Source organism: Lampris incognitus, chromosome 3 (assembly GCF_029633865.1).
Source record: "Lampris incognitus isolate fLamInc1 chromosome 3, fLamInc1.hap2, whole genome shotgun sequence".
In the NCBI taxonomy this organism is placed as follows: domain Eukaryota; kingdom Metazoa; phylum Chordata; class Actinopteri; order Lampriformes; family Lampridae; genus Lampris; species Lampris incognitus.
The window spans coordinates 113,260,184-113,384,920 of NC_079213.1; the positions used below are offsets into that span (position 1 = coordinate 113,260,184).

The window sequence follows — 124,737 nt, forward strand, 5'->3', positions numbered from 1 at the left end:
TAGAAACGCCCATACCACATCCACCCGACGGTGCGCTGCGGTGGTGCTACCATCTTCAGTCTGCAGCTTGGTCTCTGCTTCGTTCCACACACGTGTAACGGGGGCAATGTAACCAGGTTAAAATTAATGTTTTTATTTTATTTTGTTTGAGTATGAAATATCACCAAATCCTGTCTGTGTGCTGTTATTTGTGTTTACTACATTTTATTTTATGTCATTATTTACTTTTATGTATGTTTTATAGCGACCGTCATATACTTGTACTGTCGCTTTAAGAGCGAGGTCTTGTGGGTACACGGAAGAGAGAACGCGAGAGAGGCCATTTTTGTTTTGTGGGAGGAGTCTCAAGCAGCGATCGAGCCGAGCCACGCGTGTTTCTTAGCGTAGCACAGTTTTGCTGGTTGAGGAGAACGTAACCTTGAGTATCCCTGTAAGAAGATACTGCAAGCTGTGGGATAAAATACTTGTTTATCCTTTCTTACATCGGAGTCCCGTGGACGGTTTCTCCTTCTAACGCACACGAGTGAAGTCCGGGCAGTGGTTCGCAATACATAGTCTGTCTGATACTGCGAAAAATTCGCAGTATCGGTGGCCAGTGTCCTTTCAATCGAACAGGGGAATGGGTTAATAACCCCACTCAATGGCCAGATGTGTCTTATGGCGACATCTACAATTACCTCATCGAGTCTCCAGGTAGGCAAACATTGAGTGGAGGAGGGAATGCGAGGGGAGGGGAAGAGGGAGATGAATCAACCTACCCCGCAACTGAGTTTCACAGCTAGCTGCTACAGTGTAGCTGAAGGGAGTCTGGCGAAGGAGACTACAGTGTAGCTAACATTATGCGGGTTGTAGCCTAGCTAACTCGGCTACATCTCGTTCAATCTAGCTAGCCTATTACACTGACTAAATTCGTTTTCCCATCTGGGCCCACTGATCTATTGGCATTCTAACTTGACATTTTGGTGATTATAAAATGTAGAATAGACGTAACCTATTATTAGCTAGTTAAACTAGGTAACATTGCCAATGATGAAGTGCAGACCGCAGACGTAAACATGTTTGCTGTCAGGATCCCAAAGTTGTCCATCCTTGTCTTTCCTTCTCATCGCCTGGAGCCATTTCAATCGTTTTTCTCCCTCCTTCTGCCTTTTAGGCAATACAAAAAAAACAATATTTGGGTTGTTTTTCTTGTTAACAGTACAGTCCACCACACAGCAACTTTTGGGCATCGTAGCTACGGCTAGGCTGCGTATCTAATACAGTGCAGCTTGGCGGCTTGGGTTTTCTATCCCCCTCTCCTGGCGTCCTGTTGTCAAGGTACCCGGAAGTGTTCCGGTGGTCTATAGGACCGCCACTAAGTGGGACAGGGATGATGGCGCCGTCCAGGTGAGCTGCCTGATACACGCCATGGGAAACGAGTCTGAAAACACTTGTCGGTCCTTTGTATTCACCGACGAGGCTCATGAAAATGACTTTGAAAGAGTGCTCGCTAAATTCGACGAGTATTTTGTCCCCAGAAGGAGCGTAATTCACGACCGTGCATGCTTCCATCAGCGCGCTCAGAGACCAGGTGAGAAAGCGGAGGCTTTCATAAGGGCCTTGCACGAGTTGTCAGAACATTGCGAATTCGGCACGAGCAGGGATGAAACACCCTTGTCGGCCTACTCGACAAGGAGGTCTCCCGGAAACTGCAGCTGACAAAGGACCTGACACTAGCGCTGACCATAGAGACAGTCGGGCAGTCTGAGGAGGTTACAGCACAAATTAGCACGCAAGGTGAAGCAACGGGGGCCGTTCATGAAGTCACCCAGAGGCGCAGCAAATACATCAAGCATCCCGATAAGCCAACAGGGGTAGATAAGCAGCAGGGCCAAAATAAGCAGCAGGGCCGATGTGGAAAGTGTGGAAAAGTGAGGCATAGTAAGGATGAAAACTGCCCAGCTAAAAGATCCACATGTAACACACATAACAAAGTTGGACACTGGAGTAGAGTGTGCAGGAGTCGGAGAACGGTGAGTGAGGTGGTGACAGAGCCAATGGAGCAGCAGCAGTCATATTTCCTAGGGGCTGTGAGTGCGGCAGACGGGGAAGCCGAGCAATGGGCTGTCCAGTTGCTAGTGGGCTCCACACCCCTTGAGTTTAAGATCGACACGGGGGCTGATGTGACTGTCATCTGTGAGGAGGCCTACCACTCAATCACTCCCACCGCACGACTAGAGCCTGCATACATTTCCCTTGATAGCCCGGGCGGCGAGCTACAGTGCCTAGGGCGGATCCAGAGCGCTGTCACCTACAAAGGCAAGACTTACCCACTCACAGCATGTGTCATCCTTGGACACTCCGTGAACAACTTACTCAGCCAGAAAAAGTCCGTGGAGACGAACCTGGCGAAGAGAGTGGAGGAAACTGTGTGCAAGGTAGCACATATGTATGCACAGGCATATGGTGAGCATGGGACATTAAAGACTGAACCTGTAAAGATACAGCTGAAAGACAATGCTGCAGCCATATGCTGTGTACACCGCAAGACGTGTGCCCCTCCCCATGCTGCCAAAAGTAAAGAAAGAACTCCAGAGGATGGAGAGAAACAGTGTCATAGAGAAAGTGACACAGCCCACTGTGTGGTGTGCACCGATGCTGTCAGTATTAAAGAAAACCACAGGCAAAGCGTGTATCTGCACTGACTTCAAGAGGCTGAATGAGGCTGTCAGGAGAGAACAGTGCATTCTACCAACAGCAGATGAGATTATAGCAAAGCTCAGCAGAGCCACATTCTTCTCCTCACTGGATGCAGCCAGCGGGTTCTTCCAAATACCGCTACACCCAGATAGCGGTAAACTCACCGCCTTCATCACACCGTTTGGCAGGCTAAACTTCAAGTGGCTGCCAGTTGGCATAACAAGTGGACCCGAAATCTTCCAGAGGAAGATGGCGGAGACCCTACAGGGGTTGGAGGGTGTCGAGGTGTTTATGGACGACGTCCTTGTCTATGGTGCTACAGAGGAGGAGCACGACAGTCGCCTTGGGAAGGTGATGCAGCATATAGAGAGCGCTGGTCTGAAGCTTAACCAAGAAAAATGCTCCTTCAGGCAGAGTGAGCTGCGGTTTCTCGGGCACCTCATCGACCGATCCGGGGTCTGGCTGGACCCGGATAAAGTGGAAGCCATACAGCAGCTCCCACCACCCACAGACATGCACGAGTTAAAGAGGATATTGGGAATGGTGAACTATCTTGGAAAATACATTCCCAACCTTGCAACCGTGGGAGAGCCTCTGTATGAACTTTGAAACACAAAAACACATGGACATGGGGTCACGCACAACAAGCGGCATTCGAACAGTTCAAAAGGCTGCTGACGTCCGCACCCGTGCTGGCCTACTATGATGCGACCAAACCCACTGCCGTGTTGGCTGATGCGAGCAGCTACGGGTTAGGGGGTGTACTGCTTCAACTCCACGGGGAGCAGTGGAAACCAGTGGTGTATTGCCCCTGACACCTAACTGAAGCAGAGACTTGCTATGCCCAAATCGAGAAGGAGCAGCTGGCAGGTGTGTGGGCGTGCGATAAATTTGACAGATGTCTTGTGGGACTGGAGCAGTTTAAACTGATAACTGACCACAAGCCGCTAGTGCCTCTTATACAGCCGTAGCCTGGACAACGTCCCCATACGTTGTCAGCGTCTTCTCATGAGGCTCATGAGATTTAATGTAGTAGCAGAGTACGCTCCTGGAAAAACTCTGCTGGTTGCAGACACCCTGTCACGCAGTCCACCAGCAGGCATGGGCAAAGTGAGTAACACAGACAGCGAGGTGGCTTTCTACCCGGCCAGTGTAGAGGGGGTAATCCCCGCATCCAAGAGTAAGATGGATGAAATTAGAGGGGCGACTGCAGCTGATGCCGAACTGATGTTTGTCATGCAGCTTATAAAGAGAGGATGGCCTGAGCACTCACAGACTGTACCTAATGATGCTAAAGCATACTTCCAAGTCAGAATAGAGCTATCAGAGTATGATGGCCTCGTCCTAAGAGGAAGCAGGATTGTAATACCAAGGTCAATGAGGGCAGAGATCCTTCAAAAGATTCACAAAAGGCACCAGGGCCTCGCAAAATGTAGGGAGAGAGCATATTCATCCGTGTGGTGGCCCGGACTCGCTACGGAGATTAACAGGCTAGTGATGAGGTGCCAGGTGTGCTGTGAAATGAAAAGAACTCAGCAGAAGGAACCTCTCATTTCCACACCTCTTCCAGCACGACCCTGGAAGAGAAGTGCCATGGATCTCTGCGAGCTCAATCACCGCAGTTACCTGGTAACCTGAACTCTGAACTCTGTGAAGTAGCACTGACACTGAAGCCAGAACATCAACCAAAGTTCTGTCAGGCTCGTGTGGTCCCATATGCACTCAGGCCCAAAGTGGAAGCAGAACTGCAGTGCCTGCAACAACTAGGTGTTATTTCCCCAGTGCAGTTCAGTGAGTGGGCCACCCCCATTGTGCCGATCATGAAGAAAAAGGGGGATGTACGCATCTGCGGGGATTTTAAGGTAACTCTCAACCCCGCCCTTTGTGCTGAACATTATCCTATTCCCCAGATAGAAGATCTGTTTGCTTCCCTAGCGGGGGGGGGGCAGTGTTTTAGCAAACTGGATCTCTCCCATGCTTACCTGCAGGTGCCGGTTCAGGAGGGCTCTTGCAGTTACCTTACCATCACCACACATAAGGGAATGTTCCACTACAACCGGCTGCCATTTGGAATAACGTCAGCGCCATCGATCTTCCAAAGAGTAATGGACCAAGTTCTTCAGGGGCTTCCCAATGTGCACTGTTTTCTGGACGACATTTTAGTGACTGGACAGGACGACGCTGATCATCTAAAAAACTAGGAGACAGTGTTGAGTCACTTGGAGAACTTTGACAGGTTCTGTGAATACCGTGCTGTTATACCACCTGGACTCCCTGTCTGTGTGCAGCACAGATATTCGCAAAGAAACAAGGTATGGCCCTCTCACGTGATGGACATGGTCTTGTCAGGGCAGTTTGCAGTAGTCAAGGAACGGGACGATGCACTGATGCCCTATTGCTAAAGGAGAGAGGAGCTCACCGTGGTTCTAGGGTGCCTTCTGTGGGGCAACCGGGTTATTGTACCCCCAAAGTTGAGACCAGATCTGCTGAAAGAGCTGCATGTGGGGCACCCGAGAGTGGTTAAAATGAAAGCTGTTCCTCACAGCCACTTCTGGTGGCCGGAGATTGACGCTCAGATTGAACAGCAGGCCAAAGTGTGTCATTTGTGCCTGTACAACCAGAAGTCTCCCGCCCTTTCCCCGCTGCACTCGTGGCTGTGGCCAGGTATGCTGTGGCAGAGGGTACATGTGGATTTTGCTGGGCCGTTGGAGGGGCATATGTTGCTAGTGGTGGTTGATGCTCACTCAAAGTGGCCGGAAGTGGAACAGATGGATTCCACCACAAGCTCAAAGACTGTTCAGGCTTTAAGAGGGTTGTTCAGCCGTCATGGCCTGCCTGAGGATTTGGTCAGCGACAATGGTCCGCAGTTCACCCCGAGTGAAAGCGAATGGGGTGAAACATGTGCGCTCTGCACCCTTTCACCCAGCCACAAGTGGATTGGTGGAAAGTTTTGTGCAGACACGTAAGCAGTCATTGAAAGCTTCCAGGGGGCAGACCATGATGCGACATCGGCTGGATTCGTTCCTGCTCAGCTATAGAAATGCTCCCCATGCCACAATGAATGAGTCTCCGACCATGCTCTTCCTTCGCCGTCGGTTCTGCTCCTGCTTCGACCTCCTCAAGCCAAGTGTGGCAGCCGTGATGGGTCAGGCACAGACAGGCCGGGAGAGTCGCAGGGCTCCATTCGCCAAGGACAAAGACTTCACGCCTGGGGACTGTGTTCTGGTGCGTGATTATAGATGGGGGGAGGAGAAGTGGATGCCGGGTGTGGTGGTGTCTCAGGCGGGGCCAGTGTCCTACATGGTAGATGTGGGGTCAGGGCTACACTGGAAACGCCACACAGATCAGATGAGGGCCTGCGACCCAGAAATGCTCACGCCTGGAGAGCCATCACAACCCGCCTCATTGGAGAAAAAAGCTACTGCCCCCACGAAAGATCCAGTGCCAATTCCTTCAGCGGGTAGGCAGGATTCCCCCCCCCCCCGAAAAGTCACTCAGTCCCACAAATGGAGCCAGTAAACTCAGGGTCAACAGCAGTATCGGTTGAGGCTGATGCTCCCCCAGAGACTGTTCCCTCATGGACTGTTAGGAGGTACCCTACACAGACAAGAAAACTCCCAGACCGCCTCAATCTGTAATGGACTTTGGGTTAAAGGGGCACTTGCCACACTAGGTAAGTTAGTGAGTTGGGCAGTTTACCACCACTCACCCAGGTTGTGTAACATGTGCAAGTCCTGTTTTTTTTAATGCAAGTGATAGTAGGATGTTCTGAGTTATGTTATCTGTTTTAAAGTATTCCGTGTTGTTCTGCAGGAATATTCGGGTGTTATTCAGGAGATATAAATAGGCAATCAGGTTTTTCGGGGAAGCTAAATAAGTGGGGAGGAGAAGTGATATATTTTGTGTTTGTTTGCTCTGGACACTTCCCTAGGGTGCCGTTAGAGGACGCCCGTGTTTATATATTGGGCATCACTGTTTCCGGGTTGTCTTATTCCGCACTCTCTCTCTGGAATGAAGTCGGATCACAGCACAATGAAAGTTCGCTTCGCCTGTTACTTTATTACGTACTTCAAGTGTAGTACAGAGAAGTCGGTGACTTCCGTCTGTGAATCTAACACACAGGTGGAAGTCGGTGACTTCCGCCTGTGTGTTATGGTGAGCTCACCAAACTCCAATGGTGAGTTTGAACATATTTTTAATAACAGTGGAGCGAATTCGGGGGGGCAACCACAGGAACTGCCGCGGCCGGGACGCTAACCCGTATCGCCCGCACCGCAGGAGACATCGCTAACCGCTCGACTAAAGGGTCAGACCCGCCTGCCAGCGGCCAGCGTGTCTTCTTATCCATGCACATTACAATAGGGTCGCTTTGGAAACTGCTGACCTTGTCTCGTTTTGTGTGGCCTCAGCGGCCACCTGTTGTGCTCTGTTAACTAGCTCTGTGTGTGTGTGTGTGTGTGTGTGTGTGTGTGTGTGTGTGTGTGTGTGTGTGTGTGTGTGTGTTTTCTTTTTTTAACGCTGCCGCCGCGCAGCATGCATAGCTTTCTCTGCGACACACTGTTTGCTGTTGGTGTTCAGCACTACTCGTAGGCCGGTGTGCAGCGTCTTCTCATGAAACGGGTCGTGCCACATCGTACGAAGAGTTATGCACAATTTTTCGTGGATAGTTCGCGGCCATTGAATATGGACCTTCTTTCACTGACGCAATAGTGGGTGCAAGGAAAGGTGGTGCTAGTGCATCATTAATTATACAGGATGTCTTTGTCGCAGCGGAGGCATAACCTTTAGTGATTTCACTGTCTGGAAAGGCAGCTCTGACTAAAGGCCTGATGTGGTTTGCTGTAGGCCTGTGGCGATTCGTAAATTGTGTTCCACGAGAAAATTAGAAAATAAAACCTCGGCCTTGGTAATCTTCTCTTGCAGTGGTGAAGTGTTTGGTAAAAAGAAGGTTTGCAACGAAGTCATACCCACTGTGGCTTGTTTCTTCTCTCTACGCTCCGGACAGATGTTGGACGCCAACATCTGTCCGTCCTTGGTGAGCACACAGCTTTAGAAATCTTTTGCAAATGTCACAGAAATTTTTTTGTGGATGTTCAGTTTGTCTCGATGACAAGTGAATGGATAAAGTCATCTCCTGAATATGGATGCATTCATCGAGACGAACGGGAGAATTTGGTTTTCTATGTGTGCGCACCGCTTAACTTTCGTTTCGACATTTTTGCTAGCTGTCGCAAACATCAAGTGGCACAAACCGTAAGCCCGCCGTTGAGGAGCAAGATCAAGAAACACGTCTGATTGGCTAAAGTAACGCTCAACCAATTAGTTGTAGTAATACTCAGCCAATTAGATGTTACCTTGTTCATGTATTTCTGATACTAACAAATCAAATCAAACCAAGTATTAAACTAAAGTATAAGATAATTCGTTAACATGTTTATAGAGCTTTTTCCCTTGCTATGTGTGCAGCTAACGAGTTCTGGATGGAATGCGTGAGATTTGACGGGATGCGTGAGACATCGGAACCTATGTGTGAGCCCGTGACATGGGGTCTCAATGCATGAGAGCTGAGAGCTATGTAATCATAACAGCAGCAGCACCACCACTACCAACAACAATAACAACAATAATAATCTACTACTTTCGGCTTCTTCCATTAGGGGTCGCCACAGCGGATCATCCGTTTCAATTAGGGCTGCACGATTTGGGAAAAAGTCATATTACAATTATTGTGGACAATATTGCAATTTGCGATTGTGACACAATAAATAGATGTATACACATACTACTACCACTACTTTCGGCTGCTCCCGTTAGGGGTCGCCACAGCGGATCATCCGTTTCCATTTCTTCCTGTCCTCCACACATGTCCAAACTATCTCAATCTTGCCTCTCTTGCTTTGTCTCCAAACCGTCCAATCTGAACTGTCCTTCTAATATAATCTCTCCTAATCCTGTCCTTCATCACTCTCAATGAAAATCTTTGCATCTTCAACTCTGCCATCTCCAGCTCCGCCTTCTGTCTTTTCGTCAGTGCCACTGTCTCCAAACCATATAACATAACTGGTCTCACTGTCATCTTGTAAACCTTCCCTTTAACTCTTAATGGTACCCTTCTGTCACAAATCACTCATGTCATTCTTCTCCACCCACATCACAACACTGTAACATGGCGACAGATGTACTCTTACCCCCCACCTCCCGGTCAGGGACGGTTGTTCCCTCTGCACATAGGTCCCTAAACTAAAGTAAGAGCTGGGTATTGTCAGCATAGCAGTGGTATGTGAAACCATGGGAGTGGATGATTGTACAAAATGAGGTTGTGTATATTTAGAAGAGAAGGGGACTGAGCACAGACCCTTGAGGCACCCCTGTGGATAAGCCGTGCAGTTTGGACACGTCTCCCCCCCACGATACTCTAAAAGCTCTCCCTGAGAGGTAGGATGTGAACCAGCGGAGGGCAGATCCTGAGATACCAAGCTCAGTGAGTGTGGAGAGGAGGATTTGGTGGTTAACCGTGTCAAAGGCAGCTGGCAGCTGAAAGCTGAGGACTGCCCAGTGGCTCTAGCCAAATGCAGTGATTCCATTACCGACAGGAGTGCATTCTCAGTAGATCAAAGAAGGTTGGATCAGTTCATGTGGATACAACCTTTATTGACAAATACGTTTCATCACACTCCTCCGTGAATCGTCACCTTAACATGGTGGAGGCGTTTGTGTGTCCCCGTGATCCTGGGAGCTGTGTTGTCGGGCAGTAGCCCCTAGTAGGGTCTCCCAAGGCAAATTGGTCCCGAGGGAGGGGCCAGACTAAGAGCGATTCCCAAAAAGCCCAATGAATTTACACCAGCAGAGTTACAGCACCTTGCCCGGAAAAGGGAAACCGGGGCCCCCTCCTGAAGCCGGACCTGGGAGGGGAGCTCGCCAGAGAGCATCTGGTGGCTGGGCCTTGGCCAATGGGGCCCGGTCAGGCCCAGCCTGAAAAAACAACATGGAGCCACCACCCCGTGGACCCACTACACGTGGGGATGAGCGTTGGGGTAGGGTGTAATGCAGGCTGGGCGGCAGGCAAAGGCGTGGACCGGGGCGTGCCGACTTCTGGCATCGCAGATTGGTCCTCGGGACGTGGAATGTCACCTCTCTGGCAGGGAAGGAGCCTGAGCTGGTGTGAGAGGTGGAGCGGTACCAACTAGATATAGTTGGACTCACCTCCACATATAGCATGGTCTCTGGTACCAAACACCTGGAGAGGGACTGGACTTATTACTTTTCCAGAGATGGCCAAGGGGACAGGCACCGGGCGAGTGTGGGGATACTCACAAGTCCCTGGTTGAGCGCCGTCATGTTGGAGTTCTCCCTGGGGAATGAGAGCGTTGACTCTATACGACTGCGAGTCACTGGGGGAATGGCTCTGACTGTTGTGCGTGCTTATGCACCGAATAGCTGTTCGGAGTATCTGGCCTTCTTGGAGTTTCTGGGTGGTGTCCTGGATAGGGCTCTGCCTCGGGGCTCTATAGTTCTGCAGAGGGACTTCAACACTCATGTGGGCAACGATGGAGAAACCTGGAGGGGCGTGATTGGGAGGAACGGCCTCCCCGATCTGAACCCGAGCAGTGCCTTGTTATTGGACTTCTGTCTGAGTTATGGATTGGCAATAGCAACCACCATGTTTGAACATAAGGTAGTTCATAAGTGTACTTGGTACCAGAACACCTTACGTCGAAGATCGATGATAGACTTTGTAGTTGTATCATCAGATCTGCAGCCCTATGTTTTGGACACTCAGGTGAAGAGAGGAGCAGAGATGTCAACTGATCACCACCTGGTGGTGAGTTGGATCAGATGGCGAGGGAGGCTGCCGGAGAGACCTGGCAAACCCAAACGAGTAGTGAGGGTGAACTGGGAACATCTGGTGGAGGCCCCTGTATATGAGGTCTTCAACTCCCACTGCCAGAAGAAGTTCTCGTGTATCCCGAGGGAGGCTGGGGACATGGAGTCTGAGTGGGCCATATTCAAAGCCTTTATTGTAGATGCGGCAGGCAGGAGCTGTGGTCAAAAGGTCATCGGTGCCTGTCGAGGCGGCAACCCAAGAACCCGCTGGTGGACACTGGTGGTGAGGGAAGCCGTCAGGCTGAAGAAGGAGGCCTTTTGGACTTGGTTTGCCCAGGGGTCTCTTGAAGCAGCAGACAGGTACCGGGAGCCCAGAAGGGCTGCTACTTCGGCAGTCGCGAAAGCAAAAACTTGGGTGTGGGAGGAGTTCGCCGAGGCTATGGAGGAGGACTTTCGGTTGGCCTCAAGGAAGTTCTGGCAAACCATCCGACGACTCAGGAAGGGGAAGCAGGGCTTGACTCAGGCTGTGTTCAGCCGGGGAGGGGAACTGTTGACCCAGACTGGGGATGTTGTCGAGCGGTGGAAATGTGATGCCCGATAATTATCGGGCATCACATTGCTCAGCCTCCCTGGGAACGTCTACTCTAGGGTGCTCAAAAGGAGGCTCCGACCGATTGTCGAACCTCAGATCCAGGAGGAACAATGCGGATTCCGTCCTGGCCATGGAACAACGGACCAACTCTTTACCCTTAAGGAAGTGCTGAGGGGGGCATGGGAGTTTGACCAGCCAGTCTACATGTGTTTTGTGGACTTGGAGAAGGTTTACGTCCATGTACCCCAGGGCACTCTGCGGGGGCTACTGTGGGAGTATGGGGTACCGGGACAGTTGCTACAAGCCATCCGGTCCTTGTATAACCAAAGTGAGAGCTGTGTCTGCATTCTCGGCACAAAGTCAAACACGTTTTTGGTGGGTGTCGGACTCCGCCAAGGTTGTCCCTTATCTCCGATTCTGTTTGTGATATTCATGGACAGGATCTCAAAGCACAGCCAAGGTGAGGAGTGTGACCGTTTTGGGAACCTCAGAATTGCATCTCTGCTCTTTGCAGATGATGTGGTTTTGTTGGCTTCATCAGAATGCGACCTCCGGCACGGACTGGGGCGGTTTGCAGCTGAGTGTGAAATGGCTGGGATGAGAGTCAGCACCTCCAAGTCTGACGCCATGGTTCTCTACCGGAAAATGGTGGATTGCTGCCTCTGGGTTGGGGATGAGTTGTTGCCTCAAGTGAAGGAGTTCAAGTATCTCGGGGTCTTGTTCACGAGTGAGGGTAGGATGGAGCGGGAGATTGACAGGCGGATTGGTGCAGCATCAGCAGTAATGCGGACGTTGTACCAGACCATTGTGGCGAAGAAGGAGCTGAGCCAGGAGGCAAAGCTCTCAGTTTACCAGCCAGTCTTCGTTTCAATCCTCACCTATGGTCATGAGCTTTTGGTAGTGACCGAAGGGGTGAGATCGCGGATACATGCGGCTGAAATTAGTTTCCTCCGTACGGTGTCTGGGCTCAGCCTTAGAGATAGGGTGAGGAGCTCGAACATCTGGAGGGAGCTCGGAGTAGAGCCACTGCTCCTTCGCATCGAAAGGAGCCAGTTGAGATGGTTCGGGCATCTGATTAGGATGCCCCCTGGGCGCCTTCCTTTGGAGGTTTACCGGGCATGGCCAACTGGGAGGAGATCCCGGGGTAGACCCAGAACACGCTGGAGGGACTACATGTCCAGTCTGGCCTGGGAACGCCCTGAGATCCCCCAGGAGGAGCTGGAGGGTGTTGCTTGGGAGAGGGACATCTGGAGTGCCCTACTGCGCTTGCTGCCACCGTGACCCGACCCCAGAAAAGTGGCTGGAGATGAGATGAGATGAGATGAGATGAGACGTTTCATCGCTCAACTAAGCTACATCTTCAGTCTAAACTGACTGCAGGTATCACCACACCTTATAAACAATACAGTTGCATAACAACCGAAAGCAATGACCAGTTTCATATGCAAATATGGATCTGACCATTAACTAGAGTTTCAATGGTCATATGTATTATTCACAGAGGATTTGGGAATGTTTGCAATCACAGCATTGTAAGATGCCCCTTAGCCTCTTGCAAAGGGGCTGAATTTTGCTGTCACGCCGAGGGAAGTCAGCCCCAGCACGGAATTAGTTCCATCACTCTGTAGGCACGATGGCATTAGAGTTTGAGGCCATTCTGAGTTCTGACAATTCCATGGATCAGAAGTGGACCTCCCTAACCCCATTGCGACATCAAGCTGCAATCGACTCTATAGTCTACAAAGTCAGAAAATATCAGGACTGGTTCAACAAGAACTCTGACACCTCACATCCCTGCTGGAAACCATGCATGGGTCAAACAAGGCTCCTCTCAACGTCCCTGCATCCATCATCCATCTTTCGGCAGCAGTGGCAAACAGCATGTAAGGCAGTACAAATAACCTTGCGCACTCTGCAACATACAGAGAGGATGAACAAAGCTCATGAGATTCAATCATATGCTGACAGAAATGATATGCACAACTTCTACAATTCTATAAAGACTATATATGGCTATTCAAACTGCTCTATCACACCCTTACAATCAGCGGACGGACTGACAACCCTGAAGGATCAACAGCAGATCCTGGCAAGATAGGTGGAACATTTTGAAGCCCTACTTAACCAGCATTTACTAACTGACCAATCCTTCCTGGAAGAGCTGCCAATTCCTCCGCCCATCCCAGACCTTGACCACTCGCAAACTTTTCTAGAAGCACTTGCAGCCATCAACTCCTTCAAGAACAACAAGTCCCCTGGCAGTGATGATATCTCAGTAGAACTCCTAAAACAAGGCAAGGCAAGGCAAGTTTATTTGTATAGCACCTTATCATCACGGAGGTCATTCCAAGTGCTGTACAGGCAAAAGATAAGACGAAAGAAAAAGCATTATAAAAGCATAAAGTATGATGAATAAAAGTGCAGACAAATTTTTTAAAAGTACAAACGAATTTAAAGAGTTCTCTGTGGTGGAAAGACTTGTGGTGCCCACAACTATGAGATGAAAAATGCTCACCGGGATACACGAAGGGCACCTGGGTGCAGAAAAGTCAAAAAGAAGAGCACGTGAGGCTCTCTACTGGCCAAACATGAACTCTGATACTGACCAGCTGATTAGTGAGTGTGCTACATGTCAGGAGTATCACTATAAGCAAACAATGGAACCCCTCATTACCACACAGCTCCCATCACAACCTTGTGAAAAGGTAGGAACTGATATATTTCACTATGAGGGAAAGACTATTTGTTAGTTATAGATTACTATTCCAATTATCCGAAAACGCATCTCTTGTCCACTACCACATCAAGAGCAGTGATAACTCAGTTGAAGTCAATCTTTTCCAGCCAAGGCATCCCTCTAACTCTAGTTTCTGATAATAGCCCTCCCTATGTAAGTCATGAGTTTCAGGCGTTTGCTACAGAGTATGAGTTTAATCACGTCACCTCCAGTCCTCTTTATCCTCAGGCCAACGGGAAAGAAGAAAAGGGAGTACAGATTATGAAAAGACTATTAAAAAAGCAGCACATAGCAACACTGACCCATACCTGGCGCTGATGTTATACAGGGCAGCCCCGCTGGAAAGCGGGAAGTCTCCAGGCGAGCTATTGCTGGATCGCAAGATCTGTACTCGATTGCCCAGTCATGGTTCACACATGCCTGAACACAGAGATGAGTTGTGGGCAGACAAAGGCAGAAGACTACAGCAGAAACAAAAGACGTGTCATGATCACACAGCTACCGCTCTTTGCCTCTACAGGAGAAGGATGTAGTTCGCATAGAAGGGCCTAGGTCATGGGCTAAAAGAGCCATTGTTTGGCAACAGGTCACTCCCAGGTCATACAGTATCATGACAGAGGATGGTGACGTCTTTCGCAGAAACAGGAAGCCTCTGTTGAGAACCACAGAGTCGTTGCAACCATAGGTGGGCAGAGAAGATGACCTGAGAACGGAGAGCTGACTGAGTGATGATGAGATTAGAGCAATGGCACAAAATGACAAAGGACACAATAGTGGCGATGTGACAGAGGTTCTGTGTGGTGCCGACACGGCCATGTCGGCACCACACAGACCTCAGCCTCATCCTCAGCATCCCTCTCCAGCAGGAGGCACTCTGGAGCACTGTCTGATCTTGGCTATGAGGACAGCCCAGAGGGAGGGACGCTGAGCCGTAAACCGCTGCGGCTGGGCACGAGTGATGTGTATGACAGAGGGAAACTTGGAATTCGCAGCGCCTGCTGGGAAAGCTGACAGTTTTCTGTGCGTGGGCGAGTGGGTGCCAGGGGCAGCGTTTGGTGGTAGCGGTAGGGAGGCGTGGCATGAGGAGGAGAAGGAAGACGAGGGGCGTTCCTGCTGCCACCGCCGCTGTTGCTGCTGCTGGTCAGCAGACTGGCTGCGCCTCATGCCCGGTGGTTGGCCCTGGTGCAGGGAATCCGACAGGGTGGCAGACAAGCATCTAAGGGGGTTCAGCATCCCGTTCAACTGGGCAAGTCAGAGCGGACACAGACACACAACAACCACCACATATTGTCCAACATGTGCACGAGAACACACGAAATGTAACCACCATTGATTGACAGATTGTGAACAGTTTAAAGCCTTTGTTATTGTTAGTAATGCTGTTATTGTTACTGTTGTTCTTTGATTTGTTCAGACAATTATTGTGTAATATGGTAAAGTTGTCATGTGTAGTTTTTGGGCCTGTGTCCATTCTTTACTAATAAAATCATACCAGTCAATTTTGACCGGGAACACAACAGATGTTATTTTGTGCAACTATTTAAAAATTTGAAATGGTTTCAAGAAAATGTCCTCGTTAAGACTTTGACACAAAGTAGTCTGTGATAAACAGCGCAGTATTTTTCATCTGAGTATTTGTTATCGTCAAAATAATCCATACATTACGGAATCAGGAATCAGGAATACTTTATTTGTCATTTTATTTCATGAAATATCGTTTCCCCCAGCCCACAGCAGTGCAACACAAAGACAAAAACTCATATCTGGGCGTCTGGATGGCGTGGCAGTCTATTCTGTTGTCTACTAACAGGAGGATCGCTGGTTCGAATCCCTGTGTTACCACCGGCTTGGTCGGGCGTCCTTACAGACACAATTGGCCGTGTCTGCGGGTGGATATGAAGCCGGATATGGGTATGTGTCCTGGTTGCTGTACTAGCGCCTCCTCTGGTCGGTCGGGGCGCCTGTTCAGGAGTGGGGGGAGTGGGGGGGGGCTGTGAGGAATAGCGTGAAACGCGCTACGTCCCCCTGGTGAAACTTCTCACTGTCAGGTGAAAAGAAGCGGCTGGTGACTCCACATGTATGGGAGGAGGCATGTGGTAGTCTGCAGCCCTCCCCGGATCAGCAGAGGGGTTGGAGCAGAGACCGGGATGGCTCGGAAGAGTCAGGTAATTGGCCGGATACAATTGGGGAGAAAATCCGAAAAAAATAAAAAACACATATCCAAAATTACAAGAACACATATGTATATCAAACTGCAAAAACAAAAATCACTGTCCAGGAGAACGAACGCCGGTCGACTGTCGGAACTGCCGGTCTGCATGGGCTAGCAGTTAGCTTAGCCTGCCCCGCTCCCGTGTCCTGTCAGCCCCGACAGGGCCGTGGTCCCCGGGTCCACCAGACGCAGCAGACCAGGCTCCTCGAGCCGATCCAATGCCAGCTGTCCCAGCCAGACACCTTTGACACACCTCCCAGCACTCCACACGACGACTCCAAAAACAGTCAAGGCTAGGCAAGGCCGCCGCCAGACCACCCTCGGTGTTTCCTGAACTGCCGGTCTGCATGGGCTAGCAGTTAGCATAGCCGGCCCCGCTCCTGCGTCCTGTCAGACTGCCCTCGGTGTGACCTCTTTGGGTGCAGCTCCGTGCAGGGCCGTGGTCCCTGGGCCCACAGGACCGGGCAGACCAAGCTCTCCCAGCTGATCCAGCGCCAGCTCTTCCAGCCATCAAACGAAGACACAAACTTAGAAGCAGATGTGGACAAAGACACTGCATGATGGTACCGGAAGAGGCCGCCGCAAACGTAAGTTCGCGCCGCCGTCTTCCCCCACCGGAAGGAAAACTTGCTGTTTTTTTTTTAACTCAGAAATGATTTGTATCAGCTCAGGTCACTGAGGCCTACAGGCCATAAATAACAGGTAGAAGATCAAAACTTGTAATGTTCACAAGAACTTAAGTTGATAAAAAGATTTAAAATACCATCCATCCATCCATCCATTAGCCACACTGCTTATCCTGCTCTCTGGGTCGTGGGGATGCTGGAGCCTATCCCAGCAGTCACTGGGCGGCAGGCGGGGAGACACCCTGGACAGGCCACCAGGCCATCACAGGGCCTAACTAAGATATGTGTCTCTGAAAGCCAGTTTTGAAGCAGAATTCCCTCATCATGGATGACTTCATTTCATTTAAAACACCATTACATGACAATATATGTACTATTATGGATTTAGAACCAGCTATAATGGGGCGGTCGTTTTGGACCGGAACACAAAATTAATTAACATGAGACGAACACCACAGGAGGGTTAAGTGTTCATTTGAATGACGGAAAGCCCAAGGAAAGAAACCATTCTTGTGCCTGGTTGTTTTGGGGTACAGTGCTCTGTAGCGCCTGCCAGAGGGAGGAGTTGGAACAGGTTGTGACCAGGGTGCGATGGGTCTGCAGTGATGTTGCCTGCCCATCTCCTGAGTCTGGAGGTGTATAAGTCCTGAATGGAGGGCAGGTGGGTGCCAATGAGTTTCTCTGCAGACCTAAACTGTCTGTTGTAGTCCGTCCCTGTCCTGTTTGGTGGCTGATCCAGACCAGACAGTGATGGATGTGCAGAGGACAGACTGGATTACTGCAGTGTAGAACTGGGTCAGCAGTTCCTGATCTCTATCAATCAAAGTGTAAGTAATTATCGTTTGCCAACAATATTCAGAACAGCCTCCTGGTTTAAGACAGGGAAAGACAGAACCTGACGAGGAAAAAGCAGCGGTGTCTGCTCTGCGGTGTCTGATGACAGACAGGGAAGAGGTCTGCGTGGTGCTTCCAGAGGAACGTGCTGCGGATTAGAGGGAATGGTTTTCTTTCAGACCGTTTTCTAGTAATAACTTGTCCAGAACAGGGTTTACAGAGTTTGGGGCCCTCCTCTGTCCCAGTTTTCATTCCCGGTGAGGCCCTGTGCTGCAGGGCAGACACAAAAGCTGTGTGAAATCGAACACCCATTATTTCTTGTCCCGTCTGCCGTGTTTGGTGTGACGGGCGCTTGTTTACCCCCTCACATCTCAGGAGAGACTCGGACGGTCTTGACTTGGCGTCTCACGATGACTGAGAGGAACACTTCTTCTCGGATGACGTGCTTCAGACCCTCTACCCTGGTCACTTTGGGTCAGTTGGTGTACTTACTGCGCTGTGGAGCGCCCCTTGCTGGTGCAGAAGGTAAGGATTCAGAACAGTTTCATTGCCGAGCCAAAACACGTCGTGTTTTGTGCGCGCCACATCATTTCACCACACAGCTGCTAGGTGACGCCGTTTTCAGCTCCGCGCTCTTCGTTTTGCGAAGTTGTGATGTAATTTCCTCAAAACTGAAATGTCTGCTGCTGTCTGTCCACATGTGACAGTGGTGGGTAACAGAGACCGCTGTAAGACGATACGGATCATCAGGATCCAGTTTACTACAGTTGATCTGGTCACATAAAGTACTATAAAACCAGAAGCGCTCCTTCGGGTTGACTTCATTTCCTAATTTAACATCAACTCTTCCGACATTTGTTACTTTGTTTCATCTAGAGTTTCGGACTCGCGCTGATGCCCTCGTTTGTGTTACGGATATGCCACCTCCATTCATGGGTAACTAGGACAGGCTGCAAAACAGAATAATAGGGACATTGTCGGCATGGGAATTCAGTAGGGTCAAAGTTCATCACACAAAATGTCTCAGGCTCGGTTCTGCTGCGGGGAGCCGGCGGAAAGTGGGCCGGGGGAAGGAAAAGGCCTCGGGTCATTTGAGGGACAACCGCTGTCTCCGGAACGTTCCTTCTCAGCGGGTCATCACGGGATCTGCTCTCTGGATGCTGGTCAGGGTGCACGCCTCGTCGATAACGGACGTCTTTCGACAAATTAGACGTTACTTGAATATATGTCTACAGCCGTCCGTCCATTATCGTAACCGCTTATCCTGCTCTCAGGGTCACGGGCTGCTGGAGCCTGTCCCAGCAGTCACTGGGCAGCAGGCGGGGAGACACCCTGGACAGGCCGCCACAGGGCCACCACAGGGCCCACACCCACCCACACCCACACACACCTAGGGACAATTTCAGTACAGCCGAGTCACCTGACCTACATGTTTTGGACTGTGGGAGGAAACTATTTTATTAAAGAAATAAATTATTATTAATAATAATTATTATTAACACAGTGGCACAGTGGTTAGCGCGGTCGCCTCAAGAAGGTCCTGGTTTCGAGCCCCGGGGTGGTCCAACCTTGGGGGTCGTCCTCTGTGTGGAGTTTGCATGTTCTCCCCGTGTCTGTGTGGGTTTCCTCCCATAGTCCAAAGACATGTAGGTCAGGTGAATCGGCCGTACTAAATTGTCCCTAGGTGTGAATGTGTGTGTGTGTGTGTGTGTGTGTGTGTGTGTGTGTGTGTGTGGGCCCTGTGATGGACTGGTGGCCTGTCCAGGGTGTCTCTCAATGGGATAGGCTCCAGCATCCCCGTGACCCTGATTAGGATAAGCAGCTTGGATAACGGATGGAAATGAATTATTAATAATAATAATAATGCCAAACACGGTGGCACGGTGGTGCAGTGGTTAGCGGTTAGTGGGGTCGCCTCACAGCAAGAAGGTCCAGGGTTCGAAGCCTGGGGTCACCCGACCTTGGGGGTCACCCCGGGTCATCCTGTGTGTGGAGTATATGTCCACAACGCATCTGAAATTAAATTTGCAGTAACAAAGTCCCTTTGCCTTTGGTGTGTGTTGTGGTGTGCGTCCCAAGTCTGGCCCGTGCAGCTGCAGAGCCAGCACGGGGACAACATGACGGCGGTCAGTGAAACCGAGGGGCACATTTTGGGGAGCACTTCCGACGCCACCGAGGACTTCCTCCAGAGCCAGGCCACCGGCCCCAAGCTGATGTCGAACGTTTGGACTGCCGCCCACCTTTCCTCTCTGGCACATCTGGTGTCCGACAAGAGAACCACAGGTTGTGTAACGCTACATAGGATAATGAAATCAAGCTGAAGATAAGCCGATGTGCCAAATGCTATTTGCCGCTAGTTGTTTGTTGTGTGTCGGGTTCTGTGTTGTATTCTGTATGAGGGCAACACAACGAAAAGCAGAGAGTTTCGGGAATCCCAGGGTAGCATGTAAAGTGTGTTTAGTGCGTTTTGAATTTTCCTGATGAGATGAAGCGCCCATTTGGTGGATCCGAAAGCAAACTCCACAAGCCGTTTGCAGTCAGTATCTGACTTGGCTCTGAAGATCAGATGTCTACCCATGTCTTGTACTGGTTTAAACCTCGGGGGTGAAACAGCCTATGTGGTCCTTGTTACTGCAGAGAAACGGCGATGCCACACAGGCTGTAATGCTGCAAAATGCTCCACATTACTCTGAACTACGTTTCTCCTCAGTCCGTGTAGGTCTGCGTGTCCTCCTCTCGGGCCCCAGAGAGCTGCTGGACCCTCAGCTTCTCACAGCGTTACACAAACAGGTCAGTATGTTTGCTGTTGCAGTGGCAGATGTAGAGATCGGGGCGTCTGCAGACACCATCTATCCGTGCAAATCTACATCCACATCTGTGATTACCCGTTAGTGTGGTGCTGGTGCAAGCAGCAGGGGTAATTAAAGGACTGAAACCCAGATATCAGACACATTTGGACCTAATCTGGGGCACTTTTGGTACGTACGGCTCAGTTACAGCACTGCCAACTGTTGTGTGTAGCAGACATGGCCCAAATGCCATAAGCCGGGCCTGACTTGGGTTACGACAAGTGTTGTGTGGGCCAGACATGGCCCAAATGTAATGAACCGGGCTTGACTCGGGTTACAGCACATATTATGTGGGCCAGATGTGGCCCAGATTTAATGAGCCAGGCTTGACTTTAGTTAAGGCACATGCTGTGTGGGTCCAGAAGAGGCCCAAATGTCATGACCTGTGGCTGAGAGGAGGGAGCCACACTCACCCTGAGTCAACACCGTCATTCAAGGCCAAATGAGGGCCGTAAGATAAGTGCAGATGTGGGCCACATTTGGGCCAAAGAGTCTTCGCTATCTGGGAAACCTGGCAAAGAAAAGGCGATGGATTGCCCAGGTAGAATGATAAAATCAAAAGGTTAGAAATGAAGCGCGGCAGAAACGAAGCCGTTGTTGTTTTGCATTTCCGAGCGGTTAGGTGGTGAATCTCCACGTGCGCGGCGCCCCTTGAGTTTTAGGCTTCACAGAGTCGGGGTGAACATCTGTTGACTCCAGGTTATCGCGTTCAGTCAGATATGTTTATCTGTGAGTAAACCCAATTACATAATTACAGGCAGAGGAGAAAGACTGGGCCGGTCACTGATCAGCCAGTCAGTATAAAGGTCGAACCCTGAACCTCTGTCTTTGTCCTGGTCACTCCAGGGCTAGTTTGTCATTCGTTTAGTTATCAGCAGACAAAAAGGCAGGGCCCACAAAGCCTTGCTAGTTCTGTGCTGGTCAGAATTATTTGACTTGTATTTCAATTGAGCTCGCTGGAATGCCAAATTGACAGCAGCCTGTAATTAAGACGCAGCTTTGACTGGATTAAAGGATTAGAGTCAGACGGTTGGAACAAACTCCGACTATGTGGCGTTTCGCCGGAACATTCTCATCTCTCTGCAGAGGCATGGCCTATAGGCCTGCCTTAATTACCATAATTGCGGACTTGTGTTAGAGTAAAATGGGGGAGGTAAAGAGCTAAAGATCCTGTTTTTTAAAACTGTTTTTTTGGTGTTTTTGGTTCTTCTTTGTCCCCCTGTTCTTGTCGCCGAGAAGCCCGGCATCTACACCCTGGGGGAGGAGACGGGATTCTTCACAATGCAAATACTGGGAAGAAAGAGAGTGAACTCCGCACCCTGAGATTTCATCACTCATCACCTCTGCACTTCCAAAAATCTGCTAGAAGTACCAACAAAAAAAAAAGAAAAAAGGGAAGAAATTACAACCGCCATCTTGTTGTAGCGCCACACCACGGTGATGGTGTTTCCGTTCCCCATTATCAATTAATTAAAAAAAAATGCGGGCTGTTGCCATGAAACTGTGTTTGTTTTCACGTCACTATCATGTATTAAACATTAACTTCAGCCTCTCACTCGCTCCGCGTCCTGCGCTTTTGTAGTACCGCTCCACTGGCGGGCGGGCCCGCCTCTCAAACGCCAGGGCCAATAGCGGCAACCGCCGAGCTCTGGGTCCCGCCCCCCTGACGTCACGCCTCCTTCCTCCGGCCGCGCGGGGAGGATGTTCCCCGCACGTCCACGTTTCCTGCGGTGGCGTGGCGAGCGAATGGATGGAGGAGCCGCCCGGGGGGGGACGCGACTCCCGTCACAGCACCCAGAGCTCCGACATGCTGGAGGAGCTGCTGCCCGCGGAGGAGAGGGACTTCCAGACCTTTCTGTCTCAGATCGGCGGGAAAGAGCGGATCTATTTGGTGACCGACGCCGGCAGAGCCGAGGCGGAGGACGGAGCCGGCGTATTGAACGACTTCATCCGCGACATGTTTCACGTCACGCCGCCGCCGCTCGCCGCCTCCGGGGCGGAGGAGGTCGGCAGTAACGGGTCGCCGAGACAAGGGGATCTGGCGGAGAGCCACCCCGACCGGGGCGCAGAGCCTCCCCCGGCGAGGCCCGGGGAAGCGGGGAGGGACCCTGGGTCACGCCCGCAGCCGCCGGACGCTGGGAGGACGGCGACTACCAAGGTGAACGTGTGTGGCCCGCAGAGGACCATAGACTTTCCCGTCGTGGTGTTCCTCTTCAGGCAGGACTTCCTGACGGGAGCCGCCAACAAGCGGTGTCTGACGGAGATCCTGAAGGACGTGCGGACGCGCAGCAAGCGCGCCGGCGCGCCGCCCGCACTCATGGGGTTAATCCACGCGGCGGCGGAGAGCGACGCGACGCGGCGGTGCGCGCAGCGCCTGGAGGGCCAGATGCGGGCGGTGTTCCGCAGGCAGCCGCCGGACAGCATCTGGGTCGGCGTTTTCCTTCCCAAGACGGAGAGCAAGATCCTGGCCATCAAGCAAAACGCCTGCAAAGTGTTGCGTTCGTCTCAGACGGCAGGTGAAGCGCAACTTCCCGCATTTCTGCTTGACGTCCAACGCGCCGCACCCTGCATAGCGGCCATTGTTCGTTTATTGCGCTCTATTCGTGCACTCGATCGCGTCCTCAGGTTGGACCGGTACTGCCGGTTCTTTGTGCTACCGAGAAGGTCCCCGCATTCACCTGTTGTTGCAGGTGTGAAGCCTCCCTGATTGGAGGCCGAATAGCTGCAGTGTAGTGCAAAATAACCACGAGTTGCATCAGTCACCCTGTTTACACTTGGTTTTAAAATGCGTTTTGGGCGATCGGATCACAAGTGGCCAGCGAGACACGTCGCCCCGTCTACATCGCGCGTCTCCAAATGCGTCCTGCTTGACCGCCTGTGGTCAGATTCCGTTACTCCGAAGAAGATTTCGTCACTTCCGCTACAAGGTCAAAGCGCCTCAGTCAAGCGCCAGATTTGCCGACCCGCTGTGAAAACGACAGCTAATGTTTGAAGACGTTTCCAGCACCAATATACATGTACGCGCTGTTCCAGCTGCTGAGACTGACGGCACTGATTCTTCTGCCCACATGCAGATTCGGCATCTCGTTTCACGTGTACCCCACCCACGTGCGCGCTCCCCTCTCTCCATTTTTTTTCCAAAGTCCGCGCGCTCTCACCAAAACAACCGCCACGTCCTGCATCGATGACGTATTTTCCTGCCGGGGACGCATCAGGACGCATTAGCGTTTACGCTGCAAAAGACATGTGGTCACTAGCGTCCAAGACCACCTAGGCAAGTGGTTTGAGGAACCGGTTCACAGAACGTTTTGGTGGTGGTTTGCACTTGTATTTAGTGCTGTCTACTTGTGATCCGATCCCAAAAAAAATAAAACGCATTTTAAAAGCAGGTGTAAACGGGGCGGGTGTTTTGCAGCGATGTTGTATGGAGGGCCGCGTATGAAGGTGTTTTTGTGTCTTTTTGATGCAATGAAAAAATAAACCCGTTTTGGGAGCAGATTTCCCCCACTGCAATCAAAAATCGAGCTTGTGAGTAAAAACACATGAACATCCAAACCAAAAGTATCAGGACTGCAAGCGCAGAATGAGTTTTGATTGCGGTGGTGGAAATAGGCTCCCAAAACGGTTTTTTATGGTATTGAAAAGACACAAAAATACCTTCATGCCATGTTCATACAAGCTGATTACAGTGATAAACACATCATCGTCGTCGTCATTAGTGGATTCAGTGGGTGTAGTGTTGGCCTGGTCCCTCTGTGGCCCATGATAGGGCACCACTAGTGTATATTATAATGACTTGGTAGGGCACTCGGAAATGTAGGTCAGTTCACAACGCTCACGAGACCGAGACCAGACATTAATGCACGCAAGTTTTTCTTTCTAAGGCTGTGCTGCAAAGATGGGGGGTCGGGGTGGGGGGGGGGACAAAAGAAGCATTCATGAAACAATCTACTGCTTGCAAAAGCTGCCAAATAGTCTAACACTTGTAATTGCCTTTTCAGATTATAGCAGGGAGATAGGAAACCAGGCTGGCTGGCTGCTGCGATGTCTCCCCTGGCCTTCCAGAAGAGGGCACAGGGACCCGGCCTGCAGCCCCTCAGCCAGTATGCAAAGAGGTAGAAGCACCATTTCTGTTCCAGTTGGGTCTGCCTGCGCTACTGCAGTGTCTGGTCGTGTGGAGATTCGTCTTTGAGCTGTGGCACTGACTTGATGGCATACTGACACGTGTCCGATCCGCTGTGTGTATCAGTGTAGCGCGACGAAACGGGATTTAGGGTCTCGTGTTTCTTTCTTTTACTGAAAATGAGAAAAATGAAACGGCAGGATCCGGCTGCAGCCAGGCCCTGTTCTTTCTGTTCTTTCCTTTAAACTCTCGCCAGCCGCAGGGACAGAGCAAACGAACACACCTCACGGCAGGGAGCATTTTTGTGTTTGCTTGTCGTTATAAATACATCCAGTTACTTCCTGTTCACATAGATGTGCTGCTGTGTGGGTTTACTGCTGCGCATTGTGGTGAGCTCTTACACACCGAGACTTTACTGACTTTATATTGCGCTTTTTTTATTCTCATCCTCAGAGGTTCAAAATGTGGACATCAGGAATCGGGAACAATTTATTGTCGTCTCATTCGTGTACTTGCGTACACAAAAGAGACGAAATTGTGTTTCTCCCAGCCCACGGCGGTGCAACACAAAAGACAAAAACACGTCCAAAAACGACACCATAAAAAAAAAAAACACCCATACAAAACCAGAGAGAAAAAAGCAAAAACAAAAACAAAACACAAACGGTCAACAACCAGGGGCGGATCTACAGAGTGGAGAGGGGTGGCAACTGCCACCTCTGGGACACAGTCTTGCCACCCCAGGAAAAAATCTCTAGATCCACCACTGTCAACAACACAGTCCATTCAGTAAATTTGCAACACAATTCAAAAATAGTCACTGCCCAGGAGAACGAACGCCAGCCAGGATGACTGTCAGTACTGCCGGTCTGCATGGGCTAGCAGTTAGCTTAGCCTGCCCCGCTTCCGCGTCCTGTCAGACCGCTTGCGGTGTTTCCTCTTTGGGCACAGCTCTGGTCAGGGCCGTGGTCTTTGGGTCCACAGGACGCAGCAGCCCAAGCTCTCCCGGCCGATCCAGCGCCGGCTCTCCCAGCCAGACACCTTCGACACACCTCCCTGCATTCCACACCACGACACAAACGCAGATGCAGAAAAAAACACCGCACAATCCACGCTAGGCAAGGCCGCCACCAGACCGCCCTCGGTGTTATCTCGGTGTTATCGGAACTGCCGGTCTGCGTGGGCTAGCAGTTAGCTTAGCCTGCCCCGCTCTCCCAGCCGATCCAGCGCCGGCTCTCCCAGCCATCAAATGAAGTCGATGATCACAGACATACATCCTCATAAAAGTTATTCACACAATGACACAAACTCAGATGTAGATGTGGACAAAGACTGCGTAGTCGGCACTGGGTGAGGCCGCCGCTAACACAAGTCCACGCCGCCATCCTCCCACACCGGAGGTCTTTTTGGACATACCACCAGAGTTACATAAACGTTTATTTTTTAACTTTTTATATTAGATTAAACGTGTAACATGAGAGGACAGTAAGAGATGGAAACGGATGAGCCGCTGTGGTGACCCCTAACGGGAGCAGCCAGATGTGGCAGTAGTAGATTAGACATGTGATGTAAAAGCTAAAACAAGCTAAGGTTGGCACACGGAGCATCAAGTTGAATTCCTGAAAATGTACTTGGCAAATGAAAGAGGTTGTGATTCTGACTGACTGTTTTCCCGGTGACACAGGCAGTAAGGAAGAAGGGATTCCTCTGAAAAGCAGCACTCTGTCGTCCGGGCCCCACACGGAAGCGGGGTCAGCAGCCGCCGAGGGGGACAGTTAACGTTCAGATGCAGGACTCTCAGCCACAACGTCCATCACTGAACAATGTCCTCCTTTAAGTTACAATGCTGCAGACGCCCTCCCTGGTGCCTTCCATCGTCGGCCGGCGTGTTGGAGACCATCGTCGGGAACATCCAAACCATGAATGCTTTTGTAGTTGAAGGAGAGGAGGAGGTCGGAAGCACCCTGAATGCAGATTGTGAACTCGTAGTTCGGTATCAAGAGGGTCCCCAGAAATAAGAGAGATAGTGTCATGGAAACAGCGGAGGAGCGGACAGAGCAGCCTAGAGGTCTGTCGAGACACAGCACAGAGACGGTATGGTGCAATACTACCATGTACAAATGACAGGGACGGGGCAGTGCATCACAGAACCCCAATTCACACTGTAAAATAACCAGAGGGCACAAACCACATCTTGCATTCGACTCCACGTCTCAGCCGGCCTGGCAGCGTCGGTGTTTGTTTGGCGTTCCTGCCTGCATTGATTAAATAACAAACCTACATATTCAGCGATGTATACAAATGGTATTTATTCAGAAGTTAAGTGAAGGAGGGCATCCGCGTAGTTAGTGGTCTGTTCTGTTGCCTGCCACCATGGGGATCGGCAGTTTGAATCCCCATGTTACCTCCTGCTTAGTCGGGCGTCCCCACAGACACAATTGGCCGTGTCTTCGGGTGGGAAGCCGGATGTGGGTATGTGTCCTGGTCGCTGCACTAGTGCTTCCTCAGGTCGGTCGGGGCGCCTGTTCGGGGGGGGGGGCAACTGGGGGGAATAGCGTGATCCTCCCACTCGCTACGTCCCCCTGGTGAAACTCCTCACTGTCAGGTGAAAAGAAGCGGCTGGCGACTCCGCATGTATGGGAGGAGGCATGTGGTAGTCTGCAGCCCTCCCCGGATCGGCAGAGGGGGTGGAGCAGCAACCAGATGGCTCAGAATAGTGGGGTAATTGGCCGGGTACAATTGGGGAGAGAAAAAAAAGGGGGGGGGGGGATCCACAAAAAAAAAAGAAAAGAAAAAGTTTTTCAGAATTTGTTTACTTGGACTTACGTAGCCCGTAGCATCTCTGTTTAGTTTCCCGCATGGAAAACCAGCTGGAGGAGTCCAACCTGGTTTGTAGAGAGAGCCAGCAGACGAATGTGACAAGGCCTGTTTTTTAATTTACCAAGGGATAATGTTAACACCAGAATTTTGGATTTGGTCAAATATTTCATGGGATTTGGACAATTTGGACACCACAGTAGAACAAGCCGGATGCACATGACTCGACTGTAGGGGGAGATAGTGCTGAGGGTAAACATCCACTTAGCCTCTGCTGTCAGTAATGTGCCTGCCTGTTTGGGGGGGCTCAACTGTGACAAAATGTGAGGTCAGGGGTCAGAATGTCCCGTTTCCATGACGTCAGCTGCTAGTAGAGGAGCTGAATCCTGTCTGCTGATGCTGCGTTTCTTTTTCGAAGTGCATATTCTGAAAGTCTTGACCCACTTTGAGGCGGGGACGTGAGAGTGGTATGGCACTTACCTCATGCAGTGGCGGAAAATAGAAAATAAGTTGCATTATTTGGTCTGTTTTGGGTTCTGTGATTCTTTCACGTTGTGCTGGGCGGGGGAACAAAGAGCAATGCCCTCACGGCTGATGCCGTCAGGCGGCAGCAGCCGGTACATAGTGCCTGGCTCATTTGAATGGTTACCGTCGGTCAGCGTTTTGCCAGGAAAAATGACAGGGTGCATCGTGTTTTCCATCTTCATCATAGCAGCCAGGTGAGGAGGAAGAAGGCAGGTAGTGTTGAGTTTGAAGAAGTGAAGGTGTTGTGTCCAACCAGCAGATATGACGGAACAAGCTGGGGGAAGACCTTCACCAACACACAGTACTGCATCAACAAGTAAAACTCAGGTTCTACCAGGTTTCGTCCCTGACACAACAGCCCTGCTGACTCTCAGTCATTTGGAATGGAGCTCAGCCCACACTCACCAGGTTCACCTTAGCTGTCAGTAATTTCAACAAACAATGATTATCTTTAGATTTGTAGCTTTAAGTCGATGCAAAAACTTGGCCTTAAACAACACGAGGTGCTCAAGACTCTCCTATCTTCTTTCTTTCCCGTCACTTACATGGTACATCGTACATCTTAGTACAGTGTGGTCGCCGTTCGGTCACGACACAGTCAATAGAGTCTGTTGTTCTGTTTGCAAACAGACACGTTGGGTGATGTAGTACACAGCTTCAGCTTGGCTTCCCAGTATATATGTACTTATGAAAAAGGTTTGGGGGGTGGAGAGTGAGGTGGTTTCTCTCTTAGGTCAGGCGTGAGCTGCTTTGACTTCAACAGGTGTTGGTGTTTTTTTTAGCTTCTTCCCACTGACGTCAGACTACCTTTTTGGTGCTACATCAGCGACTGTGCAGCAAATGTGAAAGTTTCCCCTGTAGGGGCAGCAGTGAAAGCGGGTTTGCTGAAGTTATCTGAGCCAGTGTTTGAGTCAGGTCCAGTATTGACGGGTATTGCAGGGTTTCATCTGGTAGAAGTCATGCAGACATGTCTACAGTTCAAAAATGTGATCATAGTTTAAATATTCTTAAAAATGTTATACGACCAATCAGAGAGGAACTTATGTAAGAAAGGTTTATATAGAGCAGGTTCGGGTGGCGTAAAGGTCCTGTAATTGTTTGTCTTTGTCATTAATTGTCAAAGTATAATGTAATGCACATTTACACTGCATTTGCTCAAAGTGTTTGTTGACATAGCAATGCCAGTAGTCTTATATTGTCCTGCCCATCAGCTGATTGAAGGATCTGAGTAGGATGCAGTAAGACTTAAGGTTTTATTAGAGACGCTGCTAAATGTGATGTTTAAGAACGTAGCCTGTGAATTTTGCTTGTGCCTTAGATGAACAGTATTCACAATTGCACTAATACACTAACACAAGACATGTAATATTTTGTCTATTAGTCTTTAATGAATCTGTTAGCTGTTTATTTTGTAATTATTTTAATATTATAAATTTTGAAATAAATATAACATACCGAAACTTTGTTGTTTGAGTGGGAAGCGTGATGTATTATGTGGAAAACATGAAACTACTGCTATTCCTTTTTCACTGGGTCGGAGTAAAACAGCTTTGGGTATCAAAGTACTGAGATCCAGTGGCGAGGCAGAGACTTGCTCTTTTATTTGCCTTTGGAGCAATCGACGCTGTGCATAACTGTAGTCCACGGACTTCCGGTTTCTACTGCTGCGGTCATACCAGTTTCCTGTTTGTTGGCGTGTGCTGTTGACTATGGCATGTTTTTCGCGATGCCTGCGAGATTTACCATGGATAAATGTCAACCACATGCACACACCTGTCCACACACCTTCACCTGCACCTACCAGCAAACGGCTGAAAAGTTTCAAGTTGTACATAATTATGTCCACAATAATGAGGATGAGTATCCTCTTCCTCATAATTGAAAACAACTTGAAACTTTTCAGCCGTTTGCTGGTAGGTGCAGGGGAAAGTGTGTGGACAGCTGTGTGCACGTGGTTGACATTTATCCATGGTAAATCTCGCAGGCATCGCGAAAAATATGCCATTGTCAACAGCCCATGCCAACAAACAGGAAACTGGTATGACCGCAGCAGTAGAAACCGGAAGTCAGTGGACTACAGTTATGCACAGAGCCAGAGTCCCGACACGGTGGCCACACCGCCAGCCCAGCCCCCAACATTGTCCTGGTCACACAAAAACTGAAAACAAAACACAGCACAACCACAATAACCAAAACATGAACACAACATCACTAAAACCACAATTTTAACATAAACGTTAACAGTCCCATGAGCCCTTGCGCTCCCCCAGCGCAGAACCGTCGACAGTCAGAGTGACCGCCTTCTCCGGTCGCTACAATATTATGTATGTCAGATAAATATGTTTGTATGATTACCACATAATCTATGCGTTTAGATAAAGAAAAGAACACAACACTGCTATCTGCAAAACATTCCCTTGGCCTTTCCAAAATTAATTATATTGTAAAATATAGAAATATCCACACAAACAGCCTAATTATCCGCATATACGTAATGACTATATGGAACAATAGTTAATGTTACATTTTCTCATTTAGCTGGCGCTCTTATAGAAAGCAACAGACGAACTTCCGCTTTCGCCACAAGTCGGCATACCAGTTTCCTGTTTACTTCCCGTCTCTCCGCATCGCCTGCAAATGTCACTCTTTACGAGATGTCTCCGAGATCTGCCAAAAATAAACCTAGTCGATGTCCACCGCATCGTCGATGCCCGTTCCTCTGCCCTCAGAAGGAAGCTGGAAAGGGGATTCAAACTGTATATATCAAGTTATCTGCACAACTACGAGGGTAAGTAGACAATGTGATATTAAACGTTAATCTGCCGGCCGGCCAGCTAACATTAGTTAGCGACGGGCTAATTTATAGCTTTGGGTTTGCTTACAGTGTTAGCTTGTTTTTCTTCATTTCAAACACAAGTTGTTCGTTGTTGCACCAACGGCACTAACTTTCTGCCCCTCTCTCGGTTTCTAACAAGGACCAGGGCGCAGGTGAAGTGATTGCCAGAGCATTGGGCTACAGGTCCATGAGAAAATCGGAGAAGCCTCACAGTTTGAGTGTATGACGAAGCTAGAATTGATAAGCTAACCGTTATAAGCTTGTTATAACCCGGTGTTCCTGAAGAGTCAGCTGAGGTCATGCATGTTTAATGTAACTCTTAAATCTCTACATAATGGAAAGAGTGGCTAGAGTTGGCAGGTAAGTTTACCTAGCTGGTCACCACTGGGTTAATACCGTCCGCTCAGCCACCCCTGGTCTGGGGCAGGCTGGGGACTGAGCGCTCGACCTGCCCCCTCCCTCCCTCAACTCCCTCCCCAACTCCCTCCCCGAGCTCATCATCGGACACTGCTGCGGGCTGACTCACCTCTTCAGACTTCATCTGTGATTTATGTGATTTATGATGTTTGTTTTTCTTGCCCTTTTGTATCTGTCCAAGTGGGAGAGTACTGCTGGCGTAGTGTGTGGCTGCCGCTTCTCCCTCTCATAGCCCCCCTTCCCATCCACCCCTGTATGTCTTCTCCCTCCCCCTTCCCATCCACCCCTGTATGTCTTCTCCCTCCCCCTTCCCATCCACCCCTGTATGTCTTCTCCCTCCCCCCTTCCCATCCACCCCTGTATGTCTTCTCCCTCTCGTAGCCCCCCTTCCCATCCACCCCTGTATGTCTTCTCCCTCTGGTAGCCCCCCCTTCCCATCCACCCCTGTATGTCTTCTCCCTCCCCCCTTCCCATCCACAAGCGCTATATAAGATTGATTTATTATTATTAATACGTTCTTGTTAATTTTTTGGTCATCAGTTCTTTTTGCATGTGTTCTTGTGCCACTCACTGATGTTATTAGCTACAGTTTACCTCAACTTGGTCATTCATTTAAGTTGTAGTCTGGTGTTAAAGGTGTTAGGCTATCATGATTCAAATGAAAACGATTATGCATCATGATCTAGTGCAGCTGACATATTGTACAACATACTCTAACATATAGAAGTACATAACATTTGGTCTGTGATTATAGAATAATATTAGATATAAAAATTATTTAAAAACCAAGATTGTGTCCTAAAGTAATGATTAAACAATGAAACAAGCTAAGATAAATAAGTATTTACTATGACACTTTACTTTTGCAGGTGGTGCTGAAAGAGTCCAGTCCCGTGGAGCTGATGCATCACAGTTGCACGTGTGTGGCTGGAACAGCATTATGCAACCACTGTGTTGCTTTGCTGTTCCAGTCAGCACATTACTCACAACTGAAGGTGTCAGTGCCCCCCCCCCCCCCCCCCCGTGCTAAACTGTACCAAGGGAGAACGGCAATGGCAAGTCAAGAAAAAAGGTATATTAACCTGTTGCATTATAGTTATACATCTGTTGGCGATATTTTCTAAACTATACCCTGCCTAACTTGAGAGGGTATAAAGCCAGGCCCTGTGGGTAAGAGGTCTGTGCTGTCTGCTAAACCAAAGTGTAGAGCAACAACAGAGGGTGTAAGGCAAAACCTGAATATTGTAGATTTATTACAATATGCTACATGAATGTTTGAATGAAAATATGTGTACGCCACTTATATAAGTTTTATGCTCCACACAGGAGCACACTCTGCAAAGGCCTCCGTGGGGATCTACCTGATCTTTCCGCCCTGCGGGTGAGTAGGGATGTAACAATATCAGATTTCCCAGTATGGTACGATATGATATCAACCGAAATATCATGGTATACAATATTTCACGATTTTAAAATGTTTCCCCTTTTAATTAAACATACTATGGCCCATCGAAAATACAAACAAGTATTCTGCTTTGAAGAAAAAAAAACTTTATTGAACTGAAACTAATATGAGAACCTTTACACAAGGATCCTCCATGATGAATTTATGTGCGGTGTGCGGCGCTATGCATGATGTGCAACGTGTTGTGGGCATGATATTATAGGGAAAGCTTATGGTACTATAATTGTGGTTGTTTGATATTGTGATATATTGTTAAACGATATTGTTACACCCTTCAGTGACAGAGGTGTATAAAGATTTCTCCGCAGCTGAGGCGCCGATGATATGCAGCATGGGCATCAGCTGTGAAGTTCCTCTGGTTGACTCTGCCCTTGGCAAGGTTCAAGCCGGAAGTCGAGTGTGCTACCAGAGCACAAAGTTCATGTACTGAATGGCATCAGCTAAGGAGGCCTAGACTGACTGCCTCATGTTTCAGGGAGATCTGTCAAGTTAGAGTGAACTCTGAAGAAGGTCTGGCTGACCGGATACTGCAAGGGACCTGTCGAGACGGCTGCTATGAAGAGGGGGCTCGAAATGGAGGCAGATGCTGCTATCTGGGAGTATTGCCAGATGAAGAGGGTCAACATCTCCCGATGGGTTAATCTTCGACCCTTCAGCGCCATGTCACTTTGGTCTGATTAAGATGAAGTGCCCGAATGTTAAGAGCTATGTTGACTGCCCGTATCTCCAAATGAAGTCAGGCAAACTGGAGCTAAAACAAAGACATGCTTACTACTGGCAAGTACAGAGGCAGATGCTAATAACTGGATGAACTGGTGTGATGTTGTATTCTCAGCCGAAAAAGACATACTAATTCAAAGAATATACAGAGACAGTGATGTGTTAGAGGCGATCAGAGAGGAAGTAGACAGGTTTTATTTCCATGTCTACATGCAGAAATGCCTGTAATGTTTCAAGATTGAGATAATATCCAATCAAATATTGTATGATATATGTAAATATGTTATGCATCTTTTTAACTTTCACTGTTAATGGTAGATGTTTTTCATGATCAATAACACTGCCGTAACACCATGTTAACACAATAAAAGTGTAAATTGGCTGAGTGACTCCTGCTCTCTTTTTAATTAAGTTGACCTAAGTCTCCCATTTTCATGATAACTGTAGAACTTGAGGGGCAGTTCACCAAACTTAATAAAATCCCCCTTACCCAGAGTGCTATCCATCCATCCAGCCAGATTATATTGGTGTGATTTGCTTAGTTTTAGATATCTATAAACTCTTCTCAGGCATAGTGCCACTCAGCTCCATTGTGAGTGACGGCAGATATCTCAAACTAAGCAAATCACAACAAAATAATCTGGATGGATGGATAGATAGCGCTCCGGATAAGGACAAAAATGTTTTTGATGAATTTTGGGTGAACTGCCCCTTCAACGATGACAACTGTACAACTTAACAATGACAACTGTAACTGAATTATTATATGACCATGATTGTGATTATTAGAATATTTTTTTTTATTAAGTTGCACCTTCAAGTTCTCATGAAACACACAGTCAAAAGACAATTTATCAAAGACAATTTACCAATTAAAAATGGTAAGGAATTCATAAGAAAAGTTTATGTTTAACACAGCAAAACATAATTAATTTCAAGTTCCTCAGAAGAGGTAGTAGATATGGCTAAAATTTCAATTTTCATATCTCCATTTCTTGACCAGTGGTCCATTTTGGTAATTTGAGAGGAGGCATGCAACTGTGAATAGTTGATTTATGCTCCCTGAGATGGAGAGAGGAATAGTGGTATCAAAGAGTTTATTCTCTTTAACTCTTCTGATCATCCTCTTGACGCGCACCCTTAAACGGGCAATGGACTGCGTCTTCAGAACATTCACCTCTGGAATCTGGGTCCTCTTGGAGAGGAAGGCAGGACGATGAACAGTAATCCCAGGCACAAGGTCATCCACCGAGAATCTCTTGTCAACCATGATGGCCATGTCAGGTGTTAAGAGTGACATAATCCCTGACTGACGAAACACCTCCTTGTCACTCATGGAACCCTCAAAGAGTGCTGACACAAAAGTCAGGGCTCCGTGAGGGGACATGCCCACTATAGCCTTGAAGGTGCAGTGGGACTTGTAGGTGGAGAAAACTTCACTCTGGAGGAGCAGGGATGAAGGTGTTTGACACTGTAGCTCTGTGCAGTCAAGGACTACTTGTGTGTTACTGTAGCCACCATCAAAGTCATGTGGAAGACTGGCCTTCACAGCTGCAGGGGACATCCATATACAGACCGAGCCCAGTAGGCTGTAGAGGAAGTTGGTCCAGGTTACGATTATTCGGCTGACTGTTGCTCGGTGGATGTTAAATCTATGGCCCAGCTCCCTCTGCGTACAGCCGGTGGACAGGTATGTCAGGAAAAGGAAGAGCTCATCTATCGGCAGCAGTTTCTGGGGAGAGAAATGTTTAATGAGTGTTAGTTCAAAATCATCCTTTTCATGCTCCATACTTTATGTGAGTGTGTGTGTGTGTGTGGGGGGGGTACTTACAGTTGGTCTGGTTAAAGGGCTTTCAGTTGTCGTGCTAGTGGCATAGGTTTTCCTTGCTCTGGTGACCCTAACTATTTTGGCTGTTGCTGCCTCGATCAGGTTCCAAAATGCCATCAGATGCTCGTATGAGGGGAATCTTAAATAGATAGATATATTAATTGGAATTAGTTGTTGTACAAGTTCAAGAATATAATTAATAATAATAATAATACATTTTATTTGTGGGCAGCTTTCAGAGCACTCAAGGACACCTTACAGAACACAGTTAAAAAAAACAAGCAGCGCTGTTTCAGACAGCATAAAATCAAAACAAAGCAGGATAGACAATAAAAAGTTAACACAACAGATAAGTATAAAATCATCATCTGCACAAAACTCAATGAAGCGTGGATCAGACTTAATATGCCAGTTTGAAAAGGTGCATTTTGAGATGGGATGTGAAGGTTGAAAGAGAGTCAGTGTTGTGAATATCTTGTGGGAGAGACTTCCATAGGCGGGGGGCAGAACGACTGAAGGCTCTAGTTCCCATGGTAGTCCAGCGGGCCAATGGTGTAGTGAACTGGAGAGCAGAAGAGGATCTGAGAGTGCGGGAGGGCGTGTGGATATGAAGGAGTTCATAAAGATATGAAGGAGCTAGGTTATTAAGGGCCTTCAAGGTGAGGGGCAGGATCTTGAAGTCAATACGGTATTTAACAGGGAGCCAAAGGAACTGCTGAAGAACAGGAGTGATGTGACCTATGGAAGGAGTTCTGGTGATGATATGGGCAGCTGAATTCTGGACCAGTTGGAGTTTATGAAGACACTTGAGGGGAAGACCAAAGATGATAGAATTACAGTAGTCAGTACAGGATGTTACCAGGGTGTGAGTGAGTATGGCGGTGCTGTTAGGTGTAAGTGACGGGTGAAGATGATTAATATTGCGTAGGTGGAAGTATGCAGACCGAGCAACAACGTTGATGGGAACTTCAAAAGACAATGTGCTGCCCAGGATGACACCCAATCAAGATGCCATAGACAAAATAAAAACAATAATACACCGAAAGAGACAGTACATTTAGAATATTTACAGTCAGGAATTTAACACAGACACACAAGAAATACACAATCATATACACTAATGCAAGGGCCTGAGAGGGCACAGTCATTACCAGTGTTTGGGGAGTAACTAGTTACATGTAAATGAGTTGCATAATTACAAAATACATATAATTGTAGTCCATAACAGTTACTGAGAAAAAATGTGTAACCTGTAATATTTGAAAAGTAACCTTCCCAACACTGGTCATTACTTAATGCAATCAGTTAGACTAGATGTTGATCTTACGACTATTAGCTAGGTGGGGTTGTTATGGATTTCTTACCTGGTGTAAAACCTGATGTCTTCTGGCGACGAAGCAAACCGCCGGAGTCCAAACGAGTTTTGCAGATGATATGTTTGGAGCTGCTGTCTCAGCTCCTCGATTTCCCTCAACATATCTTCATACTGCTCCCGGTCCACACACACGGTGCGGCTGGCCCCGTAGTCGTGTTCCACGACCATCGGGACCATGATTGGGACGGGTTGCTCGGCCTCCTCCTCGGGCTCCGGGCCAGGTTCCGGACTAGATGGTAGAGTTCGGCGCTCCCAAACACCGGCACGTGTCTTGTTGGTGTAGTTGTTCCACTCGAACAATGATGGGACGGAGCTTGCTGCTAAAATCCGTCTACCCTTGGCAGTATTGAGGATTTGATTATCCTCGAAATGTCGGCTGCATACCTTGCTGTGTGGGGTCACCGAAAACCCCGTCCTCCTAATTTTGTGCAGCCACTGCGCGCGAAGGCCGGTGTTTTTCGGGAAGCGGTGGAAGCTCAAATCGCCGTTATATCGACTCGAAGCCGAGCAAAGTGGCACACAGCAGTGCTCATTAGAGCCACTCACAGTTCTTTGAAACTTGTACAAATCACGCACGTTGTACTTCTTTCTTTTCCGTACAGCACTCATCTCGCTCTTTGCGGCGACCGAGGCGGGCCGGGAAGTAAACAGGAAACTGATCTGCCGACTTGTGGGGGGGAAAGCGGAAGTTCGTCACTACACTTGTGCGCAGAGCGGATTAGGTAAAATCGCGTGTCGACCTACAGACGTTTTAAAGGGCTAAACAATAGTTACGGCAAACGTCATGTCAAGTGCAAAACGGTGACAGCACAATAATGAATCCCCGAATAGACAACATTTTGAGATACCCTGAGTAGTTTTGTTTTTTTGTTTACCCCGAGCGTTTGATAAATTACCTCGGAGGCTGCCATGTTTTTGTACGTTAAACTCAGGCAAAAGAACTGATTCACGCGAGATCGACTCTAGAAACGCCGGCTCTTAGAGGGACACGTTTATTATCTACGACGTCCCTACGGTTTCCCTGCGCTGAAAGAGCAATTTACGTTAACGTGTTATAAATTACGGAGTCTTTGCTATGTATGAAGGATCGTAGTTGGTACTACGGCTGCGTATTTTGAACCGGATTTTTTAAGCAGGCATAAAATAGGTCGCCACAGGCGCGGGTCCGGACGAAGGGGCCTCGCGCTACCGGACAAAAAGGAAGCCGTCGCGGCTGTGGTTTGTTTGTGTCGGTTTTCTCGGACACCGTCTCGTTTTCTACCCCTCACTGAACACGCTCAAGGAGAATAAAACGACTACTAAGCGGAATCGTGGAGCTGAGGAGTGACTGGAGAGCCAAACATGATAACGTCTGCCGGTAGGCGTTAGATAAACTCTTTTAACCAACTGGTAGCGCTAACCCCGCTAGCTAGCTAGCCACCATTGATTTAGCTGAGTCACACGGGGCGCCGCCGCTACCAGCCAGCCGGTGTTACCAATATCGCAGTGTGGCCCGTATTTAGATATTAATGCTATCCTACTTTACTCTGGTACTTTGCTCGCTTACCGTAAAGCCGAGCAGCTCGGCACTTTTGTAAAGTCTTGCTGGTAAATGTGCCTGCTAAACCTTTGAGTGCTGCACGCTTCATGTCATATTACAAATATTTTAGGGCTAATGTAAAAAAAAAACTTAAGCAGGGATCCCAACTGTCAAGGACTGTGCTGGAGAGTCTCTGATTTAACTGTCCGGATCAGGGGGGGGGGGGGCAATCTTGTCCAGAAACGGCTGGTGTGGGTGCAGGTTTTTGTTCCAACCCAGCAGTTACACACCTGGTCCCACTGATCAACCAGTAGGGTCTTAGCTGAGGAACTTGATTAGGACACAGGTGTGTAACTGCTGGGTTGGAACAAAAACCTGCACCCACGCCGGCCCTTTCTGGGTAAGACTGCCCAGGCCTGGACTGAATGGTAATAAGTCGTGGCGATGTGCTGACATCCCACGTTTAAATAGTGAAAACTGTCGTTGGGGCTCACTTTGACCTGCTCTCACGGTGTGCTCTACACCGTAAACCAGTTTACTACACACTACTACGCATTCCACCGAGTTTGTTGTTATGGCAGAAAGCGGAAACTGCAGGCTGGATTAATTGTGAAGTGTGTGAGTGAGTGAGATCTATGATGTTGGAAAAGGCTACTATAGCAATAAGTGGCTTACGTCTTTTTTCTTCACTTTTCTACTTCCAGCTGGAATTATTTCGCTCCTCGATGAAGAGGAACCGCAGCTCAAGGTAAGATTCTCCTCTGCCAAGCACTAAAACACAAGTCCTGGTTCCTGTAGCGCAGGGATGGGCAACATAGTCCAGAAAGGTCCGGTGGGGGTGCAGGTCTTTGTTCCAACCAAGCAGTTACACACCTGATTCTCTAGTTCAACCAATAACCTTTGCTAAGGACCTTGATTTGTAGACTCAGGTGTGTAACTCCTTGGTTGGAACAAATACCTGCACCCACACCGGACCGGTGTCTTAAATAGTTCGCCATTCTGTGTTCTCCTTCCATCCATGTACTTTAAGATATTCAAGTCCTTTAGCTGACACAACATAAAGTTTGTCTCCTCGTCTGTCCAGAAACATGTGGTTCTCGCTCTAGTACTCGCCATGTTGATACTACTGTAACCGGTTATTTTCTTGCCCGGTGCGGGATTCGATACGGGGTGTACTGCACCACAAGGCGACATCACTAACCGCTCGGCTAAAGGGTCAGACCCGTTAGCTAGGGACTAACGTGTCTTATTAGTAGTTTACACTACGCTGTTCAACTTCCGGGTGAAAGATCGCCGCGGGAAGTAGGCCAGTTCGGGGCCGATTGACGCGTACACAAGCCAAAGTAAATTGATCCCCAACCGCGTCATCTAGGTGTGTTAGTCCGACTTCGAGAAATTCGATTTAGTACGATTTCAGTCAGACTAACATGTTTACATGTATTTTAAAAGTCCAGTTTTAGTCGGACTAACGCAATAAATCGACTTTTTCTAACATCACGTAAACGTACTGATTGTGTTTTATGATGCTTCATGTTAAATCTTGTGTGAACTGAATTTGGCCTCGTTAAATAAAATCATCCTTGCATGTAGGGTTCAGCTGCACCTTTAACCAACTACTGTTTCAGTTAGCTTAACGGTAGAATGAGGAAGATTTTCCTAAAAATCAGTGTATAGACTCATACAAAAATAACCCCTCTTAATCATCACTTACGACCCACTAGACCAGTGTTTCTCATCCCAGTCCTCAAGGACCCCCTATCCTGCAGATTTTCATTGTAACCCTGCATAGGTAGCCCTGCTTGTACTTACTCGACCAATCATCTCGCAGCACTTAATTATGCAAGGTGTGCAACATCTGACAAAATTCATTGCTGATTGGTTGAATAACTACAAACCGGTACCTATTCAGGGTTGCAAAGAAAATATGCAGGATAGGGGGTCCTTAAGGACTGGGTTGAGAAACACTGCACTAGACGTATGTGTGGTGGTGTCTGTATCTCCAGGGACCCTGTCCTCTGCCTGTATTTTGCGGCGTACGGGATGTTTCTGAGCGTTAACCTTTGGGCAGCGTAACTCTACAAAAACATAGCGAGCGGCCAGATCGAGATTGTAAGCACCATCCGAGAGGACGCTACGACAGTGGTGGACACGGCACTGAAAAGACGCCAATGTAGCAAGGGAAAACGCTAAGTGGACGAAGCTCGTTCAAAAATGAGAGTAAATCTGGGGTTGTTCACCTCAACACGCTGGTGAGCACTGAAGGAGAGGCTGGGAATGAAGAGCAACGCGGAGTTGGGATATGTTCTGGCAGTGCGGTCAGGGGGCGTGCACTTCCGGTGTCATTGAGCCGGGGAGGAGGGGCCAACTTTGCGTGTTGTGTTTACAAACTGCAACCGACAAATCCTGCACATTCTACCTTTAATGCCATATTAACAGCGTTTCTCCCTTCACTCCCAGGAGTTTGCTCTGCATAAGCTGGATGCCATCGTCAATGATTTTTGGGCTGAGATTTCAGGATCTGTAGATAAAATGTAAGTATCTGTTTTGAGCTTATGTGGGGAGCTGAACTGTTGAAATGCAACATTAATATTTGACAGTGTGAAGGTTAAGCAAGGAAGCTGGAGTCAAAACAGTTTTTTGTTTGCTTTAAACGGTGCTTAATTGATGTGGCTTCATTTCAGGACAGACCAGAATGATACACCCATTTCAGGACAGATTTATTGTCTAGACAAAGATGTTCTATGTATATGACAGCATAAACATGAATACATTACCATTCAAAGTAGTGTGTGTTATACGAGGTCATGTGTGTTGTGATTGCTGTGTATTTGTGATGTGCGGTTATCTGCTGCAAATCCTGTTTCCCCTGGTGGGACAGTTAAAATAGTGAACTTTAAGACAGTAGTGTGGGGGCTATGGAGGGTTGTTTGAGGAGAGATTACTTTTGATGAGAAAGTGCTGCTTTTTTTGGGGGGGGGGACTGATAATTACAGAAATTAACCAGTCGGGATGCCCACTAATAATCGAGCCACATGTTTGATGTCATGCAATTAATATGGATTGGGCTTAACAATTTAAAGAAACTATACCATCAGTTCTGTTACCAAACAAGTATTCTCCGCTGCATCGATACCCTAGAACACAATGAGAAACTTGCTCCATGTGGACGTGCTGGTATTTCTAACAAAAATAAAGTCTAACTAAAATGCACATGGGCAAAAGCTATGAAAATAGACACAGGTTGTGAAAAAATAAAATTGTCTTATAACCCTGCAAACATCAGCAACATCTTTATTAATTTCATTTAATGTTCCACCAAAAAAGACACTTCTGTTCTAGATGGTTAGAGTAGTGGTAGTGTCTTTAGACATCACAGAAAGAAGAATCAGTTAATCTGGACACAACGTTAACTGGGAAAAACGTGTCATCACTTGTGTAGGTGACTTGCTCCTGAAGCTGTGTCTTCAGTCCATGTACTTCACATACAGGGGGCAGTACTACAGGCAGAAGCATGGGTGTGCCGCTTGGTTCCCCAGTCTCACCTGTAGTGGCCAACTTGTATATGGAGGAAGTAGAAAACAGGGCTCTGATGTCCTATCCAGGGACACCATCTAGCCATTGGTTCAGATTTGTGGACGACACCTGGGTTAAAAATAAATCTCAGGATGTATCACGTTTCACTGTCCACATTAATTCTGTGGACAACCACATCAAGTTCACCAGGGAGGATGTGAAAAATGACAGGTTAGCCTTCTTACACTGTGAAATTGCAATTGGTGATGGGGGACATTTGATTGTTGTTCACTGTAGACCAACACATACTGATCAGTACTTAAGGTTTGACTCTCATCATCCACTGGAGCACAAACTAGGAGTCATCAGGACACTGTACCACAGAGCTGACAACGTCCCCACCGACACAGCGGCCGGGGAAGGGGAGAAATCCCACATTAAACAGGCCCTGGTTAAGTGTGGTTATCCTAACTGGGTGTTTGTCAAAGCAGGGAAGACACCCAAACAGTGCACCAGCCAATCAAAGAGAGGAGAAGGACAACAGCTGTCTAAGCATAAACAGTGGTGATTCCGTATGTGGCAGGAGTGTCGGAAAAGTTGAGCTGCTTACTTTCCAAACACTGTCTCTCGGTTGCTTTCAATCCCCAAAACACGCTGTGCCAGAAGTTGGTCCACCCCAAGGATCGGGTCCCCCGGCACGAAGGGGCACTTTAGTGTATGCTGTTAAGTACCAGGAAGATTGCTGTGGCTTGTACATTGGGGAAGTCAGACAGACGATGGCCAAAAGGATGACACAACACTGGAGAGCTAACGCATCAGACCAGGACTCCACAGTCTACACCATCTACAGACCAGGACTCCACAGTCTTCACCATCTACAGACCAGTGGCCACTCTTTCAAGGATGAGGATGTGCATGTCCTTGACAGGGAGGAATGCTGGTTTGAACGGGGAGTCAAAGAGGCCATGTATGTTAAGAGGGAACAACCATCACTGAACTGAGGGGGCGTGGCCTAAGAGAACATCTGTCACCATCTTACAATGCTCTGTGAATAGTACACATTGCCAATGTAACTATAGTTAATGTTCATGGTAATTTACATATGAAACCGGTCGTTGGTTCGGTCGTTAGCTGTTTATAAGGGTGGGATACCTGCAGTCAGTTGAGACTGAGGAAGTCACTTAGATGAGTGATGAAATGTTTTTCCCAGTATCACACAAAGTTGAATCCGTTCATCTGGACAGTGTTTATTGAGAGAAACATTTCATCACCCACAACCTCAAGGTTGTCGGGCAAAGAGAAGTTTTACACAGCTTTAATTACTTAGATTTTGTAGTTTATCACAGACACAAATTTTACTGGAAGTTTTTTGGATAATCTCGTGTTTATGCCGATGTCTCCTGACAGAGAGGTCCTGTATGAGGATGAAACGTTTCGGAGCAGAGAATTTGCTGCCCTGGTTGCCTCTAAAGTCTTCTACCACCTTGGAGCCTTTGAGGAATCCCTCAACTATGCCCTGGGTGCTGGAGACCTCTTCAATGTCACAGATGACTCTGAGTATGTGGAGACCATCATTGGTAAGTGGACACGGAGGATCTTTTTCCACCTGGCTGTTATTTCTTTGTCTAGGAATCCTGTGAATATGAATCCTGTTTTCTGGATCCCACTACACCGATTGCAATTTTCTCCAAAACTGCACCAGTTCACAGGACCTTCTCTCACTTTAACTCAAACAAATCTCAAAATAAAAAAGTGTTTCAGGTTACTAGACAGAGCTTTTTTGTGCAAATAAATTCCACCTGACAGTGAATTGCATTATATCCTATTTTATCTAGCACGTTTTACTTTCCCAAAATAAACAGCGGTGTTCAACGTGTGTGTTGTGTGTGTGGCCTTGACATTACTGTCTGGGCTGCTGTGCGCGACATGAACCATCGTGCGGTGCATGCTTGTAAATTTGACTGGCACAGAATTGGATATATCCGAGACGGACCGCCAGTCATGGCCGATCAAGCTGAAGTAGGCCGATTCCGGTCACCAGCCCATCTATCAGTGCATCTCTTCTTTCTCGTATTGATGACATGCCATTTTGGTGATAGGAGCAGCAGGTTTACCGGTGTTGCCCCTAGATTTATTGTCAAGCTACAGATGCCATCACACAGGTGTTGTAGCAAGTGACTTTTTATTGGAATTTTCATATTTTTTGGGAGGGTGGTAGGTTAGTGGGGCGGCCCACCCTGCCAAGACAGTGGAAGGTGGACTTGGTGTTGGCTGCTGTTATTGTTAGTAAGGTAACTCTCGTTCAACCACTACTGGTGCTGTTGAGTGCAGCACAAGGACTTGGAACACTATGGAGAGTCTGCTACTACTACTACTATGCTTTGGGTGTCTAGATAAAGCGCTATATAAATGTAATCCAGTATTATTATTATTATGATTGTTAAATGAGTTTCCTCTGTAGGGTGTCAGGGCTCAGCCTTAGAGATAGGATGAGGAGCTCGGACATGTGGAAGGAGCTTGGAAAAGAGCCAGTTGAGGTGGTTCGGGCATCTGATTAGGATGCCTCCTGGGCGCCTTCCTTTGGCAAACGTGTTTTGTTTGTTTTATTGAATTGTATACAGGAATTATGTCAATTCATATACCTATAAAATTAATCCGCCATCTTTTCTGTTTTGTGATTTGCTACGTAACATCTGGTTATAAATTCTGTTGTGGAGGAAGGCAAAAAGTTAAACTGTTTTAACTTTGGGTGCCGTTGTTGGCATAGTTCACCGGTGTTATCTGATTATATTGTCCTGCTCTCATCCACAATAATGACTTCTGGTTTTCCGTCTGCCGTTTACCGGATTCCATGTGAACACAGTCTGAATCTTCACTCCCCAACTCACCAATGGTGAGCGGCAAAGGCTATAGTGCAGGTTCATCGTAAACTAATGGGAGATTAATGGGTAGCTCTCAGGTGTTAATCGGGCTTTGTAGTTGACATGGGTAAGATGCCTACAAGATTCCTGTTCGATTCGAATTAAGCTTTATTGATCACCAAGAAAGGAGAGTGGCTAGGTTTGATGCTGACATAACAAAAAAGGGACGTTACACTGTCTTAGTAGGAATACGGACGAGATCGGGCAGGAGTCTCCGTGAACTATGGTGTTTGCCGATGACAGTGTGATCTGTAGTGAGAGTAGGGTGCAGGATGAGGAGTGCCTGGAGAGGTGGAGGTATGCACTGGAGAGAAGAGGAATGAAAGTCAGTAGGAGCAAGATGGAATACCTATGCGTGAATGAGAGGGAGGACAGTGGAATGGTCAGGATGCAAGGAGTAGAGGTGACGAAGGCGTATGAGTTTAAATACTTGGGATCAACTGTCCAAAGTAACGGGGAGTGCAGGCAGGGTGGAGTGGATGGAGAAGAGTGTCAGGAGTGATTTGCGATAGGAGGGGACCAGCAAGAGTTAAAGGGAAGGTTTACTAGTTGTGAGACCAGCTATGTTATATGGTTTGGAGACAGTGGCACTGATGAAAAGACAGGAGGTGGAGCTGGAGGTGGCAGAGTTGAAGATGATAAGATTTTCACTGGAAGTGATGAAGGACAGGATTAGGAGCGAGTATATTAGAAGGACAGTTCAGATTGGACGGAGAGATGCTGGGTAAATTGGGAGAAGGATGCTGAATATGGAGCTGCCAGGGAAGAGGAAAAGAGGAAGGCCAAAGAGGAGGTTTATGGATGTGGTGAGGGAGGACATGCAGGTGGCTGGTGTGACAGAGGAAGATGCAGAGGACAGGAAGAGATGGAAACGGATGATCCGCTGTGGCGCCCCCTAACGGGAGCAGCCAAAAGTAGTAGTAGTAATAGCAGTAGTAGTAGGAAGACTTGGAGTGTAAAAACGTATAGAAAAAAGTACCCAGGAATCTGTATATGTAGGAAATTGTGCAATGTAAATAAGAATAAGTGCCTTTACTTGTGTTATATAAGTATACAAAGCCAGTGGGTGAACTGCTCAACTAGATAATAGCTGAACATCAGCCAATCCTGGCCAACAGCGTGGGCTGACGTTCGGGTGTAAAAATGACTTTTTATGATGTTTCATTCAGCCAAATGCATTGACCACTACACCAAGCTGAGGGTGGAGAATGCTGAGCTCCCGGAGGACGAGGAGAAGAAGAGCATTGACCCCCGTCTGGAGGGCATCGTCAACAAGATGTTCCAGCGTTGCCTAGGTGACCACAAGTACAAGCAGGCAATTGGCATCGCCCTGGAGACCAGGCGGCTCGACATTTTTGAGAAGACCATTCTGGAGTCGGTCTGTCTCTTTCTCTCGCTTGTCACCTTATGTTTGATTTGAAATTATATTTATCGCCAAGATTAAGTTCCATCATTCCGTTATCAGACTAAGTCCTAAATCATCTTCAAAAATGTTAACATAGCATACATGACTTTTTTCCAAGATATGTTTGTGTACTTTTTATGAGCAGCACTTTAATGACCCAAGTAGTCGTTTTTTTCCACATTACTGTGTAGTTATATTGACAACTTGGTTTTACAGCAGGTGGCATTTCCCTGACACTGGGCTGTGCCAGTGGGACCTCACGTCCGCTGCAGACAGTGCAGGGAATACAATGGAGAGCAGACTGTAGATAGAACTGTATTTTAATGCTGTTTTTGTGATTCTCCTCATACAGAACGATGTGAGCGGTCTCCTGGCCTACAGCCTGAAGGTGTGCATGTCCCTAATGCAGAACAAGAAGTTCCGTAACGAGGTGCTCCGTGTATTGGTCAAACTCTATATGAACCTAGAGAAGCCCGACTTCATCAATGTCTGTCAGGTAACCATCACTGAAAAAGACAAAAGCAAAAATAGTCCCTACCACCTTAATCTTGTTGCCTCTTTTTCCATCACAGATGATCAATAGAGGGTAGCAGAAATGTTTGTAAAATTACATGTTTTGGGGAAAAAAATTGGCCCATGATATATTGAGCTAAATGTTGTGAATGCAGTATGAGCTATGAGGAGGATGATGGACTAATATTTCCGTATGCAGCCTTATTTGTTCTCCTGACATCTTATAAACTGCCATACTGCTTTTATCCATATGTCTATAACCTTCTGCATCCCTTGCCTCCCCCCCCCCCCCCGTTCTCTTCTTTCTGCAGTGCCTGATCTTCTTAGATGATCCGCAGGCTGTGAGTGATATCCTGGAGAAGCTGGTGAAGGAGGACAACCTGCTGATGGCCTACCAGATCTGCTTCGACTTGTACGAAAGCGCCAGCCAGCAGTTCCTCTCCTCTGTCATCCAGAACCTGCGCACTGTGGGCACGCCCATCCCCGCCGTGCCTGGCTCCACCAACACGGGCACGGTGCCCACCGCTGACAAAGATGGGTAGGCCGGGTGGAGGTGTGGAGATAGCTTTGGGGTGTAGTTGTTGAGAGGATGGAGCGAAAAGAAGCCCCAGGACAGTTTTAAAACAGACACTCATGGTTTTTAGTAACGTTTGAGTGGGAAATGTGTAATGATGATGGTGCCGTAATCTTTAATTATACAACACGAGTAAAATCAGTGCAATAAATAAAATGTCAATTATGAGGAAGAATAGACCATGCCTAGCACGCATAGAAGCTGAGTGGACCAGATTGAGAATATGGTTCCACTGGTTGTCATGCATTGACACACCTATTACCTGTTCCCAAATTTCCTTCTGGTGGGCTGCTGGATCGGGGTTAAGGGAGTCAGGGGAGCCATAAATTATGGAAATTGGGTGTTTCTGTGCAGAGTCCAGAGTAAGAGGGGAGTCAATAGCAGATCCACGAAGGTGATTAGGGAAATGAAGGGTAATTGGTTTTAATGAGATGTCTAATTTGACGGAAGCGAAAGAAGTGGGATTTAGGCAGGTCAAACCTGGTTGAGAGCTCTGTGAAATCAGTGAAGATTCCTTCCTTATAGAAATATTTGATATTAAGTAAGCCCTTGTCATGCCAAATGTGAAAAATGGGGTCGGAGGAAGAAGGTGGGAATAAATGGTTTTTGAAGGCTTGGGCTAAAGTAGAGGTATACTCCAGAGTAAGGTTCTTTTCACAGTACCCTTACACCAGTGCCTGACTGGGAAAAATCTACCCAGCTGGTTCGAATCCCCGTGTTACCTCCAGCTTGGTCGGGCATCCCTACAGATAGAATTGGCCGTGTCTGTGGGTGGGAAGCCGGATGTGGGTATGTGTCCTGGTCGCTGCACAGGCGCCTCCTCTGGTCAGTCAGGGTGCCTGTTCGGGGGGGGAGGGGGAACTGGGGGGGAATAGCGTGATCCTCCCACGCGCTACGTCCCCCTGGCAAAACTCCTCACTGTCAGGTGAAAAGAATCAGCTGGCGACTCCACATGTATCGGAGTTTCGTTTTAACAGCATGTAGGTGGTGGTGAGGTGAGTGTTGTCTGAGCTCCATTCCACATGAGAGTCAGCAGGGCTGTTGTCTGAAGCAAACAACAAAAAAAAACCTGGTTGAACCTGAGTTTGACTTACTGATGTAGTACTATGTGTTGGTAAAGGTCTTCCACCAGCTTGTTCTGTCTTATCTGCTTGTTAGACACAACAATGTTACTTCTTCAAACTCATCACTACCTGTCTTCTTCCTCATCTGGTTGCTATGATGAAGATGGAAAACACTGTGCACCCTGTCATTTTTCCTACCAGACTCTAACCGTTGAAGTGACAGGCTATAAAAGTCGATTTCGATATTACAGTAGCTGTCCTAAATATTCCAGCAATAGCAAGTGCCTATAAAGGACTTTTGTTGGCATGTAAGTTTTCAGGATTGTAGCTGTAACAAATATATCTTGTGAAAGTAAATATTTTATTTTCCATTTCTTGGTGTGTGTTGCAGTGATGCAATGGAAACGGATGACAAGGCCGGGAGCTCCCCTGCTGGAAAGCCAACAGACACGGTAAGTTTTTCGGTACCGTAACTGAAAACCCACTGAGGGTCAGCTTTCTATGCCACAGTGCAGTATTTTTTTATTCCATGCTTAGGTGATGACTGTGCGGCTTCCCTGTGTTTATGTAGAAAGAGGAGCCCAAAGACCAGAATGCCAAAATGATCAAAATCCTCAGTGGAGAGATGGCCATAGAGCTGCACCTGCAGTTCCTCATCCGGAACAACAACACAGACCTGATGATTCTCAAAAACACAAAGGTAACTTCAGAGTTACAGTCTCCCCAGTCTTTTTTTTTTCTTTTTTTGCCTCCTTTTTCTCCCCAGTTGTATCCGGCCAATTACCCTATTTCCCGAGCTGTCCCAATCTCTACTCCACCCCCTCCGCCGATCCGGGGAGGGCTGCAGACTACCACATGCCTCCTCCGATACATGTGGAGTCACCAGCCGCTTCTTTTCACCTGACAGTGAGGAGTTTCACCAGGGGGGCGTAGCGCGTGGGAGGGTCATGCTATTCCCCCCGAACAAGGCGCCCCGACTGACCAGAGGAGGTGCCTGTGCAGCGACCAGTACACATATCCACATCTGGCTTCCCACCTGCAGACTTGGTCAATTGTGTCTGTAGCGATGCCCGACCAAGCCGGAGGTAACACGGGGATTTGAACCGACGATCCCTGTGTTGGTAGGCAATGGAATAGACCGCCACGCTACCCAGACACCCAGGAGAATTGCCTTATATCATGAAAAGATTTTTAACCGTTGTGTCAGACAGTTAAAAAAAAAAAACAGCTGTATAAAGAATATAACATCGAAACTTGGCCCATGTTTCTCATGGATGTGTTGTCTGTGCTACAGGTTGTCTGTCTGTTACCACAGACAACACATCTCATGGATGGGATGTCTGTGGTAGGATTTTAACGTCAGTAAGGACCCAGCACTGAAATGTTTCCTGTTTATATTTTGGATGTGGCTGCACACAATCTAAATTGTTTTGATGCCAAAAAAGGATTATTTGTTAAGCAAAACGGTGTTTGCTGTCATAGATAAAATGAATATTCAGAAGTAAATGTCAGCATTAAGATAGCAACATGAAAAGTTTGTAATTGAAAATGTAAAATTTATAACCAGAATTGATGGAAAGAAAAGGTCAGAACATTTCTTGGAAAAGTGATGGAGTTACATCAATGGTGTTAGATGAATGGGATGGTTATTTGTGTTTTTTTCTGCCCTCTAGGATGCAGTCCGAAATTCGGTGTGTCACACTGCCACGGTTATAGCCAATTCCTTCATGCACACAGGAACCACAAGTGACCAGTTCCTCAGGTATTCACGTCCGCTGTTACGAAAAAAATGAAGATTGTTTGAGTAACGGAACAGGAAAAGTCATAAAATGTGCTTCAGCTGGCATTTTTCCTTTTCTTATTTGCTTGCAGAGAAAACTTGGAATGGCTGGCAAGAGCGACCAACTGGGCCAAGTTCACCGCCACAGCTAGCCTTGGTGTCATCCACAAGGTACGTTTGTCATCTCTAAATCCTGCTTCCACATGACTCAAGCTATAAAGAGGCCTTTCGGTGAAGAGAGAGAATGCTGTAAAGATGATTTGTTTATCCTTGTCTATTTTCACCTCCTGTGTAAGGTTTCTATTCTGGTTGAAAGATTTCTTTTATTGATGCTTTTGGTCCTTGGTCAGGTCTCGAAAAAGAGCTTCTCAATTTCAAGAGGACTTCTTGGTTCAATCGAGTTTAAAAGATAGATGGTTTTTTAAATTCATCCCCCCTGTTCTCACCAATTGTATCCGGCCAATTACCCTATTTTCTGAGCCGTCCCAGTCTCTGCTCCCCCCACTCTGCCGATCTGGGGAGGGCTGCAGACTACCACATGTCTCCTCCGACATGCCGCTTCTTTTCACCTGACAGTGAGAAGTTTCACCAGGGGCACATAGCGCATGGGAGGATCCCCCCCCCCCCCCGAGCATGCGCCCTGACCGACCAGAGGAGATGCTAGTTCAGCGACCAGGACACATACCCACATCCGGCTTCCCACCCACAGACACGGCCAATTGTGTCTGTAGGGACGCCCGATCAGGCCAGAGGTAACACGGGGATTCGATCTGGTGATCCCAGTGTTGATAGGCAACAGAATAGACTGCTACGCTACCTGGATGCTCTAAAAGATAGATGCTTTTTTTTATGTTCAGTAGTTTTTATTTTCACACATGGATTATAGAGATGGAAGGAACAATTTAACAGGGCCTACTAGACAATATCAAGAGACAGACACATTTGGATTAAGGGTGATCATAAGACGAGTCTTAACAGTATACAAGACAATAGGAACAGCAGAGAAAATTAAAAAAAAAACAAACAAATAAAAACATAGTTGGCAGATAGACAGTAGTCTATAAATAGATCTTAAGATATAGATTAGTTGTCTCAGATTACACGGGGCCTCTAATGAAGGAAATATAGTGCGTCCACTTGGCCTCGTATTTTTCCACCTGGTTGATGAGTCTAAAGGAGAGTCGCTCGTGTGCTGCCACAATTCCCAGATGGGAGAACCATACATTGGTGTGAGGTAGGGTGGCCGACCTCCAATCTGTTACCATGAGCTTTCTACCCAACATCAGGGCTGTCTGGACCGACTCTGCTCGTGGAAGGGCTTTTAAAGGAGTAGGGTCTCCCAGAACAAAGAGGCTTGGAGAAAATGGGATGTCTGTTGTTAGTATGAGTTTGATATTCTCATATATCGCTGTCCAGAATTCTTGTGCAACACGGCAAGACCACAGCATGTGGATAAGCATACCCGGGCCCTCCCCAGACCTCCAGCAGTCAGGGCTGTCTCTTAGTTTCGCCCTGTATAACCTCGAGGGGGTCCAGTATACCCTGTTAATTATTTTGAACTGTACTAATCTTGTCCTGAGTTCCCGTGATGTTTTCTTGTAATTCCTTAAAATGTTTTCCCACTCCTGACTGGTAAAGGTAAGATTAAGATCGATCTCCCAAATTAACTTTAAATTGGATCCCAAACCGTCAGAGTGTTTAGTCAACAACAAGTAATATTTTGAAGCTTCATGGCCTGTGCCAAACACCTTAACTATATCCGACAGTACATCTGAACTAGGCGGGGTTGTGGAGATAGACCCAAAAGTTTGAGACAAAAAAGATAGATGCTTTTGTTAAAGTGGCCCAGTTTCATACCTCATTGGATGGCCCAGAATCCTTTGCCATATCCACTGCTGTAAAACAATCAGGAAAACCAAGAAAATATAAAGTGGATTGTATTTTATGTGGTCCTATTTTGCACTTTGAGTCTAAAATGCTGTCATTCAGGGCCATGAGAAAGAGGCGCTCCAGTTAATGGCCACCTACCTGCCCAAAGACACCTCCCCCGGCTCTGCCTACCAGGAGGGGGGGGGACTGTACGCCCTGGGGCTGATCCACGCCAACCACGGAGGGGACATCATCGACTACCTGCTCAGCCAGCTGAAAAATGCCAGCAACGATGTGAGTTCATGACACAGTGGCTCTGAATGCAGGTCCAAGGTTAAATCTATATCCAGGTCTGGGTAAAGAACCAACTCTGGAACTCAACCGTAGAAACGGGTTGTCCATCAGACCTGTAACTAAAGGTTATGAAATTATGACAGATTTGGTTCTGACTGAAGGCACACCCACTTTGGAGGGGAACGGGGAACACTTAGAAGTTTATATTATAATGTTAACATTAGAGCTGTAGGAAAGGTTAACTGTTTCTTTGTAAGTAATTGAAACCATGGATGATTCCATCATCTGAAATTTTACAAATTTTAAGTTGGGCTCTTTTTTTTCTTCTTTTTTTTTCTTTGAATAAAAAAAATTACATCAGGATTTGTAATACAATAGTTCAAGTCCAGGTTTACTGACTACCTCTCTATTGTTTCTAGTTTTACCTTCTGTGATGAGCCACTGTCTCTTCCTGTTTCATAGATTGTCCGTCATGGCGGTGCCCTCGGCCTGGGACTGGCTGCTCTGGGAACAGCCAGGCAGGACGTCTACGACCTGCTGAAGTCCAACCTGTACCAGGACGATGCTGTTACTGGTATTGATCCAAATGTTTATTTGCTTTCACACACATCACTTGGTATAGAAATATTTGTTGGGACGTCCTGGTAGCGTAGCGGTCTATTCCGTTGCCTACCAACACAAGGATCACCAGTTCGAATCCCCGTGTTGCCTCTGGCTTGGTTGGGCGTCCCTACAGACACAATTGGCTGTGTCTGCGGGTGGCAAGCCGGATGTGGGTATGTGTCCTGGTCGCTGCACTAGCGCCTCCTCTGGTCGGTCAGGGCACCTGTTCAGGGGGGAGGGGGAACTGGGGGGAATAGCGTGATCCTCCCATGCGCTACGTCCCCCTGGTGAAACTCCTCGCTGTCACGTGAAAAGAAGTGGCTGGTGACTCCACATGTATCGGAGGAGGCATGTAGTAGTCTGCAGCCCTGTCAGAGGGGGTGGAGCAGCAACCGGGACGACTTGGAAGAGTGGGGTTATTGGCCAAGTACAATTGGGGAGAAAAGGGTGCGGGGGAAGAAATATTTATTGGGGTTTGGGTCATTAGTACAATTGTGAACCTGCCTGAAGTGGAGACTGGGATGTACCAAACTAGTCCAAAAATCAGGAGTCTTGGCACAAATCTAACTGGACTCTTGTGGTAAAACAAGGAAATGATTACATAATGCAATGCCTTGTGGGTTTACAGCAGAATGTTGGGGGTAACAAAAAATGTGAGCATCAGAGTTATGTATGGTGCTCATGCCACATGGTCTATTAACATGTGACGTCTCTCTCTCTCCATGTGAGCCCACAGCTCATGACAACAAACCGTGCACTCTTTCTGCCATAACCATTAACATCCCGCTTCTTCTTCTTTTGGCTGCTCCAGTAGGGGTCGACAAAACGGATTATCCTTTTCTACTTCTTCCTGTCCTCCCCATCTTCTTCTGTCACACCAACCACACGCATGTCCTCCCTCACTACATCCATTAACCTCCTCTTTGGCCTTCCTTATTTCCTCTTCCCTGGCAGCTCCATATTCAGCATCCTTCTCCCAATATACTCAGCATCTCTCCTCCACACATGTCCAAACCATCTCAATCTTGCCTCTCTTGCTTTGTCTTCAAACCGTCCAACCTGAGATGTCCCTCTAATATACTCGTTCCTAATCCTGTCCTTCTTCATCACTCCCGGTGAAAATCTTATCATCTTCAACTCTGCCACCTCCAGCTCCACCTCCTGTCTTTTCGTCGGTGCCACTGTCTCCAAACCATACAACTTAGCTGGTCTCACAACCATCTTGTAAACCTTCCCTTTAACTCTTGCTGGTACCCTTCTGTCACAAATCGCTCCTGACACTCTACCAATTCCACCCTGCCTGCACTCTCTTCTTCACCTCTCTTCCGCACTCTCCGTTACTTTGAACAGTTGACCCCCGAGTATTTAAACTCATCCGCTTTCATCACCTCTACTCTTTGCATCCTGACCATTCCACTGTTCTCCGTCTCGTTCACGCATATGTATAGCATCTTGCTACTGCTGACTTTCAGTTCTCTACTCTCCAGTGCATACCTCCACCTCTCCAGGCTCTCCTCAACTTGCTCCCTACAGATCACAATGTCATCTGTGAACATTATAGTGGCTTAGCACGTTGCGTCACAGCAAGAAGGTCCTGGCTTCAAATCCCAGGCTGTCCCAGATCCTTTCTGTGTGGAGTTTGCATGTTCTCCCTATGTCTGCATGGGTTTCCTCCGGGTGCTGCAGTTTTCTCCCACCATCGAAACGACATGCATGTTAGTGTTAATACTGCTACCTGTGCCCCTGACAAAGGCAGTAGGAAAAGAACTGGAGTTGGTTCCCGGGCGCTGCAGCTGCCCACTGCTCGTATACAATAGGATGGGTTAAACGCGCTGAACAACTATACAATGACAAAATAACGTGGCTTTCTTCTTAGTCTACGGAGATTCCTGCCGGATCTCATCCGTTAACCTGTCCATCACCATTGCAAACAAGAAAGGGCTCAGGGCCGATCCTTGATGTAATCTCACCTCCACCTTGAACCCATCCGTCATTCCTACCGTACACCTCACCATTGTCACACTTACCTCATACATATCCTGAACCACTCCTACATACTTCTCTGCAACTCTCAACTTCCTCATACAATACCACACCTCCTCTCTTGGCACCCTGTCGTATGCTTTCTCTAACTCCGCAAAGACACAATGTAACTCCTTCTGGCCTTCTCTATACTTCTCCATCAACATTCTCAAAGCAAACACCACATTTGCGGTGCTCTTTCCTGGCATGAAACCATTCTGCTGCTCGTTGATCATCACCTCTCCTCTTAACCTAGCTTCTATTACTCTTTCCCATATCTTCATGCTGTGACTGATCAACTTTATACCTCTATATCATGGAAAGTTTGCACAACGTTTCTTGAAAGCATTATCATTCAGAGTGAGAAACATTTCGTCGGTGATGAAACGCTTCTCTCAAACGTTGTGTCCAGGTGAACTGAGTCAACTTTTCTGTGATTTCCTTACCTGGATTATTGAGCATGTATAAAGACTTCATATCTTTGTCGCTACTACAGCTCTGCACAGCACTGTTATTCTTTAAAGTCAGTACTTCACTCCTTAGGCATCCTCTCACTTTCGAAGATTGTGTTAAACAGTATATTTAAAAACTCCACCGCCATCTCCTAAACACCTCTATGCCTCCACACATACATCATGTAGTCCAACCGATCTTCCACTCTTCATCTTCTTCATAACTGCTCTCACTTCAACGTTGCTTATCCATCGCACTTCCTGATTCACTGTCCCCATATCATCCAACCTTCTCTCTCTCTCATTTTCTTCATTCATCAACCCCTCAAAGTACTCCTTTCACCTTCTCAACACACTCGCTTGTCAGCACATTTCCATCTCTGTCCTTCATCACCCTAATCTGCTGCACATCCTTCCCAGCTCGGTCCCTCTGTCTAGCCAATCAGTACAGATCCTTTTCTGTTTTCTTGGTGTCCAACCTCATACAACTCACCATACGCCTTTTCCTTTGTCTTCGCCACCTCTACCTTGGCCTTACGCCACATCTCCTTGTACTCCTGTCTGCTTTCTTCATCTTTCTGACTATCCCACTTCTCCTAACCTCTTCCTCATTCCACCACCAAGTCTCCTTGTCTTCCTTCCTCTGTCCAGATGACGCACCAAGTACCTTCCTAGCTGCCCCCCTCACTTTTCTGCAGTGGTTACCCAGCCATCTGGCAACTCCTCCCTGAACTCCACACAACAGTCTTCCTTTTTCAACTTCCACCACTTGATCCTTGGCTCTTTCTTCCTCTTCAGACCACCATCCGATGCTGCCTAGCTACGTTCTCCCTTCACCACCTTGCAGTCTCCAATCTCTTTCAGATTGCGCCTCCTGCATAAGATATAGTCCACCTGTGTGCACCTTTCTCTACTCTTATACATCACCCTGTGTTCCTCCCTCTTTTTGAAATATGTATTTGCCAAAGCCATTTCCATCCTTTTAGCAAACTTAACCATCATATGTCCTTCCACATTCCTCTCCTTGACACCATACCTCCTCATCACCTCTGTTCCCTTCACCGACATGCCCATTGAAGTCCGCTCCAATCACGATTCTCTCCTCCTTGGGTACCCTCTCCACCACTTCATCCAACTCACTCCAGAATTATTCTCTCTCTTCCATCTCACATCCAACTTGCGAGACATATGTTCTAACATTCATCATCAAATCTTCGATTTCCAGCTTCATACTCATCACTCTGTCCAACACTCTCCACCTCCAGCACACTCTTGACATACTCTTCCTTCAGAATTACCCCTACCCCATTTCTCCTCCCATCCACACCATTGTAGGAAGAATTTGAACCCATCTGTGATGCTCCTGGCCTTACTTCCCTACAAGTCTGTCTCTTCACACACAGTATATCTACCTTCCTTCTCTCCATCATATCAGCCAGCTCACTCCCTTTACCAGTCATAGTGCCAACATTCAAAGTTTTGACTCTCAACTCCACACTCTTACCCTTCCTCCTCTCCGCCTGCCTCTGGACATGCCTTTTACCTCCTTCTCTTTCACCTGACAGTAGCATAGTTCCACCGGCACCATGCTGGCCAACAGTACCGGTGGCAGTCATTGGTAACACGGGCCTCAACCAATCCAGTATGGAAATCTGATTTATGATCTGCATATTTGTTTGGCAAATACAGGCAGAGCTGGGGGTGGCAGAGTTGACGATGCTAATATTTCCGTTGGGGGTGACAAAGGAGGACAAGATTAAGGAATGAGTATATTAGAGGGACAGCTCAGGTTAGACAGTTTGGAGACGAAGCAAGAGAGACAAGATTGAGATGGTTTGGACATGTGTGGAGGAGAGATGCTGGGTAAATTGGGAGAAGGATGCTGAATATGGAGCTGCCAGGCAAGAGGAAAAGAGGAAGGACAAAGAGGAGATTTATGGATGTGGTGAGGGAGGACATGCAGGTGGCTGGTGTGACAGAGGAAGATGCAGAGGACAAGAAGAGATGGAAATGGATGATCCGCTGTGGTGACCCCTAACGGGAACAGCCTAAAGTAGTAGTAGTATATATTTGTTGGGCAAAGGTTTTACGCTGGATGCCCTCCCTGACGCAACCCCCCCCCCCCACACACACACACACACACGCACATTTATCCGGGCTTCGGACCGGCATTAAGAATGCACTGGCTTGTGCATCCCCAGTGGTAGGGTTAACCATTAACATCCTGCTGTGAATCCAAAATGCATTTGTCTTCCGTGTTGTCATTTCCTCCTTTCGAATTGACCTAGTAAATGCCCGCTCAGCATTAGGCAGTGTGAGCCAATCAAATAATGTGATGGAATCTGGTTCATAGATGAGAGGATTCCATGTGAAAATCCAGTTGTGCATCTATGTTGACACCTGTTGTATTCCCTGTGTCCTTCAGGAGAGGCAGCAGGTCTGGCCCTGGGTCTGGTCATGCTGGGCTCTAAATCAGCTCAGGCCATAGAGGACATGGTGGGCTATGCCCAGGAGACACAGCACGAGAAGATCCTGCGTGGCCTGGCTGTAGGCATCGCCCTTGTCATGTACGGCCGCATGGAGGAGGCCGACGCTCTCATTGAGAGCCTCTGTAGAGACAAGGTGAGGCACAAGAACCTCCGAACCTCAGACACTGAATGTGCGACGTGATGTCAGAGTGGAAAGAACAATGGAACATTTAGGAACATTTCTCCCTGATACTGGTACTTTACATTATTACATCATAACCTTCTTGTTACATTGATGATGATGCTACTGACACTGGAATGATAAAAATGATAAATATTATTTGGGAAAGACTTTTCATGAACAAATTTATATGTGCTAAACGTTAAAAGCATGCGCACAGGACTGTAGACACTCCTTTATTTTGATTATAGCAACTCAAAAAGAAAGGGAGATGGAGGCTTCCGGGTAGCATAGCGGTCTTCCGTTGCCTACCAACACGGGGATCGTCGGTTCGAATCCCCATGTTACTTCCGGCTTGGTCGGGTGTCCCTACAGACACTGAGGGTGGGGAGCCGGATGTGGGTATGTGTCCTGTTCGCTGCACTAGCACCTCCTCTGGTCAGTTGGGGCGTCTGTTTAGGGGAGAGGGGGAATAGCGTGATCCTCCCACGCGCCACGTCCCCTTGGTGAAACTCCTCACTGTCAGGTGAAAAGAAGCGGCTGGTGACTCCACGTGTATTGGATGAGACATGTGGTAGTCTGCAGCTCTCCCCAGATCAGCAGAGGGGGTGGAGCAGAGACCGGGACGGCTCGGAAGAGTGGAATGATTGGCCGGATACAATTGGGGAGAAAAAGGGGGGGGTGTTGAAATGTATTATGAGGACAGACGTGAGGTCTTAGTGCTGTCCCTCTCTTCCTCCTGTAGGACCCCATCCTGAGGCGCTCAGGAATGTACACGGTTGGCATGGCCTACTGTGGCTCTGGAAACAACAAGGCCATCCGCCGCCTGCTGCATGTCGCTGTGAGTGCTTCCTGTTCAGGTCACCTGATGTTTTGTTTTTTGTTTTTTTCCCCCAACTGCAGGGATAGATGGAACTGATGTTAAGGGTCAGGGCGGGGTGGTTGAGCTAGCTTTCATGACAACAAGCATTGTTATTGTTAATACCGGGGCTTCAGTTATTAATCATAAGATTGAGATAAGGACAATTATAAATCAGTATTAATCATTTTATTAAACTACTCTCTTATTTTTTATATAGTAAATCAGTTTAGCTTGTCCTAAATCAGTGAGGACTTTCCCTTCAAGTTTTGCTTCCAAAAAGTGGTGATGGGGCTTCTGAAGCCTTGTTAATTAACATTAGTTCACCATGATGAAAGATCCTGTAAGACAACCCACCCATCACGCTCCATAATGTTCACAATCAGGAAACATGATAGCACATAAACCACAATGCTGCTAAAGAGAGAAACATCACAGAAATTATGCCTTTATTGCAATAATTGGTGTAATTTCAACATCTATATTTGTAAGTATGATTGACTACCATTTAGAATAAAATCCTGTTGTGATGAATGTATTTCAACTCACTGTCCAGCAGGGGGCAGCCTGCACAAGTATCAGTTGGTAATTGGTGTGATTGGCCCAGATAACTCAGTTAAATACGATTGACTGCATAGAGACTAGTGTTGGGTTTGCATGTGTCCGAGCTGAGCTGCAGTTTTCTTCAGCGTCCCCTGTCTTTGACCCGAAGGTGAGCGACGTGAATGATGATGTGAGGAGGGCTGCCGTGGAATCCATCGGCTTCATCATGTTCAGGTATGTTCCTAACTGACAGAAACCAGCCATGCGCTCTCTGACTTCATCCACCCAGAGGCCCCAGGTCCACTTTGGAACCCCAGACCTGGTTCATCTGGCCATATACGCATATACAACGTCTGCATTCCAGCCATAGCACAGGCTTGTTTTGTTCCAGCTGAGTTGGGAGCATGTCCTTGAGTCGGTATTATTTGTGGCTGAAGCCGCTTCAACACATATCCACCCTCCCCCACACACCGCACCCTCCATGTCTTCTTCCTTTGTGCAGCACATTAGCATATTTTGCAGGATCTTGTATTTTTAAGCTTTCCCCGCAGTGCTGGTTTTGCGCTCACCTTGACTGGTGTAGTGTGATCTGCACAGGAAAACAAGTTTGCTGTCGCTCTCCGCATCTCTAGACTTGAGCTGCTGTGTGTTTGGTCACATTTCTTTTACCCATTTTCATATTTTCTGGGCTCCAGTACTTTACAAAGGTTGTCGGCTCTTTATAGACCTATTGTGCATGGTGCAGTGTTCTTGGAGATCACCTTGGCTTTAATGCACTGATGGGGAAATGCTCAGCTGATGGCATGCAAGGAAGCAAAGCGTTAAAATTTAGTGTAGCAAAAGTAAGAAATATCAATTTGTGTTTGGTGAAGAGGAAAACATGTCATTTGACACAGAACAGAGTTTCTGAAATTGAAGCCGTTTTTCATGTCTAGCAACCAGCGCTGTTGGATCAGCCTTTCTTTTGATGCGTCTTGTGTTTATGTAGTGATTATGTTGAGTAATCATGTGCAGTGGTCCGAGAGGGACGTGGAATATCGGAAACTGTGCTTATACCTTCACTGACCTCCCCTCTCGTGTGTTGCACCTCCTTTTTATACCTCCTGCTCATGCCTTAGCATTCTGTCTGCTTGTTGGGGATGGGTTGAATATATATTTTTTTCATCTTTTTAAAGAGGCTAGCTTTATACTAAAATGACTGTAGTGTGTTCAGTTTCCTGCCCGGTATACTTTGTGCTTAATTCCCAGGAAGAGAGCTTTCATGGGTTTGGGGTATATTATGTCTGGTGAAGACATCTTATCAGATTGGTAGGGGTTGGATAATTACTGACTTCTGGAACGTTCTTCATTGTTTTTTTCTTTATTTCCTGCTTGTGTGTGTTACACATCTGGATCTGTCTGGTACTTTGGGGGGTTGGTGCTGAGTAGACCTACAGAGATGCTGACACACAGAACAGGATCCATATTCTCCATGTCAACAGGATCCATATTCTCCATGTCACCCATTTCTTATCTTCCCAGAGTGCACTGCGACTTCCTCTTTCTCAAAGAGGTGATCCTCTTTGGGAGAATACTGAGCTTTCCTGTCATTCTCACTCCCGTTTCTCTTTTCTTCCTGCTTTTGAGGGCTCAACACGTTTGACTGCGACATGAATTTACCCATTAGGCAGCAGCCGAGCAGCGCTAAACAGAGCGCCCTGCCAAACAAAGGTCCATTTTAAGCCCAAAAAAGGCTATGCGATATTCCCCCGTGATCAATTGGGTGCAAGATGAACCTTGTTTAAATCCTTTGTGTTTAGAGAGCCTCATAAACGGTAACAATTCAGCTGTGCTCCTCTGTACCTAACCAAACCCAACCCCCCCCCTCACGCACACACACACACACACACACACACCCCCCGCCGAACTCCTCACAAGCCACTCACCCACTTTAGGATCCGTCTTTAGTTGGCCCGAGTTCAAATGACTTGAGTTTTTGCCATTTGTACTTTACCACAGAAGTGGCACTTCATCAAAGAGGAGTTGTGTGAGTTGTTTTCATAAAAGAACTTGGACTCGCTGTTTTTTATTTTATTTCAGCGGATACATGTGGGTCTGAGCAGAAATCAAGCACATGAGGTAAAAATAGGAAACAAATGGGAAGAAAACGCAGGGCATAAAACCTCCCTGAGTGGCACCGACACTTGTTATGAATCTATAGACATCCATCCACATCATTTTTATTTATTTATTTGTTATCTGTGAGATTTATTCCAAACATTTCTTGTTAGATTCTTGGTCATTTTTTTCTGTTTTTATGTGTTTGGCTGTGTTATCTCAACATTGTGACGTGGTAGGGATTTATAATGTGACGCTGTCAAGTATGAAGATGGACTTCTAGCATAGTTGGGGATGAAAAGACCATGACAGGTACTGGTTGGCACATTGGCAGCTGTGCCAAGCCTATGTTTAGATAAACCCATTTAAATTTACATTTTATATATATATATATTTTTTTTTTTCTTCCCCCCAATTGCACTTGGCCAATCACCCCACTCTCCGAGTCGTCCCGGTCGCTGCTCCACCCCCTCTGCCCATCCGGGGAGGGCTGCAGACTACCACATGCCTTCTCCGACACGTGGAGTCACCAGTCGCTTCTTTTCACCTGACAGTGAGGAGTTTCACCAGGGGGACGTAGCACGTGGGAGGATCACGCTATTCCCCCCAGTTCCCCCTCCCCCCTGAACAGGCGCCCCGACCGACCAAAGGAGGCGCTAGTGCAGTGACCAGGACACATACCCACATCCGGCTTCCCACCTGCAGACATGGCCAATTGTGTCTGTAGGGACATCCAACCAAGCCGGAGGTAACGCGGGGATTCTAGTGTTAAAGACCCCTACCTCAGACCCCATTATGACATGTACTTGATCTATTGGGAGAGATTGCCTTGGAGTATTTGTTGATGGTGCCTCTGAAGATGGTGTTTGCAGTGTTTAATAGCATGTTCTCATGGGTTTCCTTTTCTTTTAGTTTAGCTGTCGTCAGTTTCAGCTCAAAAGAGATGGCGGGTGACTGATGAAAGGTGTAGACAGGAGCATTCATTTGAAAGCAGTCCAAATTGTACGGGAGTTGACACGGTAAACATCTGTGTTGAATTCTTCTACAATCTGTAATGCCTCTGATTTGTGGCGTTTCAAATGTAAGCAGTTTTCTTTCTGCAAAGGCCAAAGTTTAGAAAAATATACATTTCTGCATGTGAGCTTCATTGAACATGTTCAGCAAAGCTTTCCACTTGTTTAGAATGAGTGTCTCACGCAGTTATTTACAGTGTTTCACTTGTTTACTGGGACAGCGCTGTAAAATCTGGCTGACACACACGCAAACAAAGCAACGCCTAAACCTTTGCAGTAACGTCGGGTATCATTCTAAGGGTGCAGAATATCGGATGTGATGTGGAAGTGTTTTCAAAGTTAAGGGAGTGTTTTTCTCCCAATATGTAAGCATGCAGTCAAAAATTAACCATAGCAGATTGAAAGTCAGATGATAGCATTAGCAGAAAAAAAAGAGTTTCCAGGCACTTGTGTGTCTTCATTCCAATATGTGTTGGTCTGGCGGAAAAGTTCGCCCTGGGCCCAGAGGTACTCTGTCACCTCTTAACCTTCAGTAGATGGTTTTCTTCCTCCCAGGTTTTTGTTCCATCTGATGTAAGTTTGCCTCAGGTCATGTTCCTCAAATTCCACACTATTGGGAAACTTGCCTCTTGTCTTTGACTTGCCTCTTTTCCCTCTGTGAGGGAAAGCAGAAAGAGCAACTGACCAGCTTTAGAATTCAATGCTCAGAAGTGACACCCGGTGTCACTCTGATAGAGATAGGAAACATGCTGCCTTTTGTCTCAGTGCTACACAAAACTGACATGCTCCTCCGGCTTGCCACCATCATTTTCAGCCAGGAGCAGTGTGTCCAGCACAATACTGCTGGAGGACTGAATGGGCACCTGTCCACACCTCAGTGGGCTTTGGCAGCTCACTGCTCCAATGCCGTTCCTCATGCTGCATTTCACAAACCGTTTGGAGTTTTCTGCCATGGTCGAGCTGAAGGACATCCGTGTCCTTTGTTGTCTCCCTTTGCTGATGCTGGTGCTGCTGTTGTAATTACATGTGATGTAACGTGTGAATGCCTGCCGGAAGGTCTTGTTAAACAGGGTGTAGACCAACGGGTTGATACCTGAGGACAAATAGCCCACCCAGACAAAGATCTCCATCAGACGGGCAATTAGGTTAATGTCACAGCTGGAGCACAGTACGGAGGTGATGTTTGTGATGAAGAAGGGACACCACATGACCACAAACAGGAGGAAAACGATGCCCAGGACTTTAGAGGCACGCTGCTCATTGCTGAGGTTTTGCATGGATTTCTTGCCCATGGCAGACATGCGACGAAAGGGCATGTGATCTGCTGTGATGGGGTTTGTCATTGCTGAACTCAAATTACCTGATGTTCGAGGCAATCTGCCATGCAGCATAGTCAGTTTGTCAGTCGGAGGAGGGGCCACAGCCTCCTCTCTTTGAAAGACTGTGGAGACCATTGAGCGGGTGAAGCGTTGAGTTACCCTAGACCTGAGCAAACAGACCTTCTTGCGCAACACATGAATGGTGAGCAGGTAGATGACCATCATGATGGTCAGTGGGATGAAGAATGCCGTCAGGGAACCAAACATGATGAAATCACGGAAGCTGTCCGTTTTCAGCAGACAGATGTGGTTGCTGTTGAAGGTGACATTGTTGGGAAGATGGTAGTTCTTCAGCCCCTTAATTGGAATTGGAATGGCTATACCTGCAAATGAAAGTAATAATGATTAGCATGTAGTAAATGCTTTTACGTTTTATTTGTATTGTGTTGTGATCATCAGATAAGGTTTATATGAATATTCCTGTTTTGGGAGACGTCTCTGTTAGAATCCTTTTATCCTGCTGCTACTACCACTACTTTTGGCTGCTGCCGTTGGGGGTCGCCACAGCGGATCATCCATTTCCATCTCTTCCTGTCCTCTGCATCTTCCTCTGTCACACCAGCCACCTGCATGTCCTCCCTCACCACTAGGGTTGGGTATCGAAAACGACCGAAATATCTCAGTCCTACCAAGTATCAAACTCTTTGGGGAAAAAATGGTGCCAAATTTCAATACTTTAAAGTAGACGACGTGAACGCTATTGCAGCCGGCCAATCACTACCAGCATTGTTGTACACAGGCGACTAACTGACAAATCAGCATGAAGCTATTTGGTGTGTGTGTGCGTCTCGTGACTGCGTTGGAGTTGAAAACTGGCGGGCAAGATTCAGTGAGCTACTATGCCTTCCAAAGCGTAGCTACACTTTGTAAAAATAGACAGCAAACCTGGCACAGTAAAATGCAGCTGCTGCAAAGCGATCATCAAATGCAAGTCTGGGAATATGTCGAATATGTTAACGTTAGCTCTGGGGCGTCTGCTGCGGGTCTTCTTCTGGTGCCACTGCTAGCAATGATGAAACGGGTAAGGACGGTTATGATGATGTATATAAATAGGCTCACATACATTAAAGATGTCAGTCTGCATGTTGACCTCATTGTCATTGTTGACCTCACTTTCAATCTCAAAGTGCGAGAGTACAGAACCAAAATAACACAATGTGTCAAGAATTATGGTGCTCGTTGTATAGAAAAGTAGTTTGCTAATAATCCTATAAGGTTTTCATAATATATAGTATTGAAAAAAGTATTGTTTAGGTATCGTATTGAATTGGAGGAAGTGGTTTTACTATCGGTATCGAACATTTTCAACTGATACCCAACCCTGCTCAACACATCCATAAACCTCCTCTTTGGCCTTCCTCTTCTCCTCTTCCCTGGCAGCTCCATATTCAGCATCCTTCTCCCAATATACTCAGCATCTCTCCTCCACACATGTCCAAACCATCTCAATCTTGCCTCTCTTGCTTTGTCTCCAAACCGTCCAACCTGAGCTGTCCCTCTAATATACTCGTTCCTAATCCTGTCCTTCTTCATCACTCCCAATGAAAATCTTATCATCTTCATCTCTGCCACCTCCAGCTCCTCCTTCTGTCTTTTCATCAGTGCCACTGTCTCCAAACCATACAACATAGCTGGTCTCACAACCATCTTGTAAACCTTCCCTTTAACTCTTGCTGGTACCCTTCTGTCACACATCACTCCTGACACTCTTCTCCAGTCCATTATCCTGCTAACGTGTGTGATATGTCTCACTGTTGTGTTACCAGACTAGACAAACTAAAGATAGAAGCTTCAATGATACAAAATTGGGAAACAAATTGAAAAAAAAAATGTATTTTTTAAAAATGTTCCCCCCTTTTCTCCCCAATTGTATCCAGCCAATTACCCCACTCTTCCAAGCCGTCCCAGTCGCTGCTCCACCCCTTCTGCTGATCTGGGGAGGGCTGCAGACCACCACATACATGTGGAGTCGTCAGCCGTTTCTTTTCACCTGACAGTGAGGAGTTTCACCAGGGGGATGTGGGAGGATCACGCTATTCCCCCCAGTTCCCCCTCTCCCCCGAACAGGCGCTCTGACCGACCAGAGGAGGTGCTAGTGCAGCAACCAGGACACATACACACATCCAGCTTCGCACCCGCAAACACAGCCAATTGTGTCTGTAGGGACGCCCAACCAAGCCGGAGGTAACACCGGGATTTGAACCGGCGATCCTCATGTTGGTAGGCAACAGAATAGACCGCTACGCTACCCAGACACCGGAAAAAAATCTTGAATAATATGGCATTGTATGAGTTAGGAATCCTCCCTGCAGTTTTTAAAATCAAGTCATCCGTAGCCGGCAGGGACCTTTGTGATGTGAACAAGGCACCACCTCTGGCAAAGGCTCTTCTGCTGTTAGCGGTGTTGGAGGGCTGCACTCTCTTCTCAATCTAGTTGTCTGGTTTTGCTCAGGGACTGAAGCTGTAATGAAAGCAGACCAACGGGGCTCCAAACGGAGGCTTTGCTTCCCTCAGAGGTCTGAGCCACAGCTGTGAATCCAGCCAAAATGTCACACCATGGTCTAAAAGCAGTAACCAGAGAAGAAGTCTGGGCTGATTAAGTTAACAAGCTCAAGGGTCGCTTTGGTTTCACTCCCAACAGAGAAGCAAAGCACCTCCTTAACAGTAAACCCACAGGGTTTATTCCAGGGCTCGCTGGCCAGGCAGGAATACCTGTTAGATAATGGATGAGAAATGGCTAATAGGTCACTAACAATAAGTGTTTCTGTCATGTCCTCTTCTATGAAGTGTCACAATTAACCTTAATGTAGCCATTGTGAAACTCATCTTTCTGAAGACTTGCAGAAACTCTTTTTCTCCTTCAGACAACTGAAGGCCCCTTGTTTACGAGGCACTTTTAATGGTGAACTTTGTCATACTGTGAAACAGTGCCCTCTAGAAGATGAGCCCATTTGGTTACTGCACTTCGCTTACATGATTTGTGTATACCTGTGTGTCTGTGAGGTGGGGTGGGGTGTGTGAATAGGGGTTGTGAGAGTGTAGGATGACACTTTTCATAGTGGCAGACAGAGGTGAGCGTCCTCATCTGAAAACATATGAGCTTGTGACTGTTTTTACCCTCATGTAAATATTGGATATGCTTTCCTGAAATGGAAATCTGGTTAAATCCAAAGTGATGGTGTGTTAGCAGTATTTTACTGTGCAAGGAAGTGATGACTTGATTTTTCTGCTAGTCCTGGTCGAACATGATGATCTCTGGCCCCCTGGAAAGCTCCGGTTTCAAAGTGTATCAGACGACCTGATGGAGTTTTTGAGGAGGGCGGCATTGAGGAGCTCCACCTAGTGGATCCACTGAGCAGCAAAAGTTGTTTTTTGCAATCATAAAATACATTAGTGGCTGCTGTTTTACATCATTACAATTCCTACCTTTAAATCGTTAGGTTTTACTTTACCTTCCGGAAGCAAATTTCCACTGACTTAAAACATGATAGATTCCAGATGAATACAGGAGGACTTTTAAAACCACTACCTCTGTACAATTTTCTCATCTATAGGATATGGAGCACAGATCCAAGCCCTCGTTGACATGCCCTCCACCCCCCCCCCCCCCCCAATTGTATCTGGCCAATTACTCCACTCTCATGAGCCATCCTGGTTGCTGCTCCACCCCCTCTGCTGATCCGGGGAGGGCTGCAGACTACCACTACCACATGCCTCCTCCCATACACGTGGAGTCATCAGTTGCTTCTTTTCACCTGACAGTGAGGAGTTTCACCAGAGGGATGTAGTGCATGGGAGGCTCATGCTGTTTCCCCTCCCCCCCGAACAGGCGCCCCGGCCGACCAGAGGAGGCACTAATGCAGCGACCAGGACACATAACCCCATCCGGCTTCCCACCTACAGACACAGCCAATTGTGTCTGTAGGGATGCCCGACCAAGCCAGTGGTAACACGAGGATTCGAACCAGAGATCCCCCTGTTGGTAGGCAACGGAATAGACTGCTACACTACCCAGATGCCCCTCGCCCTCTGTTCTAAGCGTGTTCCAGCAGTTTACCGTCTAGATTTAGGTGGAGACAAGGCAGAGGACACCTTCATAAACCTGTAAAATATCCCCTCACCTTGTAACCTCGTTCATCATCTGTGTCGACTGTGGGTCTTCTAACAGATCGGGTCACCTCTAGGACATTGTGCTGTTGTTCTAGAATTAATTGCCTCACTTTTTATTTTTATCTGAAGGTTTCCCAGTGAACGAGGCAGTATATGATATTCCTCAGAAAAGCTTGTCGTTTAATCGTTTTTTCTCCAACAAGTGGCAGTTTTTAATTTAATGCTTACAAGCTCTTTACAGCGACCCCCACCCCCTTTTTAAAAAATTTTTTTTTATTTTAAGAACACTATCTCCTGTTCCTTGAAATGTACTTATTTTTGGAGCTGGTTGTTTGGGTAGAGGAGGTACACCAGTCGCTGTCACCAGTGGAGAATGTCCTGTAATGTCAGCGTAGAATCAAAAGCCAGGTTGTCCAGCTGGATGCGTTCAGGTCTGTTTCTTAAAACGCTGACTGGTCTACTGTTTTACTTTCACTTCTACCCGCTGTGGCCGATGTCCCGACTGTTTATACACTTTCTGCTTTTATTGCATCCGCTTTGTATTTTCAAACCCTACATAAACCACATCTGCCAAAGATCTCATGTCAAGAGCCACTTATCTCCTGTATAAACAAGCCTTATCAGAATGTGCCTGCACAGATTTCAGGAACGCAGAGGACTGGAGCAGAACGGGGACAGATTATCAGGGTTCGAGAGGAAAGACTCTAGAAACAAGCTTACCAATTGATATGAGCCACACCAGAGTGATCTTGACCATGGCTTTGGCCCTGGATTTGTACTGGCTGTGTTGAATGGGCTTCTTGATGGCAATGTAGCGGTCAAGTGAGATGGCACACAGGTGCATGATGGAGGCGGTGGAGAACAGCACGTCCAGGAAGAGCCAAATGGGGCAGAGGAATTCTGGAAGAGGCCACCCAGAATCTGAAGAGAGGAGGACATTACTGCAGCGAGACACAATAACAGTGCAGACATCACAGTGCTACATGTTGAGAAGCCTGCTTTATAGATCCTTTATCTCCTGAGGAATGTCCATTAGTCATTTCTTTTAATACACTTGTGTCCCCGTTACACCCCGTTTTCCTTCCAACAGTTCGGACTCGCACACACCGGCGGTTCTGGTAGATATGTCTCAATGGCCCGGGATTAGAAGTAGCACTCATGTGAAGATTGGTGTTTGTGTATCTGGGAAGGGAATGACTGTACTGGAAAAAAGGGCTGCTTCTCTGATGACTGTTTATGGAGGTAAAAGCACTTTATGTAGATGTGCTGAGGCCTGCGCTCAATACAAGTTTATTTTCACTTCAAGGCATAAAATTGGCAAGTAATTGGTCTGGCTTGTGTCCCGGCACCCATTAACACTGCAAAAGACCGTTGTTGGAAATATACTTTAACATACTTTTCTTCTGTTTGTTCTACTATACACACACACACACCACTTACTGTGTCGTTGGCTCCACACTACAACTTTCTCATTTTTAGTTTAGTTTTACTTTAAGTTATTCATGAACATGTTTCTGTTCCTCTAGTGAGGTCTTATTTTGAAGCTGTTGTTGTGGCGTAGTCTCTCCAGCAGTGTTGCTGAAGAAACACTTGATGTGACTCCACACTGGGGGAGTCTGCTTTAGATGAGGTGGATTAACTGCTTAGCCCTCATGTGAGCAGTGTCACCATGCTGTTGTGGGTCCGCTGGAGCCGCCAGTGTATCACCATGTCCCCCCCCCCTTTTCTCCCCAATTTTACCTGTCCAATTACCCCACTCTTCTAAGCCGTCCTGGTCGCTGCTCCACCCCCTCTGCTGATCCGGGGAGGGCTGCAGAGTACCACACGCCTCCTCCCATACATGTGGAGTCACCAGCCGTTCCTTTTCACCTGACAGTGAGGAGTTTCACCAGGGGGACGTAGCGTGTGGAAGGCTCACGTTATCCCCCCCCCCCCCACGAACAGACGCCCTGACCGACCAGAGGAGGCACTAGTCCAGCAACCAGGACACATAACCACATCTGGCTTCCCACCCGCCGACACGGCCAATTGTGTCTGTAGGGACACCCGACCAAGCCAGAGGTAACACGGGGGATTCGAACCGGTGATCCCTGTATTGGTAGGCAACAGAACAGATTGCTACGCTACCCGGACACCCCTGAAAAGACTTTTTGAAACAGTTTAAGATGTTGACACTGCATTTTAACATACACACTGGTTCTGCCATACAGGGTTTTTTCCCCCCACTGTGTGTGTGTGTGTGTGTGTGTGTGTGTGTGTGTGTGTGGTAAGGGGGACACATCTGTGCAATAGCAAATACCACCAAAATCCCACAGTGGCCCATGCCTAGTGGACACAAAGGATATCTATCGGTTGTCCAGCTGCTTTTCTGTGTTGGCTGTCTGGCACACTCAGCCAGCGGTCCATGGCAGGAGCGGGATCGAACTCCGCCATGTTAATGGTAACGTTAGCTGTCTCACTTAAACCTTGCAAAACAGTCGTCTTCAGTGTACCGAATCACTAGGATCAGTTCATTAAAAAGATTTGCACACCGCAGTACCAAATCCCTCAATCTCCAGTCCACATCCAGACCGGGCTGCTTTAGCTACGTTTCAGCAACAGCAGGAATGCAAGCATCCCTGTGGTCTGACAGGAATTGAACATTTGCTTGCGGCTTGTCCGTCTTATGACGAAGCGATTATGTATTCACCAGTATAATGAATGGGAGAGGAATGTGACTAAGTTGTCTCCATAGCCTTTGTCCAACACTTCCTTTCCTCCCTCTTCTGTAGCTTCCCATGAGGCCTTCATTCTCCTGATTTCAGAAGGTCTAACAGAATGATTCTGTCTGAGAATTTTGCTGGGAGAATCATCAGGGTGGTATAGCAACTGAAGTCTTGCATCTTGACATTGCAGGAGAAACTCTGACTGGATGTAATGTGCTGACTGTTGGTGATGCATCTCTTGTTCGCCACGCCAGTGCCCACCCAGTCATGTGGCCTGTTTGATTTTGCAAAGCCATCAGAAAGACCAGGACGAATGATAATCCACAATTGGTGTTAAACTTATTGACGAATAAGTGTTGTTGCCCCCCCCCCCCTTCTCTCCAAATGTACCCGGCCAATCACCCGCTCTCCAAGCCGTCCCGGTCGCTGCTCCACTCCTGCTGCCGATCCGGGGAGGGCTGCAGACTACCACATGTCTCCTCCCATACACGTGGAGTCGCCAGCCACTTCTTTTCACCTGACAGTGAGGAGTTTCACCAGGGGGATGTAGTGCGTGGGAGGATCACGCTATTCCCCCCAGTTCCCCCTCCCCTCGAACAGGCGCCCCACCGACCAGAGGAGGCGCTAGTGCAGCAACCAGGACACACCCACATCCCGCTTCCCACCTACAGACATGGCCAACTGAGTCTGTAGGGACGCCCAACCAAGCCGGAGGTAACACAGGGATTCGAACCGGTGATCCCTGTGTTGGTAGGCAACAGAATAGACATCAACGATACCCGGACACCCAAAGGATGTAAATTTAATTAGGTGATGGCATGTGTACCAATCTGTTTCGACAAGGTAAGGTGTGATTTTGGACTGTAAAACATGTTGTCGGGTGTACCTGTCCTCCTGCTGAATGTAGAACCGAAACACGGGAGAACACAGACCTACACTCTGATTCTTTGAAGTCTTAGCAAAACCATTTTTACTTTTGGGCCGTAATCTTTTTGAGCCTGTGGCTGCAGACCTGTGTCCTCTCACCACTGCAATGATTGATTTTTCTTTTTCTGTACTTGAGAACGACTCAAACTGGATTCTCAGGGCGTCTCCAGAAGCCCTGAAAGCGTACTGCGATAATAACAAAGAGGTGAGAAACCCAGGACATCACCAGAAAGCCAGAGGTGATCGTCAGAGACTGTTTGTAATCCTGAAGTGATAAACCATAAGTATCGTGGGAAAATGGCACTGTAATGAAAAGTTCCCATGAAGATACACGGTGTCCGTTTCGTGCAATCATACCAACAGACATGGGGCGCTCTAGGCGGAACATTTGGGGGCTGGCATTTGGTGGAACAAGGACAATTTCTAAAGTAAGCAATAATAATAATTATCCCAATAATAATAATAATAATGATAGTGAAAACAAAATAGTTGAAAGGGGACAGGAATTTCCAACCAAGTCCAAAATTGGAATCTCTTCAGAGACTGTGACCTCACCATGCATACGAGATCTGCACCACTCTTTCCTGTATCACCTCACATGTACGGCGGCATAGTTTAGAAGGTCCAAAACACCAACTTTAGAAGAGAAGCAGACATTTTTGGCAACGTTATAACCTGACACACAAACGGAAAGAGTTAAACTTTGGGTGTCCGGGTAGCATGATGGTCTATTCCGTTGCCTACCAACATGGGAATCACCAGTTCGAATCCCCGTGTTACCTCCGGCTTGGTCGGGCATCACTACAGACACAATTGGCCATGTCTGCAGGTGGGAAGCTGGATGTGGGTATGTGTCCTGGTCGCTGCACTAGGGTCTCCTCTGGTCGGAACTGGGGGGAATAGCGTGATCCTCCCACGCGCTACGTCCCCCTGGTGAAACTCCTCACTGTCAGGTGAAAAGCAGCTGGTGACTCCACATGTATGGGAGGAGGCATGTGGTAGTCTGCAGCCCTCCCCAGACCAGCAGAGGGGGTGGAGCAGCGAACAGGACAACTCGGAAGAGTGGGGTAACTAGCCAAGTACAATTGGAGAGAAAAGGGTGGGGGGGGGATTGTTTCAGTGCTTAAATGATTAAAAAAAAAACTTTCAAATTTTTTAAAACCCTCTTGCAATATTGTGTTTAAAGAGCTGTGTGTTAAAACATTTCAGTGTTTTAAAAAGCTATGTCAGTGTTGTTTTCAATATTTAAGGCCCATGTCTAGTAGTGTCTAGATACTCAGGTCTAGATACTAGGGTTTAGGTATTAGGGTCTAGTCTAGATACTAGGGTCTTCCACTTTCATAGTCCTCCACTGGTTTTCACATCATAATTGCACACAAGTTGAAGGAACACGCACACACATGCTCAGTAAAATACCCATTTTAGCTAAATATCAAAATATCCACCTCCTCTTTGGCCTTCCTCTTCTCTTCCCTGGCAGCTCCATATTCAGCATCCTTCTCCCAATATACCCAGCATCTCTCCTCCGCACATGTCCAAACCATCTCAATCTTGTCTCTCTTGCTTTGTCTCCAAACCGTCCAACCTGAGCTGTCCCTCTAATATACTCGTTCCTAATCCTGTCCTTCTTCATCACTCCCAATGAAAATCTTATCATCTTCAACTCTGCCACCTCCAGCTCCACCTCCTGTCTTTTCATCAGTGCCACTGTCTCCAAACCATATAACATAGCTGGTCTCACTACCATCTTGTAAACCTTCCCTTTAACTCTTGCTGGTACCCTTTTGTCACACGTCACTCCTTCTCCACCCGTCCAATAAGAATATGTTAAGGAAAATTGTGAGGATGAGCTCTAAAATCACTGGCTGTGATCTGAATGACCTCTAGCTTGTCTATCAGAAGAGGGTCTTTAAGAAAGCTCAGGATATTCTTCAGGACCCTCTACACCCTCCTTATGCTGAGTGTCCCCTCCTCCCCTCTGGGCGTAGCTATAGGATGCCTAGATGCAGCAGAAACAGATAGGGTCGCCTGCTCTTTTGTCCAGGACACATACCCGCATCCAGCTTCCCACCCGCAGATACAGCCAATTGTGTCTGTAGGGATACCCGATCAAGCCGGAGGTAACACGGGGATTCGAACCGGCAATCCCCATGTTGGTAGGCAACGGAATAGACTGCCACGCTACCTGGATGCCCTAAGCTGTATGTGTTTTAGGACTCAATCTTAATGTTCATTCATTCATTCAGCCATTATCCAAACCGCTTATCCTGCTCTCAGGGTCACGGGGATGCTGGAGTCTATCCCAGCAGTCACTGGGCGGCAGGCGGGGAGACACCCTGGACAGGCCGCCAGGCCATCACACAGGGCCCAGCTTAATGTTCTCTATGATTTTTAACTTTTTGCTGCAAAATATTGCCCAGTGGGCAATCTCTCTTTCTCTCTCTCTTACTCTGTCTTTGTCTCTCTCTCTCTGTCTCTGTCTCTCTCTCTCTCTGTCTCGCCGCTCTGTCTCTCTCGCTCTGTCTCTCTCTCTCACTGTGTGTGTGTATGTGTCTCTCTCTGTCTCAGTCTCTCTCTCACTCTCTTATTTTTCTCTTCTTCGGCAAAACAAGTCAGCTGTTACTGTTGATGTTGTACCATCTGCTGGTAAAGGTGTTTTAAGAGCTTGTTCTGTTATCTGCTTGTTACACAACTTTTCCCTCTTCCAATTTCCCACCTCCTCTTCCTCATTTGGCTGCCATATTGAAGACAAAACGCTACGCACCATGTTATTTTCCCAGGAAAGTCTTACCAGACAGTAACCATCAACGTGACTGTTGGTTGGTCTGGATTCTGCTGGATCAGTTAATTTTTTAAATATGCCAGCAAAGTACTAAAAGGGGCATTTGTTTCCATGTATATCTTGCAACTCCAGATTTAATGCCAAGTGTAAAGGCTGTCAAATATGTCATCTGAGAAACTGTACGTTTACCGTGGCACAGACTGTAGGAAAAGTTCTCACTGACAGGTTATGGCCCCGGTTGTGTCAAATAGTCACAACAAAATACTTCATTCTGTCCTCACTATAAAACACATACTGAGGTGATGCTCTGTAGGTAAGCATCTTCATGCCCAAGTCCTTAAAATTATCTGTTTAATGGTCCTTCCCCCCCCCCCCCCCCCCCCGAGTCCTCTCTAGCAGTGTTTAAGCTTACATTGTAATCGGTCCACACTGCCCACCTTTTAACAGGAGAACCATTTAATATTCCAAGAAGTCGCCTCTCAGTCTGAGGTTCATCTGCCCAGCAGATGTGGAAAGACGCCGGAGGCATTCACACTTCTTGTAGACAAACCTGTGGTCTAGCCAATCCTTCAGCTCCCTTTTGTGTAAGGTTTCACTTCCAGGATTGTCCAAACAGGAACTGAATTCAACCGTGTGTGAATATTGAGTTATTTCGGTGGGTTTGAACCTGCTTCTAGGAGTCTGTCTCTCTAACCCTGATGCAGGAGTTGTTGTTTTATTGGGGATTAGAGAGGTGTTGACCACTGTGTCCATGCACTGGTAAATACAGTCACTGATTTTGCTGCTATCGTCCAACCTCACCTACATATCTACCCGAAGCACTCGTGTGCTGCAGCTGTTCTGCTGCTAGCTTTCAGGTAAACCAGCAGGGGGACTGGAGCTGCTGCTCTCTGACATGCTGCACAGTGTGTTTGTCTATGGACCCCCCCCTCCTCTTACTACTGTGTGTTTTATCTCATCTCTGGAGTAATATATTATTATTATTATTGTTGTTGATAATAACTTTTTTTATTATATAGCACTTTTTTTTTCTCTCCTCAGTTGCATTTGGCCAATTTCCTTATTTTCCGAGCCGTCCCGGTCTCTGCTCCACCCCCTCTGCCGATCTGGGGAGGGCTGCAGACTACACATGCCTCATCTGATACATGTGGCGTCGCCAGCCGCTTCTTTTCACCTGACAGTGAGGAGTTTCGCCAGGGTTACGTAGCGTGTGGGAGGATCACGCTATTCCCCCCCCCCCCCAGTTCCCCCTCCCCCTCGAACAAGCGCCCCGTCTCACTAGAGGAGGCACTAGTGCAGCGACCAAGACACATACCCACATCCGGCTTCCCACCCACAGTCACGGCCAATTGTGTCTGTACGGACGCCCGACCAAGCTGGAGGTAACACGGGGATTCGAACCAGGATTCCTGTGTTGGTAGGCAACGGAATAGACCGCTATGATGCATGTCTTTTTGATGGTGGGGTAAACCAGAGCAATCGGCGAAAACCCACCAAACACGGGGAGAACATGCAAACTCCACACAGGACAACCTGGGACGGCCCCCAAGGTTGAACAACCCCGGCCGGGGTTTGAACCCAGGACCTTCTTGCTGTGAGGCAACAGTGCTAGCCACTGGGCCGCTGTGCCGCCCAGATAAAGCCAGACAAGGCAAAAATAAGAATAAGACCAAATAAGTGTAAAAATAAAAATGGCGTAAATTAATAAAAACAAATATCAAACATTAGTAAAAGCTTTCACAAAAAGAAAAGTCTTAGGACGGGTTTTAAAAGAAGCTAGAGACGTGGTTAGTCTTAGTTCAACAGGAAGAGAGTTCCATAGTGTGGGGGCTCGAACAGCAAAAGCCCGAAAACAGATATCGGATGGGTTTCATTCTAAAGTATGAGACTGGTTTTAAAAATATGTCTATCCTGACAGATTGCTGCCGTGAAAATAAAAGTTTTATAGGTGTTAAGATATCTTGAGTATGCAATGAAACGGACATGTGGCAGTTTCAATGAAGCTGCCGTTTCCTGGTCCCCATCCTGTCCGTTTGTGAGAGAGAGAGCAGCAGCTGACTTGTGTAATTCCATCTCACTGTGCCTCTTTTCCCATATTGATGCTGATAAGCCCTGGTGTCCTCTGTTAACCTATGGCCACTGAAAACCAAAAAAAAAAAAAAAAAGAAGTGGCCCAGTGGTTAGCGCTGTCACCTCACAGCAAGAAGGTCCTGGGTTCGAACCCCAAGGTTGTTCAACCTGCGGGGTCATCCCAGGTCGTCCTGTGTGTGGCGTTTGCATGTTCTCCCCGTGTGTGCGGTGGATTTTCTCCAATTGCTCCGGTTTACCCCACCATCAAAAAGACATGCATGTTAGGGTTAATACTCCTGTCTGTGCTCCTGAGCAAGGCATGGCAAGATGAACTAGAGTTGGTCCCCGGGTGCTGTACAGTGGCTGCCCACTGCTCCTAGCTACACAGCTAGGAGTTGGGCGGCAGGCGGGGAGACGCCCTGGACAGGCCACCAGACCATCACAGGGCCCAATCAACAGGTCATTTCAACATCAGTGATAGTTCAGTGGTTGTCTCATTTCCGAAGAAATGCCGCCTAAGTCGTTTGCGCCGCTTTACGAGCAGGATTAAGTCCTTACTGAGTCTAGTTGTAATGGTTTCATTGCAGTTCAATAACAAAGCAGCTGCACTGCGTCGCCACATCAGAGCACGGCGTATGGAGCAGTGTCACACCTTGGAATCCAATGCAGTTATTTTATTTTCCTTGTTTTTTTTAACCTCCTTTCCTATTCAGAGGAAATAATTGGAGCAGATGAATTTTGGGCCTTTTAAGTGGTCATCATGAAAGGCGAGGGGGCGGTGGTGGCGTGGAGCTGACAGTAGGTCAGACCACGGCAACAACGGCACCGCCAGAGGAAGCAGCGTGTTCATTGTCTGCTATCGTTTGTTATTTTTCATGCGCTGTAATTTGTTTAAAGATGGGTGAGATCCTTTCCAGTGATGCCGATGTCCTATTTTAAACTGCCCCACTGGCCGTATGTCTGCCAGCCTGTTTTGCCCTATTGGTTCCTTCAGTCTGGCTTGCAAACACAGAATTCATGCTCTCCTTATTTGACGGGTAAACAATCTGATATGAACTTTTACCCACTGTTGCTTTTGTGGCAGAAAGCTTTATACTTGGATGGGAACATTTAAAGTAAAGATGTTTTGTTTGTTTCTGACACAGCACTTCTGACTCATTCATTTTGAACAGCGTTCTTTCTAGTGTTGTGAATAGGCCTCATTAGGAAAGTTGTCCTATGTATTCTGTAAGATCCTTTTGAGGATCAATGACAAGCAAATCAGACTTTAACAAAAGACTTAACACTCCATCCCTCACCAATCATCGTATTTTGGCATATTTATTAGACCAGTGGTCAGGAAGTGATATTGGCATTGAGCAACGCCGCGGTGTGTTTTTGTTATCTGCCAGTAGAATCGAGTATTATAATCGCTGAGGTGTTGGTGAGTTCATATTTCCATGCACACATGACAAGCGTTAGGTGCTCCAACACGAGGCCATGTCTGGTCCGTCTGGTTAACTTACTGTAAAGAACGGTGACCAGGGCGATGGGCATCACCAGCAGTCCCACCAGCAGGTCTGCCACTGCCAGAGACATCAGGAAGTAGTTGGTCGCATTTTGCAGTTTTCTCTCCAGGGACACGGCAAGAATGACCAGGATGTTCCCACCAATGGTGGGGATGATGACCATGATGATGAGCAGGGCAGCCCATTGGAGCTGAACCCCAGACCCCTCCCCTGGCCCAGAACCGTTGGGTGCCAGCAGAGCTGCCACTGGCTGGGACATGCTGCTGTTTGGTTTGGGGGATGGCGGGCCTCGGCACGGGTTGGGGTTCTGCACTGGCTACCTCTGGAGGCTTGGTCAGCATGGTCACAGGGTCCCACAGACCAGGGCACGGGGGTCAGGGAGGCGGGGCGGAGCGGCTTAGGGCTGGGTCCAAGGATGGTACATCCCTGGTGCAATGTCGGAACCTGAAGGTCCACAACGCAACGATGTTAAGTGATCCACTGCTCAGAAGGTAAAAAATCCAAAAATTAACTGGCTTGCTTCAGTAATCCCAACACACATGACATCCACAGACCATCATCATCTGGGGCTTCCAGTCCAGAGAGAACGGTTCTGTTAAAGGAACAGCATAAGACAATGTTATCCCCTTCCACCTTAACATGTGAAGTAAATGACAAGAGAGATGTTGCTGTTTAGGCTACATGTGATTCCAGACCATGGCTGAGCACATAACCACGAACCTGGCTTTTATAATTCTGTTTTCTGCCATCTTCAAAAAGATTTTGGAAGCTTTTGAAAACTTGTAGTGGAGAGGGACTCCCCTAACATGGCCACTTATGGTGCATGTTTAAATACGTATGATATTTGAAGAGACCTATCCTTGTAGTTTTTGTTAAAACTGTTAAGCTTAATTTCAGGTGAGGGGCGGGGGCAGGGGTCAAGAGCAGGTACCATCAAGACTTTTTTAAATCTTGGCAAAATTTGTGCATCCAGCATCTCAGTGGTAACACAATATGTTGTCCAAGCATACATTAAGCTCCCCGCCGTATATTAAAAGCAGTTACACAAGGCTTTTGAAATCATCTCAGAATGAAATACCAACACTGAAGTTACCGCAGACTTAATTCATGGTGACCATAACCTCATCCATCCTGTGGGGTAGATTACAACCATTAAGACTGAACTACAGTCTGCATTTCACTTTTTACCCCCAATTTACTTTTGATCTGCACATTTTCAGCTACACTTTAGTGTGGTTTTGTATAGATTACCTCTTCTCCAAGCTCTCATCGGTTTTGCATTCCGTTGACGTCTTCTTCTGTGGATAATATCTTTGCGGTGTGCTGTCCGCTCCGCTACATCCTTACTTTCTGAAAGCAAGTGGTGTTGCACGCGGGGAATGCAGCGCTGCACTCAAACCAACACGTCGTAATCCTTGCATGCCCCTCAGAAGGCTGTTTTTCAAGTCCCCTGCCACATTTTCACCCACCTCAAACGGGAGCATGTCGAAGAACCCCCCCCCCCCTTGCAGATGCAGCTTAAAATGGTCCTCTTCTGATGCTGTCTGTCATGTGGATCCTCATTTATTCCACCATGCTGGAAGAACCCCCAGTTTGGATCCGTATCACCGGCCGTGATTCAAACTCTCACATGTTTCTTCTCTTCTTCCTCTCTCCCCATTCCCTCTCACTGCCTCTTGCTCACAGCCCGGGATCAGCTTGTTCTACCTTTCCCTGCTCTCTCTCTGTCTCTCTCCCTGTCTCTCTCTCTAGCTCTGTCTGTCTCACTCTCTGTCTCTCTCACTCTTTCTCTCTCTAGCTCTCCCTCTCTGTCTCGCTCCGTCTCTCACTCACACTGTCTCTAGATCTCTCTCTCTCTCTCTATCTAGCGCTCTCTGTGTCTCTCTCTTGCTCGCTCTCTTTGTCTCTCTCTCTGTCTCTCGTGTGTGTGTGTGTGTGTGTGTGTGTGTGTGTGTCTCTCTGTCTCTGTCATGGTGAGGAGAAGGCAGATAAATGTCTCTGGGCTGGCTAAACGCCAGCAGTACTGGGAGGTAATTTCCTTCAACACTGCCGCTGTACTGTTTAGATTTGTCACTCTGTTCTGTTCTGCAGAGGGGAGAGAGGTGTGTGTTTGGTTAGGTGTTTCAAAAGAACATGTATTTACCTATTCTGTCAAAATGTGCTTTGGATTCTTATTTATTTATTTATTTATTTGTTTGTTTTAGTTCAGTTTCCAAGCGAACATTGTCAAGAGCAGCAAAGCATTCAACTATAATGTGATTTGCCCAGTGACGGTTACGTTTGAAATCGGAGACCATTTTGTGTTTATTCTGCTTCACTCCCAACCTCAACAACAGTCATCATTTGTGCGTTCTTTCCACCTCGAGTGCTCATTGTAATAGTTTTAAAAGCATAAGGAAACCATAAAGCAGAGCAGAAATATGCTATTGCTGGAGTATACAATCCCCAGATGACGACCGGTTCTTCCCCCTCACAGGGAAAGTATCAGCAGTAGTGACTTAAAAACCCCAGTGTCTTCCTGGAGGCAAGTGTCCACACCTGATTTAGCTAAAACCTGCTCCCTAACCCGCGATGTGTTTGGTGGGCTCTTTAACAGCCGGACCCGTGGAAGAGGAGGCTAAGTTTATCACTCTCTAGGGAGCGGTGTTGTCTCGGCATCCAACTTGCAGAGTATTTAAAATAACTAACTTGTGACAGCAGGTGTAAAGGACCACCCTTAAGGCCGCCATTACTGTTTGTGAAGCAAAGATCATCCCCCCCACACACACACGCACACACACGCACACACACACACACACACACACACACACACACACACACACACACACACACACACACACACACACACACACACACACACACTGTCCATCAGGACTCATCTGTCAGAATCATGGCTAAAATTACTACTACTACCACTTCTGCTGCTTCTTCTTCTCCTCCTCCTCCTTCATCTTCTTCTATGTTTTCATCGTCTTCGTCCTCATCTTCTTCATGGCTTTCTCCCTTCTTCCCAGGGTGTGGATCATAATCATGGATGTACAGAGACATACAGAGGCCATGCCGTTAACACTTTGCTCACCACTTAAAGATTACTTTAACCATTTCATTCAAAACCCTGGCTGACACATATATAGTGCATCTGGAAAGTATTCACACCCCTTCACTTTCCCCACATTTTGTTATGTTACAGCCTTATTCCAAAATGGATTAAATTCCTTTTTTTTCTCATCAATCTACTCCCAATACCCCATAATGGCAAAGTGAAAAAGGTTTTGTAGAAAGTTTTGCAAATTTATTAAAAATAAAAAACTGAAATATTGCATGTACATAAGTATTCACACCCTGATTGGAGTCCACCTGTAGTAAATTCAATTGATTGGACATGATTTGGAAAGGCACACATCTGTCTATATAAGGTCCCACTGTTGACAGTGCATGTCAGAGCAGAAACCAAGCCATGAAGTCAAAGGAATTGTCTGTGGACCTCCGAGACAGGATTGTATCGAGGCACAGATCTGGGGAAAGGTACAAAAAAATTTCTACAGTTTTGAAGGTTCTGAAGAGCACAGTGGTCTCCATCATTTGTAAATGGAAGAAGTTTGGATCCACCACGACTCTTCCTAGAGCTGGCCGCCCAGCCAAACTGAGCAATCGGGGGAGAAGGGCCTTGGTCAGGGAGGTGACCAAGAACCCGATGGTCACTCTGACAGAGCTCCAGCGTTCCTCTGTGGAGATGAGAGAACCTTCCAGAAGGACAACCATCTCTGCAGCACTCTACCAATCAGGCCTTTATGGTAGAGTGGCCAGATGGAAGCCTCTGCTCAGTAAAAGGCACATGACAGCCTGCTTGGAGTTTGCCAGAAAGCACCTAAAGGACTCTCAGACCATGAGAAACAAGATTCTTTGGTCTGATGAAACCAAGATTGAACACTTTGGCCTGAATGCCAAACGTCACGTCTGGAGGAAACCAGGCACCTCTCATCACCTTGCTAATACCATCCCTACAGTGAAGCATGGTGGTGGCAGCATCATGCTGTGGGGATGTTCTTCAGTGGCAGGAACTGGGAGACTAGTCAGGATCGAGGGAAAGATGAATGGAGCAAAGTACAGAGAGATCCTTGATGAAAACCTGCTCCAGAGCGCTCAGGACCTCAGACTGGGGCGAAGGTTTACCTTTCAACACAACAACGACCCTAAGCACACAGCCAAGACAACGAAGGAGTGGCTTCGGGACAAGTCTGTGAATGTCCTTGAGTGGCCCAGCCACAGCCCAGACTTGAACCCCATTGAACATCTCTGGAAAGACCTGAAAATAGCTGTGCAGCGATGCTCCCCATCTAACCTTACAGAGCTGGAGAGGATCTGCAGAGAAGAATGGGAGAAATACCCCAAATATAGGTGTGCCAAGCTTGTAGCTTCATACCCAAGAAGACTTGAGGCTGTAATCGCTGCCAAGGGTGCCTCAACCAAGTACTGAGTAAAGGGTGTGAATACTTATGTACATACAATATTTCAGTCTTTTATTTTTAATAAATTTGCAAAAATTTCTACAAAACCTTTTTCACTTTGTCATTATGGGGTATTGTATGTAGATTGATGAGAAAAAAAAGGAATTTAATCCATTTTGGAATAAGGCTGTAACATAACATGTGGGGAAAGTGAAGGGGTGTGAATACTTTCCGGGTGCAGTGTGTGTGTGTGTGTGTGTGTGTGTGTGTGTGTGTGTGTGTGTGTGTGTGTGTGTATATATACACTCACTGGCCACTTTATTAGGTACACCTTGCTAGTACCGGGTTGGACCCCCTTTTGCCTTCAGAACTGCCTTAATCCTTCGCGGCATAGATTCAACAAGGTACTGGACACATTCCTCAGAGAGTTTGGTCCATATTGACATGATAGCATCACGCAGTTGCTGCAGATTTGTCGGCTGCACATCCATGATGCGAATCTCCCGGTCCACCACATCCCAAAGGTGCTCTATTGGATTGAGATCTGGTGACTGTGGAGGCCATTTGAGTACAGTGAACTCATTGTCATGTTCAAGAAACCAGTCTGAGATGATTCGAGCTTTATGACATGACGCGTTATCCTGCTGGAAGTAGCCATCAGAAGATGGGAACACTGTGGTCATAAAGGGATGGACATGGTCAGCAACAATACTCAGGTAGGCTGTGGCGTTGACACGATGCTCAATTGGTACTAAGGGGCCCAAAGTGTGCCAAGAAAATATCCCCCACACCATTACACCACCACCACCAGCCTGAACCGTTGATACAAGGCAGGATGGATCCATGCTTTCATGTTGTTGACGCCAAATTCTGACCCTACCATCCGAATGTCGCAGCAGAAATCGAGACTCATCAGACCAGGCAACGTTTTTCCAATCTTCTATTGTCCAATTTTGGTGAGCCTGTGCGAATTGTAGCCTCAGTTTCCTGTTCTTAGCTGACAGGAGTGGCACCCGGTGTGGTCTTCTGCTGCTGTAGCCCATCTGCCTCAAGGTTCGACGTGTTGTGCGTTCAGAGATGCTCTTCTGCATACCTCGGTTGTAATGAGTGGTTATTTGAGTTACTGTTGCCTTTCTATCAGCTCGAACCAGTCTGGCCATTCTCCTCTGACCCCTGGCATCAACAAGGCATTTTCGCCCACAGAACTGCCGCTCACTGGATATTTTCTCTTTTTCGGACCATTCTCTGTAAACCCTAGAGATGGTTGTGCGTGAAAATCCCAGTAGATCAGCAGTTTCTGAAATACTCAGACCAGCCCGTCTGGCACCAACAACCATGCCACGTTCAAAGTCATTTAAATCACCTTTCTTCCCCATTCTGATGCTCGGTTTGAACTGCAGCAGATCGTCTTGACCATGTCTACATGCCTAAATGCATTGAGTTGCTGCCATGTGATTGGCTGATTAGAAATTTGCGTTAACGAGCAGTTGGACAGGTGTGCCTAATAAAGTGGCCGGTGAGTGTATATATGTATATATTTTTTTCTTTTTTTAAATAAATTTATTTCTAGTTTTTCCCCTTATCCCACCCGATTAACCCAATGGCATCTGGCTGGAACTCTTGTCGAATAACCCCCCTGGCTCACGTTTCCACAGGAAGGAGATAGTTGTAACACCAGCTTCTTTCAAACTCGTGTTGGCTGCTCTCGCTATTTTACACGCTGAAGCCTCCTCGCATGGATTGCATTACCTTCAGGCCACAAAGGAAACGTAGGGAGAATGCTTTCAGTTGCTTGGCTGCAGGCGCCCGGATGGGCCAGAGGGGTCGTTGGAGAACGATGAGTCCCCGAACACTACACCGATCTACACCCACTATCCCTCGGGTAATGGTGACCTAATGAATGCCTTACCCTGTGGACGCTCTGGCCGTGACTGGTTACGGTGAGTCTGGGATATGAACCTCCCAGCCACATGACGAGCAGATTGCAGGAACGACAGTTTATTCGACTTAGTCATCAGAGCGGCCTTATATTTGACATTATGGAACATTCCAACCAATTCACAAACTTGCAAGAAGAGCAGTTTAAAAAAAACTACTTACTTCACCAAGCACCCAGTTCTTATGAAATTGTATTGAATTTTGTTTTCTGAAGCCACACAGCGTCTTTGCATGCTGGCGACAACATTGTCCAGGTGCACCCCGTGGTTCATTTGGGCATCTGGGTATGACGGACAGGAAGCCAGTTAATCAAATCTGCAGTGCAGATCCATCAGTAACTGCCTCGTTTCCATTTCAAGGTGGCAAATTGTCGCTATAATTTATTCTACTTAGATGTTTCCCCAGCTTCTTCCACTTTCCTTTCTGTGGGTGTTGCTTACCAGGCCAGCGCCCTCAGGAGTGGACACCAAGGGGTCGAAATCACCAAGGACAGACCAAAGTAACAGTGGTCGGAATTCATTCAGCCTTGATAAATAAAAGGCGCATGCACAGATGTACATTTACCTGTGAGGTTTTCAGCTTTGCTCACTTGTGCCTTCATCTAAACGTGCAAAGAATTTGTTTTGTAAGTCTCAGAAGATTTTCAGTAGCCTTGGAAATGCTTGTATGTACTTTTCAGCTTTAGATGTCACACCCTGCCACACTATGCTGCCCACTTCCATACCCTCGTTCTTTTTCTCTTTCCATCCAAGCTGATTTACCTTGCGGGAGGCGGATGGTATAATTAACCCATCTCTTTTTTTCAGGTCGTAAAGCCTTTAGTTGCAACTGAAGGGATAAGCAACAGCAAAGTTTCTCTTGTTTTCTTTTCTCAAACTACACCTCAGTCTGCTACCGTGCCACATTAATTGCGACACATATTTAGGTTCAAAGTCCTTATTTTTTACTGTTTTGTTTCCAATTATTTTCCGTTGATATCATGGATAGATTACATATTTGCTGCATAATAAGAAAGACCACTGACCAGAAGTTTTGTCACCATAATCTTAAAAGTATCTGTCTTTACAGGTCTATGTTTCCTTCGATATTAGTCTTAATCCATTCATACATACATTGTCGGACTTTATCACACTTCCAGAACAGCTTCATCTGTCCAAGCTGGTACATTTGAAAGGCGGTTTCCAGATCTTCTGATGATTGTCATTTGTGATCAGCTAGTCTTTTGAAGGATGGTTTTGCTAGTCTGTTAAATCCAAACAGGCCAGTGAAGATCAGGCTTAGTGAACATACCACGTGTCAGGCACAGAGGACTGAAGGTGAGGCCTAGAGAGGCTTGGCAAGTTGTAGGTGAAAAACCCTTCTTGGTTTTACTGAGACTAAACCTGCATTGCATGTCTTTGGACTGTGGACTGTGTCAGGTGAATCGGCTGTACTAAATTGTCCCTAGGTGGGTGTGTGGGCCCTGTGATGGACTGGCGGTCTGTCCAGGGTGTCTCCTCCGCCTGCCGCCCAATGACTGCTGGAATAGACTCCTGCGACCCTGAGAGCAGGGCAAGCAGTTTAGATAATCGATGGATGGATAAACCTGCATTGCAAATTCCCCACAACATTCAAGGAACATGATTAGCATTTGATTACGTCTACAACCAGGACCTTATTTGTGCTGGATCCTGCCGGAACAGGATCTGGGATGTCCCAGATTGGGACTGGCACCTATTTAATTGGCTCTGGCACCTCCTTTGTCAGTATCAAAATCTGTAAATAAATGTTATGTAATATTTAATGTTATCTGTTCTGGCAGACTGTAAACAGCTGTTTCTACCCCGCCCCCCCCCCCACACACACACACACACATTAATTTTGAGTGATTACTGTGAATGCTCCGATTAATAGATTTGAATAATGCTTTGTTTGTGATGACAGTTTTGTTTAAACAGCTAGCACCTAGGCCTTGTCCAATGTGACCCAGGCACTGTTGATTTTTTTTTTTTTTTGATGCATTTGGCTTTTTCTCTCTCCCTGACCTGCCTGAACAGCACCCTCTCTCTGTTCCTGGACCTCCTGATTGACAAATTGAGCACTGTCTACAACCCAAACAGATAAAGGGTTAAGAAACAGCCCTGCATATTTCCCCTGCTTATTTACATTGGGAGGTCAGGCAACAGTATTCACAGGCTTTTAAAAGGAACCAAAAACACAACACAAATATCTGGTATATCTTGTAGCTCAGCGCAAGTCTGTAAGATGTACTAGATATTTGTGTTCACTGTTTCGTTTTCAACCATTTCTTACTGTTTAACTTCTTCACAATATAGCTTTTTTTTTCTCTTCGGTGTTTTTGTCAGCTAATGCGGTTGTCTTTGCCGATTTTATCATTGTTATCATCACCTGTACATATTCCTTTTTCAAATAATTTTTACTCTTTTGTATATTTCATCCCCCAAAAAAATAATTTAAACCTCTGAGTAAAAGCTGTGGCCCAAGTACAGCAAGATGAGTCATCTCCTCTCTGGGAGAGTTGGCTTCGAGTGACGTTTTTGTGAGCTTGTGGCAGAGGGAGCCGTGGAGAGAGATTTGTGATGGTGCCTGTGATGCAAGGTTCTGGACCCAGTGTTGGGTCTTTTATTGAGGAATTTGATTTATCTCCTGTCTTTTCAGACTACTTGATATTACAACCTAACTGATGCACTCCCAGTGACCATTTCAGGTGACCCCGAAACTTTCTGGGAAATTTTGCAGGTGCTGAGTAATCTCCGCAGTCATCTCGTCGGTCTGGCCGAGACAATGTTGGTCTTATCAATGGTGCCATTCACGGCTGAGCAGTCAGATGAAATACCAAATATAATACAGCTTACTTCACCGCTGGTGTCTATTTTTGGCGGGGCCAGCCCTGCAACCACAAATGTCCATGCTTGAGTGACTAGTTGTTAGGCTGCTGGATCAGGTGACCAGCGATGTCACTTAAGTTACACGATTGGTCGGCCGACCAACGACTTCGCTGGGAAACACGGAAGTGGGAGTTTCCTGTTGGCCGTTGCTCTTTCAAATTAAATCTGTGCAGCTGTTCCGGCTCATTCGACATTTATCGCACGCCAACGAACAACGGACTATTTTGCTGCTCTTTCCACATCTGGTTACTCGCTGTAACAGTCCAGCATGGAGCCGAGTAGGAGAGAAAATAACCAGTCTGACAAAACACTCAATACAGAGTGAGTCTTAGAAAAATGACAGACATCCACAGACAGAAACATGAAAGAGGAGTGGGAGTTAACCAATAATTGGCATAGTTGTCTATGACTACAGTTGCAATTACAGTAAAATTCTCTTTCAAACCAAACATCCCAAGATATGAATGGAAAGTATTGCTACAACTGCATTTTTAGAACTTTTTTTTTTTGAACCTAGCTTAACCATGTGTAGGAATGCAATGATAATAGATTTTGATGGTGTGATTATAGTCTGAGGAAAGAAATCACGGTTTCATGATTATTATGCATTCATTTGTTTTACAACACAGTGGATGTATAAAATCACATGAGCTTTCTTTCTTTAATTGGAGGTTTTATTATATTTTTTCCTCACATTTCCTTGTTGGCTTTTTTTTTTTAACAGTTGCTGCCTTTCGAACTCAAATAATACACTAACGGTGAAAATAAATAACAGTGAAAATAAACGAAAAGAATCGAATTTTTTATCTCTTTGGAATTGAATATAAGCTTCCTATTAGTCATGTATTTCCCTTCTGAACAAAACAAGGAGTCAAAGGCTCCAGGACCGGCTAGCGTAGTGGTCTATTCTGTTGCCTACCAACACAGGGATCCTTTTCACAGATTACACCGTTATTTGCAGTCCTTTCAGTTCATGCTATTGTGCAGAAATGTGAGGAGCATGTTCATGTATCAGGGCTCAGTCATGACCACTGAGCTCCGGTGGATGTAGGTAGCTCCTCTCAAACATGTTGCTCTCGTGACAACATGTGCCGCACGGCACGTTAAGCTGGTGCGCCACTGGTGTAACTTGATTTTCGTTCCATCTGTTGTCTGCAGATTGTGCCGGCAATTGTATTTTCCGCGCTGTGCAACCGTTGATCGTAGAACAAGCACAGATCCGTCCAGACCCACGGCACACCTGTGCTGTGCATGTAGGCGGAGCATGTCCTACTGAACGTCCCTCTCAAGTCGTGACTGAGTGAGTGACCACAATTTGCGGCGCATAGCCCATGGTGGCAGCTGTGCGCACGCCATGGGAAAAATGATGTACCATAATGCCCCTTTTTTGAGAGCGAGAACGAAAGCACTCAGTCTAGCTAAGCCTTTATGGTTACCAAACCGTGACGTTTTAAAGCGCGGTTAATCGCTGCATCCCTAGCCATGTCATGGGATATGCTACTTCAGTACACTTCAAAAACAAATATTACTGGGACCACTACAGAAAACTGCACATGAACATTTAGTACCCAGGAATTCACATTATAGACACTGACTATCCCTGTAACAAATTGGCCACAATTTTCGAACATTGACCATACACGGTCCAACCATGTACCAGATTTTGGCCTAGTCTTTTTTTTTCTATTCCCTTTCCCTGGTAGTTTCAGATTACCCCAGATTACCCGTAAGACAAGATGATGCTTAATGTAGTTGTGTTTCCAACTAAAGTAAAGGTACACATACTGAAGTAATGTAACATTCAAGTCTTGCACCACTGCCTTGGCGGGAATCATCAGCCCTTTAATTTTTTTGCCCGGATCCTGTCACATTCTTGCACCTGGCTTGTGAGGCATGACGAGCCTAAACCTTGCTAAATCTCTCTCCATTTTTGTTGTAGTGAAGACCTGACCACTAAAGTGCTGGGGGTTCCAAGTGACCTAAAACCCAACGGGCCCACATGTAGTGTCTGTTCTTCCCATGTGTGATGTGTACCGAGCCAGAAGATCCCATTGTGAATGAAGAGTGAGCAGCTTGTAATCTTCTTTTTTCCTCCACTTCAGGGCTCTTGTTTGGAGCCCATTAAGTTCACTTCAGACCATTCAAGGCTCAAGTGCCTGGTAATTGCACATGGCACTTAATCTTGGCAGCCCTCAGACAGTTAGGAGGTTGAATCCCTTTGTGGAGTGAATTCTATCAGGAGTCCCCCTTACACAATCACACACACCATGTTCTCAGCCTATTCTCCACTGTTCCATATAGACGAGGGAAATGTTGGTCTGTCTTAATCAACTTGTATAAACTGTTTAAGGAAACCGTCTTGATACAGCTGACTGGTCGGCTCTGTCAGAGCTATTTCAGTGGTTGCTGAAAAGAAGCATGGGAAGTTTCCGGTTGTTGGTGGAAGAGTCCTGCTTAAGCCAGGAAAATGTGGTGGTGGGGGTCTGGAGATGTTGTGAAATGTAAGTTAGTAGTTGATGGAGAACTGAAGAAATTGGTGAAAGGGTTTAAGTTTTGCAGTTTATATGGAAGACTTGTGATAAATTTGACCTTAAACAAGCTGACTTAAGTATTGAACAGAACCCCATACATAACTGTGTGGTGTAGCACTATAATGTCTCCTACTTCATTTAATTGTGTACCTCGTGTCATGACAATAAAGTTGACCTTAACCTCAACCTTGATAACCCTGACGCTTTCCCAATGAGAGGAGTCAGTCATAATCTGGGGAAGGTTTACTCCAAAAACAGATTTCTCCTGTTTCCACCTGCTTTTAAACTAAGGTATGCGCCACTGCAAGTATCGGTTAATTGGCTGATACCAGGCTAAAACTGAGTATCGGGTTTCAGAGATTTTAAGACTAATATCTGATACTAGATGGTGGTGCGAATTCACATTTGCAGCAGCCTCAACCAGTACCAGTGTGGGAAGATGGCGGCACAAATTCACATTCCCAGCAGCCTCACCCAGTACCGTCCATGCAGTGTCTTTGTCTACATCTGTGTCTAAGTTTGTGTCTTTGTTTGATGGCTGGCAGAGCTTGGTCTGCTTGTCCTGTGGGCCCAGGGACCACAGCCCTTCCCAGAGCTGTGCCCAAGGAGGAAACACCGAGGGTGGTCTGACAGGACGTAGAACCGGGGCAGGCTAAGCTAACTACTAGCCCATGCAGACTGACAGTTCTGATAACACCGAGGGCAGTCTGGCAGCAGCCTCGCCTGGCGTTGACTGTGGTTTTTGGTGTCGTCATGTGGAGTGGGGGAGGTGTGTCAAGGATGTCTGGCTGGGAGAGCTGGCATTGGGTCTGCTGAGGGAGCCTGGTCTGCTGCGTCTGGTGGGCCCAAGGACCACAGAGCTGCGCTCGAAGAGGAAACACCGAGGGCGGTCTGACAGGACGCGGAAGCGGGGCAGGCTAAGCTAACTGCTAGCCCATGCAGCCCGGCAGTTCCAACAGTCATCCTGGCTGGCGTTCGCTCTCTTGGACAGTGATTTTTTTTGTTTTTTTGTTGATTAGATTGGGTATTTGTGTTAGTTTGGATATATGTGTTCTTGTAGTTCTTGTAGTTTTTGGATATGTGATTTTGTCTTTGTGTTGCACTGCTGTGGACTGGGGGAAACAATATTTCATTTCATGTACGCAAGTACATGAAAAGCAGTTAGTAACATGCCATAAATAATAGGAAAATGGCTTTTATTTTTCCAATACTGTATTTTGGCACATGGAAGCCTGAATTTTTTTACTGGTGGAAAAAAAAACAGATTCTGTCGGGTATTTTGCACTGTTCAGCAAAAGTAATAGATCAGATCAGGACTTGGTGTCAGCCAATAATTAAAGGTTCATACTCTGAGTCAGTACCTGCAATGAAAGAGTGATGGGTGCATCCATATTTAAAACCATTACAATACGAGTGTGCATTGGAAACCTGCTCTTTCTTAATCTTTTGTTTTAAATAAGTGGCTTTTTTGAAATGAAGTGAATACAGGGTGAGATGGTTAGAAATGGAATCAGTTTTTGCTCCCAAGTGAAAAAAAGTACAACGTATTAATCTTTTTGGAAAATACCAACAACTTTGACATGTGGCACCAGTGGTAACATGGAGAAAAGTTCCTCATGTATATGTTATTTAGGTAATGCAGAAGATATAGACATATCACTGCACAGGAATACAGAAAACTCTTTAAGCTCTGTGAATTAGTGCAGCAGCATGTTACAGTGGGTAATCCATCCATCCATGATCCAAACCACTTATCCTGCTCCCAGGGTCACAGGGATGCTGGAGTCTATCTCAGCAGTCATTGGGCAGCAGGCGGGGAGACACCCTGGACAGGCCGCCAGGCCATCACAGACCTACTCACACGCACACATTCACACCTAGAGACAATTTTAGTATGGACGATTCATGACTAGCACGGTCGCCTCACAAGAAGGCCCTGGGTTCGAACCCCGGGGTTGTCCAACCTTGGGGGTTGTCCCGGATCATCCTCGGTGTGGAGTTTGCATGTTCTCCCTGTGTCTGCGTGGGTTTCCTCCGGGTGCTCTGGTTTCCTCCCACAGGCCAAAGACAGTGGGTAATGTTGCTACATAATATAGCAATTCGTGGTTGAAGTATGATGCAAATTCATGGAATAAGCTCTGTCTTGTGGGGCAAGGACATAGTTCCTGAGGTTTAAAGAGGTACCTTCATGCTGTTTCTGAGCACAGTTTTAACATGGGTGGTTTGAATTACTACCGAAAGGTAGGTATGGTTTTATGATTTCATAGCTATTGGCTACTGAAATTCAGGGTGGTCGTGTGGGTGTAGCTGTGTGGGCTAAACACTGGGGCTAAACCGCTTGCCATAGAAAAATGAGAAATTCACTGCACTGTCGTCACTTTAGCGACGAGACCACCGACAGCAGCTTTGAGGTCGAGGATGTGGAAGTGGAAGACGATTCCTCTGTCTCAGTGAAAGTTGACTACTCGCCTCACGAATATGTTGCTCAGCCAATACAGCCGTATTCCTTCTAGCCAAATGGGAGCATCTTCACTTTTATAGCGTCCCGCTACGGACACGCCCTCTATGCTAATGGTAATGGTAATTCATGACACGGCAAGTTACCACATTTTCGCCAACCGGAAATATGATTTCGACCGCCGATATCTCTCGTCTGGCCATAAATGTGATTTTTTTTTTTTTAGGGCTACCATTTGTCTCGTCGATCACACCCACACTCCTTACATCGATTAACAACAGGACAAGTCAGGTTTTGATGCAAGTATCTCTTTAAGCATCACACAAAGACAAAAATTAGGAAACTTTCTGTCTGCGTGTCCTTCCGGTGGGGTGGGGGGTGAATGGTAGTTTATTGGCTGGGCGCTGTGTAAATAATGGGCAGTAGTGATGGGTGGGTGGCTGCTTAATGAGACACGAAACAAATAATGAACAACTTTGGCGTAAATATTTACATAAATGTTGGCTTCCCGCCTGAACACATAAATATGTAGCCATGTAGGGTCGAGTCAGCAGTGGAATTGTCACTGTTATTGCAAGATAAAACTATATTTGCATGACAAGTGTAGCACGCACACTGCACACCACATCAGTTGTAATGTGGTGTGCAATTTTACAGCTGTTTTTTACTGACTGCTGATGTGTTTCTGTTGGTGCTATTCTTGTGATGATGATAATGAGATGAAGTCAGAATACATTTTTATACATGAGGGACTGCAGTATCCTTTAACTGGTGTTGCTGACTTTCACGGCATCTAAATGTTTGTCTCTCTCTTTCCCTCTTCTTTCTTTTCTCACTCCGTCCTTCTGTTTGTGTGTATGTGTGTGTCTGTTTGTTTCTCTCTCTCTCTCTCTCTCTCTCTCTCTCTCTCTCTCTCTCTCTCTCTCTCTCTCTCTCTCTCTCTCTCCAGGACCCCAGAGCAGTGCCCCAGTGTGGTTTCTCTCCTGTCAGAGAGCTACAACCCCCATGTGCGTTGTGGGGCAGCCATGGCTCTGGGTATCTGCTGTGCTGGGACAGGAAACAAGGCAAGCACTTTCCTCTGAGTTGGACAATATAAAAATCAAACCATTCCCCACTTCTTGCTCTAATTCCACACATGAACCACCAAGCCAAAACCCTCATGGATCAGCGCCACTCAGGTCTATTAGCCAACTCCCTCTAAAATCAGAAACTCTTTGTTTGAATCAAAACCAGTGTCCGCTTTTCATATTAACTGGAATTTGACTAGCTGTGTTGTTGGTAACTGTCAAGTGAAGTCACTTTTATTTGTATAGCCCAATATCACAAATTACAAATTTGCCTCACGGGGCTTTACAGCAGTACAACATCCAGTCCTTAGACCCTCACATCGGATAAGGAACAACTCCCTAAGAAAAACACTTCAGTGGCGGGGAAAAAAAGGAAGAAACCTCAGGGAGAGCAACAGAATTTACAGATTACAACATTGAAAGAGGATTACAGAATTATAATGGATTTATAAGATATATAAAGAATGTGATGAGGGTACTAATCAGCATCGAGATGCCACTAGAATAGCCTAGAACCTGAGCCACGCGACCACCATCACCATGTAGACCTGGCAGGAGAACAGACTACACATGCACCCAGGGGAGACGCACATCGCACCATTCACATACACGGGGGAAGAGACAGGAAAAGGCATTAGTCACACAGGCGACAGAGAAGTGTTAAGGACATGACAGAGCGAGAGAGACAGAAATAGATTGATAGAGAGAGAGAGAACGTTGCAATAATCTGTAATCTCATTGACTGGACAGTGCTTAGTAAATTCTATGAGACAGAAAACGACCCACTGTGCAGTACAGGCCATGAAGTACTCAAAGGCAACTAATTGTAGGTTAAGGCAAAAAGATGAGTTTTAAGTTTGAATTCAAAGGACTCAACAGACTCTGATTGTCTGATGGCAGCAGGCAGGTTATTCCATAAGAACAGGGCCTGTTAGGAAAAAGCCCTGCTGCCTGCTGACTTCTTTTTAACTTTGTGTGCACACAGAAGCCCTGCATTTTGAGAGCAGCGCGCTCAAGATAGAATATATGGTTTAAGGAGATCAGATGGGTGTGATGGGGCAAGCCCATTTAGCATTTTACAAGTCAGCACCTTGACGTCTGATCTAACATGGATAGGAAGCCAGTGAAGGGAGGCAAGAATTGGTGTATATTGTCAGATTTTCTAGTTTTAGCTAGGATTTAGCTGCAGCATTTTGAACCATCTGAACACTTGTCGTACTAGCACGTGGCAGACCTGAAAACAGAACATTAGTGTAATTAAGTCTGGAAGAAACGAATGTATGTCTTTGCATCAGCCTTGGACAGGGAAGACTGAATTTTAGCTATATTACATAAGTGAAAAAGGCAGTCTTGGGAATTTTTTTTTGATGTGCTTATTAAAAGAAAGGCTGGGATAAAATGCAACACCAACATTTTTGGCTGCCACACTTTGTGAAATCAGAGTTGTCGCACGTTACCGTTACTTCATCAAATTGGTCTGAGTCTGGCAAGCCCAACGACCAGAATCTTAGTTTTGTCTATATTTAAAAGCAGGAAATTTAGTGACATCCAATTCTTCACAGCAGCCAAGCAGGCCTCTAAATTAGTAATTTGAGTACGATCATCAGCCCTCATAGGCACATACAGCTGAGTATCATCCGCATAGCAATGGAAATTTATTCCATGACTGTGTATACGTATATAATTTGGCCAACAGGCGAAATATAGAGAGAAAAGTAGAGGGCCAGAAACCAGGCCCTGAGGTAGATCTTATTTTACATCAGAGAATATAGCGGACACATTGTGTTCTTTCAGATAAGTAGGACTTAAGCTAAGAGAGCTAGACCAGTGACACCAAAATTGCCAATTATTCTGTCTTAATAGTATACAGTAATCAGTGGTGTCAAAGGCTGTAATCAGTGGTGTCAAAGGCTATACCGAGGTCCATTAATAGAATCACACAGGTGGATCAGAATCAATAGAAAGTAGATCATTTATTATTATGGTTAGAGCTGTTTCAGTGGAGTGACAGGCCCTGGATCGAGGTGCGGTTTGTTAAGTAGACGTTTGACCACAGCTGTCTTAAAACTGCTTGGGACAATGCCAGTAGTAAGTGATAATTTAACAATGTCTAGCATTTTAGGCCCCAGAAAACACCAGAGGGCTTTGAAAAGGTTTTCTGGTAAACGCTCAAGTTGGCAAATAGTTGGTTTAGAAGCTGACACGAGCGTAGTCAAAGTATCAAGAGAGCTCGTCTCAAAAACTATAATAAGAGGGAGAATCAGTGACTCATTGTATAGATATGAATTTGGTAAGACAGGATCTGCAGGAGTAGCTGGAGTTGAAGAACTAATTTTGTTTCTGGTCTCATCAACCTTGTTGCAGAAAAAGTCCAGAAACTCATGGGCCGTGAAATGCGAGCAGCTAATAGACGGCTGCTTTTTAGTATATTTAGCTATAGTGTCAAAGAGAAATCTAGGATTATGTTTATTGTTTAGCGAGAGAGATATGATGCTTTCACAGCAGACAAAGCATGCTTGTATTTTAATAAACATTCGTGCCGAGATTGGTAAATAACTACCCATTTTGATTTTTGGACTTTTTGTCTCCTGCAGCCCCACATAAGTGTACGTATCTCTTCGTTAAACCAGGGTGTAGACCTCTTTAGTCGCCTAGCTCTTAGGGCCGTGCAATATGACCAAAATCTCATATCACAATCTAGGCAAGGCTCAGCGTTTTTGGTTTTTACCGATTTTCACCGAAAAATACCCAGATTTTTAAACTGATTTTCACCCGGATTTTATGTTTCGACAGATCCAAAAGTTGTTCCTGTTCGTGTGAGGTTATGTAACAGTGTCCTCTTGTGGCGAAATTCGGCATGCTGGATGGCTTTGAAAAATAATAACCGAAAACGCTGAGCTTTGAATATAGGTCATTCATATCACGATAACGATACCTATCATGATATAGCACATTTTCTGTAAATTCAATGAATAAATAGTTTACGTAAAATGAGGCCTATTTCTTAATTACATTTTGAATTATATACTCGACAAATAAAAGGTACTTACTCATATTTGATTATTTTTCTTCTTTTATTTAGAACCTTTGTGCAAATGTTCAATTAAGCATATAACAAAATGTAAAATATTGATGTAAATTGGGGCCACGTCTTTGCAGATGTAAATTGCAGTCGTTCTCTCCTTCCATCTTTGTGATTCTTTGACATATGGTATGCTGCGGGCAAAAGCCTCTTGCAAAGTCTGAGTCTGGGGTTTGTTTTCAGCTCTCAACTGTGCTTTTGCGGCTCTCGTCTGTAGACTCTCCGTACTGTTTGACACGATTTTTGCGTAGGTGGTAAAAGAGGCTACTGGTGTTTGAGTCTGTTGTGGGGACCGGCATGCAGCGTATTTTGAAAAATACGGTTTTCTGGTCTGTGTCAAACTTTTCATTCCCAAACCATGTCCATACGATAGAAGTGGCCCCTCTTTTAGGTACAAGCTCCTCGTTTTGTCCTGGCTGGTCGGAGTCCTTTTGTTCGGAATTACCCCGTTCTGTGTTGTGTTCACCAACCTCCATGTTTGTTTGTATTGCCTTCATGCAAATTTCCTGCCTGCGTCCGTGCTGTGCAAAGAGTGAAAAGGATCACATATTGCTGTAAAGAGTATGATTTGCGACACAACGAAATAAACGATAGAGCTTAATATGAAACGATAGACATTTTCTGTCATCACATGATATATATGGTCATATCGCACAGCCCTACTAGCTCTGGTAGTGAGAGGTGCAACTGAATGAAGGAGACCACATTTAAGGGCCACATTTAGGTCACTAGTGAAATTTTTAATAGAGTGTCTCTACAGAGAAAGGAGCCAAGACTTCAGGCAGCTGCTGGCCAAATGCAGCTACAGTGGACAGTCCAGTATGGCAAGTGGCAATTACATCTGTGCCGACATTAACAGCACAGGTCAGCGATGCTTCAAATTTAATGAGAAAATGATCTGACACAGCGGATGTGGCTGGTAAGACAATCAGATCAGAAACCGCTATCTCTTTAGATAAAACCAAATCAAGGGTGTTACCACTGCAATGAGCCGGCTCCGGAACAAACCGAGTGAACCCAAAAGTATCGACAAGTGCCAGAAAGGCTTTACTTACAGGATCAGCAGCCTTATTCAGACGAATATTGAATGAGTAACAAGACATGCTATCAATAGATGAATGACATATTAATTGGAATTAGACACCTTGTATTATTAGTTGACAATTTTGAAGATCTACGCTTTGGACGGTAAGTGTTCACACTCTTGATAACATCCGTCAACTGTCGCCATTTTAGAATGCTTTGATTGCAACTATTCCCCAGTCCTCTGTGAACGGTACACATGGGCAATGTAACTCAAGTTAATGGTCACGGCAATTTGCATATGAAACCAGTAGTTTTCGGTCGTTATGTCACTGCATTGTTTATAAGGGTTGGGATACCCGATGAAACATTTCTCTCGGTAAACGTGTCCAGATGAACTGATTCACCTTTCTGTGATTTCTTTACCTGGATTATTGAGCATGCATGAAGACATTTCGTCCCCCATGTTTAAAAGAAATGAGCCATGTTTTACTGTTAGCAAATGAGATGTTCTACTCCCCATTCATATTAACTGCATATTTGGATCCACACTGAAATTCAGACCAATTTCACAGAGGCTGTGGACTTGGATTTGGTAATTAAGTGGTCTAGGTTTGCTCACAGTCACTAGCTCACCAGCTGTACCTGGTCCTTTAGATTTGGCTCATTGCATCCTGTGGAAGGCGAGACGGGAGATGAGGATTGTGCCAGTCTTCAAGTTGTCTAATGATGTTGGCTGATGGCCCGCCTCGAGTGGTGGAACCCATAACAGTCAAGGCTCATTACTCTCCAGGCCCCAGAGCACAGTTTTGGACCAAGTCCGGCTGAGTTAGGCAGTGAAGATGAGATCCGAAAGGGTTTCAGCACCGTTTATCCACACCCAGATCCGTAGGACATTAGCCCCATAAGGCAGACAGGAATGAGGCTATGGCAAGAGAAATGGGTCAGCCATTACAGGAGGTCCATATAGCCAGTCATTTATACACCTGGAGCTTTGGATATTTTTATCGGGCTAGTGCTGCTGTTCTTTTCTGCTGTGCTTTTCAGTAAAACTGCAGAAGGATGTTTGAACTAGACTGCGATTTATCAAAACATAGAGATTTGATTCAGATTCAGTTTTCTGAATATGTATTAAAATAGTCTGTGGAAGGGTAATGTGCGCTCCGCTCCACTCCATTTGTTTATGGAAATTTTGAGCCAGCCATTCTGACTTCACAATAAAAACCAGTGTGAATGGCTCAGACCAGTTCACAAGTGCTGCCCTCACAAAAGAAAAAAAACAGGCCTAACTTCATGCAGAAGAAGGTCTGGAGTACTGGTGTTGTGCTTGAACCTGCCTTTCTGATTGAGCCTGACAGTAAATACCCCCAATTAGAACTCCCTGACAACCAATCAGGAAGAGGAAGTGGTTGGCTGCCGTTTTTTCAGCGCTCAGAAGATACCATCTTGGTCCTCTGCTGTGTCGGCCCGCTAAGCTGACATGGTTTATTTTCCCTCCCGTGTCCGCCTCCTCGTTTGTTTCTCTTTCACTGGTGGAGCGGACGCCTCCTCTTTGCAAGGCTGGCAGTGATGGGTTCTCGTTACAAACGTGAAGCAGCTGAGAACAGAGAGAAGGGAGGTGCTCCTGGAAAGCCTCCCAATTCAAAGAGACCACATGAGGAAACCTGCCTTGAACGATCTTCCCACAGGAGACTAAAACACAAAAGACGGCCTCGAAGGTGGTGCCATTCTGTAAACCCTCATGTTGTGACAGTCTTGAGACCTTCGTGATTCACTCCATTCCTTTCTTATAAACCGCTGGTCTATCAGTGAGGCTTGATAGGCCTGGCTTTATTTCATATTGGGCAAACCACATCTGTGTATTGTCAGTAAGGCTTTGGCTTCCTCCTTCCTGCCAGCATTTATACACCTTTGATAAAGATCTGTATTCATCATAGAACTCATATTTTACCCTCAGCCCACTCATCCCTGGACAGTATGTTCCAGTGTCAGATGCCTAGGCTTAAGCCCTCTGTCAAAGCTTTAGTCTGAATCCTAAATCGAGCTCTAATCTAAACACAGGAGCAAGCAGCCCTGTTTATCCCCCTCTCACCTTTAGAGACTTCAAGCTTATCCTTAAAACATGGAGGAATCAACTGACTAAATACAACAGCCTTCTATTCATCAGTCAAATGTTTTTAAATGCTAAATCATGAATTAAACAGAATTCAAATAGGCTTAAGGAGGAATTGCAGTGACTCGAAACATTTTACATAATCGTGTTATTATCAACAGAACTATGTTTAAGAGTTGCCCATCTGCACATTCATGTACCAACACATATGCATGCACACATGTATTATACACACACACACACCTATGTATATATCTGAAATATATCTATTATATCTATGTATAAGATTAAAACTGGTTCCATTTAAATTTGTTTTCATTTTAAACGGGTTTCATCGGATTTTTATGTATGAAATGTGTCATGAAATATTGTACCCTCTCTCTCTCTTTCACTCGCCCTCCCTCCCTCTCCACAGGAGGCAATCAACCTGCTGGAACCGATGACCAATGACCCGGTGAACTACGTGAGACAGGGCGCCCTCATTGCCTCTGCCCTCATTATGATCCAGCAGACCGAAGTCACTTGTCCAAAGGTAGGTGGCGCTTCCCTTCACCCCACCCAAACAAATTGCTGTACCCTGTCTCCGTCCTAACCTGCTCCCCCAGAAATAACCCTGCCCCCTCACTATGTTTTTAGCAATTAGTCGGTATTATATGTACAAGAGCAGGAAGAATCAGTGTGACTAGTGTGAGCTATCAACAAAATAACACACATCACTGTCCCTTAAGACTGGAAAAGGTGTCTGTTGGGGGAGGGCAGGTCACTGACAGGAAAGAAAGAGGTATGACAGAACAGATGAACACGACTATCTAGGGCTCTCCACACGCTTTGTCATGGACCTTTAGGAATGTTCAGACATGTCTGCAGGGGCGATGCTGCAGTAGACCTCAGATTTATTCCAGATTGAGCAAGAGGCACGTTGTGAGGTGGTGAAACTTCAGGAGGTATTACACCCAGGGCTGTGTTTATCCCAGAGCTCCAGTCTGTGTAGTTTCCAGCTCTGCCCTCGAAGTTGTACACAGGCGTCCTCATGTCAGTGTTAATGAGAGCGGCGTGGCCGGACAGCTGTGCACTGTAAAACATGTGCTCTGTGTACAAGTTTAATCTACTCTACTGAATTTTATAATCCTGTAAACTTCCAAAGAAATAAAAGTCTGCAAAAATTGTATTTTTTCCAAGTGAAAATGAAGAATGTCCATGAACAGACTGAGGTTATCTTGAAACAGAATGACTCTTAGCGCTCATTTCCTTTACTGGAGATGAGTGTAAATTAAATGGCTTAAGATGAATATCAATTGAATCTTGAAATGAATGTAAATTGAAAATAATATGCCTGATCGTCATCAAAATCATTTGTTTTGCATTAAATACAGTCTGAAGACTCAGAACTGTAGGAACGACAGTCGTTGTTTGCAGCGTGGGTTTGTGTAGCTCAGTTGGCATGAGTCTTGTTTATGAACGCACTATTACAACCGTCTGCCGCCTGAAATCTGTCTTCATCTTACTTTCATGTCACACATGCTGTGTGTGGAGGCCAGCATTAGCAAGCTTTCTCTGTTTCTCTTCCTGTCTTTTGTTCTCTCTTTCTCCCTACCCTGTGTCTCTTTCTCATTCATTTTCATGCACGCACACACACACACACACACACACACACACACACACACACACACACACACACACCCTCAGGGTCTTTCTAACGGCTGAAGTCATGTCCACTTTTAAGCAGTAGCTGCTTTGATGATGATATTCAGGACTTGACGAGTTCTTGCTGGTGATTGACTTGGGGTTGGGGTTAGTCTGGTTACTGCTGCAGTGTTGGTTAACCTTTTCATTTGATTGTGCTGAGATGTTAAGTTTAATCCTAATTCTTGTTTGTGACCATGCGCCCTTGGTTTTGTAACTAATAAACAGTGCTAGTTAATTAACTGGCATGGTTAGTTGAGCTGGGGGGCACAGTGGGTAGCGAGGTCGCCTCACAGCAAGAAGGTCCTGGGTTCGAGCCCCGGGGTAGTCCAACTTTGGGGGTCGTCCTCTGTGTGGAGTTTGCATGTTCTCCCCGTTTCTGCGTGGCTTTCCTCTGGGGGCTCCGGTTTCCTTCCACAGTCCAAAGACATGTAGGTCAGGTGAATCGGCCGTACTAAATTGTCCCTACGTATGGATGTGTGTATATGTCGGCCCTGTGATAACCTAGCACTTGTCCAGGGTGTCTCCCCACCTGCCTCCCAGTGACTGCTGGGGTAGGCTCCAGCATCCCTGTGACCCTGAGAGCAGGATAAGTGGTTCGGATAATGGATGGATGGAAGAGTTAGTGGAGTTGAGTGTCTAGAGCAGTCATTTCCAAAGACTGGATCACGACCCACAGGTAGGTCGCAGGGGGTTTTATTTGGGTCGCCAAATAGATTTGGTGAAATTTTTTCAAAGAATTAAATCTGAGAGGTGTTCAGGTACCATGGCGGTCTGTTCCGTTGCCGACCAACACAGGGATCACCGGTTCCAGTCTCCGGGTTTTACCTCCGGCTTGGTCGGGCACCCCTACAGACACAATTGTTTGTTTCTGCGGGTGGGAGGCCGGATGTGGGTATGTGTCCTGGTCGCTGCACCAGCACCTCCTCTGGTCGGTTGGGGCACTTATTCAGGGCGGAGGGGGATCTGAGGGAAATAGCGTGATCCTCCCAAACGCTACGTCCCCCTGGCAAAACTCTATACTGTCAGGTGAAAAGAAGCAATTGGTGACTCCACATGTATCGGAGGAGGCATGTGGTAGTCTGCAGCCTTACCCAGATTGGCAGAGGGTGTGGAGCAGAGATCGGGACGGCTCTGAAGAGAGGGGTAATTGGCCAGACACAACTGGGGAGAGACAAAAAAGTGTGGGGGCATCCCCCCCCCAAAAAAAGTAAATAAAGGAATCTGCAGTACATTTTTGAGCCACATGAGGGAGCTTGTTGGAACGATCTACCACACTCCCAGTGGTATTTCTACCACTACCAGAAATGGACTGAACGCTGCACTGGATATGTGCGTTGCACTGTCCTCTTGCACACCGGAGCAAAATGCAAAACTAAAAAGCTAGTGGGCCCACCGATCACATTAGCAAGTTTGAAGTAAAACTAATATACACAACTGGATATTTGGAGTGGGCCTGCGAAGACAATATCCAGGATAAGTAAATGGCACACAATGGGCCTAATGAGATCTGACGTGGAATAGACCTGATATGATTAATGAACAAGAAGCTTTTGATAGTACTGAATGTTTGTATTGTTCTGATACTTATAACACCGACTCTCATTTGAAAGGCTGCCGTACATTCTGTTTTACTGGTGAGAGGAAATAAAAACAATGCGCTAGCCTGTTACCTCTGCCTGAATGCACTTATTTGGTGTCATTTATACAACATTTAACGTGTATATGTTTTTAACAACACGTGCATAAAACGAAGTGATTTATCAAATGTGTATCTCTGAAATGACTGGTTTTCCTAGTCAAGGTGCTATAAGGTGATGTGGAAATGCCAGTAAGAATGGTCAGGATCGTTCATTTATACACATTCGCTCTTGTCACAATTCATAGACGAGACCTGTTGTGGACTGGGTCGGGATGGTTTGTCTTAAAAAGTGGGTCCCCAGAAAGGTTTTGGAAACACTGGTCTAGAGGAAGCTGGACCAATGACCACTGTAGCGAATTCAGAGAGTAGCCAGTTTTGGAAACACTGGTCTAGAGGAAGCTAGACCAATGACCACTGTAGCGAATTCAGAAAGTAGCCAGGAACCGCCACAGCCGAGACGCAAACCCAGGTCTGCTGCACCACAGGTGACCACGTTAACCAGTCGACTAAAGGGTCCGACCTGTTAGCCAAGGCTGGTGAGTCTAGTCATTTGTGATCATTACACTACCCCCCCTACTTCAGGAAGCGCGTCCCCGTACTTCAACATACCACCTTCCTCACACTTCTGGGCACACGTGCTTCCGGTGGCCTCACGGTCTCACCATCATGCTTCTGACACCAATGTAGCGATTTTGGGGGGGCAGCTGGGAATCCGCCGCAGCCAGGATATGTACCCGGGTCGCCTGCACAATGGGTGACTGCGCTAACCAGTCGACTAAAGGGTTTGACCCATTAGCCAACTGGCTAGTGAGTCTAGTCAACCGTGGTCGTTACACTACCCCTCTCCTTCAGGAAGCGCGTCCCCACGCTTCAGCATACCAGCTCCCTTACGCCTCTGGGTGCACGTCAGGGATGGAAATTAGCACCTGCTACATGTCAAATGCGGGTGGATTTGTGTATTGGCGGGTGAATTTGCTCAACCTACCAGCCACGGTGGCGGGTAAAGAAAAGTAGCAATTTGTGACATACTGAATCGTGAATCTGCCTTATTTCCCCCCTATGACCCGCGCTACTCTGCCTCTGATTGGCTAGTACGTGTTGCCATCGTTGGTTAGCCAATCAGAGGCAGAGTATAGAGACGCTTGTCTTGCGAGTCTGCTAATTCACACAGACACTTTCGAGGACGAGGAGAGAGCCAGAAAACACAATGTGGCGTTACATTGCAGGGGTTAAGAGGTCTGCAGAGAAAACATCCCAGGAGGAGACACGGGTTAAAGAGGCGAAGACGAAACGAAAACGTTTTTTTAATGAGAAGTGGAGAATAACTGACAACGGAGACAGAGAGTCCCGTGATTGGTTAGTTTACGAGGAGACAAGCCAGACAATGTTCTGTTCGGCATGTCGTCAACACGCTTCGAATGCCAACAAGAAAGCTAACGGGAGGGGAAGGGGAATGCTGAGAAATGCGACACTGAAACTTCAGAATCTGATTCTGACGAGTAGTTAAAAAAGTAGTAAAACACACGCACAAACTTACAGCCTTTGTGTTCAGCTTGTCCTCTGTAAAGTATGTAAATTTAATTCAGATTCTGTAGAGGGCCTTGGTAAAAATGTATAAATGAGTTCCAAATTTTTATAATTAGTTTTATTGAGACATTTCTTTACTGTGTAAAGCTATAATAGCGTTCCAATTTTGCATTTCTCTTTCACATCACTGTTGTAATAAGGTGCATATTGAACAGGGGGATATACAGTAGTAGAAAAGGTGCAAAATAATGAAATCTGAGGAATAGAGACTTGTGTATGACGACCTTTGATGGATACTATTCAGTTAGCTGTAGAGGAAATTTAACTTTACTTATTGGAAACATAATTTAATTGGACCCATACTGACACAATACCTTCTACTTGTTACAGTCTTGGTTTATGTAATAATAAAGGGAATTTTGGTGGCACTGATATACACTGGTTATTTTTTGACAAATATGTTAAATGTTTTAAAGGTAGTGTACACAATTTTGAAAACCATAGAAGAGTACACTAGATTTTGAAAATAGTATTCTAAGAGTTTAAATATTTAAAATAGCCTATTGCTTGAATATTGTAGATCTTGTTTTATTATTTTTCACATGCAGTTACACACTGCCGGTTAAAACAGGAAAGTGGTTGGTAAAAAAATTGAGTGGCTGGTAGATTTTGGAATCCACCAGCCACAGTGGCAGGTGGATAAAAAAGTTAATTTCCACCCCTGGTGCACGTGCTTCCGATGGCCTCACGGTCTCACCATCCCACTTCTGACACCAATGTAGCGAATTGGGGGGGGGCAGCCGGGAATCCGCTGCAGCCGGGACGCAAACCCGGGTCTAATTAAACAAGCTAATGCTAGCATGCCATTCTCCAGCATGACGCCAAGCATAGTCGGCAGGCCTGCTACACCACTACCTCCAGCTGTGTCTGTAGAAACAACGTTTTTAAAACTTTTAGAAAAAATACTCACAGGTCTCCCTCATCTTCCCACGCTTTGAATAGTTTTGTTAAGGTTTTGGTGTTAACGGTAAGGGAACACAAGAATTACCAGGCTTTTTAGTCCAAAATGTGTACTCAAGATTTTATTGGGACAGCACGTGGAGACACAGGTCTGGCTTTCAACTGTTGTGGTGTTGTCTCTTGACTCAAAAGCATGGCTGTCGAACTGCCCAGTTCAGTGACGCAGAACAGAACCGAAGTAAAGCCATTAGCGCCGTTTTGGCTTTGGGCCTCTAACCGTTATCTCTGTCCTCCTTGGTTTCAGGTGAACCAGTTCAGGCAGCTGTACTCCAAGGTCATCAATGATAAGCACGATGACGTCATGGCCAAGTTCGGCGCAATCTTGGCCCAGGGCATCCTGGATGCAGGTCAGTGGGTCATGCTCATATTCCCAAAAGGTCAACAAGCATTGTGTCCCTCCGTCTTTCATCAAATCACCACTGAGTCCTGACTCTGCAGACACCTGGCCACGTGGGCTGCCGAGGGACGTGTGAGCAGAGGAATCCCCTGTTATATTGTGTATGTGTGTGTGTGTGTGTATGTGTGTGTGTGTTTTAACATAAGCGAAATGCTCGCAAATGCCTCTGGAAGGACATCCCTTGAGTCCTCACTGTTGGGATTCGGTGCCTGAGTGTGTGCGCAGGAGCCTTGAAGGGATCTAAGTTCCTCCGTCCAGCTGAGCACCTCGTGCACCATCTCTCTCTGGTCTCTGGGAGAGATCAGCGGCAGGAGGCTTTGCTCTGCCAGCCGTGTGGCTCAGTGGGGCGGTCCCCCCATGATGACTGTTTGTCTGATCTCCGCTGTATTTGTGTGTCTATGCAGCTGTTTGTGGACACGAGCATGCACAGGGTGTTTGCACGTGTGAGGTCCAGCAGAGCTGCAGATTGTCACACAGGGATCTGTCGAACGCATGCAAACACAGTTGCACTAACACACACGCGCACACACACACACAGCACACACAAACGCACATATCCCCCCAAATGCAGGCAGGAGGAGGAAGCTGTGTGTGCAACAGCACCGAGCCTGGCTGCTGTGTGGACATGCTGCTGAGCAAATACACTATCAGGTGTTGCAATTTACCCAAGTAGAGCTAATCTTGAGTACTGGCACACATGGCATGAGTGTGTGGCTTGGTGTGTGTCTTTTGTCATGTTAGACGTGATTTGAATATTTTTTTTCTCTGAGATAATCTTTAAAAGGTGTTCACAAGGTTTGAAGAATAAATACCATCAATATGAGTAAGAAGCTTATGTGGGGCTAATCTGGAAATGCTGCCTCCATGACAGTCATCCCTGTGTGTGTGTGTGTGTGTGTGTGTGTGTGTGTGTGTGTGTGTGTGTGTGTGTGTGTGTATATGTATGTATGTGTGTGTATATATATATATATATATATATATATATATATATCTTGCTTTTCTGTTCTTCACACATGCTTTAAAATTGACAACATGTAGATGTTATTTCACAGAACAAAACACTGTTGTGTTGACCACAGACCTCATTTGTTGGAAAAGTAATGGGCGAAGAGAAACGGCAGAGCTCATTAATGGTCCATATTCTGGTTTTAGGACTCAACCGGACCCCTTTGGTGGCAAACTGAACTGAATTCAAGACCCCCCCCCCCCTCAGCCCGACCCTCACTAAATACACTGACCCCCATAAAATCCTGTCGAGATTACCAGGCAAGGGGGTGTGGTGGTCTATTCTGTTGCCTACCAGCATGAGGATTGGCGGTTTGAGTCCTTGTGTTACCTCAGGCTTGGTTGGCTGTGTCTGCAGGTGGGAAGCCAGATGTGGTTATGTGTCCTGGTCACTGCACTAGTGCCTCCTCTGGTTAGTCGGCGTGTCTGTTTGGGGAGGAGGGGGAACTGGGGTGAATAGCGTGATCCTCCCACGTGCTACGTCCCCGTGGTGAAACTCTTCACTGTCAGGTGAAAAGAAGCAGCTGGTGACTGATTTGAAACAGCGATCTCCATGTTGGTAGGCAACAGAATAGACCACTACACCACCCAGATGCCCCTACATACTATCTCCTCCCTTGCACTCTACTCTCTCCTCCTTTAGTCAAGCGTTCTGGACCTCCTTGTCAGGTTTACAGGAGACCTTGGTGCGCCCAGTTGTGATTCACCTTGGCCAGTAAATCTGTCTGACTGGGAGGGTTTGAAAAGCCTGTTTGCGATGACAAGATAAAGCCTCAAATGACTTGCAGCTAAAGTCTGTGAGTGATGTCATCGAGGAGGGGAAATCAGAGCCATCTGATAATTGTAAAGCTATTGTCTTAGCTGATTTTAGCTTGGAACAGTTTGAACAAGGCTGGGATGAGTTACAGTCAGCTGGGAGGGGTCCTCCCTGTTTTCCTGTTGAAAATGACACTTTCACCTCTGCCCCCACCCCTCCACTCTTCCTCCCACTCCCTCTGTCATCCTCCTCCCTGCTATCGCTCCTGGAGCGGTCAGAGGAGGTCCATTCTCCTATTGTTCTGTACCGAGACCTAGGCCAAGACTCCTCATCACCTCCCAACTGCCAACTCCTGTCACACACACACACACACACACACACACGGCCTCGTGTCTGAATCTACCACTGTGATGTTGTTTATATAATGTTCCCCTCTTTCTTCATATATCTTATTTAAGTGGTTACCCTCAGTTTCTGCAATACTTTAATTATATCATATTTATATCATATTGCAACTCCCAGAGTTCCCTTTGAAACGGATGTGATCCTGAATGCACAAAAAGCATTCACGTGCAGGTCACAGTTTCAGACTGTCGCATATTTTGGTGTGAGACCGGCATAGTACAGTAGTGCTTGAGTGTATTTTGGAGAAAGATTGGTGAATAATGTCTTCTGACACTCTTATATTAAGCAACATCCATCCATCCATCCATGTATCCATTATCTAAAGCGCTTATCCCGCTCTCAGGGTCGTGGGGATGCTGGAGCCTATCCCAGCAGTCATTGGGCGGCAGGCGGGGAGACACCCTGGACAGGCCGCCATTAAGTTGTGGGGAAAATCACTCACTGCAACCCATCCTAGCTGTGATCTGTGTAGGAGCAGTGCGCTGCTGCTTTCATGCTGCGCCCGGGGACCAACTCCAGTTCTTTTCCCATTGCCTTGCTCAGGGGCACAGACAGGAGTATTAACCCTAAGGGCCCTGACACACCAGGTCGCCGGTGAGCGTCTGTGGCCCTAGTTTTTGCGGTGTGTCCCGCACCGTCGGCACTAGTCAGACCCCTGTCGGCAGCTTTTCGGCTGATTCAGCATGTTGAATCGGCGGAGCCCGTTGGTGAGAGAGATCACTCTGATTGGCTGTTCAGCTTAGCGAATCAGTGCAGAACGTAGTCGGCTGTAGTCTTTGTGGTGTGTTCAAGTGCTACTTTTTGGCCCAGACGGCAGGTGACGTGAGGCGACGCAGCAGTCGGCTTTCATCGCCGCTAGACAGTTAGGTGTGTCTGGGCTCTAACATGCATGTTTCTTTTGATGGTGGGGGAAACCGGAGCACCGGGAGAAAACCCAACACAGACATGGGGAGAACATGCCATCTCCACACAGAGGACCCCAAGGTTGGACGACCCCGGGGTTTGAACCCAGAACCTTCTTGCTGTGAGGTGACGGCGCGAACCACTGGGCAACCATGCTGCCCTACTTATCAATCCATATCAAACATTCAGCTGCACTTTCAGTGCCTGTCACTTTCCATTCTGCCTCGGATACAACGGCTTCTTCATCTTCTCTTCCTTTTGCGGCTGGTATGACATATTTCTTGTGGGTGCCATCGCATATGAATACTAAACATGAAATGGCAAAAAATTAGCATATAGAGGAGCAATTCCAGAATGTAGATATGCTGAGGGCTGGTGCACCAAGAGTGCCAGTGGGACAAGTTATCAAATACAGCGCTTTCTATAAAGTCAGGAACCTTATTAGGAGCCTCTGCCCTCCATCTCACACCGTCACTCTCCACATCTTCCTGTTACTTCACATGGAATGATGGAAGGCAGCTGAGAGGTAAGGTAATGATGTGCTTTTTCCCCTGAAACGTCTGCCAGCTTGTAAACACAGCTCCTTCAGATCAGCAGTGGGTTAATACCTGAAGGTACACGCTCACCAGCTGTTTCATAACAGCTTGACTTCCCCGAAGGCTGCGACATAATACCTTTAAAAGAAACTGAACTTCTTTCTGTCTGCCAGCCACAGCAGCTTATATAGCTTCAGTTTTATGTCTGCCATTGTCATTTTGCAAGAAAAAAATGCCTTTATGTAAGAAGAGCACCTCCAGATGAGGATCGGTCACCTGCCGAGGGGGCTGTTAAGTCTTTGACATTCTTTTTTTCTTCCTAATTATTAACTAATCAGTCATCCGTCCATCCATTATCCAAGCCGCTTATCCCAATTGGGATCGTGGGATTCTGGAGCCTATCCCAGCAGTCATTGGGCGGCAGGCGGGGACACACCCTGGACAGACCGCCAGTCCATCAAAGGGCGTGCACACACACACACACACACACACACACACACACACACATTCACACCTAGGAACCCTTTAGTACGGCCAATTCACCTGACCTACATGTCTTTGGACTGTGGGAGGAAACCGGAGCCCCCGGAGGAAACCCACGCAAACACGGGCAGAACATGCAACCTCCACACAGAGGATGACCCGGGACGACCCCCAAGGTCGGACTACCCCGGAGCTCGAACCCAGGACCTTCTTGCTGTGAGGCGACCTCGTTAACCACTGCACCACTGTGCCGCCCACTAATTAATCATCCATCCATCCATCCATCCATTATCCAAACCGCTTATCCTGTTCTCAGGGTTGCGGGGATGCTGGAGCCTATCCCAGCAGTCATTGGGCAGGAGGCGGGGAGACACCCTGGACAGGCCGCCAGTCCATTAACAAAAGTAAAACACCAAATGTGATAACATGTATGAGTACCGTTGGTTGGCAAAGTTTTGACAACTGATCCAATGACTTTCTGAAAAGATATGTGGAAGTTCTCTTGGAACGGCTCAGTGTGATTCTTGCAGAAGGATTTTTTTATTTTTTTGTCCTCCAGCTTGCGTCAAATGCTCCATTCCATTGGAAGTTAGAGGTTCCAAGCTGGTAGTTCCCACTCCCCCCCCCCCTTTTTTTTTTCCTCCCCAGTTGTACCCGGCCAGTTACCCCACTCTTCCGAGCCGTCCTGGTCGCTGCTCCACCCCCTCTGCTGATCCGGGGAGGGCTGCAGACTACTACATGTCTCCTCCCATACATGTGGAGTCACCAGATGCTTCTTTTCACCAGACAGTGAGGAGTTTCACCAGGGGGACGTAGCACGTGGGAGGTATCACGCTGCCCCCCCCCCCCCCCGAAAAGACACCCTGACCAACCAGAAGGAAACACACCAACATCCGGCTTCTCACCCGCAGGCACGGCCAATTGTGTCTGCAGGGACACCCGACCAAGCCGTAGGTAACATGGGGATTTGCTCTGGCAATCCCCATGTTGGTAGGCAACGCAATAGACCGCTGTGCTACCTGGATGCCCAATGCAATGTAGTTCCCACTTTTGAACTAAATCCATTCCATTGCCTCTTTTCATGAAAACAAGGATGCCCACGAAACATTTATGTGGCAAACTTGTGAATTCTACAAGCATCTGTACAGGAGCTACATGGCGATCTAACAAGCCAGCAGTGTGGAAGTTATGCCAGCTCCACTGAACAAATAATATTATAAATGGATGGAAATCACTGCTACATAACGTATGTTAACATAACATCAGAAACCAGAGTAGTTTAGGTTCATGTTGGCTGCCATGTTGTCATGACATGCGGTCTGTTATCTCAGCGAACTCGGGTCTGCGGGATCTTGCCTGAGATTGTTACATGGAATTCCAACTCAAATGACCATTCCTTTGCTCTTTTCCAAGAAAGAGGTCGAATTTTTCCAATTTTCAACTTCAGTGAAATGTAGCATAATAGTTCATTATTCATCATGGCTAAAGTTAAATACAGGAAGCTGTGGACAGCAGATTCCTGGGTTTGATAGATCAGGGGTATTTCCAAATCTCTTTCTGCACTAATTAAAATCCCAGACGGGTGTGAGGAGGGACCAGACGGACTAAAGCCCAGTGACGATGACCTTGTCTGGGTGGTGCTCATCCTGATACGCAACCTACTTCGTCCCCGTCCCCCCACCTTCAGTGACTTCTGCTTGGTTTATTTGGCTTTCATCCGTGTAGCTGTCGTGGTCCATGATTGGACAGGAGAAAGCATCAGGGTGGGGGAGTGATTGAGGAGAATGGCTTTCATCAGGACGGGTCAGGGTCGAGCTGAGTAGCCGATAACAAGCGTCCGGTATGCTAGCGGTCTCTTAGGAGGCCAAGGAAACACTACCAGCTCCTGGAGCTGACCCCGACCTCTGACCTCCCTGTGGAAATGAACAACCAGAAATTAATCAAATCATGATTTATGTTGTTGGTTTAAGTGATTTATCATCTCGACATAGCCAGTTACATTAGCCTGTCTCCATCACGCTACTTTGAGGATTTTGAAGGTGAAAATTGGACGGAAACGGCCAACAAAGAAAAATATTTTAAAAAGGTTTTCACCCTCGCCTGAGAGAGGAATGTTGATGTGGATAAAGAGATTTTGAAATTGAAACATTCCTTGGAATTACTCAGATTGGAAATGAGTCATGTCTGTCCCGGTTTTCTTTTAGATGTTTGCACATGGAGATTGTTTAATCATTTAGAACCAGCAACTGCTGGTCGTCTAAACTTATGGACTCTAAGTTTACTCTACATTTGACTGAAAATATCACTGTTGTAATTCCCTGCCTAATCCCTTCCCTCCCTTCCTCCTTTATCTCCAGGTGGACGTAACGTTACCATCTCTCTACAGTCCAGGACGGGACACACTCACATGCCGTCAGTGGTGGGCCTGCTGGTCTTCACCCAGTTCTGGTTCTGGTTCCCTCTGTCTCACTTCCTGTCGCTAGCCTTCACCCCCACCGCCATCATCGGCCTCAACAAAGACCTCAAGGTAACGTGTCTGTGCACTCACTGAGTTACTGATTGTGTGTGTATGGTATGTAGAACTGCCACACGTTGTGTTGTAGTGTTGTTATTCTGTGTTAAGTACACTGAGAGAGCCATGAAACCAGAGTCACATTCCATGTATGTGCAAACCTACATGGCCAATACACATGATTCTGATTCTGATGTTTCTCTTGGTATCAAACATAGAAGGAATATCGAGGAAATGTGTCTCAATTTGACAGATGCACAATACTGCTGCAAACGGAGTCATATGAATCCCTTTCTGGCAGCCATGCTGTGTTTACACCTCTTATACACACACTGCACACCGCTTGTACCATCCATCATGCTTTGTTCTCACTCCTGGGTTTGAATTCTCATCTGAAGGACATCTGTTGATGCTGTCAGTCTGACTGACACAAAATCAGTAGGACTACACAACACGACCCGACACCTGACCTACATGTTTATTAGCTGACCATCTCTCTCCGTTTTCAGATGCCCAAGGTCCAGTACCGCTCCAACTGTAAGCCCTCCACCTTCGCATATCCTCCGGCCCTGGAGGTCCCCAAAGAGAAGGAGAAGGAGAAGGTGAGAGAACGGGTGCCGAGGTCACGACAGAGGTCGTCACAGAGATGAGATGGTCTCCTCATTTTCTGTTGAGTAGTTGTTCAAACCCATGTGGTTTCATCATGGAGCCTCCTCCTGTTAGCCGTGTTTGAGTCGAGTTCACTTTCTCTCTCGCTGCTTTTGTTTTTCTTTTTGGATGAGGTGTTGGTATGATCCTGAAAATGTTACTATCTCTCTCTCTCTCTCTCTCTCTCTCTCTCTCTCTCTCTCTCTCTCTCTCTCTCTCTCCACCTCTCTCTCTCAGGTATCCACTGCTGTTCTCTCCATCACAGCCAAAGCCAAGAAGAAGGAGAAGGAAAAGAAAGAGAAGGAGGAGGAGAAAATGGAAGTGGTGAGTTCCCAGCAGAACATGGAGGAAACCGTTTTAGATCACAGACTCATTTTTATCATTTTTCATTTATATACAGTTTATAAACAGTTATCCCAATTCTGTGTACAGCCCAGATATCACCCAGCGTCAGTAATATAAAACCTGGTTACCACAGCCCTTCTTCATCCCCATTGCTCTTAGAATTATTTTTTGGTACATCTTTTTGAACTGAATGTTTGTACTTTGCTGGAGTTCATATCCAGACTATTCCACACATTCACCCTCAGCTCGAAACACACACTCGTACGAACACGGTTTGTTTAAATTAAACTTTCCTCTCAAATCATAACCCCCCTCTCTGCTGAAGATGAAGATATCGGGTAAAGAAAATGAGTTTTTTTTCACACTGGCCACCCTGTAACCCTGCAGTGCCGAAGGTTTGTCTCCCCCTTCTGGCAGAGAGAGTAATTACTTCTCTTCTTTCAGTGCTGTCCAACGAGGAAACGCAACACCAATGGTTATCAGTCTGCTCTCGCCATCAGTCGCTTTTTTCTTTTCTTTTCTTTTTTTTTTATTACTTTAATCCGTCCTCTGAACACCGAGTTTGTTTTTTCTCACAGCATCAGAAACTTTTCTCGGGTCCTCCTTCTTTGGTTTTTCCGCCATAGCTTGAAAGCTTTCCAGCAGCAAGCCCTGAAGGCCGGCCCATCGGAGGCGTGCAGACACTTTCGTCACACGGAAGTTCAGCTCTGGCAAAGCAGTCACTGCTGGCTGAGGTAAAATGCATCACTTGAAGCTCGCCGGCGCCGGAATGTCACCCCAGACACCGGGTTTAAACCTCCGGTATACTGCACTGTACTACAGACAGATTTTCCGTGGTGGTGGTAGGCTTAACCCTCGTTGTATGAACTTGTTTTGCAAGGGCTTGAATGTCACAGACAATAATTTGTATCGAGAAGTCCTGCAGGTGACTTATGAAGTCTCGTACTTGGCAGGAAGCCCCGGTTTGTGTCTGGCATTCAGGGACCGCTTTCTTTTCAACTGACACAAGTGGAAATATGTTGTGTTTATGTTGTGTTTGTGCTGCCCCGTCTGTCGGCGACCCATCAGGAGCAACCTCCTCTGTCAGCCACATTCCCACCCGGCAGAGGAGTCTCCCTGAAAAATAACCCCGAGATGGGACCATGTCTATATCTATCGCACACACACACACACACACACCATGTGCCCCTATACTTGTGGGGACCCCTCTTTGACTAAACCCAAGTCCTCGACCTGGAATAGACCCGTCCCTCATGGGGACCCAATTTTGGTCTCCATGAGGATAGAAAAGCTGGTACACACACACACACACACTCCATCAGCAGGTCCTGCCAGCTGGGTTCTGGTATAGCTGTGTGTGTGTGTGTGTTTGATTATCTCCACCTTTCACTGTCTGTGTTGAGAGGTCAACCTGGATTCATCTGACCAGCTCACATCTCAGCTCTGTGGTTTATTTATTTATGATGGCTGGACCGGGGATGGGAAGTTCAGATTTGGTCATTTTTCATGTCCTGGTACAGGTTTGGTCTGAGAGGTTTCCTGGTCCAGGTTTGGTCTGAGAGGTTGTGTTCAGGCCCATTAGGAGAGAACAATATCTCTGCCTTGTGTCTGAAATCCAAAACCTGTGGTCCTTCATGGTCAATCCCCCCCCCCCACACACCAGTCAGCAACCACTTCTATGAGCTGAAAGAAAAGTCCCTGGAATGTTCTTTTAAAACCAGAGAAGAAGAACAGACACAGCAGGGGGATGTTTCCCTGCAATAAAAAGACCAGTGGTGATGAGGAGCAGTGAATCTGAATGTCCCAACAAAATGTCCCAAGTAACAGCTAGAGAAAACAGCGGTTGACTGTGTGTGTGTGTGTGTGCGTGTGTGTGTGTGTGTGTGTGTGTGTGTGCGTGCATGCATGCGTGCGCGCGTTTTCACGGTAACAGGAGGTTCAGGAGGCGGATAAGGAGAAGAAGGATGAGGAGAAGGAGAAAGACAAGGAGAAGAAGAAGGAGCCTGAGCCCAGCTTCCAGCTCCTGGAGAACCCTGCCAGGGTGCTGCCCGCCCAGCTCAAAGTCCTCACCATGCCAGAGACCTGCCGCTACCAGCCCTTCAAACCGGTACCTCTATCTATCTGTCTCTGTCTGTCTCTGTGTCTGTCTGTCTTCTGTCTGTCTCTGTGTCTGTCTCAGTCTGTCTGTCTCTGTCTGTCTGTCTCAGTCCGTCCGTCTGTCTCTGTGTCTGTGTGTGTGTCTCTGTGACTATCGTGTCACAGAGACAGGGGAGGGGAGGCAGTCATCACAACTTGCCCTCCCGTGAAACTTTCCCTTTTACAGTGTGACTGGACATGGGTGTGAATCATTTCTACTGTTCCATGTGAAGGTCTCTCTCTCTCTCTCTCTCTCTCTCTCTCTCTCTCTCTCTCTCTCCCTCCCCCCCCCCCCCACCGCTATACTGAAACCTTTCTCACGCGTTTCAATTAAACCTCCCAGATCAGATTTACTGCTGTGGGGTGGTTGTGGTGGATCTGTGGCCCAGTAGAGAGCCAGACTCCATTCCTGCTGTGAACCTCGACAGGGTCCAGTGGTAAATTCTTGTGGACGTGAAATCAGCCCCTCCATACGTAGCCTGTGACTGTGTATGTCCTCACCAGGCTAAGATTAGACTATTGTAATGTCCCTGTCTTTTCGCTCCCCTTCCATTTTATTGTACCACCTTACATTGAGGTTATGCAGACAAGCTTTTAACAACTGTAGGAACACTTGATTGTCGTTTCATTTCATACACCTGCGCACATGAAATGAAACGAAGTATGGTTTCCCCAGCCCACAGCAGTACAACACAAAGACAAGAACACACATCCAGACTACAAGAACACACACATCCAAACAAAAACACACACATCCAAACTACAAGAACACACATCCAGACTACAAGAACACACATCCAGACTACAAGAACACACATCCAAACTACAAGAACACACATCCAAACTACAAGAACACATATATCCAAACTACAAGAACACATACATCCAGACTACAAGAACACATATCCAGACTACAAGAACACACATCCAGACTACAAGAACACACATCCAAACTACAAGAACACACATCCAAACTACAAGAACACATATATCCAAACTACAAGAACACATATCCAAACTACAAGAACACACATCCAGACTACAAGAACACATATCCAAACTACAAGAACCCACATCCAAACTACAAGAACACACATCCAAAGACACAGATGTAGACAAGACACTGCATGGGTGGGACGGTACCGGGTGAGGCCGCCGCAAACGCAAGTTCGCACCGCCATCTTCCCACACCGGTAATGGTTGAGGCTTCTGCAAACATGAATTCATGCCGCCCTCTTCCCACACCAGAAGCAGAAATCATTGACTTTACCCTCGAATCCACAGGCTTCATGCAGCTGTAGGCAAGACACTAAACTACTCAACTAACTTACTTGAGTGGACTTGATATACGGGAGCTGAACTCACTGGCTGCACAAAGGTGGATGTTTGCCCTGTGGGCTCCAGAAAAATCTATCAAACCAAGTAATTTCTTCTGCTCTTTCCTCAGTCTTTCTAGTTTAGTCCTCTGTGGAAAGTGTGGGTTCATGTGTTTTCAGAAAGGATCAGGTCTGGTTTGTTGTTTCCAGAAAGGACTAGGTCTGGTTTGTGGCTGTGTGCTGGAGGGAGGTCAGTGGGCATGTCGGCTGTGGAGAACATCAGTCTTGTCTGTCTTCTATCTGCTGGGGGGGACTGCTGATGTCACTCATTCTGTTGGTGGGTTTTCCTGTCTGTCACCAGCTGCACACGGGCGGCATCATCATCATGAAGGATACCAGTCAGGAAGAGGAGGAGCTAGTGGAGCCGGTATCCGCCCACGGCCCCAAGATTGAGGAAGAGGAGCAGGAGCCCGAGCCGCCGGAGCCCTTTGAGTACATTGATGAGTAGATCATCTCCTGGTAGCCAGGTAGGTTGACCCACACACAGTGTTTGAGCTTCTGCAAGATTTGACCTTCCGAACAAGGAAAGGCTCAATGGAAAACCCAAATTACAGAAGAAAAAAATCCCAAATAAAATGCTACTATAATTTAATCACATGATCAGCCATCTCTTCATCTGAGCTGTTCTATCTTTGTTGTGGGTATTGAAGTGTGGACACATAACAATAATAATAATAATACATTTTATTTGTGGGCACCTTTCAAAACACTCAAGGACACTTTACAGAACACAGTTAAAAAAAAAACCAAACAAAACCAGCAGCACTGTATCAGACAGCGTAAAATCAAAACAAAGCAGGGTAGACAATAAAAAGTTAACACAACAGGTAAGTATAAAATCATCATCTGCACAAAACTCAGTGAAGCGTGGATCAGATGAATATGCCAGGGTGAAAAGGTGCGTTTGGAGATGGGATGTGAAGGTTGGAAGAGAGTCAGTGTTGTGAAGGTCTTGTGGGAGAGAGCTCCATAGGCGGGGGGCAGAACGACTGAAGGCTCTAGACCCCATGGTAGTCCAGCGGGCCAATGGTGTAGTGGGTTAGAGAGCAGAAGAGGATGTGAGAGTGCGGGAGGGCGTGTGGATATGAAGGAGTTCAGAAAGATATGAAGGAGCTAGGTTATTAAGGGCCTTAAAGGTGAGGGGCAGGATCTTGAAGTCAGTACGGTATTTAAACAGGGAGCCAGGGGAGCTGCTGAAGAACAGGAGCGATGTGATCTATGGAAGGAGTTCTGGTTCTGATGTGGGCAGCTGAATTCTGGACCAGTTGAAGTTTATGAAGACACTTGAGGGGAAGACCAAAGAGGACAGAATTACAGTAGTCAGTACAGGATGTTACCAGGGTGTGAGTGAGTATGGCGGTGCTGTTAGGTGTAAGTGGCGGGCGAAGACGATTAATATTGCGTAGGTGGAAGTATGCAGACCGAGCGACAATGTTGACATGGCCTTCAGAAGTTAAGGTGCTGTCCAGGATGACAGCCAGACTCTTGTAACTTCATGATGTAGGACACGTCAAACTACGTTCATGCTTTTATTCCCTAAACACATCTGATAAACAAAACTGATTCGTAGGTTTTTTCACCTTTACAAAACTTGGCTAGCTCACTGCTCACCTCTGATGGGTGTCAGCCGTAAGCAGCCAGTCATACGGTAGCTTTACTGTGTGTCGCACCTGCTGGGGTCTGGAGCTAACTGTTAGCTGGCTTACAGTCGCCAGCAAGCCATGGCGGTGTCAGACCGGGTCTCATATGCTGCTCTGGAACAGCTGTGTGGCCTCACACAGTCGCCTCGCCTCCAGGCGGTGCAGAGATAAGAGACCTCCTGGTATGTTGCACCGTAGCCTGACCCACTTTCAGCCGTCACCGCTGTGGAATGTAAACAGCTCGAACCGGCGGTGCTGAGGGCATACGTCCCCGCTGAGCGCTGCCAATGAGGCGCTGACGGATGCCTGCTGAGTCCTGGCGCAGCGCCGCGTTAGAGCGGGAGGGCTGTCCTGCGCCTCCATGCAGGAGCACGCCATGAGGTGCGGAGTTACAGATGAGGTGTGGGTGATGAGGCGAGGGCCCGTCTCCATCACACGTTGCGGCTCGATGAGGTTGAGCTGCTCTGCCAGATATGAAAAAAAAAGGGGCTTGTTTTTGAGCTGGTTGTGTAGACGAGTTGTGTGTTTGGGGTTTGTGCTGAAGGCTTGAGTGGCCAGTAGTCAAGGTTTTGACATGGAGATAAAGTGCCCTTGAGCAAACGCTGTATGCCAGGGCTTCAGCTCTGTGCCTGAAATACAAACCTGATTTTAAAAATCAAAAATTGCAAATATCCGTCCAGGTAGCATGGTGGTCTATTCTGTTGCCTACCAACATGGGGCTCGCCGGTTCGAACCCCCGTGTTACCTCCATCTTGGTCGGGCGTCCCTACAGACACAATTGGCCGTGTCTGCGGGTGGGAAGCAGGATGTGGGTATGTGTCCTGGTTGTTGGACTAGCGCCTCCTCTGGTCGGTCGGGGCGCCTGTTCGGGGGGGGGGGGGGACTGGGAGGAATAGCATGATCCTCCCACGTGCTACGTCCCCCTGGTGAAACTGCTCACTGTCAGGTGAAGAGAGGCAGGTAGTGTGCAGCCCTCCCCGGATCGGCGGAGGGGGTGGAGCAGAGACCAGGCGGCTCAGAAGGGTGGGGTAATTGGCGGGATACAACTGGGGAGAAATTAAAAAGAGAGAAATACAAACATCTTTCAGTGGACCAGCTAACCGGCGTGTTCTTCTCTTCCCCAGGCAGCGTCTCCTGGCCTCAGAAGAACGGACCCCACCTCCAGCGCCTCTGTCTACAACTCCTCTCCTCCATCCAGCTATCCAGCTCTCCACCCGTCAGCCCCTGCACTCCTTTTCTTTTTACATGTCCCCCTTGTCCCGGCTCCCTCACGCTGCAGACAGGCTGTGTGTCACACGTTACTGTTGAAGTGTTGTGAGTTTCTGTCACCACAATAAAAGATCTATATTGGAGACTGAGTGTGTGTGTTTGTTGTACTGCACAGGCTGTGTAGAGTCACTCTAGTCCACACATTTACAGTACAACTACAGTACAGCTACAGTACAACTACAGTACATCTACAGTACATTCATCCATTATCCAAACCGCTTATCCTGCTCTCAGGGTTGTGGGGATGCTGCAGCCTATCCCAGCAGTCATTGGACGGCAGGCGGGGAGACACCCTGGACAGGCTGCCAGGCCATCACACACACACACACACACACACACACACACACACACACACACACACACACACACACACACACCAAGGGACAGTTTAGTACAGCTGATTCACCTGACCTACATGTCTTTGGGTCACCTGGCCTACATGTCTTTGGACTGTGGGAGGAAACCCACGCAGACACGGGGAGAACATGCAAACTCCAGACAGAGGACGACCCGGGACGACCCCCAAGGTTGGACTACCCCGGGGCTCGAACCCACGACCTTCTTGCTGTGAGGTGATTAACGGAACAGAGAAACCGAAAAGCCAGCACGGGAAGACACATCACGCTGCCATGGAGCTTGTCCACAACACGGAGAGTTGTGTGGAAAAGTGCTTCCGTTTGTTTTGTAGCCTCACAATTCTGCAGGAAAACACTGAAGAAGGGATTTTAAAAACAGGAAGGTGGGACGTGACCTCCCCTCCCAGGTGACCTCCCCTCCCAGGTGACCTCCCCTCCCAGGTGACCTCCCCTCCCGGGGGACCTCCCCTCCCGGGTGACCTCCCCTCCCGGGTGACCTCCCCTCCCAGGTGACCTCCCCTCCCAGGGGACATCCCCTCCCAGGGGACATCCCCTCCCGGGTGACATCCCCTCCCAGTCAGACGATGGTAATGATTTGTGATCAGTAATTTTCTTTTGTCGTGTGCAGATACTAACTCTTGTGGATGTTGTGCGGTTCATTTTAGGAATGACGTCGCTTGTGTGACTCGCAGTAAGGCACATCATCATTACTCTCCCCGTGTTATGACCCACTCGCCATCAACACAAGACGCTCCGCCCCACCTAACAACACGGTCCAGATGCTGACCCTCGTCCTGCCGGGTGTCACTGACTAGTTTTGTGTCATGGAGTAGTTGTGAGTCACTGACTAGTTCTGTGTCACGGAGTAGTTGTGTGTCACTGACTAGTTCTGTGTCATGGAGTAGTTGTGTGTCACTGACTAGTTGTGAGTCACTGAGTAGTTGTGTGTCACTGACTACTTGTGAGTCACTGACTAGTTCTGTGTCACTGACTAGTTGTGTGTCACTGACTAGTTGTGAGTCACTGAGTAGTTGTGTGTCACTGACTAGTTGTGAGTCACGGACTAGTTGTGAGTCACGGACTAGTTGTGAGTCACGGACTAGTTGTGAGTCACGGAGTAGCTGTGGCAGCTCTCTGGAATATGAATATTCCACAATCTCCCAGTAGGGTGCGCCGGGGTAAAGTTCTCTCTTGGTCTCGTGTGTAGATGAAGAGAAGATTTAAAATGATTCCATTTATTTTCCCCCCTTTTCTCCCCAATGGTAGTTTGACTCCACTCTTCCGAGCCGTCCCGGTCTCTGCTCCACCCTCCTGCTGATCCGGGGAGGGCTGCAGACTACCACATGCCTCCTCCCATACATGTGGAGTCGCCAGCTGCTTTTCACCTGACAGTGAGGAGTTTCACCAGGGGGACGTAGCGCGTGGGAGGATCACGTTATTCCCCCCAGGTCCCCCTCCCCCCCAACAGGCACCCCGACTGACCAGAGGAGGCGCTAGTGCAGTGACCAGGACACATACCCACAGCAGGCTTCCCACCCACAGACACGGCCAATTGTCTGTATGGACACCCGACCAAGCCGTAAGGTAACGTGGGGATTCGAACCGGCGATCCCTTAAAAGGATTCTAGTGCAGATTCTTCTGTAAACATCTGCTACGTTTGACCTTCCTGCTTCCTCCATCTTCGTCTTCCACTGTTTACAGAGATGAGCTGCTGTTTCATTCCATTTCATCCATCCATCATCCAAACCACTTATCCTTACTTACCCAGGGTCACGGGGATGCTGCAGTCTACCCAGCAGTCCCCGGGCAGCAGGTGGGGAGACACCCCAGACAGGCCACCAGGCCGTCACGGGGCCAACTGGAGTCTAACGGGATTTCTATCCAGACACCGGGGCTCGTTTCTTCTTTTTTTGTGCGACAACAGTGTATAAATGCAGTGTATAAATCCATTTGATGCAATTTGGCAGTAATATGCAGTTTTTGTACATATTCTTGTATATATATATATATTTATTTTAATTAAGAGACCCCAAAAGTGTAAAAACCAAGCCTGAGATACTGTAAGGGTAACTAACACATTGTAAATAATGCAGTTCAGTCAGTAGCGGCCATCATCAGACAGACTGACGGCTGCAGCGGTCATGAGTCATCTTCATCCTAGAGACCTGGAACCACATCCTCATCCCAGAGACCTGGAACCACATCCTCATCCCAGAGACCTGGAACCACATCTTCATCCCAGAGATCTGGAACCACGTCCTCATCCCAGAGACCTGGAACCACATCTTCATCCCAGAGACCTGGAACCACATCCTCATCCCAGAGACCTGGAACCACATCCTCATCCCAGAGACCTGGAACCACATCCTCATCCCAGAGACCTGGAACCACGTCCTCATCCCAGAGACCTGGAACCACATCTTCATCCCAGAGACCTGGAACCACATCTTCATCCCAGAGACCTGGAACCACATCCTCATCCCAGAGACCTGGAACCACATCCTCATCCCAGAGACCTGGAACCACGTCCTCATCCCAGAGACCTGGAACCACATCTTCATCCCAGAGACCTGGAACCACATCTTCATCCCAGAGACCTGGAACCACATCCTCATCCCAGAGACCTGGAACCACATCCTCATCCCAGAGACCTGGAACCACATCCTCATCCCAGAGACCTGGAACCACATCCTCATCCCAGAGACCTGGAACCACATCCTCATCCCAGAGACCTGGAACCAAATCTTCATCCGAGAGACCTGGAACCACATCCTCATCCTAGAGACCTGGAACCACATCCTCATCCCAGAGACCTGGAACCACATCCTCATCCCAGAGACCTGGAACCACATCTTCATCCCAGAGACCTGGAACCACATCCCAGAGACCTGGAACCACATCCTCATCCCAGAGACCTGGAACCTCATCCCAGAGACCTGGAACCACATCTTCATCCCAGAGAGAGACCTGGAACAGAACTACAGGTCAAAAGGGTGATCTTGTGGCTTGGTCCCTTGTGGACCACTGTGTCTTGACCACACACAGGATGTTATTATTTCTTATTCCTTAATTATTATTCCTCTCCACACAGGAGACGTTATCCCCTCCCCCTTTTCTCCCCGATTGGATCCGGCCAATTACCCCCCTCTTCCGAGCCGTCCCGGTCTCTGCTCCACCCCCTCTGCTGATCCGGGGAGGGCTGCAGACTACCACATGTCTCCTCCCATACATGTGGAGTCACCAGCCGCTTCTTTTCACCTGACAGTGAGGAGTTTCGCCAGGGGGACGTAGCGCGTGGGAGGATCACGCTATTCCTCCCCCCACGCCTGAACAGGCGCCCTGACTGACCAGAGGAGGCGCTAGCGCAGCGACCAGCACACATACCCACATCCGGCTTCCCACCCGCAGACACGGCCAATTGTGTCTGTAGGGACGCCCGACCAAGCCGGTACACGGGGATTCGAACCGGCGATCCCTGTGTTGGTAGGCAACGGAATAGACCGCCACGCTACCCGGACGCCCCTGGAGACGTTATTCTAGGTCACATTCCTACAGCCAGTCAGTACATGGTCTTCTACTTGGTCCGCCTCGAACCCCAACCTACAACACCCCAACATGACAAGAAGATGGAACATGTACAAATACAACATAAATCATAAGCAGTTCAACTCTGACATGAACACTCCCATGAGCCCCTGCTGCTCCCCCGGTGCAGAGCCGCCGACCGTCAGAGTGACCACCTCCCCCCGTGACCACGTCACAGTGCTGTGATTGCATGTTCTCATGGCAAGACGGACTGGAGTTGCTCCCCGGGCGCTGCAGGGCGGCTGCCCGCTGCTCCTCGCTCCACAGCTAGGCTGGCCTCCATGCAGAGAGGGATCAATGGAGGATCTCAAAATCCAAAACATAAAATACGAGATTATCATTATAGTGGAGTTCTCTTCCAGAACTGATGCTCTCGTTATAGAGACTTGCAAGTAGTGAGCAAATGGGACTTATGTGCCTTGCTCAACAGCACTCAGGACAGTGACACCCGATAGTCTATACATGACGGTTTCTGTAAAGACGGCCCTGTCGGTGTGGAGATCCACGGACGCCTTCCGGTGATGTATGAAAACACTGTCCGCTCTCACCGCTCTGCACGGTACGAACCCAAAGCACCATACAAGGCAAGAACTGCGGCTGGGCCAGGTCCAGTCAGTCCAGTCAGACCGTCAGTCCAGTCAGTCAGTCCAGTCAGTCCGTCAGTCAGTCCAGTCAGTCCGTCAGTCAGTCAGTCAGTCAGACCTGGACCTGTGGAGAGTGGTAACAGCCAGGCGGTGGACCAGAGCCTCAAACGTCTGTCAGTAACATGACCAACTAATAGTCGAGAGGAGGAGGAGCAGGAGGAGGAGCTGGAAGCAGAGTGTGGCGGGTTCACGTGAGCAGATGCCCCGCATGCCTTTGGCCGTGAGGTCACCGTCTGAGGACGCCTGGCCGGCGCACCGGCGGCGCTGAGGAAGCCTCTTAAATGACGTCCGCTTTGTTACAGGAAAGAGGAAGACTGTCCAGAATGCTGCTGGCCGGGCTGGTCACGTGTGTGTGTCAGGCCCGTGGATGGGGTCCAGGCCTGGGAAAGTGTTGTCATGACTTATTGGACCGGCGAGTGATGTGCTGGTGGTCCGTGATGCGGCTCTGGACTGACTGGGTTGTTTTGACTCCACCGGGGGAAAGTTGTGTTCTAATGGAGAGTGACCGTCTCTGGCAGCCGGCTCCTCGCCAATGTTCTCTTATCTGCGGTCCAGCAGCTCCAAGATAAGAAGAAGACCTCCCACGTGGGACCCGTCTGTCTCTGAAGGAACCTGATGGATGAGTCCGGTATCAGGCTCGCATGACCTAAGAACATGCATGTTCAGTCAAGTCGGGTCTATTTTCATAG

At 47.3% G+C, this 124,737-nt stretch overlaps 4 protein-coding genes across 5 annotated transcripts; 2 read left to right on the forward strand and 2 right to left on the reverse strand.

Annotated features, from left to right (window-relative positions):
• The first annotated feature begins 22,100 nt into the window (after positions 1–22,100).
• LOC130110001 (uncharacterized protein C2orf72) lies at positions 22,101–29,312 on the forward strand. Of its 2 annotated transcripts, XM_056276967.1 has the most exons (3): positions 22,101–22,869; positions 24,355–24,468; positions 26,161–29,312. In XM_056276967.1, exons 1-3 carry the CDS (start codon positions 22,104–22,106, stop codon positions 26,253–26,255), a joined length of 975 nt encoding a protein of 324 aa, XP_056132942.1. In that variant the 5' UTR covers positions 22,101–22,103; the 3' UTR covers positions 26,256–29,312. The 2 variants fall into 2 exon arrangements, with proteins under 2 accessions (XP_056132942.1, XP_056132943.1); XM_056276968.1 differs by lacking the exon at positions 24,355–24,468.
• Positions 29,313–33,908: 4,596 nt separating this feature from the next.
• Positions 33,909–37,352, reverse strand: LOC130110731 (uncharacterized). The gene is made up of 3 exons (XM_056277912.1): positions 36,449–37,352; positions 35,088–35,223; positions 33,909–34,988 (listed from the first exon to the last, which is right to left on the reverse strand). The coding sequence occupies exons 1-3, from the start codon at positions 37,066–37,068 to the stop codon at positions 34,230–34,232; spliced, it is 1,515 nt and encodes a 504-aa protein (XP_056133887.1). The 5' UTR covers positions 37,069–37,352; the 3' UTR covers positions 33,909–34,229.
• Positions 37,353–37,659: 307 nt separating this feature from the next.
• On the forward strand, positions 37,660–119,540 carry psmd1 (proteasome 26S subunit, non-ATPase 1). The gene is made up of 25 exons (XM_056277199.1): positions 37,660–37,816; positions 38,683–38,726; positions 40,436–40,509; positions 42,899–43,068; positions 45,582–45,790; positions 46,170–46,313; positions 46,642–46,868; positions 48,360–48,420; positions 48,540–48,668; positions 49,642–49,730; positions 49,841–49,919; positions 51,738–51,911; positions 52,374–52,485; positions 57,414–57,610; positions 58,383–58,478; positions 59,209–59,273; positions 92,843–92,957; positions 99,594–99,710; positions 105,295–105,397; positions 111,894–112,063; positions 112,558–112,650; positions 112,934–113,020; positions 114,975–115,148; positions 116,855–117,020; positions 119,318–119,540. Exons 1-24 carry the CDS (start codon positions 37,801–37,803, stop codon positions 116,999–117,001), a joined length of 2,892 nt encoding a protein of 963 aa, XP_056133174.1. The 5' UTR covers positions 37,660–37,800; the 3' UTR covers positions 117,002–117,020; positions 119,318–119,540.
• htr2b (5-hydroxytryptamine (serotonin) receptor 2B, G protein-coupled) lies at positions 62,736–77,889 on the reverse strand. The gene is made up of 3 exons (XM_056277200.1): positions 77,628–77,889; positions 68,359–68,559; positions 62,736–63,851 (listed from the first exon to the last, which is right to left on the reverse strand). Exons 1-3 carry the CDS (start codon positions 77,887–77,889, stop codon positions 62,917–62,919), a joined length of 1,398 nt encoding a protein of 465 aa, XP_056133175.1. The 3' UTR covers positions 62,736–62,916.
• Positions 119,541–124,737: the final 5,197 nt, after the last annotated feature.

Excerpts from the sequence above, each read along its gene's own strand:
- LOC130110001 (XM_056276967.1), top strand. The coding sequence starts at position 22,104 with ATGGAGGAGCCGCCCGGGGGGGGACGCGACTCCCGTCACAGCACCCAG. Across the intron at positions 22,870-24,354 it reads GCGTTCGTCTCAGACGGCAG|ATTATAGCAGGGAGATAGGA; the intron begins GTGAAGCGCAAC and ends TTGCCTTTTCAG. Across the intron at positions 24,469-26,160 it reads CTCAGCCAGTATGCAAAGAG|GCAGTAAGGAAGAAGGGATT; the intron begins GTAGAAGCACCA and ends CCGGTGACACAG.
- LOC130110731 (XM_056277912.1), bottom strand. The coding sequence starts at position 37,068 with ATGAGTGCTGTACGGAAAAGAAAGAAGTACAACGTGCGTGATTTGTAC. Across the intron at positions 35,224-36,448 it reads GACATCAGGTTTTACACCAG|ATTCCCCTCATACGAGCATC; the intron begins GTAAGAAATCCA and ends TATCTATTTAAG. Across the intron at positions 34,989-35,087 it reads GCCCTTTAACCAGACCAACT|AAACTGCTGCCGATAGATGA; the intron begins GTAAGTACCCCC and ends TTCTCTCCCCAG.
- psmd1 (XM_056277199.1), top strand. Across the intron at positions 48,421-48,539 it reads CTGGAAAGCCAACAGACACG|AAAGAGGAGCCCAAAGACCA; the intron begins GTAAGTTTTTCG and ends GTGTTTATGTAG. Across the intron at positions 92,958-99,593 it reads GTGCTGGGACAGGAAACAAG|GAGGCAATCAACCTGCTGGA; the intron begins GCAAGCACTTTC and ends CCCTCTCCACAG.
- htr2b (XM_056277200.1), bottom strand. The coding sequence starts at position 77,889 with ATGTCCCAGCCAGTGGCAGCTCTGCTGGCACCCAACGGTTCTGGGCCA. Across the intron at positions 68,560-77,627 it reads CCTGGTCACCGTTCTTTACA|ATTCTGGGTGGCCTCTTCCA; the intron begins GTAAGTTAACCA and ends TCCTCTCTTCAG. Across the intron at positions 63,852-68,358 it reads GGTGTGGCTCATATCAATTG|GTATAGCCATTCCAATTCCA; the intron begins GTAAGCTTGTTT and ends TTTCATTTGCAG.